The sequence below is a fragment of the Spea bombifrons genome, chromosome 2 (assembly GCF_027358695.1).
Source record: "Spea bombifrons isolate aSpeBom1 chromosome 2, aSpeBom1.2.pri, whole genome shotgun sequence".
Classification (NCBI taxonomy): domain Eukaryota; kingdom Metazoa; phylum Chordata; class Amphibia; order Anura; family Pelobatidae; genus Spea; species Spea bombifrons.
In genome coordinates, this window is record NC_071088.1 from 36,214,294 (window position 1) to 36,326,184 (window position 111,891).

The 111,891-nt window shown below is 38.3% G+C and overlaps 3 protein-coding genes across 4 annotated transcripts; all 3 read left to right on the forward strand.

Annotated features, from left to right (window-relative positions):
* The first annotated feature begins 24,390 nt into the window (after window positions 1-24,390).
* On the forward strand, window positions 24,391-39,445 carry LOC128475060 (cyclin-dependent kinase inhibitor 1-like). The gene is made up of 3 exons (XM_053457527.1): window positions 24,391-24,499; window positions 37,712-38,163; window positions 38,944-39,445. Exons 2-3 carry the CDS (start codon window positions 37,716-37,718, stop codon window positions 39,003-39,005), a joined length of 510 nt encoding a protein of 169 aa, XP_053313502.1. The 5' UTR covers window positions 24,391-24,499; window positions 37,712-37,715; the 3' UTR covers window positions 39,006-39,445.
* A 16,435-nt stretch (window positions 39,446-55,880) lies between these two features.
* On the forward strand, window positions 55,881-83,161 carry LOC128475056 (ras-related protein Rab-44-like). 2 transcript variants are annotated; one of them, XM_053457519.1, is made up of 16 exons: window positions 55,881-56,018; window positions 59,881-60,120; window positions 60,830-60,941; window positions 62,121-62,292; window positions 63,305-63,451; window positions 64,059-64,149; window positions 64,572-64,667; window positions 65,772-65,953; window positions 68,245-68,290; window positions 70,550-70,650; window positions 77,347-78,194; window positions 78,876-78,957; window positions 79,370-79,484; window positions 81,683-81,784; window positions 82,057-82,133; window positions 82,960-83,161. In XM_053457519.1, the coding sequence occupies exons 2-16, from the start codon at window positions 59,911-59,913 to the stop codon at window positions 83,048-83,050; spliced, it is 2,472 nt and encodes an 823-aa protein (XP_053313494.1). In that variant the 5' UTR covers window positions 55,881-56,018; window positions 59,881-59,910; the 3' UTR covers window positions 83,051-83,161. The 2 variants fall into 2 exon arrangements, with proteins under 2 accessions (XP_053313494.1, XP_053313495.1); XM_053457520.1 differs by having other exon boundaries at window positions 70,559-70,650.
* A 2,523-nt stretch (window positions 83,162-85,684) lies between these two features.
* Window positions 85,685-108,765, forward strand: CD53 (CD53 molecule). The gene is made up of 8 exons (XM_053457526.1): window positions 85,685-85,766; window positions 98,891-98,967; window positions 100,336-100,524; window positions 102,078-102,152; window positions 103,663-103,767; window positions 105,091-105,192; window positions 106,578-106,661; window positions 108,476-108,765. The coding sequence occupies exons 2-8, from the start codon at window positions 98,905-98,907 to the stop codon at window positions 108,584-108,586; spliced, it is 729 nt and encodes a 242-aa protein (XP_053313501.1). The 5' UTR covers window positions 85,685-85,766; window positions 98,891-98,904; the 3' UTR covers window positions 108,587-108,765.
* The last annotated feature ends 3,126 nt before the right edge of the window (window positions 108,766-111,891 follow it).

Genomic DNA, 111,891 nt, shown 5'->3' on the forward strand with positions numbered 1-111,891 from the left:
CGGGCCTACATTCAAACCATGTATTCACAGGTATAGAGTAAATAAATAACACATGAAAACATAGCATTGCAAGTATGGAGCAAGTGAATAATACACAAACACAGCTTTGCAGGTAAAGATCAACTGAAACTCATGTAAACTCAGCATTGAAGGTATAGTCTAAACAAGGATTAGTTAGATTAAGAACAAAAGAAGAAAGGTATATAGCAGAAGTTAACGGTCTCAAATAATATTTCTGTAGTTTTTAAAGATGAAAATGAAGGAAAGGAACCTCAGTTAGGAAAAAAGACTAATGAGTTATTTGATACATATGAGTTTATAGAGGAAGATATTCTACTTCAACTGTCTCAATTAAAGACAAATAAGTCGATGGGGCCTGGTTGGAGACACCCCAAGTTTTTTAAAAAAAGCATGGGGGTGTTCTAGCAAAACTGTTAACGGATTTATTTAACCAGTCATTGTTAACCGGAATAGTCCCATGTTTAATGGAATCTATGTTAAAGCATAGGATTCTTAAACATCTTAAATCACATGGATTTGAAGATCAGAAACAACATGGGTTAGCTTCAGAGAGATCATGCCAAACTGGTTGTATTGAATTATTTGATTGAGCAACTATAATAGATCAAGGTGGTGCAGTAGACGTTGCTTATCTAGATTTCAGTAAGGCTTTTGACACTGTCCCACACAGAAGACTTATCAATTAGTTTGAGTTTGGATTCCAGTATTGGGGAACAGATAGACAAACAAAAGAGTATTGTAGTCAATGGAGTATATTCGGAGCAAGGTCTTGTTACCAGTAGGGACAAACCAAATGGCAATGATTTTGGTAAGCTGGAAAAATGGTCAGGGCTGGCATTTAATGTGGATAAATGCAAAAGAATGCACTTAGGGCACTATAAAATATTGCTCTTTATATCTCACTTTTGTTCCTACATCTTTCCTTTCTACTTATCTATCCCTATCTTTGTGAAATCCTTTCTCATGTGTCTCCTCTTTCTCTATCCTCTTTCTCTTTTTCTATTAACCTAACCCCATGATCTCCCCCTTTTTTCTCTTTATCTTTCTTTTGTGCCTACCTCTCCAATTTCTTTGTATCTCTGTTCCTATTTACCTTTCCCTCTCTCCTTTTTATCTCTTTCTTCCTCCGATCTCTCCTGCTTCTCCTCATCTCTCTTGATCTTTTATTTCCCTTTTCTATTTTCTTTCTCTATCTATTCTCCCTTTATATCGATCTCTCTTTTTTTCTATTTATCTCTCCCCTTTGTCTCCATTTATTTTCCTTCTCATCACCTCACCCCTTCTCCCTATCTTTCCTCTTATTCATTATATCTCCCCTTTCTTGATACCTCTCACCCTTTTCTCCATCTCTCCTCTTTCTCATTACCTCTCCCTTCTCTTAATCTCTCTATTTTCTATTGCCTCCTCCTCATCTCTCTCGATATAGTTCATGTGAGGGAAGCGCAAAGGTCTGTTCAGTGATCCATTGCAATTATCAGCATCAAGGGTGTCTGTGTGCCTTATCAAAGGTCTTTCTGTAGCCAGATAAAAACCATAGATTGTACTGATTACTTCATTTGAGGAGTAACCATCTCCATATACTATGGCATGTTTAGCTGCACCCTTCAAATGCAAATATATATAGATAGATTTTGTACCTATGCAACAATGAGGTCACTTTCTATATGTCATTACTACACCTTAACGAAATATTCATACACACATGAGTAATACAGCACAAATACAATACACCTAACAACCCTGACACATGATTGGCTTTAATAAAATATTTTGATACCTCCCTCCAAATAATCTGAAACTAATGTCAAAAACAAATGTCAGGAATGTTTTGTTTGACATGAGGATTTGAAAGTGACCTGCCCCATGGATTATTGCTCAGGTTGATTGTGATCATTTAAAGATGCAGTCAAAAAAGGAATGAAGTAATGATTTTTCCTATTTTGTTGCATTACAACCTGGAATTAAAAAGGATTTGTTGGTGGTATCATTTGATTTACACAACATGCCTGCCACTTTGAAGAGGCCAAATATGTTTTATTGTGAAACAAACAGGAAAAAAGACAAAAAGTATTCACCCCCTAAAGTCAATACGTTTTGCAGCAATTACAGCTGCAAGTCTCTTGGGGTGCGTCTTTGTAAGCTTGGCACATCTAGCCACTGGGATTTTTGCCCATTCTTCAAGGAAAAATGCCCCAGCTTCTTCCAGTTGGATGGGTTCCGCTGGTGTACAGCAATCTATAAATCATACCACAGATTCTCAATTGGATTGAGGTCTGGGCTTTCCATTTAAATGCTTCCCCTTAAACCACTTGAGTGTATATTTAGAGTCATTGTCCTGCTAGAAGGTGAACTTCTGTCCCAGTCTCAAATCTCTGGAAGTCTGAAACAGGTTTCCAACAAGAATTTCCCTGTACTTAGTGCCATCCATCATTCCTTCAATCCTGACCAGTTTCCCTGTCCCTGCTGATGACAAACATCCCCACAGCATGCTTTGCTATGGGGATAGTGTTCCTTGATGGCCAGTTTTAGTCTCATCTGACCAGAGTATCTTCTTCCTTTTTTTTTAAGCTATTGCTTTTTTTCTGGCTACTCTGGCTGCTCTGTTTGGAGCATACCGCTTAAAGTGGTCCTATGGACAGATACTGCAACCTTCGCTGTGGAGCTTTGGTCTCTTTGTTGCCTGTTTGATTAATGCCCTCTTTGTCTGGTCCGTGAGTTCTGGTGGGTGGGGGGCCCTCTTTGGCTGTGGTGCCATATTCTTTCCATTTCTTAATAATGTATTTAATGGTGCTCAGGGAGATGTTCAACGTTTCGGATATTTTTTTATAGCCCAACTCTGATCCTTACTTCTCAAAGGAGTTGCAGACTCTGGGGCTTTTCAGATGAATTTATAATAAGATCATGTGAAAGATCATGTGACCCTTAGATTGCACACAGGTGGACTTTATTTAACTAGTTAGATCTTCTTTAGGGGGTTCATAGCAAAGGGGGTGAATACACATGCACACACTACTTTTTTATTTTTTCAATTTTCTTTTAAAATGTTATTTTCGTCATTTCACTTCACTAATTTGGACTATGTTGTTTATGTCCATTTCTAGACTTGTGCATTCGTTTTCGTACGAACTTTATTTTTAACGGAAATTGCATGAATGGCACCCAGGGTTACAGGGCAGGGGTTCCCATTGTTTGGTGGGAGTTTTACAGAACATTTGTTTTTGCCATGGAAGCCTCCGTGACTTGGGACTTGGGGGTCGCCTGGAGGCTGTATTTCCCATTATAGACGGTGGACCCCTGGATTGCATTACAAACTTCTAGCAGGCGACAGTTGACATTAATTGCAGTGCAATATCTGGTTCCCATGCTTGGCTTTATGTTTAAGTCACCCTGTACCTGATCAGGGTGGCAACAGTGGGAGAGTCAGAGCTCTCTAGATTCCTCTTTCCGCCTGCCTGTCTGACCAATACATGAGTCTCGGCTTATGGTGTGTGGTGACGGCTATAATAATTTGCTATATTTATAGCCGTGAGCACTGGCTATAACTTCAAATACTGATCGTATTGTCCAAATGTTTCGGATGACTCTGTAGTTCAACTTAGTGCGGTAATAGCAGATGGCTGAAAATAGCGAAGGAAGCAAAGAATTAACAGAGGTGCTAAGCCGTAGTACCGGGACTCTACACAGTCATATAGGTCAGAGCACCAAAACTACCAGCTGTGTGCCTTTCAAACAAGACGCTAAGAAAGGCGTTCAGAATGGAAATGCCTGAGGGGTCTGACCAGATTATTCTGCACAGTTATTGTATGTCTAATAAAGCCTGTTCCAGTCAGCTTTTATGACTGCACTTTCAACATTTACACCCATAATAATTAAGCAGCTAGTATTACCTAAACATTTATTTCAATTGTTTGTTTTTTATTGGAAACCAATTACTATATTTATTTGAAAGCTCTAGTGGCAATTATTATTCACTTCTTCTACAAACGTATGTTTACGAATGTTACAGTGCATTAAAATCAAGACAAAAGAGACAAAAAAAAGAAGCTAGAACCTTGAGCCCACAGCAACCATGATCGCCACCTTGGATGACCCCTGCGATCACTTCCGCACCAGCAGCTTGAATCTAAGTTGCTCTCTTGTACTACCCAGGGGAAGCAGAAACACAGCAGTATGCGAGCAACACAGAGGTACATGGCCCATGCAAGAGTGTGTGAGTACCACAGAGAAATCAGTAGTTGAGGTGAGGGGGTGTGGGAAGCTGTATGAATGAGTATGTGTGAAATAGTGAATGAATGAGTATTTGTGAACAAGTATCTGTGAATGAGTGAATGAATGAGTATGTGTGTGATAGCATGGATGTGTAAGTGGGGGGCAAGGATGGTACAGGTAGGCTGTTTGAGGCAAAGATGGCACAGGAGGCTATTTGGGGCAAAGATGGCACAGGCATCTATACCTTCAATGCTCAGTTTGCTTGTGCTTTTTCAGTTAATCTATACCTGCAATGCAGGATTTGTGTGTTATTTAGATGTTCTGTACCTGCAATACTATCTTTCATGTGTTATTTATTAATACCTGCAAATACAAGGTTTGTATGTCTAATTCGGTTGATCTATACTTGCAATGCTGTGTATCTGTGTGTTTTTTATTTGATCTTTACTTGAACTATATGAGGGAGGAAAAGAGAGGTGAGGTACAGTGAAGAACGGACAAAATGGACTCTGGGGGGATATGACGGGGGAAGGGCGCACCACAGGAGAGGCCCGAACAGGGTCCCTGAAGACCTAACCTGCTCCATTCAATTGGTATGCAATGGGCATAAAATTGTGCTCCTCCCCTGCCCTTTACATGTGGTGTGAGGACATCTCTCACACGTTTGTTGTTTGCATTAGGACTAAAGATGGACAAATCTCTGCTGCCAGGTAACTATGGGTTGTAAATTTTGCTGCTGGCACATAGCTTTTTGTACTATAATATTTGTCTCTAAGGATGTATTCCTCTGTTTCTGTCTGCCTCCTTGTTTTTACTAAGTGCTTATTGACACAAGATGACAAAACAGAAATATTTTAATGAATATCTTACTTAAATACTGGAATTATACTTTCCACATACCAGTCAAATTATGTGTAGAGTCACCCTCTTACATTAGGTATAAGTCAATCAACAGTCCTCTTTTGAACTTATGTTTGAAAAATACTTAGACCCTCATATGTTTATCAAATGGTACTTTTTAGATTTTTCTTTAGATTACAGGTTGTCCAAAGTGTCAGTGTGTACATTCCACTACTGAAAACTACCAGCATGCACTTCTTACTATATCTAGTCAGTTATCAAGAGAGATAGGCCCCTGGGAATTTAGCTAGCTTAATGTACAGGGCACATGTATGAGCGTGGGTGGGTGCGCAGTGATTGGTGGGTTCATGTCAAGGGGGTGGGTAGTCAGAGGTGATATAGGGTGACCTTTGGGTGACCTGGGTCATTGCCATTTTGATAACCGGCTAGCTGTCACTTCCCTCCCTCCCTTTGTTTTTCTGTTCGTACCATGTTCTAACTTTCTTTCCTTTGTCACAGCAGGCGGGTGGCGTGTCCTTGCCGGTCAGGAGTTGTTGATGGTGGTTATGAAAAGTGGTGTTAAGGACGGAAGTCAGGTCTCAATCCTCCCCTAACCTCTTATGGTAAGGTCAATGACCTTGGTCGTGCCCACCGAGCTTATGGTCGGCTGGTGGTAAGCACTGGTAGATGGCAGCACATGGGGTGTTTTATGGTATTGGACGAGGGGGGAGGTGAGTACCTCGGTGGTTGCAAGAATGGAAGTTGGGCCGGCAAGGACGGAGTTAATCATCGGCACTGTGTTAGTTTTTTCTGGAGGTTGTTGGTAAAATTATTTATGTTTAACGTTCTGTTATAAGTGTGTTTTTTCTTAATATAGGCTAACACAGTATGGTTTTTGTTTTGGTCAATAAAGCTGTGGCCTATTTACATCCATATACAGTTGTCTGTGTCTTATTTGAGTAAGTGGTCAGTGGTGTGTTTGTGTCTGTTTGTTTTTCCCGTAGCATCATCCCCACTTCTTCATACATGTTCAATGTGCATATTTGCTTTCAATGCAAGAACTAAGTGTGACAGCATTTTCTTAATGGGCTATTAAATAAAGAATGTTTTTGCAACGAAGGCTCTAATCAAAAAGAATTTTAGTATATGTATGTATGTATATGACCTCTACTTTCCCTATATTGCCTAGCTTGGAAATAATTAAGTGTACAAAAATAACGCAATATAAGCATTTCATAATAGATTGTAAGTGAAAGGGCATATTGAAATATGTTTTTCAAAATCCAAGCAATTATAAGAGTAAAAGGCAGAATATATGCTTGCCTATTCTACAACTAAATACGTGTTGTTGTTCTCCATACAGTTTTAGTATATTGCAACTGTGTCAGAAAAGGCAGAGGATAATTTTAGCGCAGATTGCATTATTTTAATTCCGTTTTTGGTTTACATAGTCTCTCTAAGCAAGTTTGCACTTAGTCACATATTTTTTTTTTTGCAAGCTGTGGATTATTTATAACAAGTGATTTGGTGCAAAGTTTGGAAAGTTATTTTGTTATTAGAGGAACCATCGAATGCCACCAGAGATTAGATTGTCTGAATAGTTTCTATTGCGATAAAAATGCTTCGTAAACTTTGGAAAAATAGATGCTTTTTATACATAACCCCTCTATTTTTTTCTATTAAATGCTGCTTTTACTAATTTATCATACCATGTGCAATGGCTTTGCCTTTCCTTGTCATCATCTGTAATTAAGTTTTTGCTACACACCTTATAATAGGTAAATCCTCCTATGTCACGTAGAGTTACCACCTATATGTTTCACTCAAACTGGTCCATCCAGTCTAGATCTCTTTTAATGAGCTTCAGAGATTTAAATCACCTGATGTGTAATTATCTTTAAACATTATTTTTATTATTTCTGCAGTATTTACTAGATATAGTAATGTCCTGAATGGGATGCAAATCATAATCATGCAGTGGTAAGCACATTTCCACCTGTTTCTGAGTTCACACCCTTAGTAGGGTTTATTATAAGAATGGAACCTCAGTGTTGGGTAGGAGAGCAGGGAAAGTAAAAGATACATTTTGATAAGCTTTTTGATCCACAGCTCTTATCACGTTGAAACAAAATAGAGTTGTAGCCCACAAGAGCAGGCACACCAGGGGTGCAAAAGTTGTTTATGATACCTTAACTGAAAAAAAATATATAGGCAAAGTATAAGTTTTTTCAATGTGGTAACCTAAATGTAACAATAGCAAACATCTGTAGGTGACAATGCCCTTAGAGGTACCTCTTCTACGTGCTTATCTGTCCAGAGGCGAGCGAAGACTTGAGGTTGAGTGCTCAGTTCAGTTAAGGGCTAACTCAACTGACCAGACTCTACTCCACTTGTATACCCTCGCATGCACTTCCACTTCAACACTTGCACTGTTCTATAAGTTGTTTGTGAGGGCTTGTTGCCCGTTCTTGCAATGTGAACTAACAGCCATCATGCTGGGTTATAATAATTAAAACTTATATGTTTTGTATTTTTTTGTTTTGGTATACAAAAAAATCAATGGTGTCTTATTAGTTTATCTGGTAAAATGTAAAAATTCTTTGAAATAAGAGTCTTAAATTATGTTATTATTCATGTTTTGTCATTAAAACCCATTGTTATTCACCTTCCAGAAAGCACTTATGCATCAAATATTTTACCTTTTCCGTATAGTACATACAATACAAAATGTCACAATTAATGTATGTGGAATCTCGTTATATCTTAATAAAGTGGAAAAAAAACACATTTTGAAATTATAACTATTGTTTTAAGGGGGCTGGACAAGTGATAAACATACCTGGGAACTTCTGGGCTCCGGCTATCCGGAGCCTTCCCTTGTGGGACGCAGCCAGTACTGCCCACTGACATCAGGGGGCGGTCCTGTGATGTTGGTGGGAGTTCCCACTGACATCAGTGGGATTTACCCCTGACGTCGGTGGAATGTCCCCCTGACGTCAGTGGGAGTTCCAGCTGACCTCGCTGGTGTTCCCACTAATGGCAGCGGGAAACACTCCCATGGGCGGGGAGTGGGGCGTGTCAAGACCGCGCTGCCGTGACCTGGCGGATTCGGGTCTTGACCCGGAGAACCAGAGAAGCGGTGCTTCACCAGGGCAGCAGGAGCCGATGGCTTCACTTTTCTGATACAGTACAAAGAATTATACAAATCAAGTTCAGAATTAAAGGACCAATACAACATATTCTTCATTTTGTGTAAGCATTCAGTCTCTGTTTAGGATAAGTTATCTTTTTTCACTTCCTGTTGATTTTTAACATTGATCTCAAGTTCAAGCTCTTTTGAACCACCTTTGTGTATCAGTGTGCATCATTGTAATTTAACTGTATTTCACATATTTTTGAAGGGTTCCTCAAAAAAAATGTAAATACACTGAAAAGAGTTTAACCTATGGATTTGAAATCTCTACTTCTCCTTGACCTGAATTTAATGATCTTTTTCTCAATAAATTTGTCTATTAGCAGGTTTTGCAAGTACTGAACATGTAAAGGCCAGGTTTCTGTTATAAAAACAATCACTTCCTCAACAATATCTGGTGTTTATATCTGTTAGTTTCCTGTGCGTTTTTGTTCCTTAAAGTGACAGTGTAGTGTAGCATACAGACCCGCGCATGAGGAATGCATATAAAAGCAATTTTAAAAGCACTTTAATATTCAGTCTTCAACCTACAGGAAAAAAACAAAACCTTGCATTAAGGAGAAGCTGAAGCATCAGAGCTGCAGAAAACCCCCTCCTGACACCCACACACACATACCTTTTTCTCTCCTTCTCATTATCTCTCACCTATATCTCTCTTTATCTCTCCCTTTTCTTACTATTACTCTGCTTTCTCACTATCTACAGTATCTCTTCCCTTTCTCTCCATCATTTACCTTTTTTTTTAAGTCCTGTGGAAGGAGTCCTTCACTGCTTCTTGGCTATGTGCGTGGCTTTAGTGCTGAGCTTTGGGATATGATGTCATACCCTGGTGCTCAGATCAATAGCTCCTTTTATTTTGGACCGGTTTAAAGGAGATCTATGATCTCCTCAACCGGCACTGCTTCCCCAGCAATTTGAAGCCCTCAACAGCATTTGAGTTTGGGGGGCACATGGGGGCCACACTATTATGTAGGAGGCTATGTCCCCCTCTGGCCACCCTCTGGTGGCGCCACTGCTTGCCAATGTTAAGCTGCCCAGGACTGTGCCAGGACTCTCACGGGCCAGAAGTGAACGCTCTTGATTAGAAAGGTCCCTTTGGACTATAAGGAAGGGGAAATATACTGGCATAGAATGGCAGTTAAGGGCATGCCAGCAGTTAACCCATTGGTGGGTGCAAAGGGACTCCAGAGCCCTGTGAAGAACTTTTTCCACCTGTTCACCCCTCATTTTTTAAAGGTAATTTTTCTCCATGCATCCATGTTCTATTTTGGTCACATGGGTGGTGATTTCCCCCTAACTTGCGTGTAGGGGAGATATCTGATATGTACAGCATGTTGGGACACACTTGGGATGACAAGCATATGGCACCCACTGGGCTGGGACTGTTGGTATTTGGAGTTAGACCCGCCTGGCGGGTTGCTAGGTGTTTCATGTTATTGTTAAGCTGCTGGGGAATTAATATAGCTGTGGCCAACCCCCTCACCCATAATTTGTGTCATGTGTCTTGTTTGCGGATGGCGGGAAGGGAAGGGGTTTTGGCATTAGTTTTTGATTGCAAAGTCTAGGATGGTCTGCTTCAAAATAAATATACTCCTTGGAAGTCTCTGTGTTATAGCAGCTCCAAAAATACTTACCCTACTATGCTTCTCGGATCCAATAGCGCCTTTAGCATAGAAAATACTGTTTGTTACAATTACTACTAATAGGTTTAAAACAGGCAAATCTAAAAAAAAAACAATTTTAAGCAATATCACTATCCCTTCAAACCTTATCACTTGTAAACTAGGATAATCCTCCTTTTGAGGATCACAAAAGTATCCCTGTAATTTACATTTTCTTATCTACACTCAATTATCTTTAAATTTAAGGATATAATTAAGCATTAAATGGATTATTGTAGGAGCCAGTGTTTTCTCCCCTCCGTCTTCTAAGGTAATGCTCCATTATTGTAATAACAAATATTATATCGTACAAAAATATATCTAATAAATAATAGAAAAGGGTTTTCAGAAAGTTTTGATCAATACATACAATGTTTGGAAAAGGTATATAAATGATATCACATTTAAAAAAACACTTGATAAATAAATTAGTGAAAATGTTTATCCATTTAATAAGGTGATGAATTAATACTTAGTAAATCAAGTTAATTGATGGCCCCCCTTGCTTGACGGGCCAGGTACACGAGTATCGAGTGTAACTTCTGGGCGCAAGGACATTGTTTCTAGTCGCCATGATTACCTGGCGACCATGGATTGTGAAACGCTGTCCTAAAGGTACGGCTCTTATGTTTCCACTTCCACTAAAGAAAACAAATTAAAGTACTTACAACATGGGACATATTAAACATATTACATCTGCTGAGTATATATTAAATTACAATGTTTATTTTTGTCTCATACTACAAAATGGAAATCTTAACCCTTTAATGACAAAGCCCGTACATGTACGGGCTCAAAATGCATTGTTTCCAATGGGTTTAGGGACCGCCCATTGTCCTTAAGGGGTTAATAAACAAAACACACATTTAATATATTGTAATAGGAAAACCAGTGTACCTGTGGTATACTTAAATTGACTGGTGCTGTTATTGTCGATTGTAAAGGTCAAAACTGTTTCTGTTCTATAACCAGGCATAGCATTTCTTGTTTTCTTTCATAGTAGCCAGGGCAGTGAATTGTATCCTTCTACAAAGTCAAGTTAATATTGAATGACAATGAGAAAACAATACATTTTTTATTTATACAACGACAATGGGCCTTTAAAAAGCATTCAGACTACTCCCCTTCACGTCTTTCCACCTCTCAAAAGATCAGGCACATACAGATTTTAACATGTCTAGTGAAATTATAAAGAGTTGATTTCTCCCTTAAAATGTATCATTGTTTTTAACAGCCTAGCATAACCACAAAGTAGAGCCGGGATTTTTCATGACTGTATACGTGCACCTGCACAAGTAGGAGGGTTGTGTGGGAACACCTGTACGGGTGGTGGTAGGGGGGCTGTCTATTAGAATCTATGGAAATGTGCATTGTGCAGGTGTGTGGGGTGGTATGTGTTAGAATCCCTGGAGAGAAGCACCTCTACAGTTAGGAATCCCTGCACCTGTACAGGTAGAAACACTGTGTGCTAAAATCATTGGAAACCTTCTTCTGTATAGGTGGGAAGCTTTTTTTGTGAAGTCTCAGCTAGAGATGTCATCATCATTGGCCATGGGAGACTTGTAACATTCAGATTCTGTGCATATATAACTAAGTGACCCAATAATAAAGCAGCCCAAAATACACCTGGCAGAGAACATGCCCTGGTTGCAGTATCCAAATTTTTTAGAAAGAGAATGTATACAAAATCCATAAAAGGATCCAATCATCATTGAAATGAGCCCTTCTTACTCTGGTGATTGCCATATTACACCAGTCCAGGAGGCAATTGCCCAGCTACTTGCCAGCCCTCCTCTAACTTTAGCACAGCCAGAAACAGGCCTAGGGGTGGACAAGGTGTGTGCACGCCGTGTCTGTACCCTTACAAACTGCCTGCTACTGGAGTAACCAGCCCAAAATGAAGGGAGTGTGAGGTTTGTATCAGTGCTCCCTTGCGATGTATGCCAGCTATAGATGCTGAGCTCTGTGACATGATGTCATATTCCAGCGGCCAACAATGAAGCTGCAGATGCCACACAAAGGAGCACTGGCATAGTACCACCATAATGAGAGAGTATAGAGATTATGGGGGGGGTGGAGAGATAGGGAGATTGGGAATTATGTAGAGAAAAGTTTAAAATGGGGTTGTAATAATCACAACCATTCAAATGCTCTTGATGATTTGATCATTCCACATGTTGCTCTGGAGATATCAAACTTCATTCACTATATCTTTTCGTAAAAGGTCACAAAGGTCATCATTTCATAGTAGGACCAAATTACCGTTAAATTGGTGGTGCTCTGTAGAGCTGTATAAAACTATTGTTGCCATTCATTTTGGATTTCTGTGGTAACGGTCACATCACCCTAATTTGCCTCTGTGTTTCTGCTAGTACTAACTGTGTTCTCGTGGAATAAAGGGTAATTGATACGGTTCTCTTGTGGTCATATTGTGCCCATCCTGTTGTGTGATTCTAATAATACTATTAACCACAACCGGGAGCCTTGAACCAGACTGTCTGCATCATCATAGGTAAATGGGTTTGCTGAAGGAATTATGATTGTCATGATATCCGATGACTAGATCATGCTGTGCTATGACTCAGAGCATCCTCACCCAGCAGGTATCTGGCTCTGTACAGTCTGAGAGTTTCATAAAATCACTGTAAACTTGGAGCTTTTGAATTAGCAACGTTGTATGGAATTGGTGAGCAATCTATCAACATAAGATACACGTTTTAGTAGAATAGTGTTTTCCATAGTAGAGAAAACATGGGAAAATGCCCAATTCCTGCAGTCATGTCAATCAGGAGGAAATTCTCTAATAAAATTATATTGGATGTTTTACCTTGAAAAATGGGAGTTGTCAAGCATTATAGTTATAAACCACAAATTAACCATATTTAACATGATTGTGAATACAATGGTTCCAGTGCAAGTATATTGACACCAGTTTCAGGATAGTTGCTCTAAAGCCTGCAGTGCCATATATATATATAGAGAGATAGTGGCCGGGCTGGATTTCCCAATGGCCAGAAAAGGCATGTACCTAGAGGCCATATATTTAGGAGCACTTGGATATTTTACAGCAGCCTTATTCTAATGAAATCAGTACTGTAGTTTTTTGCATTCTAATGAAATCAGTATATCTATACTTGTTGCCTGATTTTCTTCTGCCCCCCTCACAGGTAATTTATTTGCTAAAGAGCCAATAGGAATAAATTCAGCCCCAGGACCCAGGTCCTGCACCCTCTTGGAATCTGATTTCCTCCCTGATGTCCCTCTTTTTAGGAGATCATTGTGTTTGCTGGCTATGAGTGTAACAACAGTGTAACAATTCTCTGCAGCCTTAAAAGCCACAAAAATGTGCACAAAATGTTATAAATGCTATAAATAATAAAATACTTTAATTGTCTTATGAATGTCTCTCCAGTAACATAAATCATACCCTTTTTTAAGGAGCTGTTGTGGTTAGAGGTTTGGCTAGAAGATTCACCAATATGTTTCATTTGAATTTGTCACCCAATTTTATATGAAAAATAATGTATTTTATTTAGAAAATGTACCTTGAAAACACATTCTCCTGTTTCTATACACATTATTGAAGAACACTGCGATCTACTCAAAACCACCAAACATTCGGAACCACTATAGGGTCCCAAAGGCAGATGTCTGTAAATATATACATATATACAGTATGTATAGTATGTGTGTGTGTGTGTATATATATATATATATATATATATATCAACAGGTTGAAATGGAACAATTCTCCCTATCATCACCCTCTTTACAAAATGTTTTGCCATTTTAAATACTGGGAGGCATGCCTTCCTTTCTGGATTAGGTAGGGCAGAAGGGCATTTGCTCCAAAACTCTTAAATAAAGGGCAAGTCCAACTTGGACCAGCCCACTTGTGGAGGCGGGAACATGGCAGGGTCAAATAATGCGATGTGTAAGTATGTGTTAGTGCAAGAGTGTGTAAATATGTGTGCCAGTGTGCATGTTACCTGGGGGAAAGGCAAGGGACCAAAGGGGCCACTTGGCTTTACCCCTCCCCCGAGCTAGAAGATGCCCCTGGGATTTGTTTGGAATGTCAAGCTAACGTCCCAGCATTATAGAAAGATTCAGACTACAATTCCTTGGTACACTATTAAAATACTAAACATAGTTACTTTACACATTTAGCGGTTAAATCATTAATGGGCTCCTTGACATTTGTATTACTCTCCAACATAAAAAGTCAATATCCACATATTCTCTCCGTCACAGAGCAAGCAAGCACAATCATTTAAAAACTAATCCTGTGAAGTATACATCTTCCTGCTATGTATTCTAGCAATTAACAATATATTTTGCAAGATTAAACTCTGATGTTTAGGTCCTTAAATAGAAGTGTATTCACCACAGCACCCCCATAGACACATATGTGTATAACATCGTCTACATGTCTAACACGTAAGATAAAAATACGTCTGGGCATGTTCTCGCAGTGGTTTTGCCCTTTCTGCAGACTCACAGAGTAAAATGAATCAGGAAAGATCTAGATAAGAAAACAAATAGCATAACCTGACAGCTGGAGGAGGAAAAACGTCCCAGGGATTTTTTTTTTTACCTCTGTCTAATTGTTTCCCCATTTATTCACAGATTTCAATTCATTTCAGTGGAAGCACAATATCAGATCCAGGAACTCTTAGGTTAATGCTGTTTAGCAATGTAGATGCATTGATTCAAAAGGAATACAGCACATTTTCTAAGGGATGCTTGTTAAAACGTGAATTTAATCTTCTTGTGAACTCTCCATTGGTATACCTCTTTATGGATTGCCAACTACTACACAGGAGTTAATCGCGCAGAGTGGCAGAAGGGTTAACCAGGTTTTGGGTTTTTAATCAGCAATGTTTATAATTGGTGGCTAGTGTGTCCGCGATGACATCATCAGCAGGAAAGTGTTGCCACCTGCAAATTGGATTGCGCAATTTCTGTGCAAATTTGGTTTTGAAATAGTGCTACGCTATGTATCCAAGATCAGAGCCTGGAGGGAAACTGTAGCTTCTGTACCACCCTCCCTTTATTCTTTCAATATTATATTTAAGCCGTGGTCTTTTATTGGGTTGGAGGTCATCTGCCTATCCAAAGGAGGTGGACTAGCTGGTCTTGGGTCGTATATTACAAGTTCAGGCTAGTATGGCTTAACACTATGATGTATATGGCTTCATTGTCTTGGGTTTAATGTTGGTTACGATAAATGGAGTTGTACTAAAGCTAAATAAAAGACCATAGCCTTTCCTTAAAGCTGGTGTCTGTATGTTTTATTTTAAAGATAACATTTTAACAGACTTTGGTAATAGCCTCTGCGGTCCACATGTCTCAGCTTTTGAGAGGTCTTTGAGAGTCTTTGGTAGTTTGAGGTAAGATGTGTAGGTTTACTAGTGTCCTGTGGCTGGAGGCTTGGGGAACATTGGAGGTTACAGAGACTTATAATGTATGATGACCTTAGCATTTATCTGTATAAAGCAGGGGTTATCCTGGGACAGACAAGGCTTTTACCCATACTACGGCCATAACTACCAAATCATAGCAGGCCTCAAAATGAAATGATGCCACGCATGTATAGGCTACTGGGAGGGCTGTATGAAATTGTCACATCTGCCTCGCCTGAGACACTAATGGTGGAATGGAACAGATTCCAAGAACACATACTGAACTACAAGAGTGTTTCAGTAAAAATATGTTTAATATCATATATCATTTACAGTATACACTTACATAGACTTTATCAGAATTTTTTTCACATTCGCCAAAACTATTTAGGGTGAGTATAGATGGGTAGATGGAATACTATTGGTAATATTTAAGTAAAAGGCAATTATTGGGAAATATTCTAAATATAGCCAGCAGAAGGGACCTTTCACTGACTTCCATAGTAACTACACCATAATTTGAGCTTTGCATCTAAATTGTTCTCTTTCAATATAGCCTAAAATAAGACCATGCAGACACTAGAGCATGAGACATGTTTGATTTTTTTCCTCTAGCCTGTAAAAAATTATTGATTTGCAATGGCTGCAAAAGAAGAAACCGTTTTAAATCTCTGTCCACGTACTTCACTGTAGAGGCAGACCAATGCATACGAATGAAGGACTTTCCTGCTAATGCATTATGGCTAGATATGTAGATCAGGGATAATGTATAAGCTACAGTTTCACCACTTTTGGCAACTTTTACGAAAGTTTTTGTTTCGTACATTTGTACAAATCTCTGAAAACGATGGCGAGCGCTACGGAAACGAATGAAAACGAATTGCAAAACCAAAATGTTGTTTAATTGGTTCATTCGTTTGGCTGCTATAGATGAGTTTTCTCTCCTTCTCACACATTTTCTGGGACGGTTGCCAATGATTACAAAATGTTGCTATATCTGGGGCTCATACATGGGTAAACAAGTTATGATGAGCATTTTTTGGCAGCATAAATGTGGTTAAGGTTCAAAGTGGGTACATGTGTTAGGCATTCAGAGCCCAGTCTAACAGGTGCTGCTTATTAAGTAATAGCAAATGCAAACTCCCCAGGAAACAACTAAGGACCGCAACAGAACAAAAGGCTATAGTTAATGCCAGAAATATCTATACTGAAAAAAATCTTATATCAGATCACTCTAAAATTAAACTTTCAATAAAATATTTTAAAATGTTAACCAAAGCACCAACCTATACTAGAGAAGTGCAAAAATGAAGAAAAGAAAAATAAAGATCTCAGAGGTTCTGTGGACCTCAAGTTACTTTTACTGGGAGGTTGTTCCGCATATCCACCACCCCCTCAGTAAAGTAAATCATCCAAGTAAGACTTTAGTACATTAAATAAAAGTACAAATCTCAGGTGTCCTGTGGACCTCAGGGATTTTCCGTTGAGAGGATGTTCCACATTTCCACCACCCTCTCATTACAGTAAATACAGTAGGTATGAAAATGGTTGCAGAAGGTAAGTTATTATTTACTGTTTTATATAGCACCATCAAATTCCGTAGCACTGTACAAAGGGTAGACAGAACATAACAATGTCATAACATATGACATAACAATTTGACTAACAGAAACAACCCATGAGGAGGGCCCTGCTCAAACAAGTGCCGGTGTTAGGGATGGGCCAGCCACACTAGTACAGGTATTGCAGGAGAGGGACTAGGAAATGTGAGCTAAAGGAATATGGGAGGGTATTAATGTGCAATGTTGTAAGCGTCCTTAAATAAATGGGTCTTGAGGGATTTTTTGAAGGACCAAATGTAGGGCAAAAAATGGATAGGCCGTGAGAGGGCATTCCACAGGATATGGACAGCCCTTGAAAAGTCTGGTAAGTGTGGATGAGAGCTAGAAATCAGAGGAGGGAACAGACAGATTATTGGATGAGCAGAAAGACTGGTTAGGAGTGTATTTAGAGATGAATGATGAGATGTAAGTCGGGGAAGCACTGTGAATGGCTTTGAAAGTAAGAGTCAGGATTTTAAAATGAATAATGAAAGGTCCACAGGGAGCCAATGAAGAGACTGACAGAGGGGAGAGGTGTTAGTAGTGATGCAAAAGGAAGATTAGTCTGGCAGCAGCATTCACGGTGGACTGTATATGGGCGAGACGGGAGATTGAAAGCATCGACAAGAGCCTTAGTGGCATCTTGTGTTAGGAAGGGACAAATGTGGGCAATGTTTTTAAGATGGAGACAACAGTTTTTAGAGACAGACCATTAACATGAGGGAATCTTACCATTGGAGGGAGGGAAGATGAGGAGTTTGGTTTTGGAGAGATTGCGTTTTAGAAAACATCCAGACATCCAGGTAGAAATAGATGCAAGGATAGGTAGGTCTGGGTGTCATCAGCATACAGGTGGTATTGAAAGCCAAATGAGTAAGGTGAGCAGGTGGAGGGGGCAGATACAAGGTAGGAGGAGCGTGCAGGGGCACACAAAAGACTGAGGGACAGAGAGAGAGATGTGTTTTTGGCCTATAGATTTTGTTTCAGAATTAAATAGCCCCCAAATTTCACCCAAAAAAGAATTAGTTCTGCCTTTTGAAATATGGCGGTGCCCTGCTGCTGTAAAGACCGGATAATTTTTCGAAATTGTAATCTTTTCAAATTTGGTTCTTAAATCTCTCACTTACGTAGTGCTCACAGATTTCAAAATTCCTACATAAATCTATATGTTTCTGAAAAGTAGACAACCCAGGGTACAGCACTATGGTCAATTTGACATATTTTGAGCATTAATTTCTCCGCCAATCTTATCCAGCTAAAAAAATCTGCTTTTCAAATTTTGGGATTTGGATTTCTTGCTCAGGTTAAGCCCAACTGCAGAAGCAAACACTGCTTTGCGTTCAGCAGCAATACCCTGCATGCTTAGGTTTGGCACGTTTTAGGGAAATTTAAGTACATGCTAATTTAAAAAAAAATGTAGGCAGGAGAAGCAGTTATTTATACGTTTTTTATTTAATTATTTTAGGGGAGGGGAATGAGTTAATATACCACATCCTTTTGTGTTTTATTTTTGTTACATTTTTTTTATATCGTTATAGCGTTTTAAATATTTTTTTCAATATAGTTATTTCTTGTCTACAAGGGAGCAGTGCACCATAACTACAGATCCCGTATGGGATCACTTTAGAAAGAGGGAAACTCTTGTTGAAACTGTCATAATGAAATCACTAAACGGAATTTCCCTCTGCCACCAAAGTGCAGTGCACATAGAGCATTGTATACTTATTATTTATTTAATTTTTCACTTTTTTAAGAGGGAAAGACAAGAGGGAAAGACAAGAGGGGAAAAAAGTAGAAAAACCATGTTGCACAAAAAATATTTTTTTATAACTTATCTTCCATAATATCTGTGTTATAATTCCAGGGAAATTATTCAAGCATATACAAAAAAAATAATACAATACAAATAGGGGACTGTGTGATTTATATCCCCTATATTTCCAGACTTGCACTCGCATTCTCCAGAGCCTTAAACACCTCTGGTTTATGCAGCACACAGTAGGTATTATGAATTCCAAACTGTATGAGGATCATTCCCCATAAAATAATGGTGTCCCTAGTGATGCAGGGACACTAATATAAAGATAGCATGGAGGAGAGACCAGACATACTGTAAAACAGTAAAAAGTAACCTTCTTTTGGCCCCCATATGTGCCGCTTACATATTAATGCACTTCTCATAAAATAAAGCTTGCTTGCACCATCACTCGGGGGCCCAAGTCCTTCTGATCGAGGCCCCCAAAAAATAAAAAAATTAAGCTTGCTAGTCACCACCTCCAACTTCTCCAGAAGGAATTCTGCCTCCTCTCATGTTGCTTGTTATGCTATGTTTTATTTGTATTGATCTATTTGTTTCACTGCCAAAGCCATGTTTTTGCATGAGACTATTGCGTAAGAGACACTTTAATTTTGGAACATGCTTGAAGTGACAGAAGTTATCTTGAAAGCTTCCAATCTAACTCTACTGATGTAACCAGTAAAAATGCTCCTTGACTCTGTTACTTGTGTTTCCATTGTAAACACTTGCTTTAGTGTCCTCATCCAGTGTTAACCCCTTAAGGACAAAGCCCGTATATGTACGGGCTCAAAATGCATTGTTTTCAATGGGTTTAGGGACCGCCCATTGTCCTTAAGGGGGGGCTACAATTATTATTGCAGTAGCATAAGGGGAAGGAATGATCCAAATGCATAGATTCCGCCTCCTAGTTTCAGCAACTGAGGATGCTGGGCTTTTTTGGAGGCAGATTTTTCTCGAGCTAGCTCTTGGTTTTCATATAGTAAAATTTAGATTTTGACAAAAGATAGACAAACATGCTTTGCACAAGCAGTGTGCTCATTGATATTAAGCAAGTATTCTACTTGGCTTTGACGTCTGTTCTCGGAGGTTGATGACATTGAATCATCTGTGAAATGTGTTGTTAGATGAAACTCCCACTCCCTGCTGCTTCTGTTTTTGCAACTATTATCTATATTTCTAAAACTTCCTTTTCTGCGAAACAATGGTCATTTCCTGCTTGAGACATTAAGGAACCTTGTATCACCTTGAAGGTTTTAATTGCTCTTCTTTCTTTTCTTTCTCTTCTATACACATCTCCTAATTAAAGGGACAATACAGCCAAGACTGCTTAAGCCTAGAGCCCTGCATCCTAACCTTAACTCATTCCCAAGCCCTTCCCTTGTGATAACTTCCCCACATATCTATTTTTTTAGTATTTGTAGTAACATTTAAACAGGGTAAAATGAAAGAGGAAATTACATGGGCAGCAATGGAAAATATCGCATATGTCATCTTAAAAACATAAAGATATAACTACAGATGTCAAACAAGAACTAAAACAAGGTAGTAGAAAGGCTCATTGGAAGATTGAAAGTGGTGTACCCAGTATTTGGCACCCAGGGCTTCTCCTATATGTGGCACCCCCCCACACACACAATTTAAAATGAAAAATGTATTTAATAATTAAATAAGTGTAATCAAATAGCATTTACTGTACATATAATACTGCTTTCTATAATAACAAAACCCCCAGAAAACAGCGGTCCAAAAGGTCAATTCTGCAAAGGTACATGGATTAACATCTTCTGCCTTTAAGCTTCTATCTCTGCAAATTTATCAATGACTTCATCAAAGTGCAAGACATTGACAGTGGTACTACATAACTCCTATCACTAAATACTGAGCCAGAAAAAGTCAGTTTTACAGCATAACTCCCATCATTACACACTGTGCCAGACATTGATGTGATACAGCATAGCTCCCATCACTATATATATTGAGCCAGTCAATGACAGTGGTACAGCATAACTCCCATCATGTTATACTGAGCCAGGCAATGATTGTGGGACACCTTAAATCCCATCACTATTTACTGAGCCAGACATTGACAAGTGCAAGTGGCTGGATGGGTAAGGCAAGTTGATGGTCCTGCCACTGGCCCTACCTGTAACCACATCACTCTTATATGTCATATTTCTTTTTTTTAAAAAAAAGATGCTCTGCCCCTATAAGACTGGAACATGACCTGTAGTTCTAGCCACTTTTTGCTGCAAAATCTTGTAAAGCAGTTAATATTGAAGTTTATGTGTGTTATTGTTCGGAAGGCCCTGTTTCATGTGATACAAACATTCCAAATCAGGTATATAAATGGAATGGGTATTTCCTTGGTAGGATGTCCTGTGCTTCGGAAAATGTGTGCATTGTATATTACGTGCTTCAACTGGTAAAGGAGACAATTTGGAGAAATGCATTCAGTTAAATGATTTAACATGTGTGATTTTCCTTGATGACATTCGTTTTGTATTATAGCATTTAACCCTGACATACTAAATAACATAAACAAGGTTAAGAACATATCATCACTTGTGTGTTTATGTATATATATATATATATATATTTATATATATACACAGATTTATGTGGGTGCATAATCCAGCCGTTAAGAAAGGAGAAGAGCAAACCAAGGATTATTTGATGATTGCTGTATTTTAAATAAAAATATCAGTGCAACATCTCAGACTGAACTGGAACATCGAGATATATACTACTGATATATCAATTTTTAAGTACAGCAATTCTTCTTCAAAAAAAAATTGGTGTGTACTTCTTCTTACTTATTATGGATATATATACACACATGTATGTGTGTGTGCGCATGTGAGTATTATGCATTATTCTTTTGTGAGGCTGTTAGGCACAGTAAATTGTCCATTTAAATAGCTTATAAAACAAAGATATTCCCTCAATTTGGAAACACAGCATTAACCATGAGAGTTTTTCCTGTCTTGTCTGAACAAAATATCTTAGTATGCATTTACTGTTACTTGCCAAAATAAAACTACCAATTGCAAATAAAAACATTCCATTGTGTCAAAAATCTAGTGATTTCCAGCAAATAAATAAATAAGCTATGTTAGTTTATACTGGGAGAGGTAGTGGCTGACAACAACTACATTATTAGTAACTGAAGAAGTATCTACTGTTTCTTTATATAAACTTGGCCATGCAGTATAGATAAATCCCGTGTACAGGTACTCGTCAATGCTAAGTGGCTCTTCTGCTCTGATTTCCCCTTGTGCCTTCCCTTTAATCCTTTTGAACTACGCACACTGGCCCCTTCGTTAGGGACACCTTGCTAGTACCGGGTTGGACCTTCTTTTGCCTCAGAACTGCCTTCATTCCTTGTAGCATACTTTCTACAAGGTGCTGGAAACATTCCTCAGAGATTTTGATCCATATGGACATGATGGCATCACGCAATTGCTGCAGATTTGTCGGCTGCACATCCATCATGCGAATCTCTCGTTCCACCAGATGGGTGGGTACACTGTGGTCATAAAGGGATGGACATGGTCAGTCACATTACTCGGGTAGGCTGTCGCGTTTAAACGATGCTTAATTGGTACAAAGGGGCCCAAAGTGTGCCAAGAAAATGTCTCCCACACCATTATACCACCACCAGCCTGAACCATTGATATAAGGCAGGATGGACCCATGCTTTCATGTTGTTTACACCAAAGTCCTACCCTGCCATCCGAATGTCACAGCTGAAATAGAGACCAGGCAACGTTATTCCAGTCTTTCATTATCCAAGTTTGGTAAGCCTGTGGAAATTGTAGCCCCAGTTTCCTATTCTCAGCTGACAGGAGTGGCACCCGTTGTGGTCTTCTGCTGCTGTAGCCCATCTGCTTCAAGGTTCGACGTGTTGTGCACTGAAGCTGTACATTATGGTATGATGTCATATTTGTCTGTAATGATGCCATGCCTGCCCCTAACCACACCCACCTTTAATCACACTCACAATTAAGGTGTCCTTTTTTTTGGGTACCTGAGGTGGTAGGTGGGATGCAGCACTGGATGACGGTGGTGCATGGGTGCGGTGCCACCTGTCCCACCCGTCTCAACATGCAACTGGTAGAGAAGTATGAAAAAAATATTATTTTATTACATGAGAGCATTTCACTAGTAGTATAGGCTGCAAAGGAAACAAATGGACTTCTTTGAGAGTGCAAGAGAGCAAGAGAGAGCTACAAATAGGAACATGTAAACTACACATATACAGATTATCAATAAAATCACTGTTCAAATATTCACGATGGATTTACGAGTTTATCAGATGTGAAAATAGGGAAGCTCATTTGCAATATGTTAGTATGAGCCGTGTGTAAAAACAGCTTGTGAATATATCAAAGCAAAAAGGATCGAAAGCCGACATTTGTACAGAGAGGTGGATCTCACTGACAATTTAATATGAATAACTATAGGGCTTAATGTTCAAAGCTGATGATATTTCAAACATGCTATTGTATCTTTTTTTTATTCTGTGGGAAAGCCTCTTTACAGTCAAACACAGATGTGTAATACTTCCTAATGATCAGTTATATCTTCTGTCCAATTAAGAAAAAAAAAATGAACTCTAATGTACTAAAGACTAAGTAGCACTTTCCCAGGATTTCCACATGAGTGGTATTAAATAAGCAAAATGCTAATAAACATTTCAAGATATTTACATCTTTGACTGTCAAAGTTGTTAGCTAGATGAATATTCGACATAATAATATATGTTTCAATCTAGTAAGACTGAAATAACTGTATGTATGTGGAACCTGCAGGCTCAAGCAATTCCAACCCTGTCCAGAAAGCTATGTCTACAGAAGCAGGTATATGCAAGCAAGGGAACCCATGTAAGCCATGGGTAAGGAATCAATAAGTAACTTACCTGGGGTATCATGCTTTCTGTCATGCTGTGGAGAAACTGTATCAGTGCTGCTTGCCACAGTGTCTTCTGTAATCCCACTCCCCACCATGGGTATATGGATGCCTGGGAACTACTACAGCTACCCAGAGCTACCCTTGCAGGATGCAGTTTGGATGCCCCGGTTCCTGCCTTCCTGAGAGAGACCCAAATTGCTCACAGCGGGCCAGTCCGACCTTAGTGAACAATTCCCCCCGCCTCTGCCCTCCAAGTCATCCCACTCCTGGATGTGACACTGTCAACTGTTTTTTTTTGGTATATATAATCTGACACATTTTTAGACATCGAATACGCCATTGTGATTATGCACATTATGTGTAATTGATCACTGCGCAACATATTTGTATCACTGCCTCTGTTATACAATTCCATATTTTTAAAAGTAACAAGCAAAATAAAATAATCTTATGGAAATATGGACATATCTATGCCATGCTTATAAGTACACAGAGTACGTCATATGTCTGTCTCTGTACTGTTACATGCCTTCTGTTGAGAGACTATCGGGGACATGCATTAGCATAAAAAACAAAGCAGGTACAAGCAACAGTGCGTTGCTCCTATTCCAACACAGCTTTCAGACAGGGCGGGGCTGTCTTGTCTCCCTGGATTCCCCGCCCACTACCACGCCCCCCGTGTTACATTGCGTTACATTGCGTTACATTACTCACATCCCGGGATCTCCTGCTCAGTGACGTAATAGCTGTTTAAATAGCTGGCTGAGCTTGTGTTACACTGCAGACGTGAGCCGGGGTTATTCGGTGTGTGTGTGTGTATTGCTCATCGCGGGGTCATACGGCGATTGCTGGACTTCTGACAGGTAGGCAGCGGAGGGAAGCTGCAAGGCACGGTGTTACCGTTCAATGCTCGCTTGTTATGACTTCATTTTTTTTTCCACCGTTCTTCTGGTTTTTTTTCCCCCTTCCACCCTTTTCCTGCCTGCAACTCCTAATCTATATGTTCTGATCAGGATTTGATCTGATGAACGCCTTTTGGGATGATGACCCATCTCTCTCCTTCTTGCTTGCTTGTAGTCGCTGACAACTGTCGCTGGCAATTCTTGGTCCACAGACCAAATCCACCTGTCCCACCTGTCAGCACCGATCCTTTGATCTGGAAGGTGCAGTTGTGTTTGGGGAGAACGCAGTGTTGCCCCGGTTTATCTTTGTAAAGTAACAATGACACCTGTATCTAAGGTGTGTTATCATTCCGTTGTCAATGTAGTTCTTATTGTCTCGGTTTGCTCTTAATCCTCCTTAGCTGGGTGTATAGTATTGTGATTCAGGTGTGTAGGGATGTATTATTTGTGTGATAACATTAGTATTTGAGGTCTAGAAGTACCAGTAAAGCTTGCAGTTCCCCCAGATTTACTTCAAATACATAGAACAGAGGTACAAACTTCATTCTTTAGGGTCCTGTAGGATGTAGTAAAATCCTTTTTTGACACATTGGCAGCATAAGGTCGGTAGCTATATGTGTTGGGCACTATATGTATAGGTACAGTGTTCAGTATCATCATTAACTAGAAGGCAATGATTTTTTTTTACACGTCTCATCTGCACCCTGGTTTCGCTGATGCTTTGTATATCCACCCAAGACCACTAAATATATTATAATATATATATTATTATTATTTATTATTTTTTTATAGCACCATCATATTCCGAGTGCGGCTCAATGGGTATAAATGTAGTAGAATACTAAATATTAAATTTGCATATTATTGCGTTCCCATAAACTGGGCATTTTTCTTATCCTTATGGAACAATTTAACTAGAAGTACAAATGTATTAGTATCCCCTCACCTTATGGAAGTCTTTAATCTGCTGTTTCTGCAATTTTTGTAAGTCCTATTTCGGGCTGTTTTGACGTTTTTAGACCCTCAAGCACGCATACCATTGTAATCATAAAGAAATATACATCGACGGGATTCAGCAATCTAGTGATGCAAACAGGTTGGGTGGTACACAAATATTAACACAATGACTCACATATGTATTGATACACAAACAGAAGCTTTAATATAAATATTTATGCACTAGCTTTAAACGAATGCTAACTATTACATACAAGAGCATATAAATGCAAACACATACGTAATGTAGCTCAGTGGATATTCCCAGTGATACACTGTAATAGATTTACTAACAAGCGTTGGGGTTGTAGAACTGCATTATTATTCTTCATGGGGAATGTGCTCACGATAATAATGGGCATTTTTCAGTTATCTCAGAGTTACGAATATTGATAAATGATGTGCTTTCAAGAGATCTTCCTGTTGCATAAAGTGTTGTTGATGCAAGAAACAGATTGCCAGTAGGGGTGGTATTGCGGACTGGAGATTCAAGAATGGCTTATTAGCTACATCTTTTATACGACATGAAGGGGGGGAAAAAAGAAAATTATCTGCTAAAAAATGCTGTTTTCTGCTTGTGCTCTACATAAGTTTTTTTTTTCTTATAACTGTAATATAAATAATATAAGTATTTCAGCCAGACACTAGATGTGATATTTTTGTAATGTTTTGATTGCATCGGGACGTTTCACCCATGTCTTGTAGTTATTTATTTAAATATCGTGTCACTTTCTGGCTCGTGTAATCTGAAAAAAATAGTAAAGTGATTTTAATGGTACAGAATATAGAAAACAAGTGCTCGAGTCACAACTTATTTGCTAACCCTGTAAAGTATTAATGTCAGCTGCTCAGGTATCAGCAGAGTTGAGATCAGGTAAACCCACACCTAAGTTAACCTGTCACATTTGTTGCGTGACGGGATATTTCAAACATTTGGTCTGTTAGATAACAATATGTCTGAGACGGTGTTATTCTATTATATTCCTCTTTCGCATACAGTACGCCGAGCTTTATATATGACAAATAAATCAAAGGTTACGCAGCTTATCATTTACAAGCAATAAAATGTAGACGTTACATGTACATAAGTTGGCATCTGTTCAAACTGGAGTTTTCTTTCAGGGGTGTCGGAATCCAAAAATATCTTGGAGGGAGGTCAAAGTTAAATTGTAATTTGGAAATTACGATGGTGTATTCTTCACAGACGGGTCATCCTGTAATACAAAGAACATATACAGGAAAAATAATCTACGTGACGAGACTTGGGAGTGGCTGAGAATATGTATGGCTTCATGCAGAGTAGTTACGTTCCATGCAGTGTATGTAAATAAGGGACGCAGACAAAATAGCACACCATGGAAAATCTGCTCTAAGGGTGACAAAGAGAATTTAGCCTTTGAGCTATTTGTTATAGAGGCAGTAACACCTTGCCTCGTCGGGTCTATGTACTGTGCTGCTTATGCTAATACAGCCAGGAAGGTTTAATGGCTGATTAAGGTTTGAGTTTTTGCAGTAAGAAAATCAGGCAGACTGGATCTTTTTTCTTGGGTGAGAATCAAGCAGGTGGCAACTGTTCTCTAGGTTGAAATGTAGATTAAAACCATGCACTAGAGTTTTCAGGGGCGGCATGCGCAAGGATGGCCATCTGGCAAACAGAGGAAATGTAAGGACGTGCATTTCTAACCGCTGGCTGCCCTTACTGGAGGTCGCTGGCCTTAAAGTGCCAGGGCCGCCCCGTCGCCATCGCCATTCTGACCTTGCTCTTAATTAGAAATATTTTGGAGTAGACATTTACTAGAAAATTTGGGCATAAGAATGCACGGACCACATATTTTTCTCCTTACCATGACAGGTGCATTGCTAGTATAGCTGGTATACCACGAGACAGCGCATTCCTTTGCCCCCCCCACAAAATGTAAAGGATGTGTGAAGTAATAGCCATTAATCTTTTTGTCGTGTAAGAAAATCAAAGAACTTGAGTGCGTATCTAAATGTAAAACCTTTCAAAATGATGTTTTTGTACATGTAATAGAGCACCTCACCAACCATATGGGTCTCTGGCACGGTCACTATCTTATTAGTCATATAATTACTATATTTACATGCTCCCTAAATTGAAGCCTGTTCTTAATAACCCCCATGATTTATTTAGAGACGGTTATAGATGGTCTCCCAATGCAGAGCTTTTTTTTTTTCTGCTCGTGCTGTTATTTTTGTTCATTACTCATCAGAGTCTTAAAATAAGTGACCCTCGTTAGCCTGACCCCCCACACAAATGCTTTTCCAGACCTCTCGGGGGTTTAAGGTTCTGTTTCAGCAGTCGGATAATAACCCATCATTTGTTTAGGTTGGGGAGGGTTGACTCGGCTTGGTTTAAACGTTAGGAGTGGCTGTGGCAAGGTAAGAGACTTCTGCAGCTTTGCGAAACCTAGGCTTCCGTGTAAGTGCTAATTAGAGGCGAAGCACGCACGATCGTTAACATGTCATTTAAGGCTTTGCAGATAGTATCTGCTGGATATTGTAACAAAGACCGGACTAGATGATGCAGACAGTCTTCTAGGCGGGAGCGGAGAGGAGATCAGCTTGTAAATGACACATAACCTTTATTAACAGGTGGTTTTGGACCAGTCAGCAATCATTGTCGTTTCATATGTGCAGCTGCGTATATATGTCAATGAAGTGAATTCTGACCAATCAGATTCATGCTTATTGTCTTCAGTCGAATGTAGAAATGAAGGGCAGCTCCAATGATATAAGTTATCTCTTAGCTTTAAGGGCAGTTTGCCCTTCTTATGTAAAGAAACTAAAAGTACAATTTACACGTTAGTATCTTAATTTATACATAAATTATGTTACAAAATGTGTTGTTTTTTTTGTTGTTGGAGTAACTTAAAACTAAGTTTGACTCAATCTTAAATTCAGATTGTCATGCGATATTCAGTAGCCCCAACACTTCACGTACTTGTTAATATACGGCAGAGTATTATACGTCTTTTCCCCATAAGATTCTTTAGTTATAGGTTACTGCTGGAGATTAGCAGGTATGTTATTCACCACATGCTGCTATGATAAGACTAGTACATTTTCCCCAGAGGCTTGATAAGATTAGAGCTTTATACATCATAAAAATAAAGCATTAGCCCAGCAGTCAGAAACACGAAGAAGCACACAAAAAAATACAAGAAGATCAAAACACACAGGGATTTCCTCGTCGAATGTCATCACAATTAGTGTGCATTACTCTGTTTGTAGTAACTGGAGAGACGCATCTGAAACTGACCAAAGATGTGATTGGCCTGCTCAGCGTTGTATACTCTGAGTGAATTACAAAGAGATATGCTTGGACATGTCCCAGACAGAGAGCAGTTCTCCTCCCCAAGTAGTGTGACTAACTCACATTGCACTGGGACTCATATGACACTGTGGGATGGTGTGGTTTTATTAGCAGCCCGCTGACTCAGCCTTTTACACGCCAGCACCAGAAGCATTCCTTTTCTAGGAAGAGGGAAATGAACTGTCCACTCGCTGTATCTTGAGCATTTCCCATAAATCTGGCCTTTTATAGGAAGCATTTTTTTTTCTTCTTCGTTCTTTCATCTCTTCCTATCTTATAACTGCTACTATTACATTATAAGGATATAGCTCAAAGACAAAGCTAAGTAACACTTAGGAATCCACCCATACATCTACAAGTTGGACATCATGAAAATGCAAAGGGACCTGTCATGATTTAGCATGCATGGTTGGCTCCTTGGATCCACTTTGCAAACCATGAATCCCATATGAGGTTGGCAGTGCAAGGGATCAAATAGATTGTCATCTATAAATGTGCCTGCTAATTATCTAGAACATGGTATAGGTAAAAGTTGTGCAATAAAGTGGCCTCCAGGAATTTTGATGAAAAGTGTACTTTAAAATAATCATCATAGCAAGACTATTCTGGAGGAAAGTGGTACATGTGGTCAGGTTCAGCCCCAGGATTTCCTAATTTAGGAACGAATCCCATGCTTGCACCCCCCAGCCAGTTTTCCAACTTGTTCCAAAACCGTACTTTGTACTTTCTTGTGTAAGTCCATCCCATGATCATAAAATAGCCCACAATGTTGCACAAGATAGGGCACATTAACTAATTATATAGAAGCTTTCACTTTTATTCTCTCTTACCCTTACTGAGAAACACCCTCCCATGTATACGGTCACTTTCCAGTTAAGGTTGCTGTTTCAGATAGTCCTGGCATGGGATTATCATGATATTACTGCTATGGTAAAATTAGTGACATCATTCCTTGTTTACATTTAAGGTGGCAGCGTGTATCAAAAATGATACATTTTATCGAATTTGGCCAGTACCCTGATGCAACACAACTTACGCAGACACCCTTGCCTATTCATTGTGTTTTTAAATTGTACATTAACATTGTGTATGTTTAATTTGAATATCGAACAAAATAAACAATATTATTGCTTAGTAATTTTTGCAGAGATATAACTATAGGATGTTCTTTGTGTCCATATGATATCCAACATCGCTGTAGCTAATGTTAAACCAGGCAACCAGGCAAGAGACATTGGTAAAACAATAAAGTGAGCATTGCCTCTGGCAGAGGTGGGAGAGGCAGCATTCTGTATAAAGAATGAGAATTCTTTAAAAGAAGTGTTTTGATATTCAAACAATTAAAGGTAATTGTTGTTCCAGGTTTTCAGGACAGTTGGGGTAATACACGTAATATAGTATCTGCTCAACTTCTTCAAAAAATTCATTTGTTGACATAATGTTCTTAGCTTTCGAAAGTCAATGCAGGCCAAGGTCAAAGTCAAGATAAGAGAGGATGGTTATTGCTTTGTATCTGTTTCTTGTGTTTGTTTCACTCTTTATTATGTAGCATATGTGTGTGTGCATATGTATATATATATGTATATATATATATATATATATATATATATATATATACACACACACTACTGTTTAAAAGTTTGGGATCACTTTAGCCGTTTTCATGGAAAACAAGGAAATATCAAGCTGTAACATATTGGCAAAGCTTTTCTAATGATCAATTAGACTTTTAAATTTAAACTTGTATTAGCGAACACAACTTGTCGTTGGAACACAAGCGTGATAGTTGCTGATAAAGGGCAATAAAGGGCCTCTGTACCCCTATGAAAATATTCCATTAATAATCAGCTACAATAGTCATTTACAACATTAAACGCTATATTTTTGATCCATTTCATGTTATTTTAATGTCGAAAATTTGCTTTTCCTTTAAAAACAAGAACATTTGTATTCCTCAAACTTTTGAATGGCAGTGATTATATATATGTATATGTATATATATATATATACATATATATATATATATATATATATATATATATGCTGTTCTGCTATTATAATGAACAGCTAACATGGAAAGTTTTAAATCTGTATGTATCGCCACCTTGTGGACAAAACAGAACACGTATGTCTATAAGTGAAATATATTTTTAAGATCCCGAGCAATTATCTTTTGTACGTTTAATATGTTGTATTGTTTACCTTCCTGCCTTGTGTTATAGTAGTGTCAGTGTTTTAAAACACATTGGGCTCTTCGGCAATTTAGAGCCACAAGAAGGCATAGCAAGTGATCCTTTTGCTGTTGGTAAATTGTACCAGTCATCATAGCTCATAGTTGTCCGTTCTTACCATAGAGCATATCTAATACTGGCAGTCAACAATATATTCTTAAAGTTGATCCGTCACATTTTGAGTTTAATACAACAAATAAGCCTCGGTAATCATGTTTACAAATAATAAGATGATGATGTGTGCCTTTATGAAACATTGAGCAGTGAGGGTAAACAGAAAAGAGGGAGATCAGCAGAGGAAAGATGGACAGAGGGATTTGGTATCTGGGACTTCCACAGATCTCAACCCCTGGAACCCTCCTGCTCCTTAAAAGAAACATGAAGGGAGTTGGCAAGGAGGCAGCTCCAGCCCCCAAAAGACATTCAGAGATGCATAAATTGAATGGGACCTCTGTGGGAGAGGGGAAGTGGGTGTGGATAGGGCAAATGCCATTTCTGGGGGCACCTAGACAAAATTCAGAGCTATGGAAGCTTGATCTGGCTTTGTTTGCAAAGGTAGAAAGGTTGCAAGACATAAGGAGATAAGGACAGAAAGTGAATTCATGTGTCACTTTTTGCCACGTAAATGAGCTTCCACAAGGTAACACAATCCCTAACCTTTAACATTGATTGAAAAAGAAAACAAAGTTCATACTATACATGGGCATATGAATCGGAGGGGGGGGGGTGGATCCCCCCAGGAAATCATGCAGGGGGGGCAGAGAATGGAGAAACCCCTCCCAGATTAATGATATATCATTTAACAGGCAGTGGAGCAATTGAGCTTACATTGCTCTGCTCCACCGCTCTCCAATTCTGCTCCTGTTGGTGCTTGATTTGTATGTTACCATGGTAATGCAAGCAGCAAAAACTACAGCTCACTGTGAGGCTCAGATTGCGTAGAGAAACACAGACTCGGGGGCAGGATTGAGTAGAAAAGAAAGTAGGGGCTGGATGCCTTGAAGGACAGAATGCAAGTTATTTTCCTGTTATTGAGGAAATGTGAGGAAATTGCACATACACATACACACACATATAAATGTATACAAAATTTGCCATGAACAATTTCCAGTTTACTGAACAAGAATATAACCCTGCCAGTAAAAATGCTATACCCCCAGATTTTTAGGGGTTCCTATGATACCATATGTTGTCTTATCATAACATTTTAGTGATGCTAAAATATGTAAATGTGACAGCTTCCCTTTAAATATAACCCTAACTAGAATCAAGTGGAAAACCAGTCAGCAGTCACAGGTTGTACTGAGCATTCAGTTCAATGAAAATGGCGTTTCCCGCCTTTTTCCCCCCCTCATAGAGCAACTGGAGTTATCACTCTAGCCATAACATTATCTATGAGCTGAAGGTTATACTTTAAATAATTCTGATATTCTTCATCTAAACCTATAAGGTTTTTATTGTGTATTCTGACACTCATAGGGTTACTGCTATGAGGAAATTAAATGTAAAGTTTTAAAAAAAAATTTAAATGGAAGAATAATTCACATCATAGGAATTCACACAGAAAACAGTGTTCCAAGTATTTAGTATTGTTAGAAAATCAAGTTATATGGTTAGAGTGGAACATTAGAGTTATGGGTTTTGCTTGAAAATATGACAGGCTCAGTTTTGTTACAGCTATTGTTTTCATACAATTATTGACCCTTTAGTTCATTAAGACTTTAAAAAGATGGCGTTTGGGGGAAGCATAGTTCCATCCATATCATTCTCCAGTCACCCATCGTAAACTGTAGGAATGCTGTCAAACATGCCACACCTTTCCCGCAAAATATAACCTCACATGTCCATGTATTTCCCTACATATAATTGGCTTTGAATGTTACTTCACATCTGCTGACAAAAAATACCGTATTTATCGGCATATAACACGCACTTTTTTAAACTAAAATATGAAGTTGAAACCCTACCTGCGTGTTATACGCCGATAAATCCTAGAGCTGCACAAGCTTCCCCTGCACAGCTCTCTCGCGTGCCCTCTCTGATGCCGGGAGCCGGGTGATGACGTCACTCCGGCCCCGGCATCAGCACAAAAAGTAAAATGCTGGAAGATAAAGAGGACCCATACCAGATCTTCCAAACGGTAGGGAGTAATATATAAATTTAATGTGTGTGTGTGTCTGAGTGTGTTTGTGTGTCTCTGAGTGTGTGTCTCTGAGTGTGTTTGTGTGTGTGTATCTAAGTGTGTGTCTGGCTGCATGTGTGTCTGAGTGTGTGTGTCTTAGTGTGTGTGTGTGTGTGTCTTAGTGTGTGTGTGTGTCTTAGTGTGTGTGTGTGTGTGTGTGTGTGTGCCTCAGTGTGTGTGTCTGAGTGTGTCTTACTGTGTGTGTGTCTGAGTGTGTGTGGTTTCCCAGATAGCAGTGATTCTGATGAAGTTTTTTTTTGTGCTTTTTCTTTATTCTTTATTTCTTTTATTACATTATAATAAATGTTATAATGTTATAAACATTATTCCAACATTAAGTTCATAGCTTCCAAGTTTAAATTTATTTTTTCTTACTCAAATTTCCTTGTTAAAATGGGGGTGCGTGTTATACACCAGTGCGTGTTATACACCGATAAATACGGTATATGGTTTTGCACTTGAAAAGCATTTGCAAATGGTTGACGTACACATTTATATTATCTACCATATAGCTACATTTTCTTTCTAGACCTTTTTTATTTTTTTATTACTATTTTTTTATATATATATATATACATATATATATATCTTTACTTTACTAGGGTTGCTAATCAGTTTCTGACTGTTCAGCAACACTCACATTGAGAAAACGATGCTCCATTCATTAAGGAAGCCCGAGAGGTGTAATGGCAGGAGTGCACACTGCTACTTTCTTCATGACGTTCAATGCCGTTTTTTTGGGCCAATGTTTTATGATGTCATGGAACGTCATAAAGGTTTAACGCGTTAAGCAGGGCCCTCACCTTTTGTTTCTCTGAGTGCAAATTTTTATGTGATGTACTACTTGTTGTGTCATGTTTAGACATTGTACGGTAATTTAGAATACAATGGAGCTTTATGAATCAATAAATAAGAATAATATAGTACATTTTATGTACTCTATATGATAGTGTCCATAAATATTTGTATATAAAACATGTTATCTTTAATGCCTATGTTTCCATGAAACATTTAAGTATTTTGGTAACACATGCTGTAGTCATGGATGTTTGACATCACTAATGGCACAGAATATTCTGACTGTTATGGACATGATTGTGATGTTGCATAGCATCCACCAATCTTTGTTGCTTTATAAGTAATTATTGATGCCGGGAACATATCACTGCTAGACAAACAGAAGATAGCTTTCTGTACATTTATTTGTGTTAACATATACTTTTGCTAAAAGCTGAGTTAAAGTGGTAGTAATGCCCAGTTTTTTATTGTAGGGATTACAATCACAATCATTCACTGCTTTCTATCCTAGAAGCAGGACTGTAGTTTGAAGCTCAACAGCGTCCACATGGTACAATTACATGCTAGCCTATTAAGCATACTAATGGACAATCAATGTAGAAGGGACAGAGCCAAGGAGCACATATAGAGGCTTGGTGATACTGTGGGATGACTCATACAAGAACTTGTTGATCACCTTGCCAATCAGGCCTAGACTGGCCTCTGAGCAAAGCCCAGTGGGGCAGAGTCAGACAGTGCCTCCCACTTACCTTTAGAAGGTGGTTTAAGTATGAGGACTGCTTATGAAGATGATTTAAGCTCAACTAACCACCCACTGACATGTAAGATTGATTGAGGTCTGTGCTTTTGCAGCACGTACATCATTTGCAGCTCCTACATGGTCACCTTGCAATGTATTAAAGCAGGATGCCCCAATATGATCTCATAACACATAACACTGATTCAGTACAGTGCAAGATGGCTCTTAATGAGGGTCCTATAGCTGGAATATACCTACAGCTTTCTTTTTTGACTGTTAATACAAATGGGTATGCTTTTAGGACATATAGAGAATCACTTAGTTTTATTCTGTAGGATAATGTGTGTTTTATGGCGTATGGGTGTACTAGATGTATGGATACAACTTGTACAGACATGTATTTTCAATTATACAGGGCAAGGTGCATGCTTGAGCAGGCTGGGACTTGCCTGACTCATGCTGTAATGATGTCAGTGAGCGGCTGTGCTGGGTGGGAACAGTAGTAATATGATATCAGCAAACAAAGCTATTTTTAACATTTCTGTATCTCTTCTCTTAGCGCAAACAGAAAGAAGGATTTGTCAGCAGCAAAGATTAATGCCCAGTGATTTATTCTTTTTGCCCCCTCTCTGTCATGGAAGGCACAACATATAAATATTGTTTGTGCAGACAGATGTGTTTGTGTGTCTGGACAGGATGTATATTATTATTATATTTCTGACCTCCTGGTTACAAAAAAAGTATTCTATGGAAGGTGTAAACAACACTATGTATTATGTGTCTATCAGGGAAGGGATAAAAGGTCATTGTGGTTAGACCTCAGACCGAGAGCAGAAAGGTGGTTAGATCCCACATTCTGCTCTCTGCAATATGTAAAGCTGTAAAGCTTTAGTTTCACCAGAAACAATGATATTTTCTAAAAATTGGGTCATAGCTGTTACCAAACAAAACATTTTTAGTTCAAATACATTCTGGCTGTGATTCTTATAAATAACGTTTATAGGATGTAAATTGTCAATATAAAAAGACGTAGTTAAAGCATTTACTCCAGATTAAATTGGCTGCGGCTGACTGACCTTTACATTGCTAAATACAGTAAATAATTATATGAAGTCTCTGAACACATATCAAGATCATTGACATTCCAGTTTTGGTGTGTTAGGGATGTCTGGCTGTCAGGCAGAACCCTACTAGTAATGTTTAGTTTACTGAACGTATTATATTTTATTTATATAGCACAACAATTTAAGCAGCGCTACATATAGTCAGGGGATATGACAAGACTAGAATTAACAGACTAAAACAAACCAATACATTAGGTGGAGGGAGCCCTGCTCGCAAGCTTATAATCTTGAGGGAATAAGGTGAGGACAAATTTAAGGAACAGAGAAAGGTGAGAGGTAGTGTGAGGTTGTATCAGTGACAAGGAAGTTCTAGCAGCTAAGATGTTATGCTTCTCTGAAGAAGTGGGTTTTGAGATTTTTCTTAAATATTGGGAGGGAAGGTGGAAGCTGAAGGTTCGGTGGAAGTAGATTCCAGAGATATGGGGCAGCCCGAGGGAAATCTTGTAGACGGGAAAAGGTGATAAGTGAGGGGGAGAGCCTTAGCCCATGGGAAGAACGTAAGGATCGAGGAGGAGAGTATTTGCTTATGAGGGCAGAAATGTATCAAGGAGCAGTGTTATGGAGGGCAGAAGAGGAGCAGCATGCAAAGAAGATGAGCTTAGCAGCAGCATTAAGGACAGACTGCAGAGGATACAGAGTTGAGACAGTGGAATGCCAACCAGAAGAGTGTTGCAGTAGTCAAGACGGGAAATGATAAGTAAATGAACCAGAGTTTTTGTGGATTCTTTAGGAATGGACGAATGTGAGAGATGTTTTAAATTAGAAGCGCTATTTAGAATCAGAAGAAAGACTTAATACATTGATTGTAGTTTATATACACATAACTGTGGGCTTAATGGTCCACACTTAATATTCTGAGGTATTAAAAACATGAAATGAAAGTGAGAGACTGATTTGGGGTATAAAATAGGGACACAGTATGTCATTTGCAGTAGAGGTTCCCAGACTAACTATGGCTATAGGAAATATATCCCTGCTTTGCACAGTAGTGACCTAACCAGCAAGCACAAGATTATTGTTAGTCTATCCTGACTGTACGCAGATATATATATAGCCTATTGCAACAAAAACCCTGTTAGCTAAGGGACATAAATGTAACTTTTAGGGATCTTAAGTACAGTCTTCTAGGACAATAAGGCTCAGGATCACCAGTTTGCAACAAACTGTGTGATTTACTTACAAGTGCACATTTCAAACAGCCCAAAACAAAATCATAAAAGAAAATCCTAGTTCCCAACTGAATACCTCTCTGGCTATACTTTGCTGGCCCGTACTGACTAGCCTACCAAATCAGCCTAACCCAGCTAAGCCAGGCTCTGGAAACCACCCCAGACAGTACGCCCAGGTCCAGGCATGTTTGCCATACTTGGCTCAAGGATCTTCTTCTGGGCCTCTTCTTGCTCTAGGAGCACAGGGGAATTTCCTCTCCCCACTACAGTCTCACTGATTGAGCTTTCAATCCCCTGAGCTTTCAGGGGATTTTAGTGCCCAGCACCTGTGCATGATGCAGGCCCCATAGGAATCCCTAACTGGATCTCTCAGACAACTAGTCTCTTGAAAAGCCTGGGATGGATTTTCTACTAGGAAGGGCATTGGTGCTCCAATTGCTCCACCCCCAAGGACCCAAATACATGATTTGGACAGCACTTGTGCAGAAAGGCCAAATATATATATATATATATATATATTTATACATATTCTTTATATAACAAAATATTTTACTATTTTTGTAGTATATTCTCTATTTAATAATTCATTTTGTTTTACAGAGATATGGACTTAGCCAAGGCCATCCTCTTGCAAGCTTCTGGCAGCAGTCATAAGGTGTGTAGGAATATTTTCGGCAGCGTGGACCATGATCAGCTAAAGGCAGACTTTGAAAAACATATGAAGAGCGCAGCTGAAGAGGCCAAGCAAAGGTGGAACTTTGACTTTGCCAATGAAGCTCCACTGGAAGGTAAATATAAATGGGAAAAAATGGAGTACATATTAAATGAAAACAACAACCAAACTACCTGTGCAATGGACAGCAAGAAGGGAGATGAGTACATATTAAATGAAAACAACAACCAAACTACCTGTGCAATGGACAGCAAGAAGGAAGATGAGTGTCCAGAGAAAAGCCTGAAGACCTGTAATAGTCTTTCACTACATGAATTGTGCAAGAATTTAGACAGCAGTGAGTCAATCTGTGGAAAACGGAAACAAAAGCTTATCACCGGTAATCCCCATTTCTTTCCTTTTTTTATATATATATATACAGCAACTGGCATTTAGCATGTCGTATTAAGAGGCATCCCACCTCCAGATCACAGCTAACACAGGACAAAGCTGTGGTGAATCCTGGTGGTGAGCTGTGACAGCTCATTGAGTAGGGACTAGTTTAAATATCTTTGGTGAAATTCACACAGCTTTCCAACAAGTAGGCAACAAGTGACTGTACCCTTAGAACCCCATTCCAGGATGACAATGAACCTCAAAATTTTAGAACTTCCATCCCAGTTATATATCTGCTTTATACTAGTTGATCTATGCAATCTATGTTGATCTAAGTCGATCTATATCACTATAATCTAAAGGGCCTTCCCTCGGTCTCTACATTAGCTTGCAGTATGATAGGGTCATTGTATAAGCTCTACATACACATTCAATCAATGGAAGCACTTTTTTTGCATACATGCAAGGCTGACTTTAGACCACCTGGAACTGACGTGCAAGCCAGTGCTGGAGTGTGTACCACGTGTGCGTACTAGTGATTCAGTCAAACACATCTCCCACAAGCCAAGGAGCTGACGGGCAGGGACAACTATATAGAAGGGATTCTGCAGAATGCATCTATGTGTTTCTGCTGGAAAAACATTCATTTAGTTTATAAACTCAACTATGAGTAAATGAGTTAACAAATGCTAGAAGTGGACAATTACCATTTTTTGAAGGTATTTTCTTATTGGTACTTTATAACACTTAAAGTCAATTTTATTAATTTCTTTCTTGTTCTCAGATTTTTATCCCGTGAAACGGAGACGTTCACCCTCTCCTCCTCCAAGAGATGATAACCCATGATTGGCTGCAGTCTGAATTTTGCAAGTCTTCTTTTCCAAGCATTCTTTCTCAAGACAAGCTTAAAAGTACAAGATTTCCATATCTCACTTTCAGGATATAAGATCTCCCACATTGCAGAGACAATACCTGGACTTTTATGCATTTTGCACATACATATATAGAACACACTTGTTTGCATTAGCAACCTAAAAGTTATTTTTGGGTGAATGAAGGGGACTAATGTTTGTATTTTTTCCTTTTTATTTATTTTTTAGCTGAAAAATACTTTTTTTTGTGACATTTGGAAAACCTTTGCCTACTTTTGGTATTGTGGTTAAGCCAAAATACAAAATCCTCCAAAACTCTTCAAAAGCTTTTAATCCATCTGGCAGTTTGAGCAGTAAATTGATATATTGATAGTGAATGCTATATACCTTTGCTGTTTTTCTGCCTGCACTAAATTCTAAAAACAAGAAACTTGCCATACATGCCGTCCACACTTAATTTAATTTAATATTGTTGATGTTCATATTTTGCCGAAGTTAAATTTATTTTATGTGAAATAATCAAAAGTTCTAAATCCCATTCCATTGAAATAGTTAACAATTCTATGTTGCACCTAAATTGATAATCCAGCTTGCTGCAATAATACTATTAGTAATGAAGATCTCATTATTAAAGACGCCTTCTGGAAATATAATATCTAAAAATATTAAATAAAAGCTCATATGACACTGAAGTCATACAGCTTGTAATGCTTTTGGAAAATTGGTTATTAATATTATTCAAAAAGCCATACTAAGTTTAATATATTACAATATTATAAATGTATTGAAACATTTTGTTAAGTTAATTGTAGATTTTCAAGTTTGAGTTGGTTTATTTTACAGACTGCAACAAATACATAATTTTGCCAGTACAATATAATATAGGTTAAAAAAAAAACAGCCTCTGAGAAAAACTAAGTGATAATGTTTTGGTTTTAATTTTCTTTAAATTTGAAAAGACAAAACTCTACTTAATACCTATTTTTGTAATTTTAACACTAGGGTCTAAATACATATTACCAGTATGAGAAAGTGAGTTTAATAACTCACAGGTTGTGCACTTTATATATAGTATCCTGTGTTTATTTAATATTTTAACCCAAAGATTTGTAAGTAATTTAGTGGACCTGTACCCAATTTATTCACTTAATAGAAAAAAAGCAAGTGTAGAACACTGGATGTTTTTCCTGACAGTAGTATCCCTAAATAAGTAGTATCCCTAAAAGCAGAGTTAACAAATGTAAGCAGCTAGGCATGCATAAAAAAACACACACACACAAATACCACTTTGTACACAGCAGAGGCTTCCCTAGTTTTCTTTCATAGCTTTCGTTTCTGTTTACCCCCACAGTGGTGGGTAATATTTAATGGTACCTGTCTGTAAACGACACGGGTGAACAATATGAGATTGGTTTTAAATGAAAAATGGTATTTATGTCATCTTAGGTATTTGATAAGCAGATATAATTACCCGGAATGCTACTTTTGCGTAGCGTTCTCTGATTATAATTAGTTCTCCCTAATTAGTTATTATATTCCTCAAATCACCATCATATAGGATGTTCTAAAGCATATGAGTGTTTTGCTCCTAAATTATCTAAGGACAGCTAAACTACTATAAAATTATATTTATAAATAGATATTTATTGAAGAAGAAAAATAAATACCCATTGCTCCCCCTTTAAATAAATCCCACAAAACTCAAGAAGGCATGTTCAATATACATTTGCATATAAGGACGCCTTTGCATTCTAACAATTTAAACAGTCTTACTCTAAGAACTTCTAAAATAAATCTAAGAAATGTACATGTATTTAAGTACCATATTACCAATTTATGAAATTTTGAATAAAATTTCAACAAGCATCTTTTAAATACTTCTCTTTAGCTTGGATGGACGGTTGGGCACTGCACTATTTTGTCCACTATATTTTTGTGCCAGATACAAAATATCTTTATAAAATAGTAAATTATTTTGGGCTACTAATGTACAGAGGTTCACACAAATATTTAATATAAATATGAATTCCTAAAATATAAAAAAAAAACATTAAATGAATACAAAAATATTGTATTGTGTTGTTACTGTTGCAATTGACCAATTAAAAAAAATCCATAGTAATATTTACAAGTGTGCCATAGACGTCTGTAGACATGTTTACTATAATGCACTTTTTTATGTGGAACTTAGTGTTAACACTTCACTGTTAACATTTGTTTCTTTGTAAATAGTATCATACTGAACATTTGTTGAAACAGTGCAAAACAATGAAACTATTTATGAATTCAAATTAAAGAAATATAACACAATACTTTTTGTTTTTGCATTATGTGTATGTGAGTTTGTATGACTTTTTGAAATTATTGGGTTTTTTGTTTTGTCTGAGCAAACACATGAGAGTGCATGGTTAAAAAAAAAGAATATACAGGCTAATAAATAGTTAAAAGAACACTTTTTAATACTAAGAACTGTAAACATCTTTAAATTGTTTGAATGTTTTGTATACAGTGCACACAATGACTTCAATCAGAATTAGTGTTGGTAGTGGTTGCAAATAAGTGGTTTGAGATTCAGCTGCCTGACTTACATCAAAATAGTGTAACACATATAGGAGGCAGACATATTGCTACATGTGAAGAAAGGGAACAAAAAATACAGCACTGCCAATTTAACCCTTTCAATGCCAACATAAAAAGAGAAGCCACCATGCAACCTAATATCTGACTAAATTAGGTGTTATTTATTACCACACCACATACACAAGCTCACTCATAGGTATTGCTTCTTATCCTTTTATGCATTTTCACTTATTTTCAAGTCCTTGTGCTTGACTGCTACATGTAATTATGTCTTTTAGATATTAACAAAATCTGATGATACATATTATTAGTTGCAGAAGAAATATACTCATGTAAAACAGGGATACACTGGCAGAAAAAAATGTCATTCAAAAAATATTCACATTAATTACTGTTCCATATTGGCTCTAATGAGCTTCTGCAGTGGCAACAACATGCCCTCAGATCAATTATACCTTTTAATCTGCAAGACTGTGGTTAAACTGTGGAAACAGTAAATGCTATAATGTGCTTGCATTTGAGCAGTTAGCAGTCACTGTTTTGGATTAGTGCTCTGGGCGTTCAATTACTTACTTACGAGTATTCATTTTAGTGTGCAGTCTAAATTGTCTAAATTGTAAAATGGTAACACTGAATTGAGCTCCATATGTCTCATGTAGTTCGAGGCATTTTCAGACAAAAGACAGCATAAAAAGAAACTCAGTTATTTACTTTTTTGCATGGATAAACTCAAAGCATGACATTGTGTTTAAAGAGAATCAGCATCTCCACAGATATTAGGGAAGCCTGTAAGGCTCACACTTCTTCTGATATTTCAAACATTGTATGTATATGTGCATTAGCGGGGCAGATCATCGTCTGTCAGCATTTACACAGTAAAGTAATTGTACCAAAACATCCATGATGTTTAAGAAAAGAGGTAAGAATCAGCCACTTCACATATCACAAATGCATAGTTTAGATAGCACTGCAATATTCAATGGTGAGATTCCTGCAGTCATTACTAACCCTTTATAAACTAATTTGGAGACTCCTGTCTACAGTGTCACAGTGGCTTCTTAAAATCACAAGGGGTTTGCTTGCTACCAAGGAATGCATCTTTAAGTATTGACTTGGAATATGGAGGAGGCAGTGGAACAGAGCAGTCTAGACGTTATTTAAGCAGAGTATTTAAGAATATAATGTCATGCCCGAAGAAAAATCAGTGATTTGGAAATCTGGAAATCCTTTAAGCATATGACGAGGAATGATCATGTATTTGTTTGTGAAACCACTTCAAAGTTTATAAATATATCCTTCAACTTCATCTTAATGAAAGAGAAAAATTAAGATGGTTTCCAAAGCTGAGCAAAAAATATCATCCCAGAAAATTGCTATGAGCTCTGTGGATACATAATTTTAGCTATTAGGTGAGGTAGCTAGAACTTGATGCAACGTAGCTGAGCTCATTTAGAAAACAGATACGTCTCTGCAATACTATTAGTATTCCATTCAAACTTAGCTGTTGAGTGGAGTCACCACTAACTACAGCTGTGTGTTGTTTTTTTTCTTTTTAGGCAGGGAGTAAATGTAATATTAATAACTGTTATATTGTCAGCAGTGAAAACTTACCGTATTTGCTCGATTATAAGACGACCCCGATTATAAGACGACCCCCCAAAATCAAAATATTAATTTAGGAAAAAAAACAAAAAGCCTGAATATAAGACGACCCTATAGGAAAAAAGTTTTACCAGTAAATATTAATTCATGTAAATTATTTTTTCATGTTTAATAAAAGCTATGATTGAGAAAAATATATTTTTTAAATTTCCTTTTATTTGCCAACCTGCCCCCCCCAGTTATGCCACTCTGCCCCCAGAAATGCTTTATACCCCCCTATTTGCCACTCTGCCCCATGATATGCCTTATACCCCTATATGCCACTCTGGCATATAGGGGGTTAAAAGGCATATCATGGGGCTGAGTGGCATATAGGGGGTTAAAATGCATTTCTGGAGGTATATAGGCATATCATGGGGCTGAGTGGCATATAGGGGGTTAAAATGCATTTCTGGAGGTCCAGAAATGCATTTTAACCCCCTATATGCCACTCAGCCCCATGATATGCCTTTTAACCCAGCATGTACTGGCTGCCTTGGCTTGATAGGAGTGTGATTGCTGTTAGCAGTTTGATATAGATATATATATATATATATATATATATATATATATATATATATATATATATATATATATCTATATCAAACTGCTAACAGCAATCACACTCCTATCAAGCCAAGGCAGCCAGTACATGCTGGAACCTGGGGATGATAGTAGTGGGATTACAGCCTCCCTATGCCATGCTACAACCCCCACCCCCCTTACACATCCATGCTATCACACACAAACACATTTAAATACTCATTCATTCCATTAATCACACATACTTCACACATTAAACACACATTAATCACACATACTTACCCAAAAACCCTCCCCCACCCCCTTACCTGAACTGCAGATCTCCCACTCGCAGACTTCTGCAGGGGACCGGCTGTACCAGCAACTTCTCTGGCCCCGCCCCCAGGGGAGGGAGGGGGAGATAGAGTTCTGTGAGGACGCTGCAAGCTTCCTGTCCTCCTGCTTCTAACAGAAGAGACGCTGCTCGCGACCGGTAAGCAGCATGGCCCCAGCAGACATTTTTTGGGGGGTCTGAGAAGACGACCCCGATTATAAGACGAGGGGTATTTTTCAGAGCATTTGCTCTGGAAAAAACCTCGTCTTATAATCGAGCAAATACGGTATATATTGATCCTAGGCATTGCTGTAAATGTATTTTTTTCCATCCATGTGGTACAAAAAATGCATATAAAAAAAAGTTTTTTTTGGCATCCCCTACATGACTATGGGGAAAGTCTGTTGAGCCTTTTATTGATGAGATCTTCTTTCTGCTACTCCAAATGTAACATTGTTTATACCATAATACATGATATCATAAAAACATATTATAAATATATACCATGAATTTGTGGAATTGTACCGGAACCCCCTCCCCATCAAAAGGAGGGGTTTACATGAGTGAACATACCATAACCATCATCCACCATAGGTTACCCAGATAAATAAACCAACCCTGGTACAGGCGTACTGCTGCATCAAATTGTTTGTTGAAGCCACTGGAGTTCCTCCCAGCACGATGGCCACGAAACCTCCTTTATCACAAGGGCACCAGGCCCAGCGGGTGTCCTGCACCACGAGCACGGCCATACCCCAGATAGCCTGCTCCCGCACTATACCAGAGCAAACTAAACGGAAGAAATACTAAACCAACCAGCCATCCATGAAGCAGGTGGGACAAACTTTCTCACAACCTAATACACAATCTTAGGGAAAGAGGGAGACTGGCCTATTCTCCCCCCCTTATAAACAGATTGAATTTCCACCAGTAGCAATGCACACCTACTGACCCAGTCTTGACCAAAACCCAAATTAACCCCTTAGAGATATCCTTGTGTGCCCTATCCTTCCACGGTGATTGCACCCTTCCTGGGATTTCATCCTTTCAGGGCTTATTCTGAAAAATAATACCATCTGCTTAATCATATAACCACATCTCATCATTTTTTGAAATGGTAGTCTACAGTATGGGATATTTAGCTTTGTATTACTTTGGTTACATTTTCTCCTAAAATGCTCTTGAAATTTCTTTAGAATTTTAGCTACAAAAGAAAGCTAGGTTCCTGGTTAAGAGTTCCTTGGTGGTGGTGGCAATCATCCAGCGATGTGGTTTTTGGTGATGCTCTGTACTTAAAACTTTGAAGTTGCTGCCAATTTATATGGGGTTATAATTCAGCAAGAAAATATATATTGTGATTAATTTAAACTACATTTAACTACTCTTTATCTGCAGAAGAAAGATGTGTTAAACCTATTTAAGTAGCGTATAATGAAAAGCCATGATTGACTACGTTTCTAGCATTAGTCATTCACTTTGCAAAAATGCGCTATATTGTCTTAACTAATACTTTGATAATCCATCCCTAGAGGTTCACAATGAATATATCAAAGCCGAAGTTTATTAATATGGTGGACAAACATTGTCGTACTAAGGAGAGGAATTATGACACAGAACATGTTTAAGTGCTCCTGCCAGCTCTCCCTTTAGTGAATAAACCCCAGTGTTAAAGAATGATCTATTTGAAAACCAGTGCAACACAGTAAAGTCTCTATTCCTTTAAATATAGTTGGACAGTTGCTGACCCATAAACAGGTAACAAATCTGAATTAACAGAATCAGAATAGCACCCTACACTTGGTGAAAAGTTGGACAAAACCCATAAATAAACCGGAATAAGACTCATAAAGAACATAATATAATTCATATAATCTATAAAAAGATTATACCGTATTGGCTCGAATAAAGGCCGCACTTTTTTCCCCCACTTTAAGTCTTTAAAGTGGGGGTGCGGCCTATATTCGGGGTCTAGCGCCTGGCAGGCAGCGGGGTTAGAATACAGATCCCCCGCAGCGGTACTTCCGGTACCGGCACCGGAAGTTGCATACGCGTATTGCGTAGATGTCCCCCGCCGGCCCCGCAAGACACCCGGGAGTCTGCTCCGGTAAGTCGAGGAGGGGGGGCAGAGGAGGACAGTGGCAGCATATCTCGGGGGGGGAGGAGGACAGTGGTAGCATATCGGGGGGGGAGGACAGTGGTAGCATATCGGGGTGGGAGGAGGAGGACAGTGGTAGCATATCGGGGGGGAGGAGGAGGACAGTGGTAGCATATCTCGTGGAGGGAGGACAGTGGCAGCATATCTCGGGGAGGGAGGACAGTGGCAGCATATCTCAGGGAGGGAGGACAGAGTGGCAGCATGGTTTTTTTTGGTGCTTTTTTAAAGAAAAAAACTTTTTCTTTAAAAAAGCACCAAACTTTTAGGGTGCGGCCTATATACGGGGGCGGCCTATATCCGAGCCAATACGGTAACTGTAACCACTTTCATTGATCAATACTATGGTTTTCAGTGGTACGGTACATTGCATCTTGTTAAGCCCAATGGGTTAAACACAAAACAAGAAACCATACCAGGCCCATGAAATCTTTTCGTGCTTAATATTTAGAGTTTCCAGGTGTCCCAGCATCAACCCTAAAGAAAATATATAATATGTAAACAAAACAAATTCAGGTTTAACTGAATACACAAGGGTGGTGACATAAAATAACAATAGGTGAAGTCATATCAGTTCAGGTTCTGCGGCTTGCAAGGGCGGATTTAAGAGTATATTGAGTTTCAGTTTACGGGAAGTATCACGCTAAACCAAGAAATGTAAACATATTGTTTCTGCATATGAACATGAGCTGATTAAAAGTCATCTGATTAAGCCCTCCAGATCCCATCAGTTTGCCTTAAAGGTGTGGCCATAGAATTGCGCTAAAATAAAATATAAAAAAGCTTTGGATATATTTACTAGTTCTGTTTATTTCAACAGCTGTGTGTGCTTTTACAGAAACACGTGGATTGATTATGTTTATTTAGTTCATATGCTTAGAAGAAGTTTTAAAAAAATAATAATAATTAAATAATTAATCATGTAATTTATTCATAAACAAAATACTTTGTATACTGTTACTTATATACGTAGATTTTTCAAGACCTTCAAGCTATGAATTGAAGTATTTTACATAATCCTACCTATTAATAAATCTCTTTATTTTAAAACAGTTATCTATTATGGTGGTCTCATTTGTTGTAGCAGAGCAATGTCTGTTTATACTGTTCTGAACTGCCAATCAAATAAAGCAGAACCTTGTTTCTGGTGTTTTGTTGGAGCAAAAACATACTCTTTTTTTATGGACACCTGACCATTACACCAACAGGGACGTTTATGACATTGCATTCTAAATACATAGACATTAATGTGTACTTGGTCCCAGGGCCGGCCCAAGACATAATGCCGCCTGGGACGACGTTTTTTAAAAATACCCCTCCTCTCCCTCCCTCCCTCCCTATTATCTACCCCCCGTTGTACTTCACTTACCTTTCAGCAGTCCTGCAGCAAGTCTCCCTGCTCTGCCACAGTGAGCGCTGCTTTACTGCTGAGCGCCGGAAATTACGTCATATTCCGGCGCTCAGCATTACAAGCCGGCACCAAGACTGAGCTAGAGGGCTCGCAGAGGAGAGGGGCAACGAGTGGGTACTGACAACTTGGTAAGCAAAAACCACTCAGCGCCCCTCTCTCTCCTCCACTTTCAAAAAAAAAAAAAAAGCGCTTGGGGCGGCAAAGTGCCGCCTCTTCCAAAGTGCTGCCTGGGGCAATTGCCCCACTCTGCTCCATGGTAGGGCCGGCCCTGGCCCAGCTTTCATTCTTCTGGGAAGGCTTTTTCTTGGAGAGTTTCTGTGGGAATTTTTTTAAAAAACAGTGTGGTTGGTCACATCACCTGAGCAAAAATCCTGCAATGGCTTGAACAGTGGATGCAGGGTGCAAAATAGTGGCGTTCGCAGCCACAAAACACAGCAGTGAAGAAAGAAATGAGCAATGAATGCATCTCCATACTCCAACTGATGAATCCACAGACGTCCAATGAATATAAAAATATGAAGTTTATTGAAAAAAAAATAATAATAACAAAGCCAATGGAGAGAAGTCTTACAGGCTTCATCATGCATTCACACTCCCCAGCCACTAAAGGCTGCCTGGGGCTAGCCCCAGCCACATGTGCAATTGTACTCCCAATCTTTAAAATGGCCAAATAATGGGGAAATGGCTAGTGTCATGACTTTGCAAAAGTTTTTCACACTTTACTGTGTGTGATGTTATTTATGATTATTGATGGTTATTTATGTAAAATATTTAGAACGTTTAGAAGAAGGAAGTATTTTATTTACACAGCTTAACTTTCACAAGTTCCTGCTATTTCTATAAACATCACTGTGATTTTCAGGGTGTCCACCAACACTTGTGTTATACATGCTAGTCATGTAACAGGTATGTACCAGTGGATGCACCCATCCCTCTTACTATTGATGCAATGTTGTGCCTACAAGTATTTTGCTTCATCTGAAATCCAGAAAAATCCATTTACACTGCAAATCAGTACTCAGTTTGTTCATAGTTTAATTATACTGATTGTCCTGGGGAAATGTTTTATTGGAGATAAACCAAACATCTATCAAGGAAAGGGGCGGCACACTCTGCCCATAGAGCAATTCCACCTAGGTGGCACAGTAATAAAGTAGCCAAAATCACACTTGGAAGACAGAATGCCCAATGTGTAAAATATAAACATAAAGAGAATGTGTAAAACACATTAAGAGATCACATGAAGTATTTAACCCTTCTTACTTTAGACACACTGGTGGACGTATGTGTAATTGCAAGTAAAATATACAATAAAGCTTTTGGCAGTGGCCCAAAATTCTCACTTGTCCTCTTGCCATCCCTCCCCTGCACCAGTCACGTAGTTCACGAGTATACTGATCAAACGAAATGAGCAATTATAGCAATTATTGTTAAAGTATTAGAGGTAACCTGTTCCTTTATTTTTTTGCCAATACTACAAGCATTGTTTGGGAGGATATTTCCTTCTTCAGTGGCAAAATAAAGTTATTGGCAGTGACTACGCTATCTGTCTGCAGTAAAAACACAGCAGCAATGAGCATTCCATGACATTATCTCTCACCTTGGAGCTCTGAGTCACAGCAAATGGTTTTGGCAGCAAACCAATAGTTTGTTTTGAAACTCAAACTCCCCCTCCCCCATTTTATATGATGAAACATAGACTTTGACATGTTGCTTAGTATTATTAGTAACATTAAAATATTTTTTGGAAAGTAAGAAAAAAAGAAAATAGAGACGGTAGGTACATGCGTAGTTTGTGGGGGGACTCTATCATCACTATTTTACACATGATATGCTGTAGTCACAAAAACACAAAATTAAAGCCTTTGTGAAGATCCTGGGAAGGAGGGTGCAGCTTGACCGAGAAGGGCAATGTGTGAGTGTGGAGGAGTGTATGGATGGAGTGGATGGTAGGTTAAGGGTGGAGTGACCGGGGCTGTTGATAAAGGGGTTGGGGTGAATGGTAGCTCCACGTTACGGATGTGGGCCTAGATTTGTTTAATCTGTCGTTGCAGGATATGTTGGAGCATGTCATGGTGTTTCTGGTGGGACGCTCCCACTGATTTTGAGGGGGAAAAACATGTGGCTAGAGCAGGTGTCTTAGATAAAGTATAGTAGTAGTTGTAGTAGTAGTTGATTATGGCCATATAACTGGGATTAATCTTTGGACATCCCCATTTATTATGTATTGTGCCACCAAAAACAAAAATGATACTGTAGGAAAGTGTATCTTAAGGAAAACCTAACCATTTTGCTTACATTTATTTCAAGGTACATCAAGGAAAAAAATGGTAATTTGCAGTGACTGGCAAAATAAACAAAACAATGAAGTTTCATTCAGCGATTCTGCTAGATCTAAATAAATCTGCTACATTATCCAAAAAAAGATGGAAACTTGTTTAGTTTTGTGGCATTTTTTTCATTCTTTGTTCCTACAGACTTCTGTAGTGCTTCAGTTTAGTGATGAGTGCCAAGATATGACATCATATCCTGGCACTCTGCATCAATAGCCGGGAATATAACATAAGGGAGCACTGAAAAACAGACACAGACCTAGCACTCTGTTAATTTTGGACTAGTTCGAAGGCGATCAATGATCTCCCCAAATGGCCTTTCTCCTCCAGTTCACGATAACTCTACAATTAGCAGTTGACCACAGGATAGGCCATGGGACCACCCCTTCTAATGATATAGAACACTCCTGCAAAATATAGATATCTGTTAGAGTACAGTTCTAAACCTATGCCTTACACTATTTATTAATGGAACAGAGATGTTAACCATAATGGAAGTGATAAAGGTTAGGAGCCACCGAACAGACGCTTACATCTCATTTCTTGTGGTATGTCTGTGGTTGCCTTGTTCAAAGAGCTCATTGAGGGAGTAGTCAGGCCCACCATTGTCGAGGTGGTTAAGGCTCAGGGCTCTGTGGCCAGCTTGCCAAATAGAGTGACATAAAAAAACCCTCCAAATAGCCATGTATACTTAGCACCTCAGAGGTGGAGAATCCTTGATTCAGCAGCATCTGTTTCTGAAGGTGTCTATCTTGAGATCAGGTTCCTAATGTTCATCACCTTCTGCTTTAGGACCACCATCAGCTTCCACAGCCTTATTGGATGGAAGATCCCCCGTGGCTGTGCTGCTTCCTCTGATCTCATTGCTGGCTCTTTAGCCCAGAGCTTGGAGGCAGTGGATTGGCCTTGTTGCTTCCAGAGGTGCTGGCTACACACTGGCCACCTTTCTCCTGGACTGGAAGGGCGTTCTTCTTCCTCTTCATTTTCCCTTTTGCTGCTGGGGTAGAGGTTGCTGCTTTCCTAAAGATCCTGCTGGCATGGAGTTAGGATAGCCTCCTCATAGGATCAAAGAGCAGAACTTGTTGCCTACCAGGTCTTTAGATTTTATCTCTTCACCGTCTCCCAGAAGTCATAGGTTTCTTCCTTCTGCTGGAGTCAAAGTTTTCCAACTTCTTCTGCCTCATTTGCTGTAGAAGATCCCTGTAGATGTTGAAATCCTCTGGATTCTTCTGCTTGTCGTCTTCCAGTCTCTTGGCTTGTTATTATTGCTTAATCTGCTATTAAAATGGCAATTGTTTCAGAGAAGTAATCTTTACTTTGATTTATAGGGGATACATATGATGGCTGGAATGTCCCCTTAAATGATGTCCCGTAGTTTTGTTTCTAATTTTGTGTTTTCAATTCTTGGAATATTTACCATGTAATACTATTTGATGTATTTAATTTTTTTGCTCAAGAGATAAGCTTAGCTGCTTCTAATAGGGTTAGATGAGGATAGAAATCTACCAGTAACCTATAGTCTGCTTAGCCTCAGGTTGTGAGTCTACATACTTCTGGAAAATCTATCTCTAACCAATGCTTGTAGTTTTTATTTGCACTGTGCTATACTATTAAATTAAATAATGTTCAAGTATTACAGAAGTGAAAGCCAGAGACCTGTACTTATAAGATAATATTCCAGTTGTTGCTATATAGTTTATCTTTTGCTCACATATTAATATGAATATGTTAAAGTTAGTTTGGAATTTTAGAAGGCAATTTTCACAGCTCAGCTACTGAAAATAACCTTCTGAAGCTCCCTCATTCCCCATTCCTTGTGCCAATTTCTCTAAATACAGGCCCTGCATAAACAAGGCAGATATCTGCCTTGCCTAAAGCTTTAATAGCAGACACCTATGATAACACTTCAGGAATTTACCTGTCCTAAACAGAGATACTCTATGTTAGCAATAAACATTTTCAGTGACTTGCTAGAGACTGACTTCATATATCCCCACGGATCTGGTCGAAATTCTTCAACGTAATAGCACACAAACACAGCTTTGCAGGTATAGATCAATTGGAAATCACATTACTCAGCATTAAAGGTATAGATAAAACCCTCTAAATTACAGGCACATCCCAAAAGCCAGCCCTAGCATCCACACTGCACACATAGAACCTGACCAGCACCCAAATTACACACATAGGCCATCTTTGTCCCTAAACAGCCCAGCATGAGCCATATTTGTCCCTAAACAGACCAGTGTGAGCCATGTTTGCTCCTCAACAGGCCAGCATAAGACATCTTTGTCCCCAAACAGCCCGCTCTGTGCCATCTTTGTCCCATAAACAAGGCTCAAACACCCTGCATGTGCCATCTTTGCCTTTCCCCAAATCACTTACACATTTATGATACACACAAACACTTATACAGTCACTCATTCATTCACTCTTCCATTCCCACAATCATTCATTCTCTCACTCATTTACCCAAATCATTTACACATATTCATTAATGCATTTTCAAAAATCATTCAAGCAATTCAACCACACATTAATTAATTAATTCGCTAATGCATACACAATTCATTCACACATTAATTCATTCTCCCAGTCATTCACATAATTCATCCACACATTCATTATCTCTCATTCACACAATTCATCCACACAGTTATTCACTCTCTTATTCTCACTCTTTATTTCAATATTCTCACTAGCAACCCCCTTCTTATCTCACAATCAACCTCTCCCCCCTTCTCACTATATACTCCCCCTTTGTAGTTCACTTGCCCTGCTGAAGTCCTGTGGTGGGAGCGCAAGGCCTCTGTCTCGCTGCTCTGCCTCGGTGCGCACTGCTTCACTGGTGAGCACCGGGATATGATGTAATATTCCGGGGCTCCGCATGAAATGCAGCGACCAAGACAGAGGCCTCACACTCCCACTGCCGCAGTCAGGGCAACACTGAGGTGAGTGGTGGCAGGGAGCGGAGGAAACAGAAGGAAGCCAAGCAGTTGCTGAAAACCTTTTCATGAGCGATAGCTTGGCTCCCCTCTCTCTCCTCTGCTCCCTGCCCACCTCTGTACCCGCATCTGTGCGGTCCTGGCCTTGGTGATATGACGGCCACCTGGCTCCCCTTCTGCCATGACGCCCTGTGCGACCGCACAGCTTGCACACCCCAAAGGCCAGCTCTGCATGCTACCAATCAAGGCACTATTAAGATCAGGCACAGGGGGGGACTCCAAGCTATCCAGGGACACCTTGCTGGTGGATGAGCTCCTTTGAGAAGGCCCCGAAGCAGCATGTTTGTATGCCCCCAGACTATTTCAGCGCTAGTCTTGGCTGATGCTGGACGGGTTAATCCTTGGTGTCTCGGAGAAGGAAGCACAGTTTGGTGGCCATTCCGTCACATGCATATTTACCTACTGAATTGAATTAAATATTGCTGCAGGCTTTTAACAAAATGAAATTATTGATATGACAGTTGAGGAGTGGGATACAGAGAAGTAAACTCTGACCATTCCCCACCCAGCCCTGTCCACTCATTTCCCTTTCTGGCCGTCTTCACCTACCTAATATTTTTTTTTATTAAAATAGCTACCCTTGAGTCCAGATTCTCAACTCATCCTCACCCTTATGATGTCAGGTTTAAATAACCTATAAGTAATCTTCAGCCTCCAGAGCTCAAAGGTCCATAGGCATGTGCCTAGTATGCTTAATGGATAATCTAGCAGTGTCCCCAAAGATCCAAGGTTGTTAGGGATTTGTTGGTTCTGTTATTAATAAAACAATTGTTTTATTGGTTTTGATGTAGATGCAGACTCTTTAAGCTATTAGTTAAGTAAAAAGTCTGATTGTTACACAGTTACTTTCCCTTTGCTCTATTGAACAGAATATCTTAACAAAGTATTTTAAAGTATGCATGCATTCAGGCTTCAAACTAAATTGGCTTCAGTATCCTTGCATATTCTAACAATTTCAGAAGCTTTTATTCATGTTCAAAAACGTTTGACTCCAAGCAAAGGTTTTCTCACACAGCCTAAGTAAACATGTACAATATGACCTCAGTTTACGAATGACATCATCTCCCTATAGTACAAATGATAGCATGATGATTTGTTTTAACATGTTTCCCTTTATGTCATTGCTTTTTTTTTCAATGCGACTTAATTTGATGAATGCCCTTTGGTCATATTAACATATGGTGTTGAAATTTGTAGTATGTTACAATAATATTTAGGTGTTCATTTATTTTTGTCTGCTGGGGATGTTTATACATGAACAGGGTTTTTTGTTGTAGCTGAGGCATTCATACCTCATACATATGGCTGGTAATATGGTAGAGTGGCTGCCTTTTTGCTCCCATTTGCACACTTTACACACAGTTCCTTCACCCCTCTCCAAATTATTGTAATCACTCCTCTGTTTAGAACCTTACGCTGTTTATGGAATGTGAATCCCTGCACTATTTTAGGAAATAATTATGGACATCTACAGGGCTTCCTTATTTCTAAATGATCCCTTGGGCCCATACAGTTGTACATTTTACACATTTGCCTGCAAACAGAAATTACACATACAATCACGTAGAAGACAACTCCCTTCAGAAAAGAGTGCATGTGCCCATTTAGGGTATAGGTGTCCCAAGGGGATGGCATTGGGCAGTCAGATACAATAATAGATAAGATGGGCTGTTTGTGTTGATCCCCATAGACTTAAATGGAAAGAGATTTGGTGCTTCTCTAATTGATGACTGTTCCCGATAGAGTAACTTAAGAAGAGTATGTGCTTCTCCCATTAGCAGCATTACCTCCACCTCTGCTGTTTATTGAGTGTTTGATTGGCTGTTTTGGATAGCCCTATATTGTCAGCTGTTTAGGTTGTAAAATATTCTACTACAACTACTGAATTTGAATCCTAATCTTTTTATCTTTTTCATTCGATCTGTGCCAGGGCTGAACTAGCCACCAGATTACCTAAATCTTTATGCTCATGCAGCATGTGTTATATCTACCTGGTGGCTGCACACTGCAGTTCCATGATCTGCCTCTGGCGAGGTAAGGTTGGATAAACTTGGAGCGATGCTGGCCAGCAGCCCACCAGGCATTTGCCCAGTCCAGGCCTGATCTGTATCATATCAACACATGTGTCTTTCCCTAATAAAGAGATTGTGTTGTTATTCTGCTTAACCATGTATTAACATGGGATAAACTACTTCTTAAAGGCTAGAATATCACCTTAGCGCTGGTTATTAGAGGAGGTTTCTAAAAACAACAGAAAATGACATCCCATGTTGCACTCATAGTAACTACCCTGGTGCACCAATCACAGACACCAGCTCTAGTTGTATGTGAGGATATTTAAGTTATTATTCATTTTTTTAAATATTTTAAGTTGCTGTCAATTGGTTACAAGGTCCCATAACAATTCTCACTAAAGCCTAACTTCTTAGTTACAAAAGTAAAACTGCCTATCTTTGGACATTTCAAATGTTGGTATTTAAGGAATGGTTCCCAAGGTTTTGTGCCCTGGGAGGCTCTCTATATTGCACCCCGGAGAAGAAAGCCTTATTTACATTTATTATTTATTCATTTATTTATTTATTTTTATTATTATTTACATTTGCTTTAAAACAATGAATGCAAGTGGCCTTAGAAGCATGATTTATTTTTAAATGAAGAAAAGAAAAACTATATTACCCATAGAAATAAAGGAAATGTCCATGTTTTTCACATTTGTCAGTCATGTTAGATTACTGAATTCACCCCAACGTTCCTGCTCAAGAATAAGAAGTATAACACAATGCATTATTACACTGGTTATCAGAAATAACTGACTTCCTCTTACAGAGGAAATACTTAAAAGTCACAGTAGTGCTTTGGAGCAAGAACGGAAAAGCCAAATTGAGTAAGAAAATGACACAATGCAGTTTAACACACACACAGCTAGCGAAAAACAGTTTGTTACCAGAGTCTAGAACTACCACTAAAAAGTAAAACACATCGTCAAGAACTACCTTCTGCTGTCCGCAGGTAAGAAACACGAGAAAGTGTTTATGCTGTAAGTTCTGTTAATAGATAAATGGGTGTTTTAGAAAGTTTTAACAGCAACACAGTAACTGTAAGAATACTCATATGTATTTCTATGAGTTTCAATGTATTTCCGATATATATTCAAATAACTGAGTTTGTTTACAAAATTATAAAAAAAAGTTGTGCAATACAGAATCAGTTTATCTAGTTTTACAGGAGTTGGTTTATTCCTATACAGCAGTTTTGGTGCAAGTGGCCTACATACTAGCCAGCAGGAAAATGTCACTGGTTGCTATGGTGATAAGACCACCATATGCACCATAATTCATTTTTATAATGTTCTCTTTAAAGTAAACAGTTAAGAAATGGGACACAATTATAAAGAACACAGTTTTAAACTGTTAAAGTGCTGGAATGTATACCTTAAATGCCTATATGATTGGTTTTTTATATATATATATTACTTTTAGACATTTTTAAGGTGAATATAGTATAGTAACCCATTATAGAATGTTGGGCATTTCTTTGATTGTAAAAATTAGTTTAGGGTTTAGTGTAATTGGCAACTATACAGGCATGCCATGTACACTCGCAAATAAGGACAGCACATTCATTCTCTGCTTTATGTATGCTTGCTTTGCAAGAACTGATGCATAACAGCATGCCGCCATCATGTCTGTTCATCTTTTGCGTGTCTTTTGAGCATTTCAAGTTTTTTGGTGCAATTGACGATAGAAGCAACATTGTGACAGAACATTTTTGCTACGTATAACTACATGCTCCATAACATATTAGAAAAATGGTCAAAACCATTGGAGAAGCTTGATGGAAGCTTGCATGTCTCCTACAAAAGCCTTTAAATTTAAATGACAGTGTTTCCTTACTCATATCCATGTTTGTTATATTTGGAATTGTGGTGGGACAATGGACTTAATGTCCACTATCAAACAAATAAGTGTGCTTTAATTGCTTTTTTGTGCCTATCTGAATGTTAATTCACAGATGCTCACAACTAGGATGGGGAATTTTGGCTTTAGTAGGGACTGAACTCTATTACACCCTTTCACATATCAGGACATCATAACAATCATCTGTTCTTAGCAGGTCTAAAAATTACATCAATACAACCTCAGATGACATATTACACTGTGTCATGATTTATTCAACAAAAGTAAAGCCAACCTGGAGAAGCCATGTGTGAAAAACCAAGTACACCAGTAATGCTTCCATAGGAATTAAGATGCTAAGTAGTGGACTGGTCTGGAGCATTCAGGTGTGTGTTTACAAAGTACCAAGGAGGAAAGGCATCAGCAATGATCTTAGATAAGCAGTTGTTGCTGCCCATCTTCCCAGGGGTGGACGTCCCAGCAAATTCACCCCAAGGTCAGAACGTGCAATGCTCAGAGAAATTGCAAAAAAAAAAACCCAAGAGTTATATCACAGACTCTACGGGCCTCAGTTGGCATGTTCATGAGAGTACAATTAGAAAGACTGTAACAAGTATGGGTTGTTTGGAATGGTTGCCAGGAGAAAAGTCATCTCTCTAAAAACAACATGGCTGCATTGTTTAGGTTTACAAAGTTGCATTTGAACAAACCACAATGCTTCTGGAACAATGTCCTTTGGACAGACGTGACCAAAGTGGAGATGTTTGGCCATAATGCACATATTTGCGAGAGTGATCATAATGCGGATATTTGCGAGAGTGACCATAATGCACATATTTGCGAGAGTGACAGGTGTTCCACTACTCAGTCTGGAGTCTTACATGTCCATTTCCACATTTATGGAGGCAGAAGCATAAACAATATCTTCCTTTTTTATTCTATTTTTTATATACAGTGATATCTTCTATCATGTGTCTATCATACTGTACATTTTTTTCTAAAAAAATGTTCACTAAATGATCTTATTTGTTGCTTAGCCTATTTACAATGATTGCAGAACCTAAAGAGCGAGTGTTTGTTAAACAACATAACGGAAGAAAAATATTTGTGCGGCAAACTGTTTGCTTCTACCGTATTTCTCTTGTTGTATTTGAAAAAAAAAAATAATAATTATAGGGGACTAAATCCATGGTACTGTCTTTACAGATTACAATTGTGTATTGTTTATTGTATATTGCTTTTTGTATGCATAGTTTGGCGTGTTACCACTGATAAATCCACTTTGGGCAACTTTTCACATTTACATCTGAAGATTCTGTAAACAGGAAATAGAATTTGCTTCCCTCTCTGGCATCAATGAACTTAATACGGCAAAGCATAGCATTGTGGTTAGTTAGGAGATGAGACATTTTACATATTACTGTCTGTTATCATTTTAAATCAGATTACCCTACCTCTCAAACTACTAGGTAACAATAGTAATTTAACCTGCATATACAATTTTATATAAAATTATCAAATACTGAACGTTACTGTACATATTAGGGTAGAATCATATGTAAAGAGGAAACTGGTTTCCTGAATAGGTTCCCACTATAAGACTTTATATAACTAAGTAACACTGTGACTATAGGTCATATAGGCCCACACTTACCATCTGGCACACTTGACATACGTGTGCTGGACTGCACCTAACAATTCTCCCACTCAAGACCATTTAGGCTGCCAGTATGATAATATAGTATGTGGTCTCCTGTCTGGATACATGCAGTCACATGCTACATGTCTTCATCTAGGTTGATGCTAAAGTATGGCCCCACATCAGTGATGGACTACCTTAAGTGAAGATAAACCTCACACAAAGTCACACAAATATTTTGATGGTAACTTTTGTTACCAATGGCTTGGCACTTACCCATTGGAGCTGCGTTCTAGCATAACCATAGATGGGGTGGTGTTATTTTTAGTGTAATTTGCCTTAGTAAGTGTTCTCCCTGTATTTGTAAGATTGTTTCAAAATCCCCAGCTTTGTATGATTAAAATAAATCTTTTGTATTATTGAGATTTTTTCCCTCTTAAATGGTCTAGCCTCCAGGAGAATAGTTAATGCCGGTATTATACTGGTATTAGTCATTAAGGTAGAGCCGATTATAATTACTACCTTGAGGGAGTTTTTCTGTGTTACATGATTATAGTGATATCCTAACTGAAATCCATGGTTTTTTTTTAATTGTTCAAAATTCAACAACATATGTTTTAAAGCCAACAATATGTATTTCCCGACAAATCAGTTTACTATTATTTATTTTTCTCTTAGAGATGATCTTTAAGAAAAATGAAAGCTGAGTTACCAACATAAAAGAATTGGAATTATATTGGTATATTATGTCAAATGTTTAAATATTAACATAGCTAATCTTAAAAAGTACACACTGTATCTGTACCAAAACAATAAGGAATCAAGCATTTGTAAAGCCATTGCATAAACATTAAAGACAATTAGAAACGATTATGCAATCTAAAAGAACACAGTCATCTCGGATTTTATTTTCCCACCAATTAATTTTAGTCATTAAAAAACATATTAAGATAAGAAGTTGTAACGCATACATGTCAACTGCGTTGTGAATGAAGCAACTGCATTCAGCAGTAATTAGTAGTATTTTTTATAAAAACACAAGGTACCTGTTTTTTTGCATCTCATTCAGTTTTGTGCAGGCCTAGGTGCTTAGCTTGGTCACTGATGTACTACGAGCAGTAATGTCTAATGTATGTCCAGAAGCACGCGTGTATCTCTGACTGGGTTGCAGTCAAAGGCAGGGATGGCCTTCAATCTCAACCATTGTCAGGTGAGTATTATAGGAAAAGGGTTTTCAACATATGGTGACCAGCACTGACCAGTTTCTGTCAACATTTGACATCACATTGAACTAATGCAACTATACTATAATTAATCAATCTCATGTTACTTTCAGTCATTTGCCAGAATATAATTTTTGAAAGCTATGGCAGAACGGAGGCGATCAAGAGGGAGAAAAATGGGTTCCTCAAGAAGGCTGGTAAAGCTGCAAGAAGAAAAAGAGGAAACATTAAATGAGACCTTATCAATGCCTGAGGAGGATTCCTATATATCTGAAATCATGGAAAAAATTCACAGCTGTTTCAGAGAAGATGACCCAAGCAGAAATATGTTTGTCATGCGCAGTGATATGGAGGTGATTTTTAAGAAGGAAATAATTACATTTAGACCATTGAGTGGGCATTGTTAGGCTTGTTCTTGGGTACCACTAAAACTGGACAAGAAAGTTCAATGAGCTGAATAATTATTTAATTGTTTTGTTAAGGATGTTAAAAAAAGTTATATAAATGAAGATAAATATCTAGCCGACCCCCTAAGTTATAACAGAGGAAGGTGCAGAAAGGGGCCTCAGTTACAAAAGATGAATGGGGAGACATGTATAGCATGTGTGTTTAGAGAAGAAGACGTTCTACTTGAAATCTCTGTAGTAAAAACAGACATCTCCACGGAATGCAATGGGATAGACTCAAAGTTATCAAAATAAGGCCTCACCCATATGTGCCTTTGTTTAAATTACTTTGGGGTACTTTTAGATGAAGTACACTCAATGTATGATGACAAATAAGATGTCTTTCCTTCTTCACCTTGCCCATTAAGCTCCTTAAATACACCCCATAGGCTGGATGAACCCCAAAATCAGGATCCCACAAGAATTGGGATAGTTTGGAGGTATACAAAATGCAACAGGCCTATGGGTTGTTATGGAACACATATTAACCATGTTTCAAAGATGTTAATGATTTTATAATGCAGTTATGTGATGTACTGAAGGCTGATTAAGATTTAATATCTAAATTCTAATGGTGGTTGAAAAATAATCAAATATGTATTTTTGATACCTTCAGAAAGTCAGCAGCATTATTTTCTCCAGTGTGCAAGAATTGGAACAGCTCTTTGATTTATTGGACAGTGAAGGAAAAGGATACCTAACATGTGAAGAGTTCACATCAGGACTGAGTATGTACAAGTAAACTAATTTTTCTCCTGAAACCGTGTAGCTTCATGCTTAGGTAATTATTCAAATCTCTCCATAATTCGAATATATTTCAAAGGTATGAGAAGAAGCCCATGGGAATACAAATATTATTATTTCAACAATAAATGCAATGTCTTATTTCTTTGGACATGGACAATGGGCATGGAGAATGTCACCCATGTAGATAGGGAAGTAGTGGTATTGTTACCGGGAACTTTATAATAATCTGATTTTCCATTTAATCTGCCATAACAAAGATATGTTTGCATTGTTTAAGTAAGGATTTTCTTGGACTATAGTTTGTAATTATTAAAATGCGTTAACTGCTAATAATACTGTATTTAAGGGCACTGTACTTACTAAGTTATTTAAAATACGTATATATACAAATGGAGAAATTTTATTTAAAAGAATGCTATGAAAGTTTTACATAGCAGATAAAACAAAAGGAAAAATAAAAAGAATAATAACACCTACACAATGTGTATGTATGGACATAAATATATTTGGCTGCAAAATTTGTGTCAAAGAAGTCTTTCCTTGGGTGCCAGAAGAATAAAACAACGCTACATAATCAATATACAGTATGTACAGTATATTAAGCTAAATTGATTTATTATTCGTTCTCATTAGCTTAACTGTCACAATAATTTTTTGGGGACTTCTGTGTGTCTTTAAATGTCATTGCTTTTGTGTGGGGGGAAGTGCAGAGTGGCTTTTATCTATGGGATCAAAAGTATTTCCTTTTGTCCATTGGATCAACTTTCAAATGTTTATGTTTGTGCAATATCGGAAAAAGGAAATTAGTTCAAGGGCTAGTTGGAGACCAAAACAGCAAACTAGTACTGATCGCTTTTATCCAGTTTTAGTCACTTCCATAAACAAATACGCATGTTGTGACTGTTTTTTTGCCTTTGTAAACTAGTTGTCAGTTTTCCTTTTATACTCATTGGCATATATTTTTCACATTGTATGCCCCCCTATGGACACAGTCAATTGATATCCCCTAACCTCTTTTTCTTACTGTACTCGATTTAAATCGTTTTAACATCTGTGTTATTTACATAGAAGAAATTCTACCTTTATCACGTCTTAAGCAATACTGTTTGTATACAGCCATGGGCAATGATTATACATAAGTCTTTTTTGCTCTTTTTTAGGAGACTTCATCCAGTCAGATAACAATCCGTGGAATCAAAAGAGAAAAAGAAAATCTAAGAAAAGAATAACAGAGTTTCCTGATTTCCCATCGCTAGAGGATGTAGACATTGAGGAAAGGAAACAGTTTATGTCCTTCATGGAACACCTGGGAGCAAATAATATATTTGAAGAGTAAGACGTAGCAAAAGAAACAAACAAAAATGTCTTCTTATTTTTTTTATTGAGCAGTTATATATTATATGCCAAGGGAAAACCCCCGATCATAATCACTGTGAATTACTTTGAGATCAAAGTATTACAAATCTGAAAAAATAGAAAAGAAAGAAAAATGCTAATTCATTAATTTAGAATAGTCACTAGAAAAAAAACACACTTGAAGTTGAAAAAGACATCAAAAATGTATTTTTATATGCCATTAGGCAAGCTACCTAGAATGTATACTAGCTGATATCTCAAGACAGCTTGAAGGCCTGAGCAGGCTATCTGGCATACCGGGCAAATACTCAGAGGGCCAGTGCCCGACAGTGCCACACACTCCGATTCTGCCACTCCAGCAGTGAGTATAAAAACATTGGTACGGCTGCACATGTACATCTGCACATATACAGCCATCAGCCACAATTAAATCATCGGGTGGCCGCTGGCCTTAAAGTCCTGGGGCCTAGCCGTCAGTCTGGCTCTGATCTTAGGTGACACATTGCATTTAAAAATAACCAATTGTAATGAACAGATTGTTTAGGTGTGTATTGAGATTGTTATGCCAGATACCTACATTTTAAGCCAAAGTCTTCAACTAATAAAGGGCCTATATTAAAATTAACTCAATTTTCTGTCTTAAATTCCAACTGGACTGAGGCCATCATATACTCATATGTAATATAAATATATTTCATAGCACATTCTATGGAACAGAAAACAAAGAATGACAATATATGTTTGTACATACTTGCATGTATTGAAATTAATGAAGCTGCTAAGAGAGAACCTGTTAAAAAGATGTTAAGGAGCTGCAAAGGCCATCTGGTAACATCTCCTTTGGACTGAGAATCTTTAACCCCTTAATGACAAAGCCCGTACACGTATGGGCTCAAAATGCATTGTTTTCAGTGGGTTTAGGAACCGCTCATTGTCCTTAAGGGGTTAAACAATACGATTTCTACAAAACTATTTTGTTTTATCACAGTGAGACAGAAATCTGGAAGCTCTGGACAAGACTTGCTCACGACGAACCTCATTTACTTGAGAACCTGGAAGAATTTTTGGCAAAAGTTACAAGTCAAATAAAAGAAGCCAGGAAAGAAAAAGAGACGTTGGAGATGGCACTAAAAAAGTGAGTTTAATATAACAATGAATGTAATTAAATTATATCCTTAAGCATAAAACTTTGCAACAAAACTTTCAATTAATATTCTCATAATGGCAGATACATGTATTTATGAACTTAGTCCAACACAAGAAAAGTAAGAACGGCTGCAATGGTATTTTAACGATTAACAATAGTGTATTTATTTAGAAGTTGCTCAATAAGAATTGTCCTTTGTTTGCTATATCTAGCCCTCTTTGGAATACCAAAGTTAACAATTGTGTTATTCACTATAGTTGGAGTATACCTAGGTAATGTGCCGAGCTGGGTTGAAATAAGGGCAGATGGATATTGGGCTAGATGGTGAGTTTTCTAGGATTGGCATTAAGGAGGAAATCAGAAGAGTTGATCTTCTAGGTTGTCATTAAATACATCAAGCCAACAGGGGTTTATTCACCAATGAGGAAGAGAAGCATTTTAGTTACAACTCACAATTTTGTCTGTGATTACTTTTTATTTTTTAGCAAACATTATTACTAGAATTCATAGAAATCAAATTCACAGACATGCATTTTTTTAAATTGTAAGAATGTTTGCAGACAAAAACTAAGAAAGTTTGTAATTTTGCCCACAGAAGAATATCTGAACACACAGCAGAGGTAGATCATTTATACGAGGAGATGGAACAACAAATGAATGCTGAAAGAAAAAAATTGCTTCATGAGGTATATAGTAGTTCTACAAATTAGCATTTGATGATCAACTGTTCACTTCTAGCATTTTAATCAAATAAACCTTAGCACATCTGTTATTTAATTATTTTGGAAAATAACACCAAAACCTTTAAGAAGCCTTTTCATTTTTTACGACAGCAACCTATCAGTGCCTGCTTTGGTGTCACAACTAAAGTCCTCCCCACAAACAAAGTATGAATGAGGCAATATTTTATATGATTAAAGAATTATTTCTGGGAAATGGTGTTGCTACGTTTAGTGACAACAAAATGTTAAGTTCAACAGAGTAGGTGGAACAGCACATTCATGAAACCCCATAAACATCATGTTTTATGACTGACATTATAGTCTGCACAATAACAAACCATAAAACTACAAAGAAAGGGTTTTGCTAACTTGAGAATACATTTTAGAGTGATGAACGAAGCAGCGTTCACAGCCAAGAAATGAAGAAAGTAATTGAAGTGAAAAATAAAGAAGTACAGCAGTTGGTTGGCGTTCAGGATCAGGTAAGGGAGCAAGGTTAAGCGGTAATTTCTTTGACGTCCTTTCTTGTCTTTTCTTCTGTTATCAGTCAAACATCACATACCTAACAAATCATTGAAATCCTACTGGGTACCACTGGTGGGATCTTTAAGGGTGATATTAAATACAATAAATTTGCTGGTATTCATTTGATGTCATTTACTAAAGTAAATATTTAATGACATTAATGTAAAAACCCAAATGCTTTTCAAATGTGATTTACTTAGACTTTAGATGGGTTAAGTGGACAATTCTTGAGACAAATAGAAACAAAGCACAGCAATCTGTCCCTCAGTCAGGGTACTGTCCCAGGAAAACAAGACATCTGGTCCCACTATTTCCATGTACATTTTGAAATCTTGCTACAGTTGGATATTATTGTGTAGGTGAAGTAGGCCCTGGGATGCTTTACTAGGGGCCAGTCACCATATCAGACAACTGATCTACATAGTACACTTCAGAGATCTCCAGGAAACTGAGAGATTTATACCATGGAGGTCTGTGGATAACTCCATGCTTACTGTGCTGAGGCAGAGCACAAGGATATGATGTCATAGTTCCTATGCCCTGTGTGAAGATGAAGTCAGATGGAGGGGGAAGGTGCACACACAGGTGTAGACAGAAACGTCTAGAAGCACTGTTAGTTAGGTTAGTGCCAAAGGGTATCATGGATACTTTTATTGCCAGAAGAATGAAAATTGCAATGTCATCAAAAAGTACCATCTCAGACAGAATTCATTGTCATGTCATTAAAAAATCACTTTGAGTTAATTTACCAAATTAACACAAATCTGTATTATATATGTATTATATTTATGTATGATACAGAAATCTAGTTTTTGCAACAGTTTCTCTATAAAAGAAAATATTTTTTTTTCCTTTACAGCAGGTAAAGCAATATGGGATATTGGGATTAGCTTTTTATGCTTAGTAGCTACTAAGAAGAAGAAGGCCCTGCTCTTGCAAGCTTACAATCTAGTCGGTAGTACATCTGAAGAATCTAGAATTTAGTGTAATAAGATTCAGTTGGATTTGATAAAAATGGAAATAAGCCATTCAAATTCTAAAACATATTTTTGTTTTGAAAGTTGGAAAGAGAACTTCATAAGCTGAAAAGCACAGAGAAGGTTACAAAGACAGAGAATGAAAAACTAAAACGTACCAATCAGGATCTGGAACAAAAGCTAGAGAAAATTCGAGATCAGCTTTCGGAAACGCAAACTCGTTTGAGCGAAATGAGAAAAAAAGTAAATCAACATGAACATGATAAGTAAGTACTAGCATGTCTATTCAAAAACTGGAATAATCAATGGTTGAATTAAATATAGTACTATATATATAATAATAATTTATATTACTATAGTCATATATTTATGTGCTTTATTTTTTATTCATACCGTGTATATGAAAAAATAATGTTTCTGTGACATTACAAGAGAATGCAACATTTGGCCTTGTTAAAGCATATTTTTTTCTTTTAAATATTTGTATTGTTTAATCACTGACCTTCAAAGTAAGTATTTGAGTATTATAGACGTGTAATTATAACGAAACTGGAACATCAGCCCAAAACATCACTTAGGACCTCTTAAAGTCAGTCTTACAATTAAATTAAGAATAAAACACAGGTTATGGCAGATGTCGTACAAGTTTCTTTTTTGGGGGTTTGTAAAGATTTCCCAGTCTGATCATCAAATTCTGAAAGCATGCATAGAATTTCTGTTGAACTGTGCACATTTTTCTATGATAATGCTTTGGAAATGAAACCAAAAAATGATATAATTGCCCTACTGCATCCTTATCCTTACTTGACCTGCTCCGATGCTGTCAGCATTACTTTCCCCCTCAGACTGGCCATAGTAAGAAACATTTACACTAAAACAATAATATACCACTTACATGGTGGTCCAATTAGAAACAGAGGAGTCAAATTAGAGATTATTCTTCTAATTACTGGAATAAAAATAGTCCAAAGAAGGACATAGTGACATGTTTTTAATCTTGACTCTTGGATGTGTGCAGGAAACTGCATCATCACTTAGGTCCGGTCTTTGTAATCAGCTAAATACAAACATCGGTATAAATAGTGGTGACAGATTCTTAATAACAAATTATCTGAAAATGAGAGGGTGTTAGGTTGTCATCAACAACATGGCCCTTCACAGTCTTTTGAACTTAGGTCTGATGAATCATTATCGTCATGCTCGTAGTATTTTAGAAAGGGGCGGAATAGTGCCCTTTCGGCTACTATGGAACTATATCTCAGTGCTCAGCTACTCAAATTTTGATTAATAACATATTGTAATTCAATTGTTGCCGAGGCACTCCCCCCAAAAGCCCACAATGACAAGTGTATGGGGACCAACGAAATATGAGTTTAGTTTATCTCTTAAGCTTCATAAGCCATTATAAATACACATATAATTAGGTGTATTGTTGCTTAACTCGTGGTTCAATTGCCTCATCATACATTTACCGTATTTCAAGGAATATAGATACATATAACATTTGTTTTAAAAGATAAGTAAATAATATAAATAAAACATAAAAAAACACGTTATATTTTATAAAATACTGTACGTTTACAAAGAGTTATTCTAGAAAAACATGTTGGGTCAGATTTATCAAATTATTACACTTTGAGTTTCTGCTTCATAATTTTCATACTTTTCTCCTAAATATGAACTCCTGTGCTAAAACAAATATATGAAACTGATATAGCCCATTTTTGGTGCAAGGGTGTCACACAATGCATGTGGCATGGAAAACTACAGGGAACAGACTAGTTGTGTGGTTATGCAATGAACACACCCTGTTTGCTTTCCTTTGAGGCATCTTGAATTTTTTACTGATATTGTATTCTAATCTATTGTCCTGTCTTTCAAACTACCCATTGTAAAGTGCCGCAGAATATGATGCCGCTATATAAAGCAATCAATAATAATACACAGAATTAGTATTTTGCGCATTAATCAATTTAAGGTATTTTTTTGTGTTGTGTTGGTAGCATGTGATTTACTAAAATATGGTAGTTATGTTCATTAAATATGGCCATCTCCAGATGATAATAGCATCCATCAGCCGGGATACCATGTTTTTAGAAGAACCCAGGTGTACCTGGAAGAGATCGGGGATATGGGGGATTTGTATGGCATTTGTGCTTTGTGCTCTGTATGCAATCATAGTATTGAGAAGTTAATAGAGATAAGAACCATATAAGAAGTTAAGGCAGGTTAGTTTGATCCATTGAGTCTGTCCATTAATTCCTGTTGTAAAAACCTCAAACCTTATTTAGCCCTTGGTCTTCTCTCATCTTACCAAGACCTTCTTCATCATTTGGAGACATAAAGAAAACAGTTTGCTCATCTCCTCTACACCACCAGAAATGGGCCACAGCCAAGAAATTGTTTGCAATGTGTTTAGTTTCTCTCACACCTATTTATGATTGCTCCGGGCACACTGCATTTAGAATTTTAACTTAATGTAGAATGTAGAACCCAGATTTTTACACGATGAACGGTACTGCAGTTAAGGAGAAACAAAATTTCCTATTTTCTTCAGGGAGAAGAAAGATGATGATGAGACCATGAATGTTTCAACTACACAGGTATGATGCTGGGGTGCAAAATGTTATAGGAGTATGGCTAGAATGAAATGTGGTCAGGGCAGGGCAGGGGAATTTATAGTTTAGATAGACAGTGACATATTTACCTTTGGACTTGCCATAGGCCTGACCTTGATTAGCAACCTAGCCATCCTCTCTGTCTATGCCATCCTCTCTACAGGGAGCTGGGATATGAATGGACTCCCCCACACAGACCTGCAACCCTAGACCTAAGATGACTAGGCCTAGAATATGCAGCTGAATTATACTAATTATTTTTCTGTAATCTAGAGAATTAATGGCTACCATTTCTATGGCAACATTGTGGGAATTCTGCCAATGGTCTTATCAATTTATTTTTGTAATAAATTGTTAAATCATTTGTACCGTATTACCGGAACACAATGAACCTAAACAAAGGATTGTCTCTTTAGATTTGATATTTTCTCCATTATACAAAATGTATTATAGTACTACATCTTACTGTTAGTCTCTGGGTGTGCTTGTGTTACTGTATGTTAGTGTTGAGTGTCTGTGTGCATGCGTTAGTGTTAATTGTCTGCATGTCTCTGTGTCTGGATGTGTGTGAGTGTATGGGTTAGTGTGGGTTAGTGTGAGTATTGTACCCAAGGCTAAGCTCTGGATCCACCCCTGTTTTCCATGTTGGTCAATGGAATGTGCTTGACTCTTCACACTTTTCTGAAGATGAACCTCAAGAAAGCTAGAACCCCCGCAGGATATAAATAAATACTAATCTAGTATATGCAGCACCATCCTAAGCGCTCCTCCAGGACTCTTAGCGTAATACATGTAGGAAAACAAATAAATAATAATGATGTATAGGTGGGAGTGATATTTATGCATAAATTTTACTCCCACCTATATAATTTTAATTAATTCCACCCTGTAGCGCTAGTATAACACATAAAAGTCATACAACATTAGGTAAATATTTAAAACTATTTATCCCATCGACTGGCCTATTGGCAATTGACAAAAAAAAGAATCCAAAGCCGCATTAAAAAAAATAAGTTGAAGATACTGTTTTGCAGATCTAAAATTTCCTGAATTTTGGCTTGCTAAATATTTTCCAGTATCAAAGAGTACAATGGCCTAAACAAGTGGAAAATGCCACTTTCCGCCTCCCTGGAAATACTGACATCATAACAATAAATTGGTGGGACATTTGCATTGGTATTTCCATTATTAAAGGGGGGGACATTAGCGTCAAAAATGTGGAAATTCTTGTGATGTAAATCAGATTTGACTTCTTCCAAAGGCCAAAAAATAGAAGGGAGAGAAGTCATTCTTCTTATCCTATGCCCGACATATAACATACACAAAAGGCAAAGAACACAAACATTTCAAGCTTTATCAAGTATGCACAGGCAAAACATTTGTATACGATCAATAATAATAATAACAACAATAAAAACAACACATCTGCGGCATCAAAACATTCGTACATGTCTAAGTATTGTACTGGGCTGCAGCACAGCACTGACAATCATTTACACATTCATGTGAAAGATACAAAGCAGCAACAGTAGTCATGACAACAGCAAAGAAAAAACATAAACAGTTCCAGGGGCACACAAATTGGGTTGTTAGGATAGAAATGACGATGGGCGGAAGGATAGGGAAAGCGACACCATAAGTCCAAGGGGTTGAGAAGTATGGGGATTCCAAAAGAAAATCTGAATTCTGAGGGAATAAATTTCAATTGTGGTGATGTTCATTTAATGCTGGATTAAGACACCCCCAGGAAAGACACAGGCCTTGCCATTGTAGCAGTGTGGGGTTCATGTCGTTTTGTGGCATATTACCCCACAAACACAGCAGAATTAATGACACTGCTCATGTGGTAGTGGGATTATGAACACCTTCTACCTTCTACTGCCTGGTATGCGGCAAGTAGAAGGTTTACTGGGCCTGCATAGTCTTGCATGTGACATAGGTCTAAAAAATAACATAATATAACACATTATTAACAATTAATTAACAAATGAGGAGAACATTTCTAAAAACCCATAAAATAGACTTTTGATCAGCAGAAAACATTAAAAATAATAGATGGCTTTTGCTACCAATCTTCCAGATGGCTATTGCTATTGAGTTTCTTTCTCTTAATGTAAGTAGAACACTAATACCTAACTATATTGTTTAAATAGGTAATTGTGACACTCTATATGCACTTAGGTAGTACCTTTTATTAAATGTTGTTTAGCTTAGCATGAAGCTAACAATTGTTTCCTAAAATAGTTCTACCAGATTTTCTTCCAGGATCCATCTCAGAAGAACAAAAGCGACGAAACTGAACAAATCAAGTCTGAGCCAATATATCAGCATGAATCTGCAGAGCCGTAAGTCTCAGACATACATTTTATGGTTACACAAAGAGCCTTAGCCCTAAATTTCCATGCTGTTCCACTGTGATGTCACAGGACTTCAAAAGCTCTTATTAAAGAAGCTCCATCTAGCTAGTCTTTCTGGCAAGTCTTTGATGTCTGAGTGGAAAACATTATGCGTCTCCCGTAGCGGTAGAGAAAGGTTTGAATAAGAAGCTAGGATGGTTTGTGGGCAGTGAAAAGCAGGCTTTTATTTTTAACCTTTTTCAAAAAAAGACATGGAAAAAAATATACTATTATAACACACCTCTAAGGTCATATGATTAATGTTAATGTAAAAGTTAATTTTTTGGAAGTGCTTCACCTTTCAATAATGTTATCATAGCTTCAGCGATGAACTGAAAAACCTGCTTTACTAGATTTTATAGTTCGTCATAAGATGGTATTTCTTTGTAGCTATAAAAAAAAAAATCCAGAGGACATAATTAATTTTAGGAGTGAGTTGTAGCTTGATATAGAGAGGCAAATACAATTATCAAGACATTAGCGACAAAACATTTGTTTTTGGACGGCTATAAAGAGAAACAATGTGGAAGAAAAATGGAAAGTATAAGTGAACAAGCCATTTGTAATTAAAATCATAAAAATCTTGCTAAATCTTTAAAATATACTGGCATTATCTTTTTAACGATGATATACGGTCATTATCTTTTTAACGATGATTGAAATAGTTATAGACAAATAAAGGATGGAGTGGTTAAGTACTGCAGACATAACAAGCAGTAGTGAAAGGCTCTTCATGTTTTTATAAGAGCTGTCATGGTCTACTGAGTGGAGCCATGCTGTAAACAAAGACACCGCAACTAACCATAGCCGCAGCTATATAGAAAGCTCAAATAAAATGAATACTGTGGTCGTGTTACAATAAACGTAGCTGAGGTAGCTACAGAGAGTCCAGATTTATAGAAGGGACTCTGATTCATGGGTGTAATTGGGATTTTCTCTGTAGTCGGGCTCCTCTCGGTTAATTAAGGTTAAAATGTGTGCCACTCACTGTAGGAGCAGTTACTGACTGTCGAGACCAGATCACTGTCTGCAGGCAGACACGAGAAAGCGGCTTACACAGCTAAGCAAGATATACAAAATCGCATCCATAGGAGTTACCGACAAAAACAGCAAGCAACAACTAATGCGAAAATAGGCAGGAACCCATTCTTCCTAAAACATGTTGCGAGGCATATCACAAACTCAGATGCAGGAACGAGCTTTTCCCCGCAAGTATTTCTTCCAAAGAGGAAACAGCTACTTCTTTTCACCCAACTCTAGTAGCTTGTAACTTCTTAAAGTACAAACTACTTCTCAAAATTCCATCGTAAAAGAAGCCAGTGTTTTTAATGTCTAAAGGATCGTAAAGCTTTTTACTGCCACTCTTTCCACAGACCCCCATGGTGCAATCTTCAGTTATCCAGAGCTGTGTGTTGTTTTAAATTGTTGTTGGACAATTCATGTAAGCCTGCCATTTAAAAAGAAACGACATTAGCTAATAGAGCGGAACTATTTTTCTAAATGCTTTTCAACTCTTTTGGCGCGGTTATATATGGTAATATGGTATTTATTAGTAATATATCAACCTACCTACCTGCCCAGAGATATATTCTGGCCTAGGGTGGCAGGTCCAAGCATGCGACAACACATCTGCCACCAAACTGATTATGTTTTTTAATACAAGTACATGTTACTTTTAGCAAACATTGAGATCGACTTTATAAGATAAACAAGACTGCTATTATAATTGGAAATATGCTATTAAAGTATATTAAAAAAAACTGTCCTTTTTAAAAGTGTTAACAAACATAGAGACATAATATAGTTGATAAAAAAAAATATATTTTTTATCGTAAATAAGAAATCCTGTTTAAAAAGAGTCATCATACTCAGTTTCTTAGTTAACTTAGGGATTTCACCTGTAAAAGGCTTATCTAAATTCATAGGCTTCTAAAAACTTCTGAGCAAGTTAGAACAGTAAATACACGTACAGAGCATAGATCGATTGCTATGTATCCAAACACACAGCTTACATATGCATGCATGTAATTACACTTTCATATTATCACACACCAACGCATGATAAACAGAAAGAGCTCTTTTGTATCATCCACTCATTAGTGCCCAACCACTGTACAGCATTGCACAATGTTTTAGAGTTATGGTAATATTATTTTACACTTGCGTTAAATGCACATACGCATATTATTTGGTTACATATATGACTGATATATAGGTAATCAAATAATTACATATGTAATTTGATTCCTATATCACATATGTACTCATATGCATGTATGCTGTGTAATACTCCTAACTACACTACAAATGTGTTAAAACAGTGCCATCTGCTGGGAAGAAGCAATATTGCAAGTATTGTTAGCTATGTTTTGTAGGATTCAAAACGAAAACCAAATGGCACAAGAGCAAAGAAAATTTAAACTTAAATTAGACCAAATAAAATTAAAACTTTTAATATGTAACCCTAAGAGTATTCTAATAGCAATGTATAGAAGAGTGCAGAAAGTGCACCAATGGCAGCAAATGACAGGTCTGCTTTGCATATAATGTTTCCAGAATAGAATGTTTTAGAATGGGGCTATTACTTATCCCTGTATCAATGTAACATTATAACAACTCAAAATAGTAACTTTTCTGAGCATGCTTTAATAGGCATAAAGTTATCCTGAATCTAAGACAAGCCCAAGGACTGATCAGGGTTTGAGTCTTTAAAGCAATAAAAACAGGCAATCTAGATGGGCAAAATGGTTCTTATCTGCTTTCAAGTTCTGTGTCTTGGTTTCTATATATGAGCATACTGTACATATATTTTACAATGTTCTTTATGCTACATGTGGCTCATAACAGATGTCAATGTCTCCTAGGCTACTCTGATTTCAAGGTTTTGGGCCACTGCTTGAAGCTGTTTGTTTCTTTTGTTGGCATCATTTACACCACAACTAGCTTCTTTCATTGTACTTTCTTGTGTTGGACAGAACTAGACATGGCACACTAGGTGTGCTGTTTTTGTTGGCTCTTGGTTGAGCTTCCCCTTTGACTAAAGGATTCCAGCCCTTCCCCGATATCAGTGCTGAGTAAGCATTATCCAGCGTATGTTTTATGGGTTAGTTTGTGGCTTCAATAATTGTGTGAAAATAACAATATACCAGAACCCAACCATCACTATGTGTTGCCCCACCCTGTTGTTCTTCAAAGTACGAGGGAGTTTGAAGCTAAAGCTATTGTAATTAATGCTTTGAAGATGCGTTTGGGAGGGTGTGGTAACTGCATAATAATTATTAGAGATTGTTTTTCTTCTCCATACAATAGGTTTTATTTGTGTATTGTTTTAATGACAATAGATCATACTGTATATACATTTGGCAAAGACTGCCAGAGCCACATATACTAAATAAACCTCTGTTTAAACTGTTTCTTAATGGCAAAAAATGCTTTGGTTGTTAAGTTTTGATTCTTGGTACCACTAACCACATCCAAAACTTAAGGACCATTTAAGACCTGACACTTAGGAATTTTACATGATACTGGGTGTTGTTTGATAAGTGCTGTCGTGTAGGATGTACAAATTATACACCCATAACTCCTGAGTGTATGTTTAGGAGAGCCCAGCTTTCTGTAGGACTCGAAGCCTCAATGCTCCACTTGATGTCCCCCTGTGATGTCATCAGAATAATAGCTATGTATGAGTGTATCATTGTGTTCTGCATTCACAAAGGTCATCACAATGTGTATTTAAAAGCTTAACATGTGTTTACAAATGAAATGAGTAAATAAAATACATTAATATCCTTCTAAATGGCTTACCCAATCACAATAGCTATCAACAGGTCCCAAAGGCACATGATTGGTAAAGCTCTGAACCAAACCCCCAAAAGTATGCTTTTTTGGCCATTTGAAATGTTGGGAGGTATTGGTACACTACCAGAATTAATTTAAAGATCTATTAGTGAGACATAATATTCACTCCAGCAATCCTGCATTTATGTATATAATATGATTAGAAGCCAGTGACATCAGTTAATAATAAAATTAAATAAATAATAATAAAAAATACTTAAACATCACCAATTACATTCACAAGAATCACAAGAATCACATTCACAAGAAACAGCTACAGCGACCACTAACACTTTTCGAACTTTGCACCAGGATCATGACCTTCATTGTATCATGTAATCTGGCATGCCAGACTGGGTTACCAGCAGTCCTGGTACATTAATGCCAATGGCCTCCAAATTTTATATATGAGGGGTCCATGGGCTCAAGTATTGAGCTGTAAGGTGCATACTGCAGGACCCAATCTGCCGCTGGAGAGTATACAGTATGTGTAATTATGTGGCGTTATTGGTAGGGTTTTGCCAGTTTGCAAGATGGCCAGTCCAACGTATACAAAGACAAAGACACACAACACGAACAATCTTCGTGTTCGTATTCTTTTTCGTTTACTAATCTCCATGGTCCCTTCCCCTTCTAGCCTACCTTATCTACGCAGCATCGCAGGGGTTAACGGAAGTGGAAATCCATAAGTTCAGCCTCAGGAGTCAAAGGGCCTCTAGCATCAACCAATTGGTTGATGCTAGAGGAAGCCCCTGCCGGCGACCAAAAATGCTTATTTCACTTGGTAAAATACAAATCAATTTATAACTTATTTGAAATGCGTTATTCTGGATTTTTTTTGTTGTTATTCTGTCTCTCACTGTTTAAAAAAAAACCTACCATTAAAATTATAGACTGATCATGTCTTTGTCAGTGGATAAATGTACAAAATCAGCAGGGGATCAAATCATTTTTTCCTTCACTGTACTGTACAATTTCAACCCTGCAATGACCAAAAACTATGACATACCATCGCATATGAGGTGTTTCTGAAATCAGGACAAATACTTCAACATATCCTGCAGCAGAGTTAAAGATGCATTTTACACGAGTAGCAGGTTGGAGCGCTCTCTATTCCTGGTATTATAGGGCTAACAAACCGAATATACAGCTTTTTGTGTAATTAAACACTGCAGGAGTTTAAAAGGCAGCCTCTGAAGCAATTTGGTGTGTGCTGTAGAGGAGAGAGAAGGCAGTTAGCCTTAAAGCTTATGACCATGGAAAAGGTACTGCGTACCAATTTTGATGCAGCATGTGAATTTTATTGATAAAATAGGAATAGGGATTATTGTATAGTGGAAAAGGACCCCAAATCTCACGTGATAAAGTGAATAGTATAAAAAATTACTGCAGCTGCCCAAAGAACATTCCTCAGGATGTTTAAAATGACGAATAATGGGGGCGTGTGTACATGAGGGAGAAAAAACAAATAATAGTCCAATATAGATAAACAACACAATGCTGTGTATGATATGAATGTCACTCACAAACTAATGTAGTATAAAAACTGGCAGGACACCGCACAGGAACACACATATTTTTCTTCTCATTTTACTATTATTTGGATATTAATTCTCCTGAGAAAGCCAAGTGTCATTGGCGAAACGCGTGGAGAACGAGAACAAGGCCGCAAGTTTTGGACTTTTATTGGAATTATCTGGGCTCTTTTACAATCAAGTGCTTTTGCATAAAATTTTTATCATCATTTACATTAGGATACTGCACTATTGGAGTCTATTTATGTCACAGAATTTAAAGAAGTCATTAAAAATACATTTTTACAGAATCCTCTGACGTGCCTGTTTTACTACGTTCGTTTGTGAGTGACATTCATATCATACACAGCTGTGTGTTGTGTAACTAGATTTATTGTATAGTCAGTCCCCAAACTGGAGAAGAATTTATGTTGTTTTGTTTGTTTTATTACACCGCTAAACACAGTACTATTTAATTTGTGAATAAATCTCAAGAAAATTATATCCTGAAGCCTATTTTTGTGTTTTATGGTGAAAACCCTGGACATTCTGTCACAATCTATAATTTGTTTTCATCTGCACTGGCTATGTATAATTTTCAGGTAAAACCATGAAAATGCAGGAGTTTTTTTTCTAAATGTTCCTACTTTTTAAAATATGATTTGATAGTAAATGACGGTTTATGTTTATTTGTAATGTTTCTAAAAAAAAAGCCCCAACAGTTGTTTTTAAACTGAATGAGAGGGGAGGAGATTATGCTTGAAAACGATTACAAAAGTGCAAACAAAGTCTCAACTGTCAAAAAAATTACCCTTCGTTCTTAAAATGTCAAAGGTAACAAAAGGTCGTTACCTACTAATAAACACTTAAGTAACTGTTTATGTAGCAGGTAAAGGTCTCAGTACCAAAGAGGCAGTCCAGTTATAGCATATACCACCAAGAGATATAAACATTAAAAACAAATTGTTTTAATTATCGGTGTAAATAAATGTGGAAAGTGTTTTATATTGACTGCTGAGACAACCTTGTCAGCAGGTGGCAGCATATAGACACTGTGTCTACTATTATGGGATTTTGTCATGTTTTTGCAGCAATTTAGCATGTGCAGTCATTCTCCTGTACTTAATGCTCCAATATTGTAAAGAAAATTGTCCGGAGAGTAGTGTACTTTCTCCTTTAAGTGTGGTTGGCAACCAGTTCATGTTTGACGTAGTTGACTTTTGTCAATTTCACAAATATCTTCAAAAAGGACAATAACATTCCAATTAATTTTGTTTTATGATAATCTTTTCAGAGTGTTAGAAGAGCTTTCTGAAATCCCAAGTACATATTCAAACCAAAGAACAAGAGTTATTTCAATAGAAGAAGACCCAGTACCAGATTTCCTGATTAGCGACCAAAACATATCTGTGAAGAATACAGGAAGTGAATCAGTAGTCATACCCGCATTTTACGGTCTGCATCCCCTTAACGAAGAGGAAAAATACCAAAGCAGTCGCCAAGAAAAATACAGTCCTTCCGGTGGATATAATAGTAATGCTAGAGATCCACCTGAAGAACTACTAGCACGCCAAGTGAAGCAACAAGATGTCACCAACAGCTCACCTTCCTACCCTATGAATCATGGTAATTCCAGTGAGATGGTGTCTGCTCAAAACCAAGATGCTGTGGTGACCAAAAGTTCTATAGATGCACACACATTAGAAAGTGATAGATTCAGTCTTGATCACCAAAAAGCTCTCTTGCATCAAACAGAAAAAGGAAAAGAATACAACGTTAAAGGCAAAAAGACTAATGTAGACCAGGCAATGTTTTCTGATGGTTACAACCAACATAACCGTTTGATAACTTACAGTATAGTTGGAAGTGGAGAAGACAGTGATCAAAAAGATGTTGCTAAGCAGATAGATGTGAAAGGGGATTCTGAAAGATACAGTGTGGCGAAATCAAAACAGGATAGCCCTGGAAAAAACAAGGAAACCCCATCAGAAGGCTCTGAAATAAAAGAGTCTTTTCAAAATGTCCTTAACACCGATTACGTTTACAAGATCTTGTTTGTTGGAAATACAAATGTTGGAAAGACATCATTTTTACAAAGAGTGCATGAAGGCTCTTATAAGAGAGACACTTCTGCCACTGTAGGTAAGTTTTTACCAATTGGGAGCAGACAACAGAAATATGAATCTTTCGTATTTTAAAAGGGGGAACTTCATTCATTGTACACATTTTCTAGGAGTTTCTTTTCATACTTCCACATACCTAGCTTGGAATGTCCGCTTATTAGAAATGTAATTGTAGAATTATACATTGTGGAAATGTAATTTCTTTTATTTGTGTTGAAGAACTGGAGATTAGAACTAGGTTCTCACATTTTTTTTTGGAAAGTTCAAAAACGTATCACACAGCATTGTGGTAAGGTGCTTAATATTTGGATACATTCTCCTAATTCACATCCTGGTATAGTAAATTGTAGCATGGCTTACTGGTTTGGTAGCTCCAAGGTTTGGGTACATAGTAACATCAGATGGATCGCCCATGAGGTCTGAGGATCAACGTGCAATATTACCACATGAGTATGAAGATTTTTTAAATTACAAATTATTTCCTTTGCTATCAATATTAGGTTTCATACTATGTCATGTACCCATTCCAACTCCCTAATATCGGTTTCTTATAAAGTAGTGCCTAAAAGTCTACTGAACATTCTGAGAATGATCTATTGATATGTATAGTGGCAAAATAACTTGGTCATCAGCACTATAAACTGTTTCAAACTGTCTTACTAATTGAATATATGTAGTTACCTGTATCTTCTATTTACAGGGATAGACTATCGTATTAAAAGCTTAGTTGTAGACAACAAGCGGTATATTCTTCAGCTTTGGGACACAGCTGGACAAGAGAGGTAGGAAATAAAACATTTCTATTTCTAATCATTTTTGTCTCCAACTCACCAAAAAAAGCTGTTTAAATGAATTGAGAAACCCGTTCAAGAAGGAAGACATTAAGATTTGTGGACAAGAACCCATTTTTTCACTGGGTTCTGTACAAATTGGCAGTCATTGTGGGTTCCTTTCTGAGGAAAGATACTTATGTATAAAAAGAAACTTCCCAATGAAAGTTTCAATAGTTATTTTTATATATTTTTTAAATTATATTAGGGGACGCGTGCGTTTAGTCAGGCCTAGGGCAGCACAAAACCCAAATACACCACTGAACTTACCTTTGATTGAGATAGCAGTTATAAAGAGGCCCTGTACATATTGCAGATGTGAGTAAGAACACTATATATACATACTGTTATATATCTCCTATAGGTTCCACAGCATCACTGAACAGTTTTTCAGAAAAGCAGATGCAATGGTGATAATGTATGATGTTACCTCTAAAGACACATTTTTAGCAGCACGATACTGGTTGAATAGTATAAAGGTAAGAATATTAAAAATAAATACCATATTTGCTCAATTATAAGACGACCCTGATTATAAGACGACCCCACAAATCTGAATATTAATTTAGGAAAAAAGAAAAAGCCTGAATATGACGGTTTTATTTCCTTCTATTTTCCAACCTGCCCCCCCCACTTATGCACATCTGCCCCAGAAATGCCTTATACCCCCTATATGCCACTGTGCCCCATGATATGCCTTTTAACCCTCTAAATGCCACTGTGCCCCATGATATGCCTTTTAACCCTATATGCCACTGTGCCCCATGATATGCCTTTTGACCCCCTATGTGCCACTCTGCCTCCAGAAATGCCTTATACCCCTATATGCCACTCTGGCATTAAGGGGGTTAAAAGGCATATTATGGGGCAGAGTGGCATATAGGGAGGTTTAAAGCATTTCAGGAGGCACAGTGGCGTATAGAGAGTTAAAAAGGCATTTCTGGAGGCAGAACGGCATTAAGGGGGTTAAAAGGCATTTCATAGAACACTCTGCCTCAAGAAATGCCTTATGCCCCCCATTTAACACTCCGCCCCCTCCCTCCTCCAAACTTACCGGTGCTTCTGACTCCCCTGTCATGTAGCCAGGGCAGCGTGTTGAGCTCTACGCGATTCGCGTAGACAACTTATGCTGCAGCCGGAAGGAGGTGTGGCTAGCAGCGGGGGTTGTCTGCGTCCATCGCGCAGACCTTCCCCGACTGTCAGAGAGAATTCCCCGCACCGGTGCCGGCGAATCGCGTAGACATCTACACGCTGCCCCGGCTACACACCGGGGACTCAGAAGCACCGGTAAGGGGGGCGGGGGGGGAGACAGGAGGATCCAGGTCCCCTGCAGCTGCGGGGGATCTGGATCTTAGTCGTCTCAAAGTCAGACCTATTTGAGGTCTGATTACAAGACGACCCCGATTATAAGACGAGGGGTATTTTTCAGAGCATTTGCTCTGAAAAAAACCTCGTCTTATAATTGAGCAAATACGGTAATCTTCACATGGCCTGACCATTTATGTCTCTGCAGCTTGTTTAATCCCTTTCAGCTGTTCTATGATGGCTGCCTGACCACCAGCAGCTACATAGATCGTTGCCAACTCTCCTTCAGGACGCCCCAGTTGCCACATGGCTACATCCACATAATATAAGCAGTATTGTAACTTCACACCTAACCTGTACTCTTGTTTCCCCTTCTGCATACCCCATGTTTGGGCCTTCTCAAATAGTCATGCACAATGTGTTTGCACTAACATTAGACAAAATAATTTCTTCTAGCTACCTACAGACAGACCTTACCAAAAACTGGAGAGACAGCATTTTTGTGACCTATAGACACATTTAACAGCTCCCTTGCACTATCACTTCTCTTGTATTTAGATTTCATGTTTTCTCACTATCTAGACTAAGCTATGTTCATTAAACATCAGGGCTTATTTTTTGCCAAGAAAGCACTTTGGTCCTTTCTTTATCATTTTCCTTTAGTTTCCTCTCTTTCTTTCCCTCTAGTCTGACACAAATCCTGTTGTACTACCTTATCATTGGACCTGGGTATGATGACCCTCCCAGCAGGAGATCACAAGCCTTTTATGTATATAATAGCGAATATGCCACTCATAAGAATGACATGCGCTTTTTTTCCTCTCTTTGCTCTCTTTCTTCACTCTCCTCTGCCCCCCTCTTCCCCATTTCCAACTCTCTCTTTTCTCTCCTTCCCTTTCTATCCTTTCCCTAATTTTCTCCCCTTTTCCCTCTTTTTTCCCTCCTTTTCTCACTATTTGTTATATTTTCCATGTTCCCTTCTTTTTTCTCAAACTTTAGCCTCTCTCTTGTCTTTATTTTCTTCCTCTCATCTCTCTCTATTTCTTCTCTCCTTCACCTACTCTTTTCTCTCTTTTTTCTTCTTTCTCACCACTATCACCCCTTTCGCTGTCTTTTCCTTCCTTTCTTTCTCCTCTCTCGCATTCTGATCTTTTCCCTGTTGTCATCTTTTTTCCTCTCCTCACTGTTTCCAGCTCCTTTCTCCTCTTCTTTTTCTTCTTTTATTCTGTCTCTCATACCCACTATGCACTACTATATAATATATTAATTTATGATTCAAGTTAAACAGTCCTAGGTTGCTCCTTAGATAAGTTTTATATTTATGTACATTTTTTGCCAACTCCAAATATATTAAGACGTTTTAATTTTCTAGGAAAAAACAGAGGGAGATATTGTAATTTTGCTGATTGGCAACAAAATAGATTGTGATCCTGAAAGAAAAGTTGCACCTGAGGAAGGAGAAAAACTGGCTCAAGTAAGTACATATATGTTTCACACTCAATAATACTTTGACAACAATGTTTCCCTTTAAACTTTTTTGTTCCAAATTTCATCTGTGAAATATTCTCTCTCTAATTGTGAACAGTGCTGGTTTTATGGATGGAGACCACACATACTTTGTCTTCATGCCGTGCCATCTGTCCCAGAATAAGTGAAAGGACTTGCTAGCCCTGAAGTATTTTTCCACTTGATACGTTAAATGCAATATGTCTAATCTTCATATGCTATTTGTTTTCTTTTTTTTAGGAGTATAATTCTTTATTCACAGAGTGCAGTGTAACATCAGGAATTAATATAACAGAATCAATGCGTCAACTGGCCAGGTAATGATGACACATTTAACATTATGTAATATTTATTATTTTCTAGAATGATCTGACTTTTATGTACAAAGAATTCTGGTGAAATGACTAGACGTGTCACTTATCCCAAGGCCTCCACACAACATGGCAGGGATGTGAGTGCAAAGCTAGACCCTGTGGATGCAGACAATGTCTGACCTTGTCGTGTACACAGGAAGTTGCATCTCCTTTTGTGTTTTGACGGCATATTTAAATAAATTGGACCTGCCCTCTCATGTTTTTCATTGGTTGACCCGCTGATCTCCTGGCTCCTTGCTTGTTTCCTGACCCAGCTTATTTGCAGCCTGAGCCAACCTTTGTCTATCTGACTTCACTTTTAGTTTGTCACTCATGGGCCTTTTGACGTTTGGCTTGTCTGGGCTTACTTTTTGATTGCACGTTAATTCGTCACCAGGCAATGGTGTATTTACTTTCCTATGTCTAATCTAAGTCACCACCACCTGCCATCCCCTCTGTGCCACTCTCCCTACTACTGCATGTCAGGATTCTTTACAAAGCAAAATAAACATGCCAAGAGCACCAACTTGCTCAGGGGACCACCAAAGATTTATTGGTCAGTGATTCATGCTAGGTCTCCCTAATCAGTCAGCAATCTCATTTGGTTCTTCTGCATGGGTGTGTTTGACAAGTCTTAGTAGTGTTCTATTATGCAATTAACTTTAATAAATAAGCTTTAAGAACATACCAAATTGTCTACCATGTAATAAAAATGGCGAATATAAATCTTAATGTGTACATTCCATAAAAAAGTATGTTTAGTAAGATGTGATACATTTTCTCTTTACAGATCTTTAAAGGAACGTGAAGAGTATATGAAAAATAATGTAGTGACAATAAGAAGGCGAACCGAAAAGAAGAACAACATTTGTTGCGTTTAAACAGTGATCAAGCTTTTCTGAGAAATCTTTTTTAAATATGTATTCTCATAAACTGGGAAAGATATATCACTCTGTAAACTTCTTGTTTTAAATAAAAAAAAATATGCACTTATGTGTATTTTCATTTTCAAACAAAGTGTACATACATCTTTGTCAAATTGAAATGGGAAAACAGAAGAGATATGTATTTTTTAATATAACATTTTTTTGCTGAAAATATAAAAGGGCAGATTTTGTACAAAGATTTTATTTATGACCTTTCATAGGTTTGAAAACCATCATCATTTTCTATACATGGTATGTAAAGCTATATATTGTTTGGATGTTGTTACGATAACTCAAAGTGATAGCATTAATATTTGGGAGGGAATATAAAACCAGATACTTTAATAATAAAGTAGATTGGATTAAAATGACTATTAAGTTACTTAATTTCAATAAAATAATTTTGGATGGAAAAAAGAAAGAAGAGATAGTAATGCAATCGTCAATGTTATTTATATAACAAACCCTTATAAATGTTGTATTTATCTTGTTATAGTTGGTTTATATATATATATATATATATATATATATATATATATATATATATATATATATATTAAGCTTAATGGTATTTTTTCAGCTTTGCCAATAAATAATGATTTATACAATAACTTTCAATGCTCTGATCTCACTCACTTGGATGCTCTGGTCCCACACAAGCGTGAAAAAACTAATTGTGAAAAAGTGATGGACTCGTCCCTTCAGGCACACCGCTGTGGATATTATACAGCCCAACCACCTGTTCCCCTGGAACCAGTTTCTATGTTATACCCCTTTTTCCTATTGTCCCGACCCAGAAGCTGCCCTCTGCCGCCCACACCGCCAGGGCCAGTACCAGGACATACAGGTTTCCCTTTTGGAACTGCTGGGTGGCTAGAATAGCCTCCTGCCCCACTATGTGTACCAGACAGGATTATCTCCACAGGGTGCCCAGCCAGGGCTCCAGCCTGAAGCTAATCTCTTTATCTCCCCTATTGTTCCTGGGAGACCTGAATCCCCTGGCTAAAGGGGGCGGTTATGTTACTCAGACTTCTCATTCCGTATGTTGATGTGATTATGTGGATATATATACCTGTGTCTGTGTACAATAAACTGTTCTTAATGTTATACCCTACACTGAGTCTCGGCTAGTGACTGGGGAACCGGGGAATATGTGTGTGTGTCCCGGGCTAAGGGAGCATTAGACAGCGGAGGTAGTCGGTCGGACTAGCCAGATCCGTGGCATTAGGTAATTAATAAATGGACTAATCTAGTTGATATTTTGCATCTGTAGGTAAATGGGTTTGTTTTATAGAAGGCAATCTCCTCTTGTTAATTTGATAATAAAATAAGGGTATAGCTTTTATTTAAAAGGTTTAAATGTCTGTTATAGTGTCAACTGATATAAATATAAATATACACTGAAAGTTATCGTGTCATAAGCTTGCACTTTCAGTTATTTGTACACCAGTATCAACCTGGGGCACACGAAGCGAGAACTGTGCCCAAACAACATGTACAGAACCACCTCTACCAACCATATGACCATGTTTCAATTAATTCAGAAACGTCTGGTCACAAGAGACAGGCTCAGCAGCCCAAACCCACAAGTTACACAAGTGATTTCACTCAAGGAAACATCCAATACATTTTTGTCATCTCTTAAATTAACAAAAATGGACACTGATAATGGATTAATGGAAATGTTTCTCAAACCAAGAGATATGTTCAGTAACGTGGGAATTAAGAAGTGAATTTGCAGGAAAGCTGCAACAGCACAGATCTCCATTAATTTTACAAACACCCTGTGTCGGCCTAGGGAGAGGAGTTGTTTTCCTGTTAACAGAACCATGATCCACGTTGCCTGCAAACGCAGCAGTGTAGGGCAGGTACTCAGGACAGCAGGACAGAGCTCTCTGAAAACTAGGAATGTTAGAAGGTATATTTCACTATGCATCAACCTCAGTGAGTTTCCCCTCCAAGAAGGCCTCAGTTAGCTCTGTATAATATGTAGTCAAACTAAGCTATATATCATAAAGGGTCCACTCAGTCCTTCTTCCGGGACCCTTCATAAAGCCTAATGTCAGTGTGGTGAGACTACAACTATTACTATTATTGGTATCTTTATTGGTATTTTATAACAACTCATATAGGGGTTGTGGTTTTAAAACATTGAATATATGTATATACAAATTATTAGCATCTACTTTAAACATTTGGTGTAGGGTGAGGATTGGTAAATCTCAAAAATCTAAAGAATTTACCCATGAGTAAGCGTACAGTATATTTGAAACCACAAATGGAAGCTGACGGTTTAAAATGGCAGATGTATTTAAAGAAAATAAACTTCTAATATGTACATATATATATATATATATATATATATAGATATACACCACATATATATATATAGATATACACCATATACAGCACATAGCAAAATAGCGATGGTAACAGAGATTATATCATGCGGATAGGATGATATACATTTACTGCAACACCCAAAGTTGAGAAACTGAAACCACAGTGAAGAACATGCACACTGAATGAACAAAGAACTTATGAATAAACTTCCTCTTATTACTGAAACACTTCTGACTTTCTTGTAACTGCCTGACAAGGATAACACAAAAGTAAGACAGTCCGAAGAAACCCTAGAGAAATATAAGAGCTTTTTTCTTGCAACAAAAAGGTAAGGTTCTATAGTAATATGATGATGGCAACAAAGTGTTGATCTCAAATAGTAGAGATACTACTAATACTACTACTAATAATAATAAATAATAATAAATATAATAATCATAATAATAATACTATACTAATACTACTCATACCACTACTAAAATATATCAATGATAAGATATGTTTAAACTAAAAAAGAGCATTGCATGAATGTTTTTTACAAAAAAAATGTTAATAATAAGGCTGATCGTGAAATCATGTTACAATAATGTATGTTAACCAAAGGTGGTTGTATATACAAAGTTTGATGCAAAAGTTTGTTTTTTTCATAATCCAAGTTCATTGAAGCAAATAGGTTACATTTCTGCTGCTATAACATATGTAAATGTTTTTGAGCAATCCTGTTTCTTACCAGCTACTTCATCTCAGAAAACTGTAGCAATTTTATTTGCTAGTTAATTAGCTAAACATTTCTACAATTTTATGTCCATGTTTTGTTGAAATCAATCTGAATAATCATTTGTCATCTTGTAATTCATCAATGGTTTAATCAAGAGGGGCCAGATTTTAAACAATGATTCTGTAACATTATACAGTATATATATATATTTATATATATATACATACTTGTGTTGTTTGAGAAAGGTAAAACATAGTGACCCCTTTCACTTTACATCTTAAATTTACTGTATTGGCTCAATTATAGGCCCCACCCTAAAATATACATTAGTGGAATAGTAAAACAGTATTTTACAGGAATACATGTATTTTAACATTTTTGGTATCTATTATGCAGTTAGTCAGCATACCAGCATGTTATATATAAACAGAAATTTGGAAACCCAATAGCCGTTTTAAGGTCCCCCTTAATTCATAATGCACCTTAGATATTCCCCTCTGCCCCCTGATATGCCACTCTGTCCCCCAGATATGCCACTCTGCCCTCAGATATGCTTTATGCCCCCTAGAAATGCCACTCCTCCCCCCAGATATGCCACTCTGCACCCCAGATATGCTTTATGCACCCTAAAAATGCCACTCTGCCCCCCCAGATATGCTTAATGGCCCCTAGAAATGCCACTCTGCTCCCAAATGCTATTCTGCTCCCTAGATATGCCCTCCTGACTTACCAATGCACCCCTAGACTCCCTGGTGTCTAGCGGTGTGGTGTCTAGCGATGCGCTAAATGAAGGGCTAAATGAAGAAGTAAGCACCCGTCTGGCACCTGGAACTGCATGTCCCAGGCGTCAGGCAATACGAATTGCGCTAAACCCCGATTATAGGCCGCACCCCTATTTTAAAGACTCAAAGTGTGGGGAAAAAGTGCAGCCTATATTCAGGCCAATACGGTAAATGGTTGTTATTATGCATAGTTGTGAACTGTCCCAACATCTCCCAGTTTGCGGTTGCTGGGTGCAGGGCCTGATTGAGAAAGGCCCAAAATGAATTTCATTTTGGAAGGTTCCTTCAGACTTCTGCTTCAGTGCTCCTAAAGCTGCCCACACTCAGCATGGAAGCTGCATGCACAGCGAGGAAATGCTGAAGCAGAAGTCTGAAGGAACAGACCTTCCAGTCCCAGCACAGCCTATGGCACAGAACTTAAAGTAGCGAGAAAAAAGAAAGATATGAGGAGAAAGGGGGAGGGGCGGAGGAAAAAGGACAAGAAATTGGGAGAAGAGATAAAAAAAAAGAAGAGAGACATTGAGAAGAGGGGGTATAAAATGAGAAACTCAGATAAATGGGGAGATGTTGAGAAAGGGAGAGAGATAAGAGATATATACAACAAAGGGAGGGTTAATGAGAAAGGGGGGAGAAAGTGTGTTTATATTTTGAACATTGATAGTATCCTTTGCTGACTCCTGAAACTGTAAAAATGTCTGCCAAGAACCATGTTTGTGCATATTCCTGGTTAAAATGAATGTGTGTGTGACACTGTGGGTGTCAGTATACAGGGTTAAAATGTGTATAGAGGGTAAGAATAAGTGTTTGTGGGGGTCAACAGTATAAAAATTAAACTGTGTACACAGGGCCGGCCTTTGGGGTGTGCGACCTGTGAGACCGCACAGGGCGCCACACTCCAGGGGGCGCCGCCGCGGGGTCCGCCGCCGCAGCGCGGTCCGACGCCCCTGCCGCCGCGGGGTCCGACGCCCCTGCCGCCGCGGGGTCCGACGCCCCTGCCGCCGCGGGGTCCGCTGCCCCCAGTATGGGGGCACCCGGCACCCCTCCAGAGACGGACAGTAATGTCCGCCGCTGGAGGAGCAGGCTCGCAAGGGAGCAGTATCGGAGGTCTTTAACAGACCTCCGATACCGCTCCCTTGTGATCCCCGCGGCAACAGCTGCTGTGCGCCGGGGTTTGCTGTCAGATCCCGGCGCACAGCACTGAAGCCGCGCCCACCGTTCTCCGTGCCCTCTGACCCGGAAGAAGAGAAGACAGAAGAACTAAGAAGAAGAGCGAAGAGGAGGCAAAGAAACTGAAAGAGGAAAGGTAGGAAAGCATAGAGTGACAGTGAGAGTGGATTGGTATATATGTGTGGATTAGTATATATGTGTGGTTTGGTATATATGTGTGGATTGGTGTATATGTGTGGTTTGGTGTATATGTGTGGTTTGGTTTATATGTGTGGATTGGTGTATGTGTGGATTGGTATGTATGTGTGGATTGGTGTATATGTGTGGTTTGGTGTATATGTGTGGATTGGTGTATGTGTGTGGATTGGTGTATGTGTGTGGATTGGTGTATGTGTGTGAGGATTGGTATATATGTGTGGATTGGTGTATGTGTGTGGATTGGTATGTGTGTGTGGATTGGTGTATATATGTGGAGTGGATTGGTATATATGTGTGGATTGGTATACGTGTGGATTGGTAAGGGTGTGAGAGTGATGGGTGTTATGCTGTACCATTTCCAATGTATTTTTCATTATATAATTATGCTCTAAAGTACATCATAACTCCCATCACTCTATACTGTTCCATACAGTGGCAGAGCTGGGAGGCAGAGGCCTTGCACCCTCACCGCAGGACTTCTGAAAGGTAAGTGAACTTCAAAGAGGGAGAGGGTAGATAGGAGGGGGTAGATAGGGAGAATGGAGTGAGACGGGGTACATAGGGCAATCATACTCCTATCATGCCAAGTAGTCTACGAGTACATCCTGGAATCTGCGGGCATGATAAGAATGTGATTGCTGTTAATCATATATATATATATATATATATATATATATATATAAAAATATTGTTATTTAATTGTTTTGTTATGTGTTATGGTGTGTGTGTGGGGGGGTCATATTCGGTTTTGGCCAGGTAAATGCTGCACTTTTGGTTTCAGTCCAGAATTCGTTTCGGTGCATCCCTACTACTAAGCCAGACAATGAAGTGGTAGGCCTACACCACATCAATGTTTGGCGTAGTATATAGTGATTGGGGTTTTGTTACAAGTTTTGATTCCTTTCTTTTTTTGGGATGGGGGGGGCGCCAGACAAGTAGTCCGCACAGGGCGCCAGAACACCTAAGGCCGGCTCTGTGTGTACAGTATGTACAGTGTTAGACCGTGTGTATCGGCATATAGTGTGTGTGTGTGAGGAGGGTGTCAATGCACAGTGCTACAATGATGGTATGTGTGTTAGTGTACAATTCTAGACTGTGTGGGGTGTTAGAAGGAGTGTACGTGTGTTAGTGTACAATGCTAGAATGTGTGGGGTTTAAGAATGAGTGTGTGTGTTGGGTGTCAGTGTACAGTTGTGGCCAAACATTTTGAGAATGACACAAATATACATTTTCACAAAGTCTGCTGCCTCAGTTTAAAATGAACGGAATCCCATGAAAATGAACTTAATCCCACAAAAACATTTCTAATGCATTTCAGTCCTGCCCCAAAAGGACCTGCTGACATCATGTCAGTGATTTTCTCGTTAACACAGGTGAGAGTGTTTACAGGCTGGCGATCATTCTGTTATGCTGATTGAGTTAGAATAACAGGCTGAAAGCTTTAAAAGGAGGGTGGTGCTTGACATAATTGTTATTCCTCTGTTACCTTCCATGGTTACCTGCAAGGAAACATATGCTGTCATCATTGCTTGGCACAAAAAGGGTTTCACAGGCAAGGATATTGCTGCTAGTAAGATTGCACCTAAATCAACCATTTATCAGATCATCAAGAACTTCAAGGAGAGAGGTTCAATTGTTGTGAAGAATGCATCAGGGAAGAAAGTCCAGCAAGCGCAAGGACCGTCTCCTAAAGTTGATTCAGCTGCGGATTCAGGCACCACCAGTGCAGAGTTTGCTCAGGAATGGCAGCACGCGCAATGAGGCAAATACTTTTTGATGATGGCCTGGTGTCAAGAAGGGCAGTATAGAAGCCGCTTCTCTCCAGGAACAACATCAGGGACACACCAATATTGTGCGAAAGGTACAGGGATTGGACTGCTGAGGACTGAGGTGAAGTAATTTTCTCTGATGAACCTCCTTTCTGATCGTTTGGGGCATCCGGAAAAAAACGTATCCATAGAAGACAAGGTGAGCGCTACCATCAGTCCTGTCTCATGCCAACAGTAAAGCATCCTGAGGCTATTAATGTGTGTGGTTGCTTTCCAGCCAAGCTACTGGGCTCACTCACAATCTTTCCTAAGAACACAGCCATGAATAAAGAATGGTACCAACACATCCTTCAAGAGCAACTTCTCCCAACTCCCAACTTCTTCCAAGAACAGTTTGGCGACCAACAATGCCTTTTCCAGCTTGATAGAGTACCTTGCCATAAGGCAAAAGTGATAACTATTGTTCGGGGAACAAAACATTGAAATGCTGTTTATAAGGCCAGGAAACTCCCTAGACCTTTATCCCATTGAGAACTTGTGGTCAATCCTCAAGAGGCGGATGGACAAACAAAAACCCACAAATTCTGACAAACTCCAAGCATTGATTATGCAAGAATGGGCTGCCATCAGTCAAGATGCGTCCCAGAAGTTAATTGACAGCATGCCAGGGAGGATTGCAGAAGCCTTGAAAAGAGGAGTGAAATGCTTGTAATTATACCTCAGTATACCATAGTAACATCTGACAAAAATATCTGAGAACGCTGAAGCAGCAAACTTTTGGCCTCGACTGTACAGTTTTAAAATGTGTATGCGTGTCTCAGTGTACAGCTTTCAGGTGTGTGTGTTAAGTAGCGTACCTAGCATGGGATGGGGGGGGCGGTCCACCCCGGGTGCTGCTCATGAGGGGGGTGCCACCATGCCAGCACCCCTCCAGAGACAGACAGTAATGTCTGCCGCTAGAGGAGCAGGCTCGGTTGGGGAGATCAAGAGAGTGGGAGGTCTGTTAATGCAGACCTCCGATCCTGCTCCCTTGCGAGCAGAGTGGGAGTGGATTAGTAAATCTGGATAAGTAAATGTGGATTAGTAAATGTGTGAGAGTGACGGGTGTTATGCTGTAGCCTGTACCATTGCCAATGTCTTGTTCATTATATAATTATGGGAGTTAATCTCTAAAGTACATCATAACTCCCATCAATATATACTATACCAGACATTACATGAATATGAGTATATGAATGAGTGAATGAATGTTTGTGAAAGAATGTTTGTGAATGAATGTGTGTGATAGCATGGATGTGTGGGGATAGCATGGCATAGGGAGGCTGTAATCACACTCCGTCAATGTTTGCCTCAGTATATAATGATAACAGTTATACTGTGCCCCCGTCAATGTTTGCCTCAGTATATAGTGATAGGTGTTATGCTATACCACCTTCAGAGCGTGCCTCACTATATATTGAAAACAGTTAAGCTGTACCCCTGTCAATATCTGCCTCAGTAATAAAAAATAATAGTTATCCTGTATCACCGTCAATGTCTGCCTCAGTATATAATGGTAACAGTTATGGTGTACCACCCTCAATGGTTGCCTCAGTATATAGTGATAGCTGTTATGCTGTACCACCGTCAGTGCGTGCCTCAGTATATAATGATAACAGTTATGCTGTACCACAGTCAATATTTGCCTCAGTATATAATAATAATAGTTATGTTGTACCATCGTCAATGTTTGCCTCAGTATATAACGATAGAAGCTATGCAGTTTTAAAGTGTGTGTGGGGGGTGCCACATACAGGATCTGCCCCAGGCGCCAAATGCTCTACGTACACCCCTGTGTGTTTTTTTGAGATGTTTCAGTGTATCTACGTACAATGTGTATAGTGTTAGAGAGGGTGTTTGTTGGTCTATAGTGTTGGAGTGTGTGAGCAAAGGAGGTGGTAGGTATAGAAAGCAGAAGAAGCTGTACAGAGAAGGGGCAGAGCAATTATTTCCTGTGTCTGGATCTGATGTACCCTGTGTACCAGGCTCAGCTGCCACTGCATAAAAAATAATTGTTCTGCACCCTACTCTGTATAGCTTCTTCACTTCTCGATCCTGGTAGGCTTTAAAAATATTGCCATCTATGTAAAATGGAATGTTATGGTAAATGTTTATCTAAATATCTAAGATACACATTAATTTAAAAAGACAGTGGAACACTCGGAAAATTACACCCCCATTTATACCCTGCCAGCACTCTTTGCCGACACTTGTCCAAGAGTCCTATCCCCACAGGTGCCATGAGTCCCCCGGGACATGCCTCCCAAGCCCTCTATGAGCAAAATTTTCTATTTTCCTTGGATTCCAAGCTGGCCAGGGGACCCAGTCCACAGCTGTAACAACAAAAGTGCAAATCCCAACACAGGAGAGCAAACACAAAACATCAACATCATATTAAAACATAATAGCAGATCAAAGACCATAACCACCTGACTGAACAGACAGGGTGGACGGGAGGTAACGGCTGTCACTTAGCAGATGTCCCAAGGAAAAAAGTAGGAAATTAACTAACCACCACCATTGATCCAGCCACCCGATCTATGGTGAATCCCTATAAATGTGTAGCTATGGAGGCAATATTCAGTTTCTAATGTTAAAATGCAGCTTAAATACAGAAGCTCTCTACCTGCTGATGCACAGCTTCCCTGATTCCTATCCACTGTATGTATGAGGGAACGTAGCTCTGCAAGATACAAAATTATTATTTTTTGCTTTCTATAACAGTAGTTTTTTCTTCATTATTATGAGTATTATTTCAGCTGCATTCCTCTTAACTTAGCGTACTTGTTATACATGAACTTCTATTATTAAATACGTTTTAACAAAAATGTACATCTTTTTCTATTGGATATGAGAACCCTAAAGCCCAATGCAACCAACCAAGATTTGGCAGCTTCAAGTCATATTACAGTTAGGCAACTGAAAATTAAAAATAGATCTGAGCTCAAGGGTGCCGTTTGGAATCTCCCCGACCACAAAGAAGGTTGCTGACTGCACTGCATGCTACGAAGATACCTACTCTTATGAAGATACCTAAGTGTTTTTGAGAATACAAATATATGAAACCTACTTAACCAATATTAAGCAAAGCTTAATAGCACACAATAGGAAGTTTATGCCCTTTAATTGAAAATATCTTCACTGACAGATTCATTTTTCACAAATTGTTAAAACTAAAATGTTGTAATACTAATAATAATATAAGAACTCAGAGCTATTGGATGAAATCTGCCACCTAAATCTCATAGTTTATGGGATTGTTACTGAAGACTGCGCATGCTTAACCTCTTTACTATGAATTACTTCATCACTCTTAGATCTAAAAAAGAGACAAGAAAGAAGAAAAAGAGAGCGTATGGGAAAACAGAAGATTACAGTATACATAGGGAGGGTGATTGGTTGATGCAGAGGTTTGGAGAGGATGGGTTAAGTGTCCACCAGAAGAAGTGGCCAGCAGGGATGGACACATACTAAAGCGAAAGAAGAGGCATTAGGGTAATGCAGGGGCGACCAACGTGCAGCCAGCGGGCAAAATGCATGAGCAGGGCCAGCAGACCAACGTTCACGTGGTGTGGCCGCGAGGTGAGGTGGTGAGATCAGTGTGTGTGCACGCCGGCCGCTTAAATTTTCTTAGGCAGCCGGCTTGCACACACCGTGCTGCTAAGTAGTAGTGCCTCAGTGAGACTCTTCGTCCTGCCCCTTTCAAGACATAATGCTCAAGGGGGTGGGGTCACAGAAGAGTTCCTAGTGACAGGGAGAGGATCGTCACGCAGGAAAAAAATTAAAAAATGTTAGTATTTAAAAAAATAGGGGTTCAAGGAAAGTAGACCTATATTTAGGGGAGGGGTATTCCATTGGGACATCATTAAAACTTAAATAATACAAAATGAGGATGGCTGGGTTTTGAAATTACAAAATCAATATAAACAGGGTTGTGTGTGGCTGGGGGTCATACACATGGCAGTGGCGGCATCAATAGACAAGAGGGTAGTTGGGCATCACATAAATTAATACTAAAGGGGGGCCTGCCTGGGGCATTAATACACAAGGGGCAAAAATATAAAAATGACAAAGCAGTGTAGAAAATACGTTTTTTATGCTTCGTAGTGGCTTAGCCTGTCCTGATTTGTGTGTGTGTTTGGGTGTTGGTGTGGCAGAGCCTGTCCTGGTGTGTGTGTTTGGGTGTCGGTGTGGCAAAGCCTGTCTTGGTGTGTGTTTGTGTGTCGGTGTGACAGTGTGACAGTGCCTGTCCTGGTGTGTGTTTGGGTGTCAGTGTGTCAGAGCCTGTCCTGGTGTGTGTGTTTTCCACTGCTTTTTTCATTATCGCCAAAATAACCCTGTATAAATATGCATTATAAAGCTAAAAGGCCATATTTTCTCTGAGTGAAAAATGAGTGTGGCCCACGCACACATACATTTCTGATGAAGTGGCCCACTGCAGAAAAGACTTGGACGCTCCTGGGATAATGGATTGTCTATTCATAGAATGTCTGTTCCTTAAATGCTGAGTTCAATACTGACTGAGAGATATATCCTTGATATCTAAAACTTAACAGCTTCAACTCAGCAAATTGTTTGCCAACTTGTAATTTTTTTAAACACAGACCCAGCAAGGGTATGGAGCAATTGTGAATAATATTGTGACCCTTGTTTGGTACTGCTGTGATTAGTTAATCCCATAGCCAATAGAGGTCAAAGCCTTTTTGGAGGAACATGGAGATTAAGTAAATATATAAAGCATGATCTTTAAAAATAAATTATTTTTAAAAGAGCCCAAACTGTTAAAACAGAAGTAGAAAAAGTAAACCGGAATGTCCACAAACCACAGGAAATATGACACAGAGAGCTATACAGTTTCCTAGCAATGCAAAGACATTGTGGTTATTATCAAATACAATAATATGTCAATATAATATAAAATGTACATGTTGGATTATTTCTAAAATAGAGTTTACCAAGACACTGTTGTGACACATACCATTGGGTGGGGTACAAGGTTGGTAATGGAAAAGTGAAGGGGCTTGATAACAAGATAAAGAACATAAGAACATTGATTTAGGACAGGGTGTTGAAGTTATAATCTGGACATACTCCTAAAATATACCAGTGTCGTTTAGGGATCAGAGTTGCCTGTAAGTATATGTTTTTGACATTGATATAGTCTATTCTGTTGGATATAAGCAAACTAATATGTGCAGCTTTTCTTTCACACACACACACATTATTAACTAAAAGTTTAATGGGTCAGACTTGATAAGGATTAACTCATCTGATCAAACGCAACTGAAGTAACAACCTCTTGCATTACAACACTGTAATTCAGAGATGCAGACGAAGCCACATGTGTTGACAACTCTGACACCCTTGCCTTCAAATTGACATTGTAAATATTTTTTTTAAATTAGAAAAAGAGGTTCCTTGTATCACTATAAATCTAGTGGTCAGGCATGCACCACTGGGGTAGGGAGTCATTTAATAAAATCTTATAGTGCACTCATCCTTTCAACCATTCTCAGTAGGATGGAGGGGGTTAAAGATTACAGTGTGCCCTTGGGGTACATATACCTCATTTGTGTCGGGTGTCCCCAGACCATGGCCAGAGAGAGTAAACCATGTACAATTTAATCATTTGAGAACCATGTATCCATCATTCCTCTATCCTTCTGTCCATCCTTTGTCCTGTGGGATAGAGGAGTTATCTGCTCCTATATAAAATTAATAAAAAATAAATAAATATGGGGAGTACATTACCAATCCAATGCATCCTTTTATTGTTAGGAGCAGAAAAATCATGTTAACTCCATTGGTACCCAACGGGTGCAACTTGTAAAAGTCTATTATGTCTAATAAAACCAGTGGTGGATGTCCCTTTTCCATTGGATGTAAATGAGGACTTAATGGCACTATTGATCATTGCTGGATGGGTCTAAATGGTAAGTAATATACATTTTTATTTATTTTTTAAAGACGAAGACACACAACACGAAGAATATTCGTGTTCGTCTTTGTTTACTAATCTCCCTGGTCACCAGGACAGGGCTTAACGGGAGCGGATATCCATAGGTTTGCGCAAGGAGTTAAAGGTCCGTGTGATTTGTTCTACTAAGTACCCACCGTACCCGGGTCTTATAACTCGATTCTACTGCTACGAGGTCCTCGCATATCTAGGAGCTCGTTGCTCTCTCTGGGTACTGTATTTACCATTGTTTCCATTACCAACTGCTCCGTGTTTTCGTCTTGCTACAACATGTCTGTTACACAAATTTACCTGCTCTTGTCTGCAAATGTAACCGTTTGATATTTGGCACTCTGTTGTGATATCCTCTCAGGAATGCATTTATACGGGCGACTGTCGCTCTTATCGTGGTGCTCTCTACCTACCTCGCTTGTGCCTTACTATTGCTGTGATATTGTGTACTGTCATGTTTTTCTTTCAATAACCGGAGAATTGAGAAAAAAAGGTCCGTGTGAGCGATGTGGAGGTAGCATGCAGACTATGTCAGACACCCTAGGGAGCAGTATAACATAATTATATGAAAAATATAAATTACAGTCATTATAGGTGTAGAAGGACTTAAAGTGATCTGACCTAACCAAACAATATTTGGCCAGTTCAATTCACATGCACACAAAAAGGACAGAGACTTATTGAAGTGCAAATGTAGCCCCCGAAGCCCACATCAAAGGACAACTGTAAATCATGAATTACATTGTCTGTATAGTCTGTTTGTAAATAGTGTGTGATAGTGTTAGTATTGTCTTTTAATTTGTTCATCCATAGGATTGTACATTGTATAGTGTTAGTATTGTCTTTTGATGTTGTATCCCTAGGATTGTATCTATAGGATTGTAAATTGTATGTATTGTCTTTTGAGATTAGTTTATCTATAGGATTGTAAATTGTATGTTGTGTAATAGTGTTAGCATTGTCTTTTGATATTAGTTAACCAATAGTAATGTACCTTTGATCCCACCCTATAAGAACTCCTTGTATGTCATTAGTTGTTACAATCTTCCCATCCTTGCTGCAGTTTGTTGGCACCTGGAATCCCCTTTTTCCCCAAATATATCCCATTTCCGACAAGCGACTCTATTGGTCGCCTGCAGGAGCCTCCTCTGGCATCAACCAATTGGTTGATAGCAGAGGAGCTCCCTGCCGGCGACCAATAGAGTCACTCGTACAGACCTTTAACTCTTGGAGCGGGGAGACCAATGGTCTGCGTCAGGAGTTAAAGGTCTGTAGGACCGACTCTATTGGTCGCTCACGGACCTTTATCTTCTGAATCATGGAGACCAATGGTCTCTCCAGGTGAAGTTTCGCCTTCAGGAGTTATTGGTCCCTCATACGGACCTTTAAGTCCTGGAGCAGGCCCAGGCGGAGTTTTGGCACCAGGATTTTAAAAGTCTGTACCTTTAAAATCATGGCGCCAAAGCTACTGCGTAGTGCGTATCCCGTTAACCCCGTGTTAACCCCTTTAAAAAAAAAACAGCAAAAAAAAAAGAAGAAAAAAAAACCGAACGTACACAAATATTCGCCCAAGCTGAACACAGGAACGGGCGAATATTCGTGGAATACGAAGATATTTTTCCCCGCGAAGACGAACGCGAAATCGAACACGAAGAGTTGGCCAGCGCCCAAGTCTAGTTATAAGGAAAGAGTAAGTCTTATATGTGTCACTCTTCCCAAGTCTTGCATTTTACAATTCAATTTGCGATATATATCAGTATTTACAAATATTATTTGGGGGGTATGAGTGTATCCAGTGGTGTCTTTACCTTGGGTACTGCCCTAGGCCAGACCCAGGGAAGCCCCCCAGCAGCCCCACTCTGCAGTTGGCATTGTGCTGTGCTATTTTGAAGACATAATGCGCAAGGATATGACATCATATCCCAGCATGCCGTTTCTTAAAGTCGCACAGAGCCTTTTAATGTAGTCAAAGATCTCCCCTGTAACAGGCCCATTGTGCTGCGGGACATCGGAAGGTTTGATTGCCCAAGAGGGTTATATTTTTCTGAACACTTCAGGTGAAACATGGAAAGTCCCCAGTAGCATGCCAGTGGTATTATTATTATTATTTATTGTTTTAGATAGAGCCATCAAATTCCATAGCGCTGTACAATGGGTGGACAGGACATAACAAGTAGTATATAACATAACAATTTGACTTACAGAGACAACAGGTGAGGAGGGCCCTGCTCAAATGAGTTTACAATCTAGAGGGATTTAGGGCGTATTACACAATAGGTAAAAGTGCCATTTTTAGGGATAGACCAGCCACACTAGTAAAAGTATTGCAGGAGAGGGACTAGGAAAGGTTGAGCCAAAAGAGTATAGGAGGGCGTTAATGTGCTATGTTGTAAGCGTCCTTAAAGAAGTGGGACTTTAACATTAACTTTTTAAACAATTTTCATCGATGAGCCTTGGCCGCCTATGACCCTGTTGATAGGTACATACCCCTGCAGACCAGGAACACCCCACAAAAGCTGCAGTTTTGGAGATGCTCTGACCCAGTCGTCTAGCCATCACAATTTGTCCCTTGTTAAAGTTGCTAACATTTTTCCTGCTTCTAACACATCAACTTTGAGGACGAAATGTTCATTTGCTGGCTAATATATCCCACCCACAGGTGCCATGATAACAAGATTATCAATTATTCAATTAATCTGTCAGTGGTCATAATGTTATGGCTGATCGCTGTATAAATATGTTAATAAATCTGCTTTATTATTTATTATAGTTATACATCATGCATTGAGAATAATCTTCATTATTTTACAGGAGTAAATACCACAATGGGCCAGGAATGCTTAAAGGTGCTCAAATATATGATGTTCGCCTTTAATTTAATATTTTGGGTAAGTTATTTGAAGTACTATATGTTTTTTTACATTTTATGTATTTCATCATATATAACTTGTTACAAAGTCTTTAATTCATGTAGATCTAAGTCTGACTATTAATAATTAATTACATAAGTATGATTATTATGTTGTGACCCCTACAGGTTTGTCCAAAGTGAGACACTGTAATTACAGTACAAGTAATTAGTTGGTTTCTTAATACAACAAAAAAGAAATGAAAAGTCTAGCCTTACCTCCCAGTAACAAAGCAGCTCGAGTACAGGGTAGTCAGTGGTACACATTTTCATTTAAAAGTTGTTGATCTTGATATGACTGCTTAGGTCTAAATGCTTTATACGCCAACCAATTGACCCACCAACCTTAAATGATGACAAGAGACGTTGTGGTGGGTAAAGGCTTTGGCCACAGCTTTATTAACTCCCTGTGCATTCCAAAACAACCCACCAACTGCTAGGCTTTAAAGACCGGCAGGTGGTTCATACCCAGCAAACTAAGAGTCCTGGTCCAGGTGATGTACCAACCTTTCAACCTTGGCTAGAGGGGGGGGAAATCTTCTACCGCTGTGACTACAAATGACAACAAACTGAACACCAAAAGCCAACACATGCAAAGTTATAACATCACAAAAGGGAACAGAGGGCATGAAGTGCCCGTCCTTAAGAACCAAGCTGGAAAAAGATTGGTCTCCCTTTTAACCTTATAAACCCTGGGCCTGCAACATTGTTGTACCTACCCAACCAATATTGAACCTATGGCATGCACACACACACTACTGCCTAATCCAGCATCCATATTACCCTTTCCTAACGGCATATGCTTAAAAGGTAAGTTCGATGTGATAAATTACAGTGCCATATACAGGTATGCAGGTCAGACCTTAGGCTCTTATTTCTTCTTGTTCCAGTAAATGCCCTTTAATATCTGCAGATCTAGAGGCTGATATGGTTTTCATGATATTTTGGTTGACTTTTCCTGCTAACTCTAAAGGTGTCTGGTTGAGCGGTTATGTCTGAGCCATTCTATTGTTTACCACAGGCAGTATGCCAGAAGTGTATGTCTAGTAGATTGGGCTAAGTTAACGGGACTAAAACCACACCTGGAAAACAGGATGATGTTAATGTGACGATGTTGAAATAGGAAGCAATGAAAATAGATATAGTTTTGATTTTGTCTTTTTGGACAACGTATGTGTGCTCAGATGCAATGTGCTTTATTTTAGATCTTGTTTTATCAAACCTGTTTTACAGTAATGAAATTACATTTGTAATTAAAAATGATTAAAGCATTTATGTCATTGTGTTCCATCTTATTAAATGTTAATAAATTATTTCACTAAATGCCTCTTCACCTTCTATCTTGCAGGTAGCCGGATGTTCCGTAATAGCAATTGGCATCTACTTTGTTATTAACAATATATATGGATCACTTCTTCCACAAAGTCCTTCACTATCAATTGGCAATGCATTAATCGTAATTGGTTGCATCATTATGGTGTTTGGTTTCATTGGATGCATGGGTGCCATTAAAGAGAATAAATGCCTGCTTCTTACAGTGAGTACTGTATTGTATTCAAATGTATTTTTGTACCTCTGATTAATGAGCTTCATTTTTTTCTTCATAGTAAGCATAACTGGATTAACTAAATGAGAAGTAGCATTTAATGTATTTTTAACTGATGTATTTATAATTGTATAAGGCAATTCAACTCTCTGAGATAAGTACATACACTATATGGACAAAAGTATTGGGACACACCTCTTTATTATTGAATTCATGTGTTTCATGAATTGCCACAGGTGTATACAATAAAGCACCTAGCCATGCAGTCTGCATTTACAAACATTTGTGAAGAAAATGGGTCATTCTGAAGAACTCAGAATTCAAGCGTGGTACTTTGATTGGATGCCACCTTTGCAAGTCAGTTGTTGAAATTTAATCCATGCTAGATATTCCACGGTCAACTGTAAGTGGTATTATTGGAAAGTAGGAACAACAGCAACTCAGCCACAAAGTCAAAGAGTGCTGAGGCGCATGGTGCATAAAAGTCACAAACACTCTGCTGATTCCATCGCTGAAGTGTTCCAAAACTCCGCTGGCATTATTATCTGCACAAAAACTGCACAGTGGGAGCATCATGGAATGGGTTTCCATAGCCAAGCAACTGCAAGCAAGCCTCACATTACTAAGTCAAGCATTGGATCAAGTGGTATAAAGCAAGGTGCCACTGGACTCTGGAGCAGTGGAAACATGTTCTGTGGAGTGACAAATCACACTTCTCTAGCAGTCTGATGGACTAGTCTGGGTTTGGCCGATGTCAGGAAAACGTTACCTGCCTGACTGCACTGTGCCAACTGTAAAGACATACCAAGACATTGTGGACAATGGTATGTTTCCGACTTGGTGGGACCAGTTTGAGGGAAGCCCTTTTTTATTCCAGCATGACTGTCCACAAACCAAGGCCCATTAAGACATGATTGGATAAGTTTGTGGAAGAACTTGACTGGTCCCCACAGAGCCATGACCTCAACCCCATCGAACACCTTTGGGATGAACTGGCCTTCTCGCCCAACATCAGTATCTGACTTCACATATGCTCTACTGGATGACAAAAATTCCCCCTGAAACAAAACTTTGTGGAAAGCCTTCCCAGAAGAGCTGTTATGGCTGCAAATGAAGACCAACTACATATTAATGTCTATGTATTTAGAATGCAATGTCATAAAAGGCCCTGTTGGTGTAATGGTCAGGTGTCCCTATACCTTTGTCCATACAGTATATATATAAACACACTCTCACAGACCTAGAGCAGCGATCAGTACACCAATGGATTAAAGGCCTGGAGCTCAATGTGTGCTTTCTCTTCTTTGTCTCTTCAGGTGAACACACATGGTGACCACACACCTGTGCATACTAATGTTAGTTTAATGATAGACATTAACAATATTGTTGGTATCATTTATTGATGGTTAGTGCCAAGAGGTTGTGTAGCACTGTATACCATATGCATATAATACGGATATATATACATTTGGGTCATACAAAAAATTGGTATAACATTATTGTACTGAACTAGTGAACTAAAATGTATGTTTTTTTAATTCCAGTTCTTCATTTTGCTCCTCATAATCCTCATAATTGAAGTTGTGATGGCAGTAGTACTTTACATTTATGAAAAACAGGTAATATTTTGTTATTAGTTTTGTAAAGTGTATAACGTTGTGCAAATGTTTTACCCTGAAAAAAACACATTTAAAGCAAGACACCTGGTAAAATAATCTCTATGGTTAACTAGTCTAGATTACTGCAATATAGCACAATGGATATAATTATTAGACCTGTGCATTCGTATTCGGGCGAACATAAAAACGAACACGAAGGGTGCTGAACATAGGAACATGGCGGCGGCAAAACCTATACGAAGACACACAACACGAAGAATCTTTGTGTTCGTCTTCGTTTACTAATCTCGCTGGTCCCTTCCCCATCTAGACTACCTTATCTACATAGCATCACAGGGATTAACGGGAGCCACCAGGAGTTAAAAGTCTGTAAGAGTGACTCTATTGTTCGCCTGCAGGGGCCTCAACTGGCATCAATTGGTAGCGGGGAGACCCCGGGCAAGTTGCGGCACCGGGATCTTAAAGGTCTGTACGAGCAACTCTATTGGTCACCATGCCGGCGACCAATAGAGTCACTCGTACGGACCTTTAACTCTTGGAGCGGGTAGAGCATGCCAAGTTGTGCATCAGGAGTTAAAGGGCCATGCAAGCAACACTATTGGTCGCCAGTGGTCTCCCCCAGCCAAGCTGCGGCACCAGGATTTGAATAGTCTGTACGAGCGACTCTATTGGTAGTCAGCAGGGGGCTCGTCTGCCTTCATCTAATGAAGTGCTCTTGCACTTTATTGGTTGTTAGCAGAGGAGGCCCCTGCCGGCGACCAATAGAGTTGCTTGTGCGGACCTTTAAAATCCTGGCACCAAAGCTGCTGTATAGTGCGTACCGCGTTAACCCCGTATTAACCCCTTCTACAAAAAACAAAGAAAAAAATGAACATGAAGAATGTACACGAATATTCGCCCGAACGGAACGGGTGAATATTCGTGGAATACGAAGATTTTTTTCGCACGAAGACGAACATGAAGACGAACACGAAGAGTTGGCCGGCGCCAAAGTCTAATAATTATCTAAAGCATCCTGGTGCTAGGAAAGTACAGAGAAGATTTTAGATGGCAATAGCATTACTAAAAATTTGATAATACGAAGCATTTGAAACAGCACTAACAAAAAAGGCACTGAACATGATTGGTAATGTTTTGCATGTGTGTCAGAATATTACTGAACAGTAATTTCTTAATAATGTTTCCCCACAAATTTCCACCAATGTATATCTGAATTAAAACTGCAGAATGGATAATTATAAGGCAATCTATAACTAATCCATATTTTACTGTAGAAAAAAAGTTAGGCACAGTGACAAAATAGCTTAATGTTTCATGACATACCCAGCTTTCTGCAATGAAAGAGTTTGGTAACATTTGATAAACATTAAAGTAGATTATTAAAATAGACCTACAGGTCTGCGAAACAGATAAGGACCATATTAATATGAAAAATAAAAGGAATAAATTTGGATTTTTTTATTTCATACTATATCTAACATTACATTTATTGTTTTTACCCTTTTTCCAGCTAGATAACCAAGCAATGCAATTGCTAACAAGCAGTTTTGAACAACAAAAGAGAGATCCACTCAACAATTCAACAAGTCATATTTGGCATGATATGCAGATAGGGGTAAGAACAAAATATGGTTGGAACTATTATAAGGAGATTAAGCAGCTGTGGTTAGGGTATCCAATGAACAAACCTGGTAATGACCCAGGTTAGGCTACCCAGAGCTCTCCCTCTTCTGGCAATTGCCTTCTTCGGGGTGGGCCTAGCTAGCTGTGGAGGTAGGGCTAGCTACCGATATTGGAGGATTTAGTCTCAGATAATCTTAAATGAGCATGCAGTATGAGGGAGAAGTGGGCGTGGAGTGGGCATGAACCAGTGCTTCACCCGGAGACCCCAGATCAAACCTGGAGACTTCCTAGGTATGCAAATGAACAATGGGCCTCCGTTCACCGGATGAAAGGGAAAAAAAACGAGTGGTATTCCTTAGATTAAACGTAATATTATTTTATTAGAATGTATTTAAAACATAGTGTAAACATATGTATTAAAGGTGTTGGTCTACATAGGGGTGCTCTTAAAATATCCCCAGATAAGTGCTGCATCATGTAAAGAAAAGTAAAATAAAACTGTCATTTTGTTTTTCTCGTTAATGCCTCTTCTTTTAAAAGTTTATTGAAATGCTTCAGTTGCCTAGAAACAGAGAATGTCATTCCCCCAAAGCCCTCCTCTATGTTTTACACCACAACTGTCTAACCACCTATAGTCACTGTCACCTGTCATTTCATGATGATGCAAAAAGCTATAACGATCCTAACACACATTAATGGCCACAATGGCCATTGATGAGGAGTGAATGTTAATGAGTGAGGTGTTTGGTGTGATAGGTGTGATGGGAGTGAAGTGCGTAAAGACCTTAAAAATAACGCCTCTTCTGAGATGAGGAGGCTGATAAATGAAGACAGACAGGATTAAAAGTCCCCACTGAAATGTTTTCAACAAGAAAATACAGCAAAACAGTATGTTATCTTTTAAAAAGGAATAAGCTTATTTAAGATGCACACCACAGTAACACATATCAATATAAATATCAGAGAAAGTTGGGAAAAATGTCTATGTGGAACAGCACATTTAAGGTCCACAGGTATATAGATATATAAACACATGTATAATTAGACAGTTTACTACTCCCAACAGCCTCACAAAACATGATCTAATTATATAAACAAAAGCATAGGCATGATAATTGGTATTTTTACTGAAAAAGTTTGCAAACTGAATGATTATATTTAATTGTAGCCCTTAAAACTAGTAAAAGTATAATGTGGTTGCCTGATGCACAGGTACAAACATTTGCTTTTACAGAAGGAAAACTGATTATGTAACTGAATACAGCTCAGAAAACATGATTTCAACTTTAACACAAAAACTTTTCTGCTTTTTTAGCTTCAATGTTGTGGAGTCAATGGAACTAAAGACTGGAAGGCCTCAATTCCCTCATCTTGTTGTCCAAATAATGCATGCAGCCAAAGTAACTATTTCAACAAAGTAAGTTTGATATTCTTTGCAGGCTGATGTGTAATATATATATATATATATATATATATATATATATATATATATACATACAGTCATGAATTCCACACATGGCTTCTCCATTTTGGCTTTATTTTTGTTGAATAAATCATGACACAGTATAATATCTCATGTGTCTGATAAGTGAAACCATAGACATGAAAGAAGATGTACTTTCTTTTTCACATCACTGTATATATTGTGACAGGGAACAGGGCATGGTGGTGGATAACATATATATTTCTCACAAAATACTGCAGTGCAATGTATTTGATAACCCCAGGGAGAATGTTTTGTTACAGACAAAATAGTGGTAATACTGTAGTTACGTTTGGGTTCCTGGGGTGGAGCATTTTGGAGAGAAGGGAGGGCCAGTGCTCCACTCCACAGTTTACTTGCAGCAGGTGATGAAGCCAGTCCAGGAGTTCTGGTTATCCCAGATAATTACTCACCTGTTACCAATGAGCAGCAGGGGGCTGCTACAAAAAGGAGCCATGTGAGTTATTCAGGTGAGAAAGACACAAGCAGTGAGTGAGACTGCATTTCTCACCAAAAGAATCTACTGAACGGTTCCTAAAGTAAAAGGTCTGTGCTAAATGGTTTTTGTTGGTAGCGGGTAAGCCGTCCAACGATAGTTAGTTTGTATTTGTCAGTAAGTGCTCAGAGAGCAAGGCTTTTCTTTTTGTTTGTTTTATATTTATGTTTGTTTACAGACCTTTTAATAAAAGGACTACAATTTCTAAAAATAATTCAACCTTGTGTGGTATTTTAAACCTTAAGACTGTGTGGTTACATGATCCCAGCTCACACTATATATATATATATATATATATATATATATATATATATATATATATACATACAGTCATGAATTCCACACATGGCTTCTCCATTTTGGCTTTATTTTTGTTGAATAAATCATGACACAGTATAATATCTCACGTGTCTGATAAGTGAAACCATAGATATATGTATAGATATAGATATAGGTGCTCACAGTATATGTGTGCAGTACAAATGTACAAGTGACTGAATGTAAAATAATAATCCACATGGCGCTCCCAAGGTGTATCAAACAGCAAGACACAAAATTTGTACAGACATAATACACAAAATAATATACTATGTGTATGCACTCACATCAGAATAAGCAGCCTATGAATCATTTGGACACTTATTATTATTATTTATTGTTTTATATAGTGCCATCAAATTCCGTAGCACTGTACAATGGGTAGACAGGACATAACAAGTAGTATGTAACATAACAAATTGACTTACAGAGACAACAGGTGAGGAGGGCCATGCTCAAACGAGTTTACAATCACACACGTTTATTAATATGTTTTTCTTTTCAGGGCTGCTCTGATGCACTAAGACAGTGGTTTGAAAACAATTTTCTCTATGTTGGTGTGGTTACTATTTGCATTTCTGTTGTTGAGGTAAGATGCCCTGTGTTTTACATACTGCTGACCTGAACTATGTTACATGTTTCTATTCAATTCCCACATCATTTAAAACCTTGCTGGGTGTGTCCCATAATAACAGCAGCTTCTTAAAGATGAACAGGCAAGCTCTGATGTCATCCAATTCTATTAGCATGAACATGATTCATTGCATTCTTTTCCATATACATCTACATCAAAACAACAAAACTATTGGAACACCTGGCCATTTATGTTGGAAGACATTATGGTACATAGTTATTATTATGTGGTTGTTGTCCCCCTTGGCAGCTATAACAGCTTTCACTCTTCTGGGAAGGCTTTCCACAAGATTTTGGAGTGGTTCTCTGGAAATTTGTTGCCCATTTATCCAGTGGAGCATTTGTGAGAGACTACATTTGCCAACTGCCATTCAGGCACACTTGCTTTGAAGAGTGCATTGTATCATAGTTATCCTTGGGATTGTACAAAAACCTTTCTGTCAGCTCATTTTCAGTATTTACGCAATCACTGGTTACATGAACTATATTTTTATACATGTTAGACATCTCTTTTATTGTGTTTCTCAATGAGCAGGAACGTTTAAAACATTTATAAGTTACTAACCATATATGATAAACTGCAAAAACATGTCCACATTTCTTAATGTATAAATAAAAGATATACTGGTGTAAATAAAAATGAGAATAAAATATTAATAATACAGTAAATTATAAAGATAATGTCTCTTCCCATTGACAACCATGTCACAACAAAAACATCTTCCCAGTGCCAACCTTGTCCCACAAAAACAGGTTTCTAGTGCAAACCTTGTCCCCTAAAAGCTTTTCATTGTCAACAAAAAAAGTTTCCCAGTGCTAACCCTGTCCCCTAACAGATTAGCAATGCCAGCTTGTCCCAAAAAACTGCTTCTCAGTGCCAACTTGGTCCCCTAACAGCTTCCCAGTGCCAACCTTGCCCCTAACATCTTCCCATTGCCAACCCTGTCCAAAAAACACCGCTTCCAGATGCCAATTGGAACTAAGGGACCTAGCGTGAATCCTGAAAAACAGCCCCTGACCATTATCCCTCCTCCATTAAAGTTTGCATAGGCACTGTGCATTTTATTAGGTAGCGTTCGCCTGGCATCTGCTACACCCAGGTTCGTCCTTCAGACTTTCAGATGGTGAAGCTTGATTGATCACTCCAGAGAACACATTTCCACGGTTCCAGAGTCCAATGACTTGGTATTGCGCATAATGATCTTCTGCTTCCATGCAGCTGCTGCCTTAGAAACCCATTTCATGAAGTTCCTGACACACAGTGCTTGTGCTGATGTGGCTTCCAGAAAAAGTTTGGAACTCTGTAGTGAGTTATGCTACAGAGGACAGATTGTTTTAAGCTCTTCAGAACTCGGCAGCCCTGCTCTGCAAGTGTTCATGGTCTACTGCTTTGTGGCTGAGCTGTTGCTACTACTAGACATTTCTACTTCACAAAAATAGCACTCACAGTGGACCGGGGCAGATCTAGCAGGGCAGAAATTTCGCAAACTGATTTGTGGCAATGGTGGTGTCCTATACAGCGTATTTAAAGTCACTGAGCTCTTCAGTATGACCCATTCTACTGCCAAAGTTTGTCTATGGGGATGGCTGCCCATGTGCTTGATTTTGGGCGTGGCTTAAACCACTTTTGTCTATATAATGTATAGATAGATAGCTACTTCTATATCATTTTTGCATCTCATTTTTTTATATTTAGTGCAGAATATATTCTTTAAGTTTTCATTGTTTTCATTGTAAATCTGACCTAATATTATTTATTTTGTGTTCCAGGTGCTTGGGATGTCATTTGCATTGACATTGTACTGCCACATTTCCAAAAATAGTGTCTCACTGCCAAGTAGTATCAAAATGAACAAACAGCACCACAAAGCAAAAAACTAAAAGATCATTGTTAAAAACTATAAGTTGAGGGAAGTTGCACAGGGATTTCTTAAGGCCCGATGGAGGTCATTTTAGAATGATACCAGCAACATTTCACTGTTTGTAAGCCTCCACATGAGCTTGGTGAACATACTGTTGTAGATTCATTGTGACAATCTCGTTTTCAGTGTTTAATTGGATATTGTTTCAGGTTTCTTCTTATTGCTGTTTACATGTTGTATCAAACATATATTGACATATATTGTATGCATTGTTAGCATCTATATTGTAGTTTAGTTTTTTGCAGGACAGCATAATTCAATCCACTGGCATTTTGTATAATATGAACACCATTACCAGGTAGCTTAAAAAAGTAAAACACAGTGTAAGTGTGTATTGATATACATTTTTTGTTACTAATCTCAGTCAGGGTGCAAGCAACATTTTCAAATGCCTTGTTCTTGTCTTAGCACTTGAAAGCTTGAATACAATATTTAATATTACAGATTACATCAGTTATTTTACTTATTCAGTTTATTACTTATTATTACTTGTTGTAGGCACGGACAATATTTATTCATTTAAATGTCTTTCATGGTAAGATATGTAGCAGTTGGGAGAAGCCTAACCCAACTGCAGCCCCATAGTAGGAAAAACCATCCTTCACTGTTTTTCAAAAAGTCTCTGATACACATAGCAACAATGTGTATTGCCCTTTTTTCTCGTTTATAAATAATTCATTTTTCCATTACCTTTTCAAAAAGGTTATGATGTTTTTGAGTACTTATACTTTCTCTCTTATGGGAGTTGGAAGCTTCTTTCAATGCTCTATGGCATACATTAGCTGCACATACTCTTAATAAATGTTAATCTAGCTTAGCCATGTTGTATTTAACATCTGCTACATTTGCATTTTCTAATTACAATGACAATATTTTGTGAATATTTGTGAAGTTATGTGTTGTTTTTTTAGATGCTTACTACATTTCTTCCCTTGCTTACACAGAATTTGATTAAATAAACCTAATTTCAATGTGATAGTTTTTGTTTGATTCTGTATGTTTAAGACCGCTTTTATTTCATGTGCCAGTTAAGTCTTCTTGGCAAAAATAATGTAATGAGGCAAATTTTTGCGAATAATTCTGAAATATCTCTGGCCATTCTGCAATACAATAAAACGAGGAGTGATGTTTTTATGATGCATTGTGCACATGATGAAATTCTCACAATTATGCCTCCAATTCCATGCCTACCAAGTGTCCCTTCTTTAGGACCAAATTCCTATGCCTTTCATTCCTCCCCCGATGCCCCTCATTTCTAGGAAATATTTTTCAGGTACAGTGTTTTAAAGCCCCCAACATTATTACCACTTACAGGATTTAAAGTATCTGCTGCTAGCGTCTTGGTGCCAGACACCTTCAGAGGTCTAGTGGAGTCCATGCTGGTAATAATTTTAAGGCTGATCAGTGTAAAACAAGCCAACTGCCTATTCACATAAAATAGGCCAGCAGAGAATTTGTTTCCTGGGAGCAACAACTACGCTGGTACCCTGTTTTGGTAGTAAATGTTTAGGTAGATGAATTGATTTACATTATTTTAGTGTGGGCAGGGCAGGTGTGAATGCTGCCGCACAGAGGAAGTGAATGCTTTGCAGCAAATGAAAGTTTTATACTCAGTTAAATAAGTATTTGATCCTCTATCAATCAGCAAGATGTCTGGCTCCCTGGTGTCTTTTATACTGGTAACGAGCTGAGATTAGGAGCACTCTCTTAAAGGGAGTGCTCCTAATCTCAGTTTATTACCATCCACTGCACTGGGTAGGGAAGTCACGGAGAGGGTCCTGTGTTTGGCAGTTTAATTCTGTGCATGTGTATTTTTGGAGGAGGGAGCACTGGCTGGTTCCATTTTTGGTTAGTCATTTCAAACTAAATGTCATATTACCGTGTTTGCTCGATTATAAGACAAGGTTTTTTTTAGAGCAAATGCGCTGCAGGGAACCTGGATCCTCCTCTCTGGCAGTCGGTAAACATCTGCACGATGCTACCTGCCGGGGCTGGAGCCCCGGCGTGATGTCCTGGGTAGCAGCGGAGGTTGTCTGCGGGCATCGCGCAGATGTCCACCGGCTGCCCCCACTTGACACCAAGGAGTCTGGAGCACGGGGGGCAAGCCTGGGGATGCATCGGTAAATCTGGGAGGCATATAGGGAAGTATAAGGCATATCAGGGGGCAGATTGGTAAACAGGGGGGAATAAGGCATATCGGGGGGCAGAGTGGCATATAGGGGGGTATAAATCATATCTGGGGGCAGAGTAGCAAGCTGGGGGGCAGATGTGCATAACTGGGGGGGGGGCAGTTTGGCAAACAAAAGGAAATAAAAAACAAAAATGCATTTTTCTCAATCATAGGTTTTATTAAATATGAAAAAATAGTTTATATATGTGAATTAATATTTCCTAATAAAACTTTTTTTTCTTATAGGGTATATTTAGGCTTTTTTTCTAAGTTAATATTTACATTTTGGGGGGAGGTCGTCTTATAATGGAGCAAGTACGGTAATTGCAAGAGGTATACAAAGCCAGAGTTCTAGCAGCATCTGTTTACAGTAACATTTAACATTAATGTGTCGAATAGTGAAACCGTCCATGGTTCAATGTAATGATTTTAAGATCTACCTTATATTTTCATAAAATATATCTTGAAAATATAAAATCATACATTTTGGGGTAGCTGACAAAAAATATGACCTCACAAAGTATATAAAGGCTGGGACAAAATCACAAAGAAGAGTCTGCTAACCATGTAACAGATTTTGCTGTAGGAATTGCTTTGAATTTGTTGCTGTATATTCATGTGACATTTTTGTTAAAAGCTCCATTTCTTAATTTGGTTTTTTTAAAAAAATGAAACAAAACCTTAGTAACTGCTCGCCAATTTATTATTAATGCTTAACATTTCAACATTTTTAAAGTTTCACATTAAACATACGGTACAACAAAACCAAATCCCACTTAGTGGGCCACAAAACAGGAATGAAAACCTTTATAAATAATACCTTTTTAAATTAAAGCTCAAAAAGCTTTCTATTCAGCTGTGTATAAAGTACAGAGAGGCAAATTCTACAGTGATAAAAGTTTGGAGAAAAGGCGAGATGCTTGTGTGTAGGTAAACCTTTAAGTTTGCTTCCTTTGTCACCAGGAAGTGAACTGATCATGTCATACTGCTTGTTGGTACACAATCAAGCAAAGGCTACTGGTGACACAAAATTAAAACTATAGTATTACCTAGCAATAATACACAATCTTTATGCTGACATATGCTCTTTACAG

What these genes read in the sequence shown, in the direction of transcription:
- LOC128475060 (XM_053457527.1), top strand. Translation starts at nt 37,716, where the DNA reads ATGGACTTAGCCAAGGCCATCCTCTTGCAAGCTTCTGGCAGCAGTCAT. An exon ending in GAAACAAAAGCTTATCACCG is followed by an intron (nt 38,164 to 38,943) that starts GTAATCCCCATT and finishes TCTTGTTCTCAG; the next exon opens with ATTTTTATCCCGTGAAACGG.
- LOC128475056 (XM_053457519.1), top strand. Translation starts at nt 59,911, where the DNA reads ATGGCAGAACGGAGGCGATCAAGAGGGAGAAAAATGGGTTCCTCAAGA. An exon ending in AGAGTTCACATCAGGACTGA is followed by an intron (nt 60,942 to 62,120) that starts GTATGTACAAGT and finishes GCTCTTTTTTAG; the next exon opens with GAGACTTCATCCAGTCAGAT. An exon ending in TTGGAGATGGCACTAAAAAA is followed by an intron (nt 63,452 to 64,058) that starts GTGAGTTTAATA and finishes TTTTGCCCACAG; the next exon opens with AAGAATATCTGAACACACAG.
- CD53 (XM_053457526.1), top strand. Translation starts at nt 98,905, where the DNA reads ATGGGCCAGGAATGCTTAAAGGTGCTCAAATATATGATGTTCGCCTTT. An exon ending in TTTACATTTATGAAAAACAG is followed by an intron (nt 102,153 to 103,662) that starts GTAATATTTTGT and finishes CCCTTTTTCCAG; the next exon opens with CTAGATAACCAAGCAATGCA. An exon ending in GGCATGATATGCAGATAGGG is followed by an intron (nt 103,768 to 105,090) that starts GTAAGAACAAAA and finishes CTGCTTTTTTAG; the next exon opens with CTTCAATGTTGTGGAGTCAA.